This window comes from Sphaerodactylus townsendi, linkage group LG06 (genome assembly GCF_021028975.2).
Source record: "Sphaerodactylus townsendi isolate TG3544 linkage group LG06, MPM_Stown_v2.3, whole genome shotgun sequence".
Classification (NCBI taxonomy): Eukaryota; Metazoa; Chordata; class Lepidosauria; order Squamata; family Sphaerodactylidae; genus Sphaerodactylus; species Sphaerodactylus townsendi.
This window is the reverse complement of record NC_059430.1, coordinates 131,158,318-131,279,003: the sequence shown is the minus strand read 5'-3', so window position 1 is coordinate 131,279,003 and position 120,686 is coordinate 131,158,318. Positions and strand designations below refer to the sequence as shown.

Here is a 120,686-nt window from a genome sequence, read left to right as displayed (position 1 = left end):
GCAGGATTGTCCGTGGGCATTATGCGGCTACTGCTCTGAGGAGGAGGAAGGGCTAGCCATCTTCCTATCCCAGGGGCTTTAACAGTGCACTCAACTAGAAGTGCTGCAGCTAATGCAGCCCTGGTTAAACAGGTGCCCATCGAGGAGATTTGTAGAGCCGCCACCTGGGCTTCTCCGTCTTCCTTTGTTAGGCACTACCGACTATCTTCCATCGATGCGGTCCAGGCGTCCTTTGGTAGGCGTATCCTGGAGCACATTGTGGGGGACTAATTGGGCCCACCCTAATGTTTGGGGTACTGCTCGGGAAGTCCCAAGCAAGAAGGTCTCCCAGCATCCAGTAGAACGACCCATTGGATACTCACCGTGAAGTGAGTATGGGAGCAACTGCCTTTGACTCCAATTCCTGCTGGATGAGTGGGATAACCCGTGTAGACCCCGCTTTCTAGGCCATGGAACCCAACAATGTGCTCCGATCCACTGTTCCGTTTATTGTTCTCCAGAGTCTACATATCTTATCTATTTTGGTTGGTTGGCCACCTAGTTAGTTAGACCTTAAGGGGTCAGGTTAGGTCTTGTTGAACTGTTTGCGTTGTTTGTACTGTCTATTGTGCAAGTTCTTCTATGGCATCCAGATACTGGGGCTTAACTGCGTCAGCAAGGCATGGGGGAGGGGCTAACTGAAATTGTTCCTGCCTTGTTGAGAGAAGGTGATGAACACTCACCAGGGGAGTGCTGCTGCAGGGAGGGTACCCTGGAACAGCAAATGCGCCCCCATGTGACCCACTCAAGTGGAGCCTGGAGCTGCAGCACCCTTGCGCCCCACCTCATTACGCTGCTGCGTTGGAATCCCATGCATCCGTTCCACCCGCTGGGGTGCTCCTTTGGAGAGCCTCGCATCAGGAGCTCAAGGATCCAGTCAGTGGTGGGATCCAAAAATGTTAGTAACAGGTTCCCATGGGGGTGGGATTCAAACTGGCGTAGCGCCAATGGGGCTGGGGGGGGGCATGACGGGGGCGTGGCCGGGCATTCCGAGCTGCAGGGCATTCCGAGGGGCAAGGGCTGTGGGTTGCAGCATGACGCGGCCACTGCAACGGTCGCTTGGGAAACGAATGCACGCAGTGCGTTTAGGGCTGCCACGCACGCCGGTGCACCTCCTGCTAGACTGCTTCAAGTTCTGCGCACTGCTGCTGAGAGGAGGGGCGTAACTAAGGCAAAAATCCCGTGGCAAAATCACCCATTAGTCACCCCCTCTCGGCACACACAAATAATTAGTAACCTACTCTCGGGAACCTGTGAGAACCTGCTGGATCCCACCTCTGGATCCAGTGCATGACCTTAACTCTGATGGCACACATGTGAACAGCATGTGAGATTCTTCTCTTGATCAGATACGCACAAACTGGACTGCTCTTGGCTCCTCTGGTAATCATCCACGCTTGGGCCTCCAACCTTTTTTGAGCCCGTGGGCTGCTTCAAAGGAGAAACCAACCCCAAAACACCAGGGAGTGGGGTTATATCAGGAGTGTCCAACTCTGGCACTTCAGATGTTCATGGACTACAATTCCCAGCAGGGGCTGATGGGAATCATGTTCTCCGTCAACATTCTATAGCTTTCTAGGGTTGAATTACACCCTGCTGAGATATGCTCTACAGATAATCCTCTCTTCAACACTTCAGGCCGGAACTGTTCTATCTCGACAACCAATCAGAACAGCTGCTGGGCAAAAGCCCTACCTAGTCCCACCCGCTTTCTGAAAGCACTTGGCAAGGCACCAGAAGTGAATTGTTCCACTTTGTGGGAGGCATGAGTTTTTTTAGCGTCACAGGCACCACGCTGGGAACCCCTCGTCTACATTTATTTAGAAATGCCCGCATCATACCCTGAAAACGACAGTGTAGGCGCAGAAGGCATAAGGAGGATATACTCTGTGAAAAAGCAAAGGTTTTCTTCTTGCCCCCCATTACTTTCTTTCTGTAAAGGGGAGTTGGCAACCATAATGTAGCTGACTAAAGTAAAGATGCAGGCTTGAGAATCTATTCTTTTCCTGTTACTAGGCAAGCTTGGTAGTCCAACAGAATGCCCCTTGTTCAGAGTTATACAGAATGTGCAAACTCAACTGTTTTAAGGTCTCACTGTTCTCGACTAGATACCTTGAATTTGCCCTTCTTCTAGGAGACAGAAGAAAGAAACACGAAAATGTTTAGGCTCTTTGTCTAGGAAGAAGGGCAACAAAAGGCAATAGAGATAAAAAAAAGAAACAGGCTCTAGTTCATTTTGCGTCAGAGAATCAGGTGCCGACACCTTCCAATAAGGGTCTTAGACATCCCCAAATGTTTTGGGAAAAGGGAAAATCTCCACCTTTCTGTATGACTGATTGATGATGTGGGCATTTTGGGGTGTATTCTTTTCTGCCATTTTGAATGTAACCTGCTATAATGCTATAAAAGTAAGAGCACACTGCCATTTGGACTAGGCTCCTCTGATACTATTTTTGCCCCAGTTGGCTGAACAAAATTCAAACTGATTTTATTCTGTATCGGCTTGAGCTTTCTTGAGCTTCTATTATTTTATCGGTTAACCCGTGTTAACGACAGTATCAAAGGAAAGGACTTGCCATAATCTTTGGGGAGCGGGGCAGGTGCCGAAGGGTGGACCATGGGCTTCTTCCTCCTCTCCAAGACAGGGCTCTGGAACTCCGGAGGTTGGTGGTCCTCCTCAGACGGGACCTCGGCCGAGTCGTCTTTGGTCATGCTGGTTGAAAGTTATTTCCTCTCTGCAGGGATAATGGAGGAGAAGGCGAAAAAATTGATGCACGAGCCAAGACGTTGGGAAAGATAATGAGATGAGCAGGATTTAAATCCCAGAGGACGGAGATGATGGAAAAGGACAACCGTGTGATCTTCACCGATCCTGACTGCATTTTTTTTCCCAGCTGGGGAGTTATGTCGGTCTGCAGTAGAAGGGCAAGATTTGGGTCCAGTAGCTACTTAATGACCCACAAAATTTCCAGATTATAAACTTTCAACAGTCAAAAGTGGGGTAGAAAATGTGGACAGAGAGAAATTTTTCTCTCTTTCTCACAATACTAGAACCAGGGGGCATCCATTGAAAATGCTGGGGGGAAGAATTAGGACTCATAAAAGGAAACACTTCTTCACGCCACGTGTGATTGGTGTTTGGAAGATGCTGCCACAGGAGGTGGTGATGGCCACTCACCTGGATAGCTTTAAAAGGGGCTTGGACAGATTGATGGAGGAGAAGTCAATCTATGGCTACCAATCTTGATCCTCCTTAATCTGAGATTGCAAATGCCTTAACAGACCAGGTGATCGGGAGCAACAGCCGCAGAAGGCCATTGCTTTCACCTCCTGCAGGTGAGCTCCCCAAGGCACCTGGTGGGCCACTGCGAGTAGCAGAGAGCTGGACTAGATGGACTCTGGTCTGATCCAGCAGGCTTGTTCTTATGTTCTTATGCCCTTTGTCAAATGCTGATGGGGTGTGTGACAAGGGACATTTTGACTGTCAAAAGCTTATAACCTGGAAATCTTGAAGGTGCTATCGAATCTGAATCTTGCCAAGTTGCATTATGTATTACCGTTTATTTATAATTCTGGGTGCTACCTGCCGTAGGTCCCAAATGTTGGGAGAAAAGCTGGCCTGAATATATTTTAAATACCAGTACATACATATTAGCAGGATTTATCTTCTGCCGTCGCACCATGCTTGACAGCTTGTTATATGTCAGTTTAAATCCAATACAATCAGCCATCCGTAACATTGGCCCTTTCCCCACTTACCCTTTTCCGAGGGTTGCTGCACGCAATTCCCAACGCGTGGCATCCCTGGCGCGCGCCCGGGCATCCCCACGACCCCGCACTCTGCACGGGGTCATAAAAAGGCGCCCTTTGAAAGAGCGCCAGGAATGCCTCGCGCTGAGGGGCGCGACAGCAGCAGCGTCGGGGCGGCTGCGCTGTCGCCGCCCCTCTCAGTGGGGAGTGCCGAGGGACCCCGCGCTACTCTCCTCGAGTAGCGCGGGGCTTAAGGTAAGTGGGGAAAGGGCCATTCACAGTCCAATAAAACATATCAGAAAGAAACAAGACAGTACAATTCGAAAAAAGTATCTGTTACAGGATACCCAAACCAGTTCCTTTTCTGTGGTCAGGCATAGGGATGCATTTTGAAATATCCTTCCAAAAAAGCTAGATTTGGGTCCAGCAGCGTGAACAAGATTTTTATGGCGTGAGCTTTCAAGAGTCAAAGGGCCCTTTGTCAGATACATCAGGTAAAAATTATCAATGTTATTTACTTTTATGGTGCCTGTTTCCAAAAACCCAACTCAAAATGCTTTGTCAGATGCCTGACGTGATCTCTGTTCTCCAAATGCTGATGCCAGTCTTAAAAATCCCACAGGACATTTGGTCCTAACAGACTCACACTTGGCTGCTGGAAATGTTTTCTAATGTAAACTACTTCCACACAATAGGAAGCAAAATTGGAAAGTCATCCTCTGACGGGCACCACGGTTTCCAAATTTAGGCCCGAGGGGCACACTTGTCTCCTTATGAACTGGACTGACGATTTCGACAAATATGCGTTTGACTTTTCTGCAGCATCATAATGGGGAAAGGAACATCCATTAAAATGTTCACTTCTGTGGCAAACCATGACTATCAAGCTGTGTTTCTGTGGTAAGGTTCACACATGAGATCACAGCTCCGGCGTCACTGGGACGACCTGGTTCCACGCATGCAACCAACGGCACGTTAGAACCTGTCAGGGCTGATCCCTCACAAGGGTGGGTTCCAGCAGGGTGCTGAGGGATCTCTAAGGCAGAATGCCTAACCCTCTTGCCAAATGACAGTTCCCAGATTTTCTTGAGAAAGGCATAATAGTAGAAATGCGTGCGTCCAAAGGCCATGACTGGGAGGGGCCAGTTTAGGCTAATCGCATCGGATCTCAGAAGCGGAGCAGATTTAGCCTCGGTGAGTATTTGGATAAGAGACCACCAAGGAAGTTCAGGGTTGCTACACACAGGCAGGCAAAGGCTAATCTCTTGCCTTGAAAACCCTGTGGGGTCGCCACAAGTTACCTGGGACTTGATGGCACTTTGCACACACACACACACGCGCGCGCTCCAGATATAAGCATAAGCATTTTTTATTGTCATTGTGCACGCACAACGAAATTTACAGCAGCATTCCTCGATGCACACAATTTCAGACTCATACCCCATCCTCACTTTCCCCTTCCTCCACCCATCCCTACACAGCCCCAAACACATCAACACGAAGCCGCGGAGTTCAGCATAGCCACCGCTCTAGAATAGAAGCTGTCTCTAAGGCTCTTTGTCCTAGTTTTGATAGACCTGTATCATCTGCCGGATGGTAACAGTTCAAAAAGAACGTGTGCTGGATGAGACGGGTCTCTCAGAATATTCTGGGCTTTCTTTAGGCTTTGGGAATTGTAGAGTTCTTCCAAGGAGGGGAGAGGGCAGCCGATAATCCTCTGTGCAGGAGTGATCACCCTTTGGTCCAGTAAGGCCCAGTAAGGTGGTCTTCTTAAACCATCTCTAAAAGTCTCTGGTCTTGAAAACCTCATAAGGGGTTCCCATGTCACCTGCAATTAGAAGGCATTTCCTTCACCATCCTATAGCTAAAGGACAGAAGAGGATGCCGTGATTCTTTCCTCCACCACAGTCAGTCGAACCTGTCCATTAACATGGAGGGAAAGGATACTGACGCATTTATCCGCTGAAAATAAGCTGAATATAAGAGGGGATCACGGCTTTGCACAAACGCTTAGCATTTCACAGATGAAAAATTATCTGTAATCATCCATCTACTCCAGAATCTCCTGAAGCAGGATGTAGTAGTCAGCTGACAGGGCCAATTTCCTTCAAAAAAAAGGAACAACCTAAGGAACATTTCAGACAGTACTCGGCCATCTCCAAAATCAGTGGATTAAAAGTCTGAGGTGCAAAGGCTCCAAACAAAGAAATAAAATATCCCACATTTGTGCTTTTACAGGATTTCTGCAAGTCAAACATATCCAGCGTTGCAAGAAGAAAAACGAGGCGTTTTGTATAAAAACGAATGAATGAAGCTTTTCACCACATGCCCGAGACAGAAAAGGGGAGTGAGGCCCTCAAAAAAAATAATAACAATAGTTGTCTTGTAAAATGTGATCATATGTAACAGTTCAAAACAAACCTCAACAGCGGCAGCCTTTGAAATGGGAATTGGGGACAGATTGATTTTTCAAAAATCCTATATTCTATTTATTGAAGTGCGGCTGATATTTTATTAATTGCTCTGTTAATTATTTCATCCCGTATTTTTTTTCCTGCTTTTTTATCCTGCCCTCCACCTCCTTGCATGGTATTGTAATAGAAATTGCTTCCAAAAATAAGTAGATTGGTATTGGTTCCTGTGTGTGTCTGTGGCCGCCAGCCCCTGTTCAGAATTCAGCCGAGGGGACGAAACCAACAAATGGAACTCCGGCAGCGCACAGTCAGATCTATTATCCCTTCTTCGACTCAGCTACATACAGATAAAATATTTGTCCATCTTTCTTTGCCTCTGGTCCCCCCAGAGGATAAAGACTGGTACGGGGTGGGGGGTGGGGGTGGGGATGAGTGGGAAATGAAAAATAGTCTGCATTGAGGAGGAGACGGACCCACTCGATCAGGACCAAGAATAAAGACCACATCTAAATAACAATAATCACAATGCTACTCTGGATAGACTGCAGGGCTTGGATTCTGCACAATTTTACAACCAAGGTGGCACCGAGAACAATGCAAAATAAATCTGGTCTGCTATTTCTGGGTACTGCTTGGGAAGGCACTTGGGTTTTGTAAGATGATCAAGTGACACAGATCGCCAGAGGAGGAGGAGGCCGGGCCCCACAACCGAAGCTGTGCGATGCCTTTCCTGAAGGCCAGCCAAAACACAACCCAGCCTGCCAGGGCTTGGACTTCCCTGCAGCCTCAGAAGGGGCGAGAAACAGCATCAGGGTGAAGCCACCTGGGACAGAGGAGGGGGAGGCAGACATCTCTGGAAGGATGGGGGGGCGGGGGCAGTGGGGCAAGAAAGGAGGGGATGGGGATTTGGGGATGGAGAAACAAAAAGATGGGGCAAGCGTGGGGGCGGGGGGCCGAAGGAGAGAGATTCACCCCTTGGATGGCGAGGAGGGGCAAGGGAGCCCTCTCACACAGGTGGCGGACACAGATGGGGATGGGGTGCCCGTAGCCCTTTGACCCCACCCCCAGATGCGTCATCTTGGGAGGGGGGGGAAGAAGACTCCTTGCAATGTGGGACACCTTCTGTAGGGACAGGGGGGCATCTTGGAGGGTGGGCAGCCCGGGCTAGGTTTGAGGGGTCCCAGGAGGGGTGTGTCAGAAAGGGGTGGGGGGTCTTGGGGTGGGGGGGGTCAGAGGAGGGGTTCGGGGCAGCCCCGGACGGGTTGGAAAGCCTTTCTGCTGACCCGAGGGGGGGGGGCAGGGGCAGGAAGAGAAGAGAAGGCCTCCACCTGGGGATCTGGGGGGCAGGCAAGGGGGGGGCGGGCGCAGGGGGGACGGAGAAGGGGCTTGGCCGGCAGATCTTCCTGGGGAGGGGCGCCAGGGTCGCTCCCCACTGGGTTGGGGCGTCACCTACCGGGCTGGGGCTTCACCTGCCGGGCAGGCGAGGCTGGAGGGCGGCGGGGCGGCTCCTGGCTGCGGCTGCTCGGGCGCTGGGCAGGGAGGGATGGCGGCCAGGAGGGATGGAGGCGGCTCAGGGGCTCCAACGCTCATGCGCCGCCCGCAGCATCAGCACCAGCAGCAGCAGCAGCATCAGGACCAGTCCGAGCCGCCTCCTGGAAGGGGGAGGGGACGGGTGGGGGGAGGGAGGGAGGGAGGGAGGGAGGCTCTCTCACTTCTCCCGTCTGCCCCCTTCCTCACCCCTCCCCACATATGCATAAGGGAGGGGGGGGGGCTAAGAACCCCGCTTCTGAGGATTGCTGGATCAAGCAGACGCACCTGGGGAAACTGAGTCAGTCGCATTGATGGAGATCAGGCACCGAAGGCGTCGGATTGCCTCGGTTCGATGCCTTTTTACATCCCACCAAAAAAAGAGAGAGAGGCCGACCGAGATACATTTTTAAGGATTCTGTTCTAGCCACTCTTGCTTCTCTTGATACATATCATCTTGTTTTATTGAGACGTCATCTGTGCATCTGTTTATACGTCAGTCTATAAGCTATACATTAACCTGACCCTATACATTATAAGCTATACATTAAGCCAGTGATTGCGAACCTATGGCACGGGTGCCAGAGGTGGCACTCAGAGCCCTCTCTGTGGGCATGCACAGAGTTCATCGTGGGGGGGAGGGAATCGACACCCTCCCCCCACATACACACATATCTAGATTGGCCTGGGCCGCTGGGCTCGATTGTTAACCTTAAACCTAAGACCTAGTTTTGGGGAAGCAGTGTAGGTAACCCTGTTAAGCGCTGTCAAACCCACTGATTTTCATGCAAAGAACTAAAGCGTGATCCTTTACCTGGGAGTAAGCTCAGTTGCTGGCAATGGGGCTTGCTTCTGAGTAAACCCTCCTAGTGTCATGATTCACCCGTTTGAAGAGTTGCATGGTTGCTTCAAAGCAAAGCCACCGACTACCACCAAACTTACTCCCGAGTAACGCACGCCTCAGAGCCAACCATTTTTTCTAAACTAAAACCTCAGTATTCAGGTTAAACTGCCGTGTTGGCCCTTTGCGATAAATAAGTGGGTTTTGGGTTGCAGTTTGGGCACTCGGTCTCGAAAAGGTTCGCCATCACTGCATTAAGCTATACATTATACCTGACCCGGACAGCCCATATGGTCAGATCTTTGGTGAAATGTATTGTCGAAGGCTTTCACGGCCGGAATCACTGGGGTGCTATGTGGTTTCCGGGCTGTATGGCATTCTCTCCTGACATTTTGCCTGCATCTGTGGCCGGCATCTTCAGAGGATCTGATAGTAGGAAAGGAAAGCAAGTGGAGTATATATACTGTGAGGTCAATAGGTGAGGCCATCTGAAGATGCCAGCCACAGATGCAGGCGAAACGTCAGGAGAGAATGCTGCTAGAACACGGCCATACAGCCCAGAAACCACACAGCACCTCTTCGGTGAAAGCTATGCACAGTCGGCCCTGGTTAGTATTTGGACAGGAGACCATCAAGGCAGGCCAGTGTTGGCAAATGGCAAACCCGCTTGGAATGTTTCTGGCCTTGGAAACCCCACAGGGGCTGTGACTTGACAGCAAAATAAGTAAATAAATACATAAAGGAATATCGTAAGCTGCCTTAAGCTCCATAGAGACGAATAAGGCTAATAAATGTTTTAAATAAATAAAATAATGGAAGGTATTTTCTTTAGAGATGGCCCCCTAGCAGAGTTTTTTTATGGAGTGACAGTAGCTGATTGCCCTAAAAAAAAACCCTGCTAAGGTGCCTACCTGCTCAAGAGTCTTGTGGCACCTTAAAAAGAGCTACATTGTATTCCCATGTGACTCTGAAACATCCCAGTGTCTGATCAGATGCCCGGCAGCCCATTCTGACAATGGTCTTTCCCTCCCATGGGCCTGGGAAGCAGGGGTTTCCTTGTTCTTGAACATCTGTCCCATTGCAGATCTTTCCAAAAGGGTAGCAGCAAAAACAGCCAACGATAAACATTCCAGATTGGGGGAGGGGTGAGAAACTATGGCTGAGACCAAATTAAAGTCAAATGTATTGTCTATGTATTGTCACCAAATGCTTAAGGAGCAGCAGTGGCATAGGAGGTTAAGAGCTCGTGTATCTAATCTGGAGGAACCGGGTTTGATTCCCAGCTCTGCCGCCTGAGCTGTGGAGGCTTATCTGGGGAATTCAGATTAGCCTGCACACTCCCACACACGCCAGCTGGGTGACCTTGGGCTAGTCACAGCTTCTCGGAGCTCTCTCAGCCCCACCTACCTCACAGGGTGTTTGTTGTGAGGGGGGAAGGGCAAGGAGATTGTCAGCCCCTTTGAGTCTCCTGCAGGAGAGAAAGGGGGGATATAAATCCAAACTCTTCTTCTTCTTCTTCTTCTTCTTCTTCTTCTTCTTCTTCTTCTTCTTCTTCTTCTTCTTCTTCTTCTTCTTCTTCTTCTTCTTCTTCTTCTTCTTCTTCTTCTTCTATGTATTGTCACCAAATGCTTAAAAACAATTTTTTTAACTGATGTCTAAATTGATCTGACCTCTTTGTGGAGCCGGTAACACCTCGATTGCACTGTATGGGATATGATTCATCTGGCATGTTCCATACATGTGATCTGTCCAGTACAAGAAAACTAGCTCTCCTGACCAAAGTTCCTGCAGACCTGTTCCTTGGTTTATTTTAGCTGTCTCTTTCTTTTAAGCCCAACTGACTTCAAACAAACATGGTATCAAACCTAGTATGAATTTTCTGTTTTGCAGGGATAGGGTTGATGGTGTAGGCGCAGGGTATATTCTGAGGATTCTTTAAATCCTTATAGAAAATTGCCCTCTCTTTAATTACATTGTCTTTATAATTTTGTGCTTCAGCCATAATCAATTAAATAAAATGCATGTAGGCCTTTTCTCTTTGCCCCTCTTTCCCTGTTACTAACCAGAACAGTAACAGCCTTGATGAATACCCTTTGTTCTAACTTACCCTTTGGAATTTAGAAGATTTTAAATTATGTTGTCTTTGAGGTCTTCTTGTCCTCACTGGCACCATAAGTCTGCCCTTTTTCTGATACAAACCAGAACACAGGCAAACGTTTAGGGTCTTTGTTTAGATAAGTAGGGCAGTTGAGAACAATACTGATAAGGTGATGCTGGGTCTTAGTTCACAGGACGTCAAAAGAGTGAATTACCGACACCCTCCAATGAGGACATCTGCCTGTCAAAAATGTTTTGGGTAAGGGGATGATCTCCTCCCCCTTTAATGATTGATTGCTGATGCTAACTTCAGGGGTGTATTCTTTCTAATGGTACTATTTTGATGTAACCTATAAAAACGAGAGACTTCCGCCATTTTGGTGTGGCTCCTCTGATGCTAACTTGCCCTTTGTTGGCCTGAATAAAAATTATTTCTTTAATTTTATTTCCTTGTCGGCTTGAGCTTTTTGGGCTTAAATTTCTTAACAAGTTACCCCACGGTAACAATGGGGTGGGGCAAAGTGAGTGAGATATTCTATAGCTGTGTGTTGTGCCATCAAGTCGCTTCTGGTGTGTGGTGCCCCTATGAATTAATGGTCTCCAGAACTTCCTATTACTCTCCGCCATGCCCAGGTCTTGCAAACGGAAGGCTGTTGCTTCCTTGACCAAGTCAATCCATTTCACGTTGAGTCGTCTTCTTTTCCTGCCGCTCTTTTGCCAGCATGATTGTCTTTTCCAATTTTATTGCTAGATAAAATTGCTGTGTTTTGAGGCTCTTTGCCCGGCCTTTTAGCCCCCTCGTTAACCCCCTTCGGCTGGAAGGGCAAGATTGCAACCGTATCAGACATGTAGATGATAAAAGAAAGGGAGAGAAATTAGAATAAGTGAAGACTCCTTATGTTCTTACAACTCGGAGCAAACGAGCAACAGGCCTCCAATCCTGCATTCTTCTACTTGCTTCTGAAAAGCTATCCCTGGGCCTTTCCCCACTTACCTTAAGCCCCGCACTACTCTCCTCAAGTAGCGCGGGGTCCCCCGACACTCCCCACGACAGGGGAGGTGACAGCGCAGCCGCCCCGACGCTGCTGTTGTCGCGCCCCTTCAGCGCGCGGCATCCCTGGTGCTCTTGTAAACAGCGTCTTTTGATGCTCTGTGCGGGGTCGTGGGGATGCCTGGGCATGCGCCAGGGATGCCGTGCGCTGAGAGCAGCGTGCGGCATAGGGGGGATCCTGGTGAGTGGGGAAACGCCCCCTGTATCTCCTAGAAATGAGTCATACAGATGGTTAGCTCAGACATTCGCTGGAGATCCATGACCAGCAGAGGATCAAAGAGCATGCTTTCCTTGTCCCAAAAGTTCAGAGAGAACTTTTGGTCTGAAAAAGGTTTCTCACCTTTTCCAGGTCCTCAGAGAGGATTGCCAAACTCCCTGTGCTGTTTAATTTTCAGACTTTTGAGAAAGTGGCTGAGTATCCTATTTGCATTTCCCAAATCATTCAGGACTTTATACATTCTTACTGTGACTTATTTCCGATTGTGATTGCAACACAAAGTCCAGGGACTTTAATGCCTCCACTGTTTAAGCCATAAATGGTATGATACAGGACTGCTATCATCCCCATTCTTAATTTCCTCCAGCTTTCCCTGGCCTTTTTGGATCTGAAGAGTGAGAACCAGGGGGTAACAGTTACAGGAAGCAAACATTTGGCGACATCCTTCAGTAGCACCAGACAGAATCCATTACTACAAATTACCTTCTGAATCTGCCCACATAATCCCACCCCCAGCCTCTCCTGCATCAGCGCTCGCTGGACGAAATGGAAGCTGGTGCACGAGCAATTAGGGTGGGAAGGGAACACAGGATAAATAGATGGAAGGATGGTGCGTACGCTCGTTCGGGGACCAGGCTGGCTTTCTAAACAAGCCGTGCCCGCAGACAAAGGCAATCGATACAAGTTAAATGGGCTCTCAGGAATCCATACACCAGCACAGCAAAGCAAGCAACTTGCCTGCAGCGGGGTGTGCAGGAGAATGTTTTAGGGATGCCACAAAGCCAGCAGTATGTAGTAGTCAGGGGAGGGACTGTGGCCCAGCACCTCTAATTAAAAAGATCAGGCAGTTGGTGACGTGAATGACCTCTGCCTGGGACTCGGGAGAGCCACTGCCAGTCTGAGAAGACAAGACAGACCTTCATGACCCAGGAGTCTGATTCTGTCCAAATCCGCATCATGCGTGAGTTCAGACTAGGGCCAAAAATCCAAACTTCACATATACGCTATAGGGGTCAGTGCTATCAGTCACAGACCAGGAAAGGGATCTGGGCGTCTTAGTTGATAGTTCCATGGGAATATCAACTCCATGCATGGCAGCTGTGAAAAAGGCAAACTCCATGCTGAGGATAGTTAGGAAAGGAGTTAATAATAAAACTGCAAAGATTGTCATGCCCTTTTATAAAGCAGTGGTGCGACCGCACTTGGAGTCCTGTGTTCAGTTCTGGTCGCCACATCTCAAAAAGGATATTGAAGAGATAGAAAAAGTGCAGAGAAGGGCAACGAAGATGATTGAGGGACTGGAGCACCTTCCTTATGAGGAGAGGCTGCAGCGTTTGGGACTCTTTAGTTTGGAGAGGAGACGTCTGAGGGGGGATATGATTGAAGTCTATAAAATTATGCATGGGGTAGAAAATGTTGACAGAGATAATTTTTTCTCTCTTTCTCACAATACTAGAACCAGGGGGCATCCATTGAAAATGCTGGGGGGGGGGGGGGAATTAGGACTAATAAAAGGAAACACTTCTTCACACAACGTGTGATTGGTGTTTGGAATATGCTGCCACAGGAGGTGGTGATGGCCACTAACCTGGATAGCTTTAAAAACGGATTGGACAGATTTATGGAGGAGAAGTCAATCTATGGCTACCAATCTTGATCCTCCTTGATCTGAGCTTGCAAATACCTTAGCAGACCAGGTGCTCGGGAGCAGCAGCAGCAGCAGAAGGCCATTGCTTTCACATCCTGCACGTGAGCTCCCAAAGGCACCTGGTGGGCCACTGCGAGTAGCAGAGTGCTGGACTAGATGGACTCTGGTCTGATCCAGCTGGCTTGTTCTTACGTTCTTATGTTCTTATGTTCCATCTCCTGCAGCCTAAACAAGCACTCTTGAGGCAACAAACCTGTGATGCTTTTATAATCCACAGCCTACTTCATCAAGTGCACAAATCCTAATTCTGCAACCTGCATAAATTCTGGAGATTTCCTGTGCCCGAAAGAACATTGGAACTACTACTTGTAACGTTGGTGGACACTGGACATTTTTTTTCAATTACCCAAGGTAGAATGACGGTTACAGCTGCAGTAAAATTGGGGTATTTTTGTGGGGTGTCACAGTAGAGTTTAGTTTAGTGGAAGTATAGTATTAGGTCAGATTGAGTTAATAGGCTTGCACTAAAATGGGATCCTTGTTAGTGTAGGTAGGAAGTTGTAGCTTAGGTTGTTTTTGGGGTTGTGAAATTAATAGGAAGCCGCCATCTACTTCTTTCTTTATATCAGGTTAAATAGGATGTTGTTCCAAATTAACGGACAAACACTGAAGAAGGCCACCCAATTTAAATATTTAGGGTCACTGGTTCCCATAGACGGCGACACAATGCCAGACGTACAGTCACAAATAAATGCAGCATGGTTGAAATGGTGGCAAACTACTGGCATTCTATGTGATTCTAAAATGCCTGAAAAACTCAAGGCTAAGATCAATTTATATTATATTTTTGTATAAATAGAATGCTATGTATTCACATGTATTCTGTTCTTAAACTATTGGCTGGCCTAAAGGCTGTAATAAATATCTATCTATCTCAAGGCTAAGATCTACACTGCAGTTGTTCACCCAGTAGCCCTCTGTGGGGCAGAGGACTGGCCAGCAACAAAGAAACACAAACAAACCTTTCACACAATGGAAATGAAAATGCTGAGATGGACACTCGGCCTGACACTTCCTGACCATGTGCCAAATGATGACATCCGTCAAAAACTAGGAATTTAAGCAATTCACAAGAAAATGCAGGAAGCCAGACTATGGTGGTGTCATGAGAAGAGAACCAACACCAGGAGCTCAAACAGCGTTACATTTGGAGACAGCAGGACGATGACCACGTGGATGGCCAAAGAAAAGATGGATGGACGCCATCAACGAAGACATGCGTGCTGCCAACCTGAGTCCTGCGGAAACGACAGTCACAGTGCTAACCCCTCCACTGGGAAAACAGCCTAGAAAGAAGAAATAGGATGTTGTTCATTTTGTGATGGCTTTTGATATTGTTATGCAATGATGTTTATTGTAGATTTAGGATGAGAATTGCTGTTGTGATATTATTATGTTATGGACATTGCTATTGTACTATTGTTGTTGAGACTGTTATGCTATTGCTGTTATATTATTATGTGTTTGTTGCTATGAAATGTTCTGCTGATGTTGTTGTAAGTGCATTAATCTGTTATTAGTTTGTTAACCTAATACTGATTTATTAAGTATTTACTGAATTATTGATTATTGTGGGGCTCTTGTACTAGATTTGTTCTTACGTTTAGTCTCATTGTATTATTATATTACTGTTATTTATTATGTTGTGCTCCGCCCAGAGCCCTTCGGGGGAGGGCAGTATATAAATTAAATATCAATCAATCAATCAATCAATCAGTCTGTGGGGTTCTGCTCTGCCTAGTGCAGTTTAGACATGTATCAAAAAGAAATGAACATGTTCTATGTGGTCATAAAGTCTGAACCATTGGAAATCTACCCATATATTTTCAACAGTATCTTTGTAAACACTGAGGACTAGAAACTTTTTTAATTTGACGGAGCATGCATATCACTCCCATTCTAGACACACTCCATTGGCTGGACAAAGTGACAGGATTGGCCAAACCCAATAACTCGCCACACGACAAGGAAAATGTATAATACTATGATAGATATTATTTCTAAGAATAACTGTAGCAGTACATGTATCTGAAGGCATGTCTGCTTCTCAGAACGGAGAGGAAGAAAGGAGAAACGGCAGTATAAAAATAATTGAATGAGATTTATTGGAAACAAGAACTTGTATTACAATGATTATCAATTTCTCCTGAGCAAAGCGCAAAGCTCTTGCTCTCCAATATTCTTTGGGATTATCCCTCAGAAATCTAGCCCTGCTATATACCTGGAACATCTTGTTAATTACAATTGCAGATGGGTCATGACTAGAGCAAGGTGTAACACTTTTCCGTCAGTACATCTTCAAGGTTGTTTCTCTAATATCCCACAAAATGAGCGTTGCTGTCGTTTCTGTCCTAATACAACTGATTCACTTTCTCACATTCTGCTTCACTGTTCAAAATGCAACAACATCAGAACTGATTTGAGAACTGTATTACCAACAGGATTTATGCTCCTTTCTGATAAGATAAAAATGGCTAAGCTTCTAAATAACTCTAATGCTGAAATCTCTGAAGCTGTTGCTACATTTTTACTCTGTGTACTGCAAGTTGTGCAATAATGATCTTTTTATTATATTTGGAACTCATGACACACTCCGGTTTTATGCCTAATAAAGGTTTTGGATTTGGATTTGATTACAATGAATTTATACACGAAATTGAAGAAGATTCGCGGCTCGAAAACGCACTCTCAGCGCGCAGGCGTTTTGCTGCTCTTTCGGTTCCGTGCTACTGTGGTGGTTATGGTAAGCGGACCGTTTCTCCACAATATCTTGTCCGCTTTCATCTTGTTTCCCACCCGGTTATATTTGCCTATTGACCTACCTGTACGATATTGAAAGGATAGTAGATCCATGACATCCTGCATGAAACTGTTACCATTGGAGAACTCTATGGACTTATGAATGGACGGTATCCATTAATGTATATTTGACACTCTGCTATCTTTGTATACATGTACTGCTACAGTTATTCTTAGTAATAATATCTATCATAGTACTATACATTTTCCTTATCGTGTGGCGAGTTATTGGGTTTGGCCAATCCTGTCGCTTTGTCCTGTTTACCTCTCGCCTAGTGCTCATTTTGTACACTCCATTGACTGCCCATTTGTTATTGAGCTTGTTTAAGGTACTGGTGGTCTCCTACAAAGCCTTTCGTGGCCCTTTTCGTGGAGGGGTTGCCTCGCTCCCTGTGCTCTGCCCAGACAACTTTGTTCCTGCCAGCAAGGTCTTCGGTAAGTGCCAGTTCCTTTTAAAAAGGCAGACTATAGATGATGCAAATTAAATTAAAAATATTAAAAGAAAATCTTGAGTTCTGCATGAAGAACGACATTGTATAGCTCTTCTGCACTCTTAATAGAATCACAGTATACAACCTATTTGAGGAACCCTGCAAGGGATCTTTTTAAGCAGAGGGGAAACAAACTTCTATGGAAGGTGAAATTCAGCTCACCTCGGTTTCAGTAATGCCAAACCCTCCCCGCCATGTGGCAGCCAAGAAATCCAATGCGATTCTGGGCTGTATCAATAGGAGTCTAGTGTCTAGATCGAGGGATGTAATTGTACCCCTCTATTCTGCATTGGTTAGACCTCACCTGGAATATTCTGTACAGTTCTGGGCACCGCAATTCAAGAAGGATATTGACAAACTGGAACAGATCCAGAGGAGGGCAACCAAAAAGATAAAAGGTCTGGAATCCATGCCCTACAACAGGGGTCAAGCAACCCACGGCTCTGGAGCCGCATGCAGCTCTTTCATCCTGGTACTGCGGCTCTGCAGTGGTGATGCCAACAACGGCAAGTTGCATTTGGGATGCAGCGAGCGCGCCTCCTTCCTTCCTTCCTTCCTTCCTTCCTTCCTTCCTTCCTTCCTTCCTTCCTTCCTTCCTTCCTTCCTTCCTTCCTTCCTTCCTTCCTTCCTTCCTTCCTTCCTTCCTTCCTTCCTTCCTTCCTTCCTTCCGCGTCCATTCTCCTCCTTCCCTCATCTGGCGCCTGGGAAGGAGAGGAAGGAGGGGGTGGGGAAGGAGGTGTGCTCGCCGCATTGGCGTCGCCGCCACTGTCTATCCCGCCCGCTCGGCTGAAGGCAGGGCTTGGGGAGGCGGGGACAAATGGTTCTTTGGGTGCTAAAGGTTGCCAAATGTCAGGATGTGGTTAGCGCGTGATCTGTCCTTGGGAGGTGGCCACCGGCTGCTTCTGGCTTTCTGCCTGGGATGGGGATTTTTGCTTGTAGGTTATCTCTACTTTTTAAAAATAATTTTTTATTGTATCATTTGAATATTTCATTTTATATTAATGTTTTTCTTCATTCGTTTTCAAACAATACATTTTCCCCCCTTTTCCCCTCCCCCCTATATTTTTTTCATAGTTTTTTCAAACAAACAGCAGTAAGTTCATTCTTTGTAATCTCTTCTCCCATATCTCCTCATTGACTCCAGCTTCTTTCATCCAGTCCGCATATATGGTCCATATCTTCAGGTTATCTCTGCTTGCCTGTGGGAAACTATGCTTTGTTTATTCTGTATTGCTTTGAGTATTTGCTTTGTTTATTCTGTATTGGCGAGAGCGTGAAATGCCACTGTGTAAAATCTACTATCAGAGGTCTGAGGCTCTCAGACCTCGCATTGCCTGTATCTGACTATATGACTGCCAGCACAATAAAGAACTGAGAACGGTTACTTTGGCCTGGACTTTGCTAGTTCATTACACAGACCCATGCCCTACGAGGAGAGACTAAGGGAGCTGGGGATGTTGTTTGGTGAAGAGAAGGTTAATGTCATGATATATTTTAAAAGGGTGAAAAGTTAACTAAAGGGTCATTTCAAGTTAGCAGAAAGGTTTGCAAACCCAGAGAACGGAGACAGTCAGTCTAGGGCAATGGTGGCGAACCTATGGCACGGGTGCCAGAGGTGGCACTCAGAGCCCTCTCTGTGGGCACACGCAAACAGCGTGCCCCCCCCCCCACACACACACATCTAGGCTGGCCTGGGCCACTGGGCTCGATTATTAGCATTAAACCTAAGACCTAGTTTTGGGGAAGCAGTGTAACCCTGTTAAGCGTTTTTAAACCCCACTGATTTTCATGCGAAGAACTAAAGCGCGATCCTTTACCTGGGAGTAAGCTCGGTTGCTGGCAATGGGGCTTGCTTCTGAGAAAACCCTCCTAGGGTCGTGATTCACCCATTGGAAGAGTTGCCTGGCTGCTTCAAAGCAAAGCCACCAACTTCCACCAAGCTTACTCCTGAGTAACGCACATCTCAGAGCCAACCATTTTTTCTAAACTAAAACCTCAGTATTCAGGTTAACTTGCCGTGTTGGCACTTTGCGATAAATAAGTGGGTTTTGGGTTGCAATTTGGGCACTCGGTCTCGAAAAGGTTCACCATCACTGGTCTAGGGCCAAAAAGAGCAAAGATTAACCTTTAACATGATTGGTTAGTTCAACTGTAATTCTAGACCAATAAGAGGCTGTTCTAGACCAATAAGAGGCCCTTGCATGCCACCCCATACTCCCTCCCCTGCCTCCCCTCCCTTGCATGCCACCCCTCCCTCCCCTCCCTTGCATGCCACCCCTCCCCCTCCCTCCCTCCGCTAGGGTGGGTGGGCCATGTCCAGATACCGGGCCCCCTCCCCCTCCCTTGCATGCCACCCCATACTCCCTCCCCTGCCTCCCCTCCCTTGCGTGGGTGGGGAAAAGTATCCCTGATGTATGCTATGCTGAGTTGAGTTAGAGTTGAATCTGAGTTAAGTTCAGAGTATGTTGAACTTTGTTCTAGCTGAAGAGTTCTGTATAGTCTGATAGTCTTGTATAGACTTGTGTAACCTTGCAACTGCTAAAGTAAAAGCCTTCCTACGGGAAGAACATCTTGAGTGGAGAGTATTCTTTTCCATGAGTGCTAGAAGGTTGCAGTGCGTGCAAGAGGACTAAAGACTTCTCATCTTACCAGAGTGACTCCGCTTTAAACTCTGCTGATAGTTGAGAGGTGACATGATAGCCATGCTTATAAATTTGATGTCATGTTGGGGAGGGAGCAAGCTTGTTTTCTGCTGCTCCAGAGACTGGGACCAGGAGTCACGGGTTCAAGGTGAAGGAAAAGAGATTTCACCTAAACATCAGGAAAAACTCCCTGACCGTCAGGGCTATTTGACTGTGGAATGCACTGCCTCGGAGTGCAGTGGAGTCTCCTTCTTTGGGGGTTTTTAAATAGAGGCTGGGTGGCCATCTGTCAGGAGTGCTTTGATTGCGTGTTCCTGCATTGCAGGGGGCTGGACTTGCTGGCCCTTGGGGTCTCTTCCAACTCTATGATTCGATGATCCTATGTAAGGACTCTCTGTGACCAATACTTCATTTTTTCAGCACTTTATTGCAGAACTGATAAACAGACACACACCACAGCGAAGGGCAGACAGAGAGACGTTTTCTCCTTCCCTTCGTCCCCTCACCACCCACTCCACTATCACAATGTCATTTGCTACGCCTCCGATTCCTGAATTAGTTTTGAATCAAAGACTCTTGTCAAAAAGAAAGGAAAAGGATTCATCAGCACATTCAGTCACCCAGAAGCAACTCTCAATCTTAGCAGATAGCTGGGAAGTCTTGCTGGCCGGAGGACAGAAATATGAGACAGAACCCTGAGATGGAAGTCCAGGCCGTGCTTCCTGAAGACACCGACACGGATGAAGCAGAGGCAGAACGGCTTCTCTAGTTGTGAAGCAGGGGTCTTCAAACGATGGCCCTCCAGATGTCCATAGGCTACAATTCCCATGAGTCCTACCACTTGGCCATGCTGGCAGGGGCTGATGGGAATTGTAGTCCATGAACATCTGGAGTGCCAAAGGTTCGCCACCACTGGCACTAATGTGAGTCTGCGGGGCTCTTCCAATGTGAGGAATGAAAAAGAGAAGTTGGGTCAGCGGGCAGATAACGGGAAAAACCAACCCTGGGAGCAGGGCTGGTGGTTTCGGGCTAAAAAAAGTTGGAGATGCAGCTGAGGAAAACAGAACCCCCCGAGTAGCCCCTTCAGCCGGGCAAGAAGAGCTTTAATCTCACAGCTCCCAGTGGGAAAGGATTGTTGGAGCAGAGGGACTGATGCGTGATGATGGCGAACAGCGGCTCAGAAGTTATATATATACCAAACCTTTAATGGCATGAATTAAAACGCTGGCAACGAAACTCTACCAGAAAAAAATGGCGACCTCAGTGTAATGATACAATCTCCAGTACAGTTATAACCGTTTGCTGATGACAGAGCACAAAAAAGTGAGCCAGCGCTTCCAATACACTTGCAGAACCACAATCCAACATCGTCACCACAATTGATAGATTAATATTATCAGTGGGGGGTTTTAACCACGGGTTTAGATATTTATTCCTGGCTACACTGTGTAACGGGCAGTGTAATATCACGTGTTGGATTGATTCTTCGTAAGCTGGAACTGCAGGGACAAAATCTTTCATTAAAAGGCACTTTCTGTATTCTGCCTGGAGTGGTAGCTGAAAGGAGAATAGTGCACCTGGCAACGAGGTCGGGGCTTCGATGCGCTTAATTTGGGTTCTACAAAGACCAAATGGAAATGCTTGGCCATGGTATAAGGGTTTTAATGGTACACCCAAGTGCAAGGAGAGCAGCGTTTATTAACCTGCTGCATCAGGTGACTATGCTTCGAGATCATACAATCTCTTTTTTGATAGTCAGCTTTTACGCTCGTGGCATTCATTAAAACCAATGCATCCAAGGATAGACCCATTTCATGGATTTAAGCCTCAACAAAGGACCACCACTCGGTTTGGCTATGAAGAAAGAGCCTGGTAGGTAAAAGCTTTTTTGTGACAGTTGTTAAAAGCACAATGTCGTATCAGAATTGGAAGATCATGCACCATGCTCTTGTATGGAGTAGATGTTGGCCCACTACTCCAAACAGACCGCAGCATATGGGACTGAGTGGGGAGGTAAGCCGGTATACTATAGAAAGCATGGGCTGGAGCCTCTTTCCATGTCGCCAGCTCCATGCTTGTATCCCACCAGTGGGATTCGTTGTAGTAATTGCATGGTGATTTTAGCATTAAATGCCGTAATCGATGCAGGTACAAATTCACTTGTGACCTTTGGTGCTTGAGAAATAGCGACTAATGGCCTTGCAACTAAGTTTGCTTGATTCAATGGCCAATTTCCTTTGGGCTGACTTAAAGAGGGCACTCGGAGATGTTATGGACTACAATTCCCATCAGCCCCTGCCAGCATGGCCAATTGGCCATGCTGGCGGAGGCAATGATAGTATGATCAGTCACTGTATCTGGAAGATCTGGAACCGCCACCACTGGCACTAATGTGTGAGGTCTGCTTGAGGGCTTTCCTTACCAATGTGAGGAATGAAAAGAAGTTGGGTCAGCGAGGGCGAATAGCTTGGGAAAAACTTCCAACCCTGGGAAAAGAAAGGGGGGTCCCCTCCCAAACAAGAACATCTTGCAAGTGGTTTAAGACAGAGTCTTTGTGGATCGCTTACCCAGAGCAAAGGCTGAAGGTGTGTCAACATCTTAGCAATGGAAGGCAATGCTAACCAACCCCATGCGACCTCGCCTGGTCACACACCACCTGATTTGTTAACACCAGTGGTGGCGAACCTTTGGCACTCCAGATGTTATGGACTACAATTCCCATCAGCCCTTGACAATTGGCCATGCTGGCAGGGGCTGATGGGAATTGTGGTCCATAACATCTGGAAGTCTCAAGAGTTCACGCCACTTCCTGTAATGTGAGAGTCTCGCGGCGGGGCTCTTCCAATGTGAGGAATGAAAAAGAGAAGTTGGGTCAGCGGGCAGATAACGGGAAAAACCAACCCTGGGAAAAGAAAAGGGGGGGGGGGTCCCCTCCCAAACAAGAACATCTTGCAAGTGGTTACAGAGTCTTTGTGATCCTTGCAGAGCAAAGGCTGAAGGTGTCAACATCTTAGCAATGGAAGGCAATGCTAACCCCCACCCAATGCAGGCCTGCTGGTCACACCACCTACACCAGTGGTGGGCGAACCTTTGGCACTCCTAGATGTTGCATGGACTACAATTCCCATCAGCCCATTGACAATTGGCCATGCTGGCAGGGGCTGATGGGAGATCAGGGTCCATAGTCCATCTGAGCGGCCAAAGGTTCTTCACCACTAACACTAATAATGATCTGTAGTCTATGGGAACTCTTCCAATGTGAGGGAATGAAACGAAAAGAGAAGTTGGGTCAGCTGGCGGGCGAGATAAGCTTGGAAAAACCAACCCTGGGAAAAGAAAAGGGGAGGTCCCCTCCCAAACAAGCAGCTCATTCCTTGCGGGAAGTGGTTACAAGGCAGTCTTTGGTGATCGCTTGGCAGAGCAAAGGCTGAAGGTGTCAACATCTTAGCAATGGAAGGCAATGCTAACCCCATCGGCCTGCTGGTCACACCACCTACACCAGTGGTGGCGAACCTTTGGCACTCCAGATGTTATGGACTACAATTCCCATCAGCCCTTGACAATTGGCCATGCTGGCGGGGGGCTGATGGGAATGTAATGATCCTGTATCTGGAGATATAAAATCCACCACCACTGGCACTAATGTGAGTCTGCGGGGCTCTTCCAATGTGAGGAATGAAAAAGAGAAGTTGGGTCAGCGGGCAGATAACGGGAAAAACCAACCCTGGGAAAAGAAAAGGGGGGGGGTCCCCTCCCAAACAAGAACATCTTGCAAGTGGTTACAGAGTCTTTGTGATCCTTGCAGAGCAAAGGCTGAAGGTGTCAACATCTTAGCAATGGAAGGCAATGCTAACCCCATCGGCCTGCTGGTCACACCACCTACACCAGTGGTGGCGAACCTTTGGCACTCCAGATGTTATGGACTACAATTCCCATCAGCCCTTGACAATTGGCCATGCTGGCAGGGGCTGATGGGAGCAATCGATCCAGCATCTGAGGGCAGTTATAAAATTCGCCTATGAACTACGAAGCCCATCTAATGGAGGGCACGCAAAGGGAAGTGGAGCAGCAGAGGGAAATGACCATTTCAGCTCTCAGTAGTCGACACACAGCTGTTGTAAGAGATTCGATAGCAACTTTTATACAAACAGGTAGTGCTTAGAAACAGCAGTTCCTCGCAGCTCCTTGCGAACAATTTTCATATGTTTTGGAGAGAAAGAGGCCACAGAAATATCCCCCCCCCCCGATGTATGATGCCCCACTCCTTTCAAGTTCACTGTTTACACGTTCCAGGGGAGAGAACCTCAGTTGCAACCTTTCCCTTACGGTCCCCAAGCTTGCTCAGCTGCACATGATTTGTGGCAGAGAAACTGACCTCTCGCCTATCCCCAATACCATCTTACGAGGCAGCACTTGAAGACCACCGCGGCAGAAGGTGCCGGAGGAGATGAGAGCAAGAAGAGGAGCCAAGCAGTAATGCACAAGCAACCGGCGGCTCCGAAGACCTGAGGCCTGTCTCTAGGAAGCCAAAACAGCAAAGTGCAAAAATCATGGCCACCGTGAGACAGGAAGTTGCCGCTTTCCCCAACTATGGCTCACAAGCAAAAAGTACCGTAAAAACTCCCAATCACCCAACAGGAATTACAAACAATTAACCTGCCAACCGTATTCCCCTCTAGCTCAGGCACGGCAAAGGGGAACTGGTCATTTTTCGTTACCTTACCGAGACAATTTTATATACAATCATTTCAGACGAAACAGAAACGCAAAGCAACCCAGAAGCCCTTTCTCCCTTTCCTGGAAAATAAGGTGCCAAAGCAATAAGGCCACCAAACATTCAGCCAAAGTTGGGAAAAGCCCACTGGTACCACGGCTGCCGCTGCCGCTGCTCTCGTGGCAGGAGGGGGTGGCCTCCTGGGATTTTCCAAGTAAGTTCCGTTGGCCAAAGAGGTGGCAAATGGGTGGTTCCCCACCTCCCCCCCCTGCCCCCAACGTCAAAGTTACTGCTGTTTCATGTGGATGACAGCCTCATTTTCTCCTCCCGTAAGCTGGGGTACAGCGTAGACCAGGGCTTGGTCGCTGTCCTGGCAGATAATGGCTACCGTGCCGCCGTTCTCTGGCATAACAGTGCTGGTCTGCAAACAGGCCTGGAAAGAGGAGAGCAGAGAGGACAGTCAGCTTCTCCAGTGATGCTCCTGGAGGACCAGTTGTATGAAACAGTGGGTGGGGCTGGTGCAACAGCTGAACTCCCTTGCGCCCTTCCCCGCGAGTAAGTGCCACTGAATGTCACAGAACTTACCTCCGAGGACCTAGGAACATTCGCCAACATTCTTTCTTTTAGAGCTCAAAACTCCTCTCAATTGCGGGTCACAGCCCTCCAAGGGAGTCAAAGAGTGGCCCCTGCTGGGTTGCAAGCCTCAACACTACGGCCCCTCTCTTGGTACTCCAACAGTCCTGGCCTCGACACTGGTGAGAAGTCTGACTCTCCCCTTCTCTTGACTTGGATATCATGCCCCTTCCTGCCATGAATGGAGGGGGTGGGGTCTCCATATGCACTAGTGCAGTGGTGTCGAACCTTTGGCACTCCAGACGTTATGGACTACAATTCCCATCAGCCCCTGCCAGCATGGCCAATTGGCCATGCTGGCAGGGGCTTCATGGAATTCAGCAGTCCGCATCCGTCTGGAAGTACTCAAAGGTTCGACACTACTCCGCACAAACCCTGGAGTCTCGGGGGGAAAACTGCAGACTGCTGCAGTAGCCCTTCCCATAGTCCTCACCAGCGGAGGAAACATCTTCTCCCATTCTGCTCTTTCCTTTGCACTCTGCCCCACGGGAATTCAGTCCTCTGGGGCTGGGATTTCTGCTTTGTCAGCAACGCCTATGTCGGTGTCATTCTCACCGTGTGCTCTGCACAAAAGCCTTGGCTGCCGCTATGCAGAGATATTCAGCTCGCATATTCCCCCCTTCACACAGGAATTGATCCCCAACCTTTTGCTTTTGAGGCCTGGGGATTAAGCATCTGGGAATTAGAGGGGGGGGAGGTGAAGTCACCACCCCAAAAACAGCTTCCATAAGATGTGGAGCCAAACCAGAAATGGCTTCCGTGGGAGATGGAGATGAAGGCCTTACTTCCCCTTCATACCTCCTGGAATGTAGGGAAGTCTGAAGGGGGAAAGGCCATTGGCCAAAGGAGGCACAGACACTCACACCTCTTTTTCCTCCAGTAGAAAACCATGTGAATGAGGGCAGCCTGTTTACAATGACTGTGCCCGTGGACACAGAAAGCTTGCCGCAGGCTCTAGCTTGAGGAGTACAGAGGGAAAAGAGAGCGGAGTGCCCAAACAGAAATAAATGCAAAAGAAAGAAAGCGATGCAAAGTTCAAGAGCCACTTTCGACATGTAAACAGTGGTGGGATCCAAAAATTTCAGTAACAGGTTCCCATGGTGGTGGGATTCAAACTGTGGCGTAGCGCCAATGGGGCTGGGCGGGAACCTGCGACGAGGCGTGGCCGGGCATTCAGAGCGAGGCGCTACATCCCTGAAGCGAGGAACTGTGGCAAGGATGCAGCCGCCATACCGTCATGGCCGTCATGGGCAGAAGCGAGATACGCGCATGAGCACAGGCACGCCTGCCGCCGCCATCACGTGCACCTCCTAAGCTAGACGTGCTCCAAGTTCTGCTGCGCTACGAATTGCTTGAGGAGGAGGGAGCGTAACTAAGGTAAAAATCACGTGGCAAAATCAACCCATTAGCGAAAGCCGGCTCTGCGGCACACACAAATAATTAGTAACCATACTCGGGGAACCCTGTGAGAACCTGCTGGATCCACACACTCTGCATGTAAAACAAATAACCACACATTACAACCACAAGAGACAAACACAATCCAAAGAGATTGTGTCTCCAAATATATCACTTAACATACGTCCCGAATCAATACATTTCAAAAAAAAAGGTATTCATATAAATGGCTAAATAATAACCATCATTCCATACATAGGTATGTAGTGGTGGCGTACAGCAGCTTGAACATACATTTTAAAGTTACTTCAATCTGGTGGGGCCCCAAGGGGCCAAGAGGCGCTACGTTGGAGAACACTGTCCTACCATATTCCCAAACCTTGCCACAAGAACTCAACGAGGGTTTTTTCTGAAAAGACCACACAACCTGGGAGGTCCCCTGGAAACCCAAAGATAAGCAGTTCCTTCAGCAGAGGACTTTGTTTGCTGGTTCCTCTCCCACAAGCTTGGCCCAGCCACTTTCTCGCAGCTCCCCACCCTGGGCCTACCATCTCCAGGAGCTTCAGCTTCTCCTCGGACACCAGGTTTTCCTTCCTCAGCTGCTCCACCACCCCTTCCATGGCTTCCAGCTTGGCACAGTGCCGCCTCTGACGTTGCTGCAGGACCTTCACCTTCTTCTGGAGGCCTATGACCACTTCCACCAGCCTCTCGCGATTGGGTAGAGGCGTCCCTGTGGTGGCGATGCTCCTCCAGCTGCTCTTCCAAAAGACTTCGGCGGGCTACCAGCTCCTCCGGCTTTGGCTCCCTGCGACCACACAGGCTCCTCTAGGAGGCTTGTGGTTGGAAGATGAGATAGGGAGAGTGGAGACGATAATTACATGGGAGAGCTCGAAGCGCAAGAAGACAGCACCTTGTCTCGGGAAGTCCACGCCGCTAGATGATGCCAAAGAGAAGCTGACCCGCGAGGCGGTTGGGATGGTCTCGAAGTAAGCCACCATCTCCGTGGACGACACCTGCAGGAGCTTAGAGGATCGCGTGGCGAGCTTTGAGAATGCGAAGCCGTGTCCAAGAAGCGACTTCCGATGGAGACGTTCTCAATGACCAGAGCGCCCTGCTCCGTCTCTGCAGCCTGCTCTGCCACCAATGGCTCTTCCGTTGCCACCGCAACCACGTCGCATGGCATGTCGACTTCCGCGCAAAGCTGCTCCGAGACCCCCAGAGAAGAGCTCGGCACGGCTTCCACGGCTGGCGGGGGGAGAGAGGCCACCAAGTCTACCAGCTGCTGCTCCATCACATCTGGAAAAGGCTGACCGGGAGCGGCCTCCACAGGGGGGTTTCAGCCACTGTCCAGCTGCCATCCGCGACTATGAGGGTTCCCACAATGAAATCTGGACCTAGCGGCAACAGGGCTGACAGCCCCTGACCAGGGGGGGCTGGAGGAAGGCGCGAGGAGGTTCTGGAGTGGGAGGCAGAGGAGCTCGCGTTTCTCCACATATAGATGGGGGCTGCAGCCACGCCAGGATCTAGGGCAATGGTGAGAGTTTCCAGGGTCCCTGGCTCTCGGAGACTCGTGGTTTGCACCGCCGGCACACTCCCCTCAACGTGATGTTCAAGGATCAGCTTCTTGGCCGGCACTTCCGAGGGAGGCCGGGCCGCGTTTTCCCTCTTCTACAGGAGAAACAAAAGAACACAGCAGCCATTCAAAAGTCTTGCATTACGCATCCCCCAATCTCTAAACCAGCTGTTGGGTTGCCCGTTGCTACCTCACACCAACTCAGATACAGTCACTGGGCTTAGCCAACTGATGCTTCTAGAAAAGCACAATCTTTAAAAAAAATGAATTCTGAATTCTTTTCATAAAAATACAACTTTGTAAAAACAGTTAAAAAACCAAAAGAATAGGAACCAAGCTAACAGAAGCCTGAAGCTAATCGCCACAATTCTAAATATAAAGAGAGCCAATGCGGTGGTGGTGAAACCTTTGGCGCCTCAGATGTTTACATGGACTACAAAATTCCCATCAGCCCTGCCAAGCATGGCCAATTTACCATGCTGGCAGGGGACTGATGAAGTATGTAGTCCATAACATCTGGAGATATAAAACTAACCACCACAGCTCTAGGTCAGAGCTTGCGCTACAAATAATGTTCTACAAAAGGCATAAATTGATCAACTGAGTGTCTATCAAATTATTATTGTATTCTACATTTTTTTGCAAAATTATAAAATGTGTCAAGTTATACATTTTTTCTGTCTTCCAGTATGAGGAAAGAGCAACCTCTGGGATCCAAATGCCCATTTCTCTCCTTCAGTTTGGGAGGGGATACAAACTTTCTGTTTAGAGCCACCCTTAATTAAAGGCCAGGACTTGGGTGCTATTTAAGACTGCTTTAATTCTTTGGTAACAATTCTTGGATCAGTCTGCACCAGAAGCTTTGAGAAAGGAGGAAAGGTGGCTTCATAAATAAATGGGTGCCTAGGGGAAGAAGAGAGAAGGCGCACCAGCCAGCCCACCATGGCTAAAGTCCTCCTGATCATACTCAGGAACCCCCTCTTCTGTATACTCAGCAACATTCAGTCCTCGGCTTCTCTTACGTATCCTTTAAGACCCTCCGGTCTGGATTAACTATTTGGATTTAGTTGGATTTGAGTCCACTAGCACCTTAGGCCACCAAGGATATTTTTCAGGCATACGTTCTTGAGAGTCAAAGCTTACTTCAATGTATTGTCGAAGGCTTTCACGACCAGAATCACTGGGTGTTGTGGGGTTTCCGGGCTGTATGGTCATGTTCCAGTCGGTAGGGATTTTTACTTCCTGGCACCTTAGACGGTTTAAGCCATCAATGGCTGGCATCTTCAGAGGATCTGATGCCAGCCACAGATGCAACTAAACGTCAGAAGAATGCTAGAACTGCAGACGTCATGCAGCCCGAAGCTCTACAACACCCAAAGCTTACTTCATAAGATACAAGATACAAAGGGAGCTTTGATTCTCAGAAGTTCATACCCCAAACATCTTGTGGGAATCCACGGTGTTCCTGGGCTTGAATCTAGACAATAAATAGGCAAGCCCACACATATATGAATAATTTTAACTTGAGTGACTCATTTTAACGCTAAATTATGGAATGGATTCATTTTACTTGCTAAGTTATAGATCGTCAGTTTATTTTAATGCTTGAAGATTATGGATTGGACTTCTATTTTAACGCCTTTAGGATTCACCGGACTGGATGTATTTTTAATGCTAAATTTACCGTATGCATGGAGACAAGTGAAACAAATTAGTAGGCCTCAGTGTTGATCTTTTAGAGGGTAGCTTTATGGCCATAATTACAATTACACTGGGGAATTACAATGTTGAGAGTGTGTATAGAATTTGTCGATCCCTGACTGTAATTTGCTGGTCTTTGACTGTAATAAATTGAAATTGAATTGAATCTAGCTGTTTTACTGCAGACCCACATGTCTACCTTCTGAAGCGATCTCCCCTGAATTAGGTACCAAACTTGTTCAGTTTGCAGCCATTCACTCAACATCTTTGAGAGGGGAACGGCCAGAAGCCTCCCTTCAAGATTATTGTTGCCGGCTCTCGGGTGAACAACCGAGGAACTTCACTTGATGGGCTTATCAAGGTCTGCCCGAAAATGGTGGAGAGCGGCATCTGGCTTCCAAGTAACGCTGCAGCTTCCACCGGTGCACCAGAAACAGGACACACTTAAAAGTGCTCGCTGCACAAGTGCTGGTGTTTAGTCGGGAGCCACTTCTCCTGGTTCATCTGCGACAGCCATTGCCTGAGCCGCTCAGGATTGTGCAGAGGAAACCTGTGTGGAGATCAGACAAGGAAACACACACTCGGATCGGTGTAGTTAAGTGACCTTTCCTGAGTCCAAGCCATTGTTTTAAAGGAGAGAGAAGCGGCAGGCGAATGATTGTTTCTTGTAAGCTCCTTCTTACGCAGCGCCACACCTGAGGAACAGCCCACAGCCCTTCCTGCTCTTGAGCTGGACAAGGCATTTGAAAGCGTTTCCATAGTCGCATCTGGACCATAAAGAACTTTATTTCTATGGAATGCTGGATTTCTTAGTCAAGGTCATACACCAGTGATGGCGAACCTATGGCACGGGTGCCAGAGGTGGCACTCAGGAAAGCCTCTCTGTGGAGCGCAGCACAAACAGGGGATTCCCATCATGTGGGGAAATTGCCCCTCCCCCATCTAGAGCTGGCTCTGGGCAGCTGGGCTCGGTTATTAGCGATTAAACCTAGGAACCTAGTTTTGGGGAAGCAAGCGTGGAAGTAACTCCTGTTGAAAGCACTATTAAACCCCACTGATTTTTTCATGCAAGGAACTAAAAAGCACGATCCTTTTATCTGGGAGTAAGCTTTCGGTTGCTGGCAATGTGGCTTTGCTTCTGAGTAAACTCCCTCCCTAGAATTGAAGTGGTTCACCACGTTCAGAGAGTTTACTGCGGTTGCTTCAAAGCAAAGCCACAGACTACCACCAAGCTTACTCCCCAAGTAGCGCGCCGCGCCACAAAAGCTTGCAACTGTTTTTTTTCAAAACTAAAACCTCCTCAGTATTCAGGCAGTTAGAATTGCCCGTGGTTGGCACTCCCTTTGTGATAAATAAGTGGGTTTTGGGTTGCAGTTTGGGCACTCGGTCTTGAAAAGGTTCGCCATCACTGGGATAGTACAGAAGTGTGACTTGGTTGGGCCAGGCCCTGGAAGGGAGGATGGCTGGCTAGCTGCATCCAGGACAGCACTGGGAGGGGGCGCCTGAACCGGTGAACCCACAGATGGCTTATCACCCCCGCCCTTCAGCTCGCCAGGCCAGATCAGGAGCGAGTGGGTGGGGGGAAGTTGCCTCAGCTGGCTCATGGGCCCAATAAGCCCCCTCAAGGGTCCGGATCCAGCCCCCAGGCCCACATGAACGGAACACCTGCCCCAGAGAGATTGCACTACTGTTGTGAATGGCTTTGCTATTATGATAAGAACTTCTGCAAACCTGTTTCAACATCACTGGTTCATCTTGTTTGCCTCAAAGGCTGCACTCCAAGCACAACTTTTACAAAAGCACAAAATCCGCCTTTCATTTGTTGTTAGCATAGCGGTGCCTCCAACTTTTTGTTTCATCCCACGACACCCCCTCATGAAGTCTTCTTTGTGGGGAACTCCAAGGGCATACATAGCTCCCTTCGTTTCCACTGCACCCTCAAAACCTACCTGTGAGATAGGCAAACAGCCCTGGGTTTGGTGGCAGGCTGGGATCTGAGCCCAGGCCTCCCAACTATGATCCACCACTGAGCTACACCGATCCCTTCCCTGGTGATAATGTAAAGTACCCTCAAATCGCAGCTGACTTATGGCAACCCCTCATGGAGTTCACAAGCCCAGAAACAAGCAGAGGTGGTTTGCCATTGTGTGCCTCTGCATGTGGCAGCCATGGACCTCCTGGGGGGGGGGGGTCTCCCACCCAAGTACTCACTAAGCAAGCAGACCTGGCTTAGTTTCTGAGATCTGTGAGATTCAACAAAAAAAAAAGGTATGTAGAATTGTAATTTCATCCACCACGTGCTGGAAGCTTGGTTCTTTCATGAGTTTTTAGAACAGGGTTCTGCAATATAGGCTCTCCAGATGTTTCGCCGGACTACGAATATAGATCCCATCAGCCACTGCCAGCATGGGCAATTGGCCATGCTGGCAGGGGCTGGTGGGAATTGTAGTCCAGGAACATCTGGAGAGCCATAGGTTGCAGACCCCTGTTTTAGAATAATCCACTTAGGGCCGCCCTAGTGCCTAACACCACTGGGTTAGAATCTGGACTCAAGATGGCATGTGAGCAGCATGAGTTATTTCTTCCTCATGGTGATAGTATTATCCCTGGCATTTAGGTTCATTAAGATCTTTTTTATTCTCTTAATTGACTGTTTTTAATCTCAGTTATACAGCCTCATAGTATTTGCCTTTTTTTTTTTTTTTACCAAGCTGGGTACTATCTTAAGTATTTTACGAGCCGCTGAGTTGGCCTCGTCCTAACAGAACTTTGTTTTTAACTGGGTTTTATTTTACCCGGCTCTCATTTCGATTGATTAATTCTTAAACCCCCCTGGGCTAGAGTGCTGGAGTGCGCTGGGAAAGCCCGTCTTCACTGGATGCTTCCCTTTCAGTGTAATCTTCTTCACAGCCCTGATGTGAATCTTGCTTAGCACTGGCATTACGCAGTGGCTTAGGAGGTTAACAGCTTGCGTATCTAATCTGGAGGAACCGGGTTTGATTCCCTGCTCTGCCGCCTGAGCTGTGGAGGCTTCTCTGGGGATTCAGAATTAGCCTGAGCGCGTGAGGCCTTGGGAATTCAGATTAGCCTGTGCACTCCCACACATGCCAGCTGGGTGACCTTGGGCTAGTCACAACGTCTCGGAGCTCTCTCAGCCCCACCCACCTCACAGGGTGTTTGTTGTGAGGGGGGGAGGGCAAGGAGATTGGAAGCCTCTTTGAATCTCCTGCAGGAGAGAAAGGGGGGATATAAATCCAAACTCTTCTTCTTATTATTCTTTTGATGGACTGAGTGAAGGGCACAGTGCTCGATGCCCACCTGTGAAGGTGAGCATCCGAGCAGACTTCTGCCCAACTACAAGCCCGTGCCAGGCATCTCTTGCTCAGAACTCTGCTGAAGGGTCCCCCCACCCACGACCACTAGGTTTTTAAATATTAAAATATTAATATTAAAATAGTGAAACCTCAAACCCCCCCCCCCAAAAAAAATCCCCCCCCTCCCACCTCCTTCTGGGCTCCCACGGGGATGACCCAGCCATGCCCAAACTGCCCGGGTCTCCTGCGTCATACAAGCGGCTTTAAAACCGGGCGGAAGAGAGAGGGCGCTTAGCAACCCTCCTAAATCGTCATCAGAGCCTCTGCTGATTGCAGCATAACCGGGCTCTGCAGATTGTGACGTCAACTTCCCCAATCCGCCCCGCAGAAGTGGGCTGACTTGTAAAAACTGAGGCGCTGGTTGTCCGGCCGGGGCTGCCCCGCCGAGTTGGAGCAGTTGGGCGCTCGGCAGTACTTGGTCATCGTGCCTCCCGGCCGGCTCCTGTCACTCAGCCCTCTTCCGCCCGTGGCCGCCGTTTGTTTACGTCGTGACGTCGCCATCCACGCTTCCCTTCCGGACGCAGCCTGAGACCGTCCACTGCGTGACTGCGTACACGCGCAGAATTGGGGGAGTGGAAACTAGCCAGGCCAGCATCCGGGGAGTTGAAGCGTGGCTCGACCGCCGTAGTTGTCCCCATGGCAACAGCAGCAGCAGCAAGGTGGATGGTTGCCAACCTCCAGGTGGCAACTGGAAATCTCCCCAAAATACCTGGAGGTGGTGGAACCTGGAGAGAGACTGTCAGGGGGAAGTTATCCATGTGATTAAGATACGTTCTCCATTCTATGTAACTGCCTTAAATAACAAATCAATGTTGCTCGAAAGATATATGTAACCAGCCTGCTATATGTAACCACTGCCATCTGTGCATTCTTTGTTTGATCTCTACTTTATGTCTTTACACGCTTTGTAGGAAACTAGGTTTCCCCTGGTACTTCTGTCCCATGAGAAAATAATTACATCCGTTATCTCCTGGGGCAGGAAGCTAGGTGACTCTCTCACTATCTGCTGCCAACCTTGGGGCTCCAAAGACTGTTTTCCACAAACTCTTGGGAAACGGGGAGAGGGGCTTTCAGCGGGGAATATGGGGAATAAGGGAATAAGCAGAGATGTTAAGGATGAAGACGTCCCCCTCTGGGCTCAGGAGGAACAGGGCTAAGCCCAGGTGGTCATCTTCATGCTCCTTAAGATCTCTGCAGCTGTAACTCTCCAGCACAAGCCTTCCTGAAGGGTCATGCGACAGCGTTACTGCATCAATGTAATAAACAAAATGACGAAGTGGAGGCATGCAGAGAGAAGGAGCTGTGAGCTGGTGGGACTCTGGGGAGGATCTTGTCTCTGCCACGAGCTCACTTAATGGTCTTATTTGCCCCCTCCATCTGCTGTACAACAGTGGCCTACCTGACAAGGCCGTTGCGAGCAGGAATACTATCATGTATGTAAAGCACAACATCAGTGTTCAGTGGCGTTAATCAGTGAGTGGCTTTGGTGCTCCCTGGCTGAGAAGTAACTTTGCAGTTTTGGAACAGAGGTGTTACCACAGTGGGCATTCCAAGCAGTGGCAAATATATCTCTGACCCAAGCAGAGATATGGGGAGGGCCCTGTTTGCAGCGCAGGTGCAGCCCACTAGGCACGTCTACTGGGGGGTCTGCCCTGACATGTTGGATCGCAAACAGAGTGATGGCATGAAAGCGATGTCAGGGAATCAAAATAAAGAGGTGTGCATCTTGTGCACAGATCATGAAGATCTAGATGACAGCACCTGTCAGCCAGAGTCAGTTGGCAAAAGCCTGGTGTAACTGAATCAAACCAGTCTGATCTGGTGCTGTGGCCTTCACTGTGATTGGGCAGTGTTTGTATAATAGTAGAGCACTATCTGTGCACATTAGCTGTTAGGGATATATGTTTACTGCGAAGCATGCTGCCGGTTTGTTCTCTGATGTTCACTTGTATATAGCTTGCACCTGTAAGTAAAATTCCTTCTTTGAAGTGAAGCTACTGTGTGGTGGAGTTATTTGTCTGCTGTGCCAAGCCGTCTTCAACTGCACTTATCTTTTCTGGTAGCACCTTTCAGCTGATAAAACGCACGCTCTGTCAGGTTATGGGCCCAGAGTTTGGCGTTACACGAGAGTAAGGTAGTGCTGAGGAGTGTTGTTGGCGTGAAGAGCACGAGCTGTGAGTGGAACAAAGGCAGTCATGGCGTTTACAGCATCCAGTTTGCCTTTTGAGAGGCTGGACGGGACGAACTACATGCCGTGGAGCTGTAAGATGAAGAGTTATCTTATCAGAGCGACTCCGTGGGTATTGTGGAGTTTCCCCGCTGGAGTCGCAGCTGAACGGAGAGCCGATGAAAGAGCAAGAGCTACCATCATCCTGGCAGTGGCTGATGGTTATAAAGTCGATTTTGTTGATGACATGTGTTATGTAAAACTGAATGGCATTGTCTGTGCAAAGGGAAAGCTTGAGAATAAGTTGTACAAAATGATTCCCAAGAATGCAGGCAGTGAAGAACATGTTTCTTGTCTATCCAACCGTCCTATGCATGACAACTGTGTCCATGCTTTACACAGAGTATTAGGGCATTCCAGTTTTTCTACTTTGAGGCAACTTGCTAAAGTTTGTGATGTAAATGTTAAGCCTTGCCGCACATAAGTACCTTGACTGTGCAGTGTGCAGTAAAGTTAAAGTGAAAAGCCTATCCCTCAACTACAGTCAGTCAAGAAAAACAGATAAACCATTTTCTCTTATTCATGTTGACCTAACTGGCCCGTTTTCTGCCCACACAAGGTGGTGCCAAATATTTCATGGTGCTGGTGGATGATTTCGAGTAGATATACTTATACTGTGTTGTTAAAACTAAAGCTGAAGCTTTTGAAAAGTTTAAACAATGGGTGGCTATGGTTGAGCACTTAACTTTCCTTACCGCCTTGCCAGATTACAATCTGATAGAGGCGAGAGATGGTTGAGCAATGATTTTCAACATTGGTTGGCTCAAAAAGGAATAATTCATAGGAAAACTAACCCTTTTCGCCTTTTGAGAACGGGTTTCGAGATAAAATTTCTCATCTGCAAACCATGCGATTGTTTGTTGATGGATGCAAACTGCCGTTTCATTTTTTGGGGGGGTGAAGCTGTCAGTACAGCTACCTATCTTGTAAATAGATTGTGGAGTGTGACAATCAATCAAACACCCCATTACATGCTTTTTGGAAAAGCGCCCTCTTTGAAGCATTTGAGAGTTTTTGGGAGTTTTGCAAATGTTCTCATTCCAAAAGAACAAAGAAGGAAGGGACAAGCCAAATATCGCCATTTGAGGTTCATTGGCTACCAGCCAGAAACGAAAGCTTATAGATTTTTTCTGTCTTATGGCCGTGTAGTAATTTCGAGAAGCGCTAATTTTGAGAGCCATGCAGGTTGGGAGCAAATCCATGCTAACACTGAAGTGTTTTTGCCCTTATTGTTGGAACAGCAAGCTGCTAGCAGCAGCGACCGGTCAGCACCGGTTCCTCCTTCGCCTATTCAAGGTCAGGCTCGCTCACCTCCTGTAAAAACAGAAACTGTAGTGAAAGGGGAGGACGAGACTGAGTCAGAGCAAAATGGAACTGACATGCGAAGTCCAGTTGTTCCAAGAAGGTCTGAAAGGCAAAATAAAGGTGTTCCTCCTGATAGATATGGGTTCACACAGACAGAGTGTGTCATACCTGGGTTGAACTGAAGTCTTACAATGAGATGTTAACCAGAGATCCTGAAGAGCAGCAAAAATGGCAAGAAGCAATGCAAAAAGAATATGATTCTTTGCTTGAGCAAAAAGTTTTTGAGGAAGTAGAAAAGCCTCATGATCGTAAAATCATTGGTTCTAGATGGGTTTATAGGAGAAAAGCCTTACCTGATGAAAGTGTCATATATAAAGCACGTGTTGTTGCACAGGGCTACAGCCAAACCTATCTGCAAGATTTTGAAGAAACTTTTTCTCCTACAGCTAAAAGCGAATCTTTAAGGCTGTATCTTACCTTAGCTGTAAAGAATGGTTTGAAAGTGCGCCATTATGATTTTTTTCTACTGCTTACCTGAATGCTCCTTTAATTCAGGAGATTTTATATGCAACCAATTCCTGGCTTTGAAACTAAAACGACAAAACCAGGTGCTTCTTCTGAAGAAGTCTTTATATGGGCTTCGGGTCAATCCGGCGGTGGAATCAGTTCTTAAATGATTGTTTGATAAATCTTGGTTTCAAAAAAGTGTTGCTGATCCGTATTATTGTGTACACAAAAGGTTCAAATGACAACCAAATCATCTTATTGGTGTATGTCGATTATTTATGTGTTGCAGCTAAAACTGATGAGGCAATCAATTCTGTCTATAATGAGCTAAGCATGCATTTCAAGGTAAAAGATCTACAGGATATCTAAAGTCCTATCTAGGTATTGAAATAGCTCACTATCCTGAAGGTGGTCTTGTGTTGCTACAATCCAAGAAAATAGGAGAGCTTGTAAAACATGTGGTGTAACAGATGCCAAAACATTTGATACTCTATGTCTGTTGATTTTCTTAAAAACCGAATGTGATGTTTTATTTGACAAACCTGATCTCTTTCGTTCTGTCATTGAAGTCTTTTGTTTTGAGTGGTGGACAAGATTAGATATTGCTTATGCAGTAAGTGTGTTGTTAAGTAGAAGAGTTTCCAAACCAACGTTACGTGACTGGCAATGTGTCAAAAGAGTTGTCAGATATCTAAAAAGGAACAAGCAATAAAAGGTTTATTGATTTATCCTGATGACAGTAATATCTTCATCTGCAGTAGCCGATAGCTCTTTGCAGAAGAGAATGACAGAAAAGTCATGTTCTGGAGTTTTAATTAAATATGCAAACTCTGTTATTAGCTGGAAGCTAGAAAACAGAACTACGATAGCATTGTCAACTGCAGAAGCTGAGTTCTGTTCACTTTCTGAAACTTGTTCAGAACTTTTATGGACTCAACAACTGTTAACTGATCTGAATGCAATGTATGAAAAGCCTGTGAAAATCTTAGAAGATTCCCAAACATGCATTCATATGGCTAACATGGAAAGCATGAAAGCAAGAACCAAATACATAGCAGTTAAATACCAAAATGTCAGAGAGTTAGTTCAAAAGGGTGACATTAAATTGGAGTATGTACCTACTGAACGTAACTGTGCAGACATCTTAACCAAAGCAGGTACTTTGTACAAGTACAGAAACCTGTTACCTGAACTTGGTATTGTGACTGTACCCAATGTGTTGCATGATGTGTAATGTAACCATGTAAAATGTATTGTAAATGTTTTGTAAATAGATAATCTGTACCCAAGATGAGAAGGGGTGTCAGGGAATCAAAATAAAGAGGTGTGCATCTTGTGCACAGATCATGAAGATCTAGATGACAGCACCTGTCAGCCAGAGTCAGTTGGCAAAAGCCTAGTGTAACTGAATCAAACCAGTCTGATCTGGTGCTGTGGCCTTCACTGTGATTGGGCAGTGTTTGTATAATAGTAGAGCACTATCTGTGCACATTAGCTGTTAGGGATATATGTTTACTGCGAAGCATGCTGCCGGTTTGTTCTCTGATGTTCACTTGTATATAGCTTGCACCTGTAAGTAAAATTCCTTCTTTGAAGTGAAGCTACTGTGTGGTGGAGTTATTTGTCTGCTGTGCCAAGCCGTCTTCAACTGCACTTATCTTTTCTGGTAACGCACCTTTCCGCTGATAAAACGCACGCTCTGTCAAGCGACAGCATTTCCCCCATGGGGAAACATGAGAAATTGGGGGGGGGGGGGACTGCCTCGGAACGTGGTGGCTCTATTTAGTTACTGTGGCTAAGCGCTCTCCAGCAAGCACTTCTCCATCAATGCAGAGGCGTACCAGGTGAAAATGGTGCCCGAGTCATGACCGGCTCCCCGTGCCCCCCCCCCCGTGCCGCCCTGCTCTGCCCCACTTATGGCTCCTGCGGCTCATCAGCTGGGGTGGCGCCAGGCTTTGACGTGACACTCCAGGCCACGGCGCCCACCCACGTGATCAAATGTCATGCGTCCAGGGACATGTGATACCCCATGGCTCATCTGTGCATGCTCTGCCCCTCAGGTTAATTCTACATCGAACCCCATGGCACATTGTTACAGGGTTGCCAACTGCCAAACGGTTGCTGAACATTTGCTGGGATTATAACGGCAACCCCTGGTTTTCCATAATTGAAGAAAAATGGCCTCTATTGGACTGTCAGTGGATTCACTTTGCCCTTTGTCCTATTCAGAAGCTTATAGGAAATTAAAAGCTCAACTATTGGATAGAGAGTTCTCTACCATAATCACCGCAGCCAAGAAAACGTGCTCCCCCCTGTATTTTTCTCTCTCGTTTGAACGGGGCCACTTGGCACACTACCTGTATTGCTTAATAAACCTTGTTCAAAGGAGAGCCATAATGCTCGCCAGGTTCAATGTTATGCCTTCTCCCTTGTTACATGGCATCATTTAATAAGCAAGAAAAGGCTAAAAGATTGTGCCCATGTAACGATGGCTCAGTTGAATCTCTGGCCCACCAATTACTACACTGTCTCAGATTCAAGGAATCAGATCCAAGTATGTGAATCTTATTTCTTTACATTTACCCCATCTCCCCGATTTAATTAGATTACACTATTTGTTGGACAACCCTGATCCTTCTCTCTGTATGATAGTGGCAGACTTTCTCCTGGAAATTACTAAACGCCAGTAGATTTCCTTCGTCCTAACATGTATATTCTGTATTGTATATGCTTTTTAATCCGTTTTTTATTATTGTTGTACTGTTGTCTATGCCAATAAAGGCTTGCTTCTGACTGGATTATAACAGATCCCCTGGCGACAGGAATCAGTTCGATTGGAGGAAATGCCAGCTTTTGAAGGGTAGGTTCTATTGAATCATACTTTATTTATTAAAAAACTTTGTATGCCAGTCACATGTTTATTTAAAACCTTTTATGCCAGTTACATGCACTCAGTCCAACCTACTTGCAGGACTGCTGTGAGGATGAAAAGAAGTGACAAATGATGTAAACCTCTTTGGGTCCCCATTGGGGTGAAAAATAGGACATAAATAAATCAAGCATCTCCCTACTGAACTCCCTCCAAATTCTGCCCTCTCCAGGCTCCACTCTCCAGGAATTTACCGAGCCAAAGTTGGCAACTCTGTGACATGAACATTAGATAGCTGTCCTTGAGATTGCAATCCATCCCCCCACCCCATCACACACACACACATGTCCACACTATGAATCTGGATACTTTTATTCAAAATCGACGACGATGAACAATGTGGATAATAATTTAGGAAACAAGACGCCAGGCAAGGATTCGAACCCACGAAAGGGGCGCGGCTCCGTGGGCTCCCCCGCTAAGAATGAGCGCTGACTGCCCTCCGCGACTCGGGAGGAGGAGGCGGGCGTTAGCGGAGAATCCTTTCGTTGTGATTGGCTAGGCCGGCAGCTAACTGACGCGGAACTACCCCAATGGCGGAAGAGTGGCGGTTTCCCGCGCGCAGTTCGGACGGGCTGGAGAGGCCGGCGGCGGCGGCTGAGGAGACGGTCTCCAGGGTCCCGCGGCGGGTGAAATGGCTGGCAGCGGGGCAGGCCCCGGAGGGGGAGGCTTCTACGCGCCCGTTGCGGGCTCCGGGGCGGATTCGCCGCCCCTCCTCAGCCTGAGGCGACGGTCGAAGCAGCCGGGGCCGGAGGAGGCGGTGAGGGGCGTGGCCAAGGCTAGGGCGTGGCCTAACGGGTTTAATACGCTTTCAAAAGTCTCAGTTGCGTAGTCCAGGGGTGTCAAACTCGCGGCCCTCCAGATGTTCATGAACTACAGTTCCCTCCCAACATGAGCATTGGCTAAACTGGCAAAGGCTGATGGGAATTGTAGTTCATGAACATCTGGGGCACAGGTGTCAAACGTGCGCCCTCCAGATGTTATGGACTACAGTTCCCATCATCCCCTGCCGGCATGCTGGCAGGGGATGATGGGAACTGACAGTCCCTGCTTTATCTGGAAAACTAATTATTTCCCATCTGAGAGGGTTAGATGCTCACGTGATTCTTAATAACAGTTATAAATAGTGGTTAGAGCAGGCGTCCTCAACAGTGCTTTTAGGAAGTGGGTGGGACCCAACAGTTCTGAACAACTGTGGGAGATTGGAGGGGCAGATGTTTTAAAAAGTTGCCAGGGCAGCAGCAGCAGCAGCCCAAAAGGTGTGTGACTGAAGTCATGTTGTGGCTGCGCCAAACGTGTTCTGCCAGAGTTCCAAAGGTGTCTGCGAGCTCAAAAAGGTTGGGAGGGGGGCTGCTGAATAGGACCACTCCTCAGCCTTGAAATTGGCTGGGTGACCACAGGCCAATCTCACTCTCTCTTAGCTCGCCCTACCTCACAGGGTTGTTTTGAGGACAAAGAGGGGTAGCCAGAGGTGGGATCCAGCAGGTTCTCACAGGTTCCCGAGAGTAGGTGACTAATTATCGGTGTGTGCCGAGAGGGGGTGACTAATGGGTGATTTTGCCACGTGATTTTGGCCTTAGTTACGCCCCTCCTCTCAGCAGCAGCACGCAGAACTTGAAGCAGTCTAGCAGGAGGTGCACCGGCGTGCGTGGCAGCCTGTGCCTGCATGCATTCGTTTCCCACCCAAGGACCCGTGCAGCGGCTGCGTCCTTGCCACAGCCCCGCCCAGGAAAGCCCCGCCCCAGAGATGCCCGGCCCGCCCCTGTAGAGTGTCCCACCCAGCCCAATTGGCACTGCTTCCTACTGAGGAAAGCTGGAATAAATATGCATGAGTTGGAGAGATACACCTCACAAGTAGGCACTGTGGTGTGGTGGTTAGATGAAGATCTGGGAGACCATGGAAGCTTCCTGTGTGACCTTGGGTCAGTCATGCTCCCTCAGCCTATCCACCGTTGCAGGGCTATTGTGAGGACAAAGTGGAGCAGAGGAGCAGCTTCAGGTCCCTATAGGGGAGAAAGACAGGGCAATAAATGAGCTTAATAAATAAATATACTCCCAGAGCAATGGTATATATTTAATACTGAAGCCCGGTTAGTACTGTATAACCCCCCCCCCCCCATTTAGGGATGAAAAGTGGACATGGGGCTCCAGGGAAGCTTCTGTGATCCTCTCCCCCCACACACACACACACTCCCCCCCACACTTCTGTGACCCCTTCCCCACACCCCAGTCAACTGTATTTGTCAAGACTGCCTTCTCCCCACCCCCCACCCCCAAACAAGTGCAAAGGTTGTGAACTCCTTCCCTTGGCATGAGGTCAATCCTCATGCATGTGTATGAAAGTATATTAGTGTAGATGGTGTATTTTGTATATTTGCCTTTTACCCCTTGCTTGTCTTATTTGTTAAAAGCTGCTGATACCAACATTAGAACAACCATAAAATAACCAATATTAGTTAAAGAATGTTCCCGTTGGCAGGGAATCTGCTGCCTAAAGTGGACTGGAGTGGATGGATGCATCTAACTTGGTGGTTTAGCTGCCGCTGAAGCGTGTTTTCAGCCCCCCATTCCCATGTGCACCCTCAGCAAATAGTGTGGCATGGATGCAAAATGGCAAAGTGAAATCATGGTGTATTTATTAATGTTGGATCTTCTGTGTTAATAGTATTTTCACTGTTTGGGTCATTTTAAAAAAATGTCAAACTGCTTGGTACTCGGCAAAGCACACAGTCGTCATTAATTTTTTTAAAATAAGCAGTTTTTCAGAAGGTAAATAAACAGGGATTAGAGCACAGGTGTCAAACTCGTGGCCCTCCAGATGTTATGAACTACAGTTCCCATCATCCCCTGCCAGCATCATGCATCATCAGATGGGAACTGTAGTCCATAAAATCTGGAGGGCCGTGAGTTTGACACCTATGGATTAGAGTGTAAGTGGGTGAGTTTAGTCGTGAAAGACCTGTGAAGGCCACTGCACCATGAACAGGTGCCAAAGCATCGGAAATCCAACCGGTTTTTCCACATTCAGTACAACAATAAAAGTAGAAAAACACAATACAACAAAAACAAACTAAAACAGCAGCAAAGTAATTAAATCAGCAGTAATAAAGAATCATTTTAAAATGTGGGCTCTCTTAATAACGTTTGCGAGAGACCAATGAAATAAAGCAGCATCCAGTTAAAATAAAGGCCTCAAGCTTCAGCACAGAAATGCAATGCCTACACGCCCTTTGAGAGAAATCTACCTTGGGGCTGAGTGAGAATGGGCCAGCTGGGCAGATGCAGAGCTCATGCTCACATCCCATAGGGGTAGACCATAGTAGTATACATATGTAACCTCTATCTGTGGGTTCTGTGGGGCAGAACTTGGAATGAGTTTGCAACAACAAATTTTAAAAACAAAATGGTTTACTTTCTTAACATATAACATCTACATTTAACATCACACTTCAAGGTCCTGTTCAGGTTGCATTTTCAAGTCCTTATATTTACAGTCTACTGATACTGCCAAGTCCAATTCTTCTTTGCAAGTGGGTTGGCTCCTGAAGACTCCAGGGCTTGATGAACAGGATTCAACATGATGAAGGTTTCCAGGAGAACTCTCACCCATTACAAACATAAAAAACCCTGAAACAATAAACTCTCAACATTTACAACATAGCAAAAATAAACAACTACCTTTCCCCTAGTTCCCAACAACATTGCAGTTACCTTAACAAGGTGTTAAGGGCTTATACAAACCAAGGTCCGAGTCTCGTAGCCTTGTCTCCTCCAAACTTCACCAGTTTTTGCAGCCTTCTGCTGCTTTGAGTCTCCACCCCTTTCTGGGTCAACCCATTCTGAGCATGGCGGTTACACATACACTGAGGGATTTTACGGCTTTGTTTTTCTTCCTCTGGGCAGGTTATGCTCGAAAAAGTGTTGGGAATAACTACGCAAACCAGCAGTGGTTTAACCTGCGACCCGAACACGGGGCATATAGCATATCCGACAGGGTAAGTCCTTCACTGTTACAAGAGCATCTAGAAATCTGGATATCTGGGGAAGCCCATAAAATGCATTATTCAAGCTGTGCTGTACATTGCAATGAAACCGGGTGGTGGAGAGCAGCAGTGTAGCAAGGGGTGTGTGGGGGGCTAGAGCCCTGGGCGCCACTTCCTCTGGTCTCGTAGGGGTGCATTGCAGGACCACACACGCACAACTGCGCCCTGCCCCAAATTTCCCACGGAGTTTGGGGCAGGGATGCAGTTAAACGCTGACCAGTGGGACTTGCCCCACCCCAAACTTCATGTGGAACTTGGGAGCAGCATGGGCCTGTTAGTGTTCTAAACTTGTTGGCTAAAATATCTGTGGAGTCTGAAATACAGGTGTGGTTGTTCGGTGTGGTTCTGAGATAAACTGAGAATAAGCCTTGGTGATCCTTGGGCTTGCGTGCATTCTCTGTCCCCCGTCCCTTCCCTCACAAATGACTAATTGATTGACAACTTCAACTTCTGCCCCAAACTGTAGTATGTCATTATGTTTGAATCACAGCCTGTCTTTGCATTCATTTCTCTAAATCAGGATTTAAACCAGACCTTGGAATTCTGCTTCAGCAGGAAGACTGTCAACAGTAATCTATGTTTCATAGCGACAAATTATAATTTGTCCAAAAGCAGTAGTGCTTAATTATAAATTAACATCTGGCATAGAGGGCTCTGGCTTGTACACATAATGGCAAACCACATGATGGGTGAATCCTGGCTTGAGCAAAAATCACTGTTCATCGTGCTGGAAAAGCCAGCATTCTGTGCATGTCTCCCTATCCAAGAGGAAGGGGCACAGTTAAACCTTGCCATTTTATGGCCATGATATGGAGCAGTTTTCCTGGAGGAATACCGGTAATCCCCTCAGCCTCAAGCTTTTCTAGGTTCCCTTTTCTGGTCAGGAGGACCCCTTGGTTCTGTAAAATAGCTCTTTCTGCCTTCCTTTTCAGATGCGTAGTTGTAATTTTAAATCCTACGAAGAATAAGCAAACGCATATCTTCAATACCTCAAGGTACTGCATATTTTCACTTTCTTAACCATGAATGATCTTGAGCTTTTTATTTCTAAATAAACAAGGGTTCCATGGCATCTTAAAGATTCACAACATGTTATTCCAGCGTAATCTTTTGTGGAGTGGAGTCAGCTTCTTTGGAAGCAGTGAGTCTTCAAATGGCTCCTTGACTTGTAGGCCTCTGGCAAAGCACGAGCACAGCCTGTTGACCAGGATTGTCTGGGCAGCAGAGGGTTTGTCTGTAGTGTTTGGCTGGCTAAAGCCCATACAATTTCTCGATTAAAAATATCTAATGGCCGGATTGTCCCCAATAAACAGATGTTATTAATTTATTTAGAATATTTTATGCTGTCTCTTCACAGCATTGCTCGAGGCAGCTTACAAATATAACCACCAGCATAAAACTATCTAGAAGCAGACAGTTTTAAAAAGTTGATAAAAGTTCCTAACTGAAAGCCTGAATAAAAATATGTTTTTTAGCTGACACATGAAAGAAAGTAAAGTAGATGACAGATGAATCTCAAAGAGGAGGGTGGCACCACTGTCAAGGGATCACAACAGAAAATGTCCTGTCTCTTGGCACAACCTGCCTCACCTCTGACGGCGGGGCACAGAAAGCCCTGAGCCCTTCGGGGGAGGGCGGTTTATAAATATAACAATAAATAAATAAACAATAAATAAAGTATGGCTTGAGAGGCCATGTCACTCTTTAGCTTGGATCAGACGATGACATAGAAACATAGAGCCAGAAGGGACCTCAAGGGTCATTTAGTACAGTGGTTCTCAACCTTCCTAATAAAATTATTTGTGTCTCGGTTCCTAAGACCATCGGAAATATGTGTTTTCCAATGGTCTTAGGTGACCCCTGTGAAAGGGTCATTCGGCCCCCAAAGGGGTCGTGACCCACAGGTTGAGAACCGCTCATCTAGTACAACCCTCTGCATAATGCAGGAAATTAACTATCTTTTCTCCCCCAGTGTCAGTGATGTAGGTATAGATTTTTTATGAGGGGGGTTCAGGAGGCGGGGTCATGCCACCACCCGCCCCTGGGAGCGAGGCCACACCTCCCCAAGCCCTGCCCCCGGCCTGCTTATAAAAGCAGCTCTTCGAGACCAGGTATGGCAGACTCCCATGCCCCGCCCCACCCACCATCTGGGCTCCCAACCAGCAGTCCCTTCTGCCCTCCCCACCGGGCAGAGGCCTAGCTAGGCTGACCAGGCAGAGCAGCACAGGAGATACAGCCTGGCCTGGAGACTACCAGTCAATTTCCTGCCGAGGCCGCAGGGCTGGGCAGGAGAGGTGGCTCAACAGGGCAGCCGGCATAGGCTAATTTAGACTTGATAAGCTGGGTTATCCTTATTTTAAGGCTCAAATATGGTTTGTGGCTCCAGACAGTTTTTTTCTTTTGGGGGGTGGAAGTGACTCTTTTGATAGTCAGGGTTGCCAACCCCTGCCATAGACAATAGCACATTTATTGTACAAAGAACTTCTGTGCATTAGAGTTCAGTTTGTCAGATGCTCATTCTGTAGAAGTGATATTTAATGCTTTTGTCAAGACCTGCCTGTTAGTCGCCTCTCCTATTGCCACAAATGCCTACTTTTATTTATTTTGAGAGGAGATGGAAGGTAACTTTTTGCCTTTCTCACGCTCTCCCCCTCCCCCCTTTTTTTTAAAGGAAAACAGTGAGCGCCGTGTCTTTCTCCCCTGATGGGAAGTTTATTGTAACTGGTGAGGTGAGTCCATTTGGGATTTTTTATTATGCAAGACTACCAAAGAACATAGGAAAACATGACTTGCCTGAGAACGCAAAAGTGTTTTAGGCCATGTTTATTGCCTGCAGTTGTCCAGGACTTGCCTTGGCCATCTGCAGTTCCCCAGCCAGTCCATCTCTTTCACGTCCCAGCAAAGCCGCCCCAAGCAGAAGGCAGTGTTGTTTTCAAGGCAGCCGCCTCAGCCCCATTCAGACATTCAGAGCAGTGCTCTTGCCTAGGAATTAAGATCGCAGGGAGAGGCCCTGTCCCGGCAGACAAAAAAGCTCACTTGGTGGGTACACAACAGGGGTGTTTTTTTCCCCATGGAGCTCCGGAAGGATGGTATAACCTCTCCAGAGAGCCGTACCTGGCCTCCTCACTTTTGATCTTCAGGAGACAGGTGATTAAAAACCATATCTGATTAAATCAGGTAAACTGATCATTTTAAATTTTGATTTTATGTATTTTTGTATGCTCTGTCTTGTGTTTTTTTATATACTATAAGCTGCCCAAGCTCCATAAGGAAAAAAGGCAGCGAATCTATGTTTAAAATAAATAAATAAAACAAGAAAAAAATAGGATTGGGGTGTCAGTTTAAGATGTGTAAAGGTGTTCGAAATGGCTAAACACATTGTCCAACGGGGACTTTTTGCGTTCTCCTTGTGCTGGGTGCTTGCACTGTGCTTCTTTCCATATCAGCTATTCTCGTCTCATTGTGAGAGGCACATACGGTGGCACGTGAGTCTTGCTCATTCTTGCACATACATTTACGGTATGGCTTCCGGTACTACTTATTTTTTAGGGCAAATGTTAACTTTCTTTTTTGTATTTTAATGTTGGGAGGAGGAGGGGGGTGATCAGAGAAAGAGAGAAAGTGAAGGAGGAGAGAGAGAAGCCTGTCTGTGTCAAAACATTCATCTGCCCTCTGGCCTGGCTCTTTCTCCTTGAGCTGGATCTGGTAAGAGTAGAGCACTCTGTGGGTGTTGCAAGCCAGACACTTCTTCTGCTATCAGACCAACAAAGTCCAGCCCCTGTTTCTGTTCTGGGATTTCCCCCTGCAGAATGGACACCGGCCAGCCGTCCGAGTATGGGATGTTGAAGAGAAGGCACAAGTGACAGAGCTCCACGGGCATAAGCACGGCGTGGCCTGTGTGGCTTTCTCTCCCAATATGAAATACATTGTCTCGGTAGGATATCAGCACGACATGATTGTCAACGTGTGGGACTGGAAGGTAAGAAGCAACATTACAGACGGGCTCCTCTGCAGCTGTTTGTCCGGAGGCCAGTGGTTTAAAACTGCAACTTTCACGCCCAAGGGCCTAGTCCTAGATAGAACTTACAAAATCAGTAATAGGGAACCCAGAAACCAAGAACAGAATTTGCTGTGCAGTTGCATTTCCAAAGGTTTAAAACCCCTCTAACAAGAGAAATATTCTGTCTGACTGACGGGTTCTGGTTGAAATTTGTACCACCTTTGTACCTCTTGCAGAAATTATTGGTGGTTGGATGATTATTTTGTGCCTTGCAGAAGGATACACTCATTGCATCCAACAAAGTGTCCTGTAAGGTTATGGCCATCTCCTTTTCGGAGGACAGCTACTTCGTCACAGTGGGGCACCGCCATGTAAAGTTCTGGTTCTTGGATTTGTCCAAAGAAGTTAAGGTGAGCTTCTCTGCGTGTAAGTAAAGCAGCTTTCCAAATAGTTTCCCCTTTATGTTCAGGTTCTCCTGGTTGTTGTTTGATTCCTTCATTACACACCAGAAGTCTTTTTAAGGTTTCAGATTTGTCAGGAACTGGGGAACCTTTTGGGACAAGGCAGGCCTGTACAAAAGGGACGTGCTTCATCTTAACCAAAGAGGAGCCAGGCTGCTGGCGCTCAACATTAAAAAGGTGGCAGAACAGCTTTTAAACTGATCCCTGGGGGAAAGCCGACAGGAGCTGAAGTGACTTCGGTTCAGAATACAGTATCTATGGGGATGCAGACAGAGAGGGAGGTTTTTCTAAATCAACTACATACAAGTGAGGAACATAGCAATGTGCATGTGACAAGGGATAGTGTCTGCAAAAGACTTGAGGGTAAAGCACATAAATCCCAGGTTAAGGACAGAGACAGGATATACAGGTGTCTCTATGCTAATAGTAGAAGCCTTCGACCTAAAATGTGGGAGCTGGAGTACAGAGTTTTGAAGGAGGGCTTTGATATAGTGGGCATTACAGAGACATGGTGGAATCAGGAGAACCAGTGGGATGCTGTTATACCAGGTTACAGGCTCTATAGGAAGGATAGGACAGGGCGCATTGGGGGTGGAGTTGCCCTTTACATAAAAGAGAGCATAGTGTCACATAAAATAGATAATGCAAGGGGAGCTGGTTCCCCTACAAAATCACTGTGGATATCAATACCAGGTGTGAAGGATAGTTTAATATTAGGAATATATTATCGTCCCCCTGACCAAAGTGCACAAGAAGATTCTGAGATGGAAAAAGAAATTAGAGAGGCCGACAAAAACGTAGTGGTAATGGGTGATTTTAACTATCCCCATATAAACTGGAAAAATGCATGTTCAGGTCATAGTAAGGAGAGAGCATTCCTGGATATGCTAAATGATTGTGGCTTAGAGCAGATGGTTGTGGAACCAATCAGAGGAGAGGTGATCCTAGATCTAATTCTATGTGGGACCCAGGACCTGGTGTGGGAAGTCAGTGTTGTTGAGCCGATAGAGAACAGCGACCACAATGCTGTCAGATTCAGTATCTCTGCATACGAACAAGTGACAACTGCTAATGTAGTTACATTTGCCTTCAGAAAGGGAAATTTCTCAAAGATGAGGGGGATAGTGCGCAGGAAGCTGAAAGGGAAAATCAAGAGAGTCGAAACTGTCCGGGATGCTTGGAGGTTATTTAAAAACACAGTAATAAAAGAAGCTCGAAAACTGGAATGTGTTCCCGCTTAAGGTTAGGAAAGAGCAGCCACCCAGTCCAAAAGAAAGCCACCATGGTTAACAAAGAGAGAGGTTGAGGAAATTATCCCAGAAAAAAAGAAAATGTCTTTTAGAAAATGGGGGAAGTCCAGTTTGATACATTAGATGAAGAATATGAGGGGAACACAAATGGTGGCAAAAGAGAAGCAAGTTAAGGTGTAAAGGGGAGGCAAAAAAAAGGATTATGAGAGAGCAGCACTGACTGCTATACTTATAAATACCAGCAACAAACAGTTCTTCAAGTATATCAAAAGTAGGAAGCCAGCTAGGGAAGCGATAGGCCCGGTAGTTGACAAAGGAACAAAGGGTGTGCTAAAAGATGACAGGGAGATTGCAGAGAAGCTGAATGAATTCTTTGCATCTGTCTTCACCCAAAAGGAGGTGAGGAACATTCCCTGCACCTGAAGACCAAGCTTCTTAGGGAGGCGAATCCAGAGGAACTAGCGAAGATGAGTGGTAGACAAGGAAGAAGTTCTGGCAGCCATTGATAAACTAAATGCTACCAAATCCCCTGGCCCAGATTGCATTCACCCAAGAGTTCTTAAAGAGCTCAAGCATGAAATTGCTGATCTTCTCACTTTAATAGGCAACTTATCCCTGAAATCAGGCTCCATCCCTGAAGACTGGAAGATGGCCAATGTCACACCAATCTTTAAGAAAGGGTCTAGGGGGGACCCAGGAAATTACAGGCCAGTCAGTTTGACATCTGTTCCTGGTAATTAGTAGAATCTATCATTAAAGATAAAATTATAAAACATGTAGAAAAGCAAGACCTGCTGAGAAAGAGTCAGCATGGCTTTTGCAGAGGCAAATCCTGTTTTAAAAACTTAATAGAGTTCTTTGAGGGTGTAAACAGGCATGTGGATAAGGGGGAACCAGTGGACATTGTCTACTTGGATTTCCAAAAGGCTTTTGGCAAAGTTCCTCACCAGAGACTGTTGAGAAAACTCAGCGATCAAGGAATAAGAGGGGAAGTCCTCCTATGGATTAAAAACTGGTTGAGGAACAGGAAACAAAGAGTGGGTGTAAATGGGAAATTCTCACAATGGAGAGATGTAGGGAGTGGTGTCCCCCAATGATCCGTTTTGGGACCAGTGCTCTTTAACCTATTCATAAATGACCTGGAAGAAGGGGTGGGTAGCGTGGTGGCCAGGTTTGCAGATGATACCAAATTATGTAGGGTGGTGAGAACCGCAAAGGATTGCGAAGAGCTCCAAGCGGACCTTGATAAATTGGGTGAGTGGGCTAAGAAATGGCAAATGCAGTTCAATGTTGCAAAATGTAAAGTGATGCACATAGGGGCAAAAAATCCAAACTTCACATACACACTACAGGGGTCAGTGCTATCAGTCACAGACCAGGAAGGGGATTTGGGTGTCTTAGTTGATAGTTCCATGGGAATGTCAACTCACTGCATGGCAGCTGTGAAAAAGGCAAACTCTATGCTGGGGATAATTAAGAAAGGAATTGATAATAAAACTGCAAAGATTGTCATGCCCTTATATAAAGCAGTGGTGCGACCGCACTTGGAGTACTGTGTTCAGTTCTGGTCGCCACATCTCAAAAAGGATACTGAAGAGATAGAAAAAGTGCAGAGAAGGGCAACGAGGATGATTGAGGGACTGGAGCACCTTCCTTATGAGGAGAGGCTGCAGCGTTTGGGACTCTTTAGTTTGGAGAGGAGAGGAGCTACAAAAAATGGGCAGTAGCACAAAAGGAAGAATAAAAAAACTGAAAGCCTTATGAGCAATTCATGTTATAGCTGCAAGCAGGACATTTCAAATTATCATTTTCAGATAATCGTTATTTTCTTTTGATACAAACTTTTTTTTGCATTGCGTGAGAATGAAAATTGCCTATTAAAGAGAAACGTCACCAACTTTTCCTCATTTTCCTTGTTAACAGAGAGTTCAGGCACTCTGCAACAATCCATGAACTCTTATTTACTTAAAGTTACTGTAATTTACGACAGTTAACTGGAATCTTGCAAAAAGTTTGATTAATTGCTTTTTAACAAATCAATATTGGCCTTCATATCTCGCTATAGCAGATGTAACTCATGTGCACCTGTTGATTGACTCAGTTGCATATGTGTTCATTGTCTCATATTTAGTTAGGACTCAGTCACTTATCCAGATAGCAATCACGTGTTTATAATAGAAGAGATTTAGAGGAAATTAAGATTGATTTTTCTGCCCTACCATGATAAGCAAATCAGATTTCTTTGGATAGAAGTCGCAGAAGATTAGGTGAGACTTCTGGGTATTTGTGACTTTAGGATTGTTAACCAAAAACTAACCCCTGGATCTGAACTGTGACTGTCCTTGCAGATCAAGGAGACGGTTCCGCTGGTTGGGCGCTCGGGGCTTCTCGGAGAGCTTCACAACAACATCTTCTGTGACGTGGCATGCGGGCAGGGGAAAATGTCAGGCCACACGTTCTGCATTTCTTATTCGGGCCTCCTCTGTCAGTTTAATGAGAAGCGCGTGCTGGAGAAATGGATCGATCTGAAGGTAAGTGGGTTGCTTCAGGTGTCAAAGATGCAGCTCCTGCTGCTTCAGGATCTGATCGCACCCCTGTCCATCTTCTTCTCTTAGGTATCTCTCGCCAACTGCATCTGTGTGAGTGAGAGTTTTATTTTCTGTGGCTGTGCTAACGGAGTGGTGCGAATCTTCCACACGCACAATTTGCTTTACCTCACTGACTTGCCAAAACCGCACTACTTGGGCATCGATGTAGCCAAAGAAGAAAAGCCCAGGTACACAGCCAGGAGAGGCTGAGCTGGGATGGGCCATGGTGGTTTACCCGTGAATTCTGCAAGGAGGAAACCAAAATTTGCTGGGCTGGGCCGCAAGTTCCCAAACTCGGTAGAATGTGTGTCCTCAAAGTGTTTTTAGCTTCTTCCCATGCCTTTCTGTTCGGCATAGGGCTGGGCTGATGGTGGAGGTACTGAAAAGAGCCACCAAGTTGCAACCGACCCTGTAGGGTTTTCGAGGCAAGAAACATCAAGAGGTTAATTTGCCATTGCCTCTGTGTAGCAACCCTGGACTTCCTTGGTGCTCTCTCGCCCAAGTACTAACCAGAGCCGGCCCTGCTTAGGATCTGGGACAGTGGTGGCGAACCTATGGCACTCCAGACGTTCATGGACTACAATTCCCACCAGCCCCTGCCAGCATGGCCAATTGGATCTAAGATGTGACAAGATTGGGCCAACTAGATCAGGCCTGAAACTAGACTGGGGGATACATATTGTTGAGCAAGGGCGTCACTCGTATGCAAATGGAAATGCAGGCAGATTTGCTGCTTCATGTCACATGAGCCCGAGGGAGGGAGGGGCTGCCAAGTGCACGTGAATGTTAGGCACGTGGCAACTTCTCTTCCTGCCGTAACATCCCCTGTTGTCAGGGGGTCTGTTGGCTTTTCCTGTGTGGTACCTCAGCAATTGCTTGTGTCTTCTTGGGTTTTCTGTGCTCTTAACACTTTTCTTAGGAGCAGCAGTGGCGTAGGAGGTTAAGAGCTCGTGTATCTAATCTGGAGGAACCGGGTTTGATTCCCAGCTCTGCCGCCTGAGCTGTGGAGGCTTATCTGGGGAATTCAGATTATCCTGTACACTCCCACACACGCCAGCTGGGTGACCTTGGGCTAGTCACAGCTTCTTGGAGCTCTCTCAGCCCCACCCACCTCACAGGGTGTTTGTTGTGAGGGGGGAAGGGCAAGGAGATTGTTGTGAGGGGGGAAGGGCAAGGAGATTGTCAGCCCCTTTGAGTCTCCTGCAGGAGAGAAAGGGGGGATATAAATCCAAACTCTTTTTCTTCTTACTTTGTTTTGCCTATTTTTTATATATATAACCCAAGAGGCATCTTTCTTCCCACACTGGGTTTCTCCAGAATGGCAGATGCCGGCTGGCCCGACACCATCGCCTTGGTATTTGATCCGAACCATCATTGGCTCTCCTGTGTATACAAGGACCACAGTGTGTATGTCTGGGACGTGTCAGACACCGGGCAAGTAAGGAAAGTGTGGTCCGACCTCTTCCATAGCTCCTTTGTGTGGAACATTGAGGTGAGGGATGCTTATGTTTGGGAATAACACACCAGGCACTTTTGCAAAAGACTTTTAAGGCTTAAGCCAGGATGAAATGGAGGAAATACTCCTCTCCCATGAAGCTTCTTAGAACTGTGTGCGTCTCCAAGCCCTTTTGGTCCTGTGGCACATGGAGGACTAGCTGGGGTTTCGTGCTCTGTTCTCCGTTTCCCCTCATGCTGCATTCCTCCGCCACAGGTATATCCGGAGTTTGAGGACCACAGAGGCTGTTTGCCCCCAGGATCCTTTCTTACGTGCTCATCGGACAATACGATTCGGTGTTGGAGCTTGGGAAACAGCACACAAGCTGGCTTTCACAGGAACATTTACAGTCATGTAAGCATTACAATGAGTTGGTCTGATGTGATGGTTAGAGTAAGGGTGTCAAACATATGGCTTCTTGACGGGGCTTATGAAACCCATGAGCCAGCTGAGACATCCCTCCCTTTCTTCCAATCTGGTCTGGCGAGCTGATGAGAGCCAGCGTGGTGTAGTGGTTAAGAGCAGGTGCGCTCTAATCTGGAGGAACTGGGTTTGATTCCCTGCTCTGCCACTTGAGCTGTGGAGGCTTATCTGGTGAACTAGATTAGCTGGGTGACCTTGGTCAAGTCACAGTTCTTCGGAGCTCTCTCAGCCCCACCTACCTCACAGGGTGTTTGTTGTGAGGGGGGAAGGGAAAGGAGTTTGCAAGCCCCTTTGAGTCTCCTTACAGGAGAAAAAGGGGGGGATATAAATCCAACTCTTCTTCTCATGGCAGCCACCCCACCACACTGCAGGCTTGCCAGTCTACACACACACACACACACACACACACACGCCATTCTGGGGCCAGCTGAGGCAGCCATCTCCCCACCCACCCCCAAGGACCTGACCCAACCAAGTCATATTTACGTCATATCTGGCCCTTGTAAGAAATGAATTCAACACCTCTGGGTTAAGGTGCTGGAGTGCGCCTGGGAAAAACCATCAGCCTAATCTTCTTCACAGGCCTGATGTGAATCTTGCCTCGCACCGGCATTACCTTCTTTTGATGGATGGACTCAATAAAGAAAGCCAGAGCCTTCAGTTTGCAAGACTTGAGCAAGGCTATTAATGATAGGACCATTTGGAGGTCATTAATTCATAGGGTTGCCATAAGTCAGAAGGGACTCATAAGTCAGCATATGGCGTTAATTCATAGCACATAACGTTAATTCATTAATTCACACACTCCCTCTCTCTACCTTCATTCAGCAGCCCAGGCTTTTAATTAGCTTATGTATGTATGTATGTATTACAATTTTATCCCGTCCTTCCTGACGAAAGCTGGGCTCAGGGCAGCTGACAACATGGAGTTGCAATCAAAACTGTGCGTATCATATAAATAATTAACGCATTAGAATTAGATTATCAGTGAACAATAACAGCATCATGATTATGGCAAATGCTGAGTGAAGATGCCATCCTCTGAAGATGCCAGCCACAGATGCAGGCAAAACGTCAGGAGAGAATACTGCTAGAACACGGTCATACAGCCCGGAAACCACACAGCACCCCAGTGATTCCGGCCATGAAAGCCTTCAAGGTCTTTAGCTGTTTGCGTCGTCCGGCAGCTTGTTTTCAAACAGCTGTTTCTGTATTATGTTTTAATTATAAAGCCACATGCATCTCCCCTGAGCTCCCTGGAGGGAGGGCAGCTTTGCCCTATAATTTCAGATCCACAGGGAAATGAAGGCCTGGAAGGCGTGTAAATGGCTGTAGCGGAGAAGACTTGGCTGAAGTGCTTCCCTCCTGGTGTTTCACTGCAAAGGCTCCTTGTTTAACTGTCTCTTTTGATACATTTTCCTTCCGAGAACATATTCACCCTGTGTTGCGCCGCCTTCATTGGTTACCAGTTGAATTCCGAATCATCTTCAAGGTGTGGGTATTGACCTTTAAGGCCTTACGGGCCTGGGACCCTCGTACCTTCGGGACCGCATTACCCCATATGTCCCGGCTTGACCTCTGCGTTCAGCAGAGGCCAATTTACTGGAGGTCCCTGGCCCCTCAATGACGCAGCTGGCCTCCACTCGGGCCAGGGCCTTTATGGCTCTGGCGCCGGCCTGGTGGAACACTCTCCCACCAGCTGTCCAGGCCCTGCGGGACCTTGGAGAATTCCGCAGGGCCTGTAAGACTGAGTTGTTCCACCGGGCCTTTGGAGAGACCAACCGCTAAAGGTGCCCTCCCCCACTGCTTTATATGGGTCCCTGACACCATCGGGACCCATTATTCTTTTTGGGGAGGGTTGCGTAAGGGTTTCATGGGACACTGTTTTTGGGACAACTGTTTTAGGACATAATTGTTTTAGGCCAGAATTGTTTTAAATTGTATGCTTTTATATGAGATATTTTATACTGTACACCGCCCTGAGCCCTTCGAGGATAGGGCGGTATATTAAATATAATTAATAATAATGATAATGATAATGATAATAATAATAATGACCTGTATGTAGATGTGTCGTCCTCCTCTCCTGTTACAGAACTTGGTGAAGGTTGTCTACGTGGAAAACAACACTCAGCATTTGCAAGATTCAGCCAGTGTGCCAGACCGAGGTGAAAGCACAGGGTACCTGGATGTGAAATCTGGTCTTCGTGTCCTGCAGGTCAGCCCTGATGGCCAGCACTTGGCCTCTGGTGACAGAGCTGGAAACTTGAGGTGGGTCTTCCTTTGTCCCTTCTGCTGCCTCCACCTGTCCTCTGAGGGTCAGTACAGCCATGCCTTGAATCAAGAGCTTCCCAAACGCGTCCGTTTCTGGTGGACGCCTGCCTTACAACCCCCTCCAAGGGGCCGGGAGCCCTGCTGCTTCCAGAGAGGCTTCCCAGTGGCATGGGGAGGGTTGAAAAGTGAAAAAAACCTCCCTGCCACCGAGAAGCCCCCATTGGCCTTAACAGGCTTATGCCAGCTTTTTGGTGGTGTGAGTCTAAAGCCCTGGCTGCCAGCGTAACAGGGCTAATAGCTGGGAGGAAGCTAACGTTGGCTCCTCCCCCAGCCCACTCCCACTACACCGGCAGGGACCCTCGCGCCACGTCCCAGTGCTAGGGAGGGTGGCAGTGGCATGCCAGCACAGTCACCCATCAACTGGGGCAGTTGCCCGGGGAGGGCAAATCCGCCAGTGCAGCACCTCGCCACTTCCACAAGCAGATTTCCCCCACTCCCCTTTGGATGGGGCTGTTAGTGACTTGAATGCTTGCTCTAGCTCCTGAGCTGGAAGCAGGACATCTTTCAGTTCACTGTGCATGTAAAGTGCTGTTGAGTTGCAGGTGGCTGGTGGCAACCCTAGTGAAGGGCTTTCAAGGCAAGTGAGAAGCAGGGATGGTTTGCCACTGCCTTCCTCTGCAGGGCCTTCTTTGGTGACTTCCCCTCCAAGTGCTGTCTCTGCTTAGCTTCCAAGTTATGGCAGCCCCCACAAGGGGCTTTCAAGGCAAGTGGGAAGCCAAAGGGGATTGCCATTGCCTTCCTCTGCAGGGCCTTCCTTGGAGGTCTCCCTTCCAAGTAAGGACCCTGCTTAGCTTCCGCGATCTTACAAGACTGGGCTTATACCATACAATTATACATCCTGCTCACTCATTTATGGTTGTTTTATTCTTCACCAAAACCAAACACATGTAACCTGTTGGAACCGATCTGTGCTTGTGGGTTCTTGTCTTTGGTTTTTGCAAACTAAACCAATGGCTGTTGTGGTTTTCCGGGTTGTGTGGCTGTTGCCTTGTAGTTTTTGCTCCTAACGTTTCACCCACATCTACAGCTGGCACCTTCAGAGGCATGGCATGGTAAGATGTGTTTCCGTCCCTGGCGCAACCGAACTAGCTTTTGAGACTGCTACCCTAGCAGTAGACTTCTAAAGGAATACTAGTCAAGGGTGTATATTTCTTTTGACAGGATACATGAGCTAAAACGCATGGAGGAGGTGATGAAGGTTGAAGCCCACGACTCCGAAGTTCTGTGCTTAGAGTACTCGAAGCCAGAAACGGGTAAACACAACCTGTACACTTGAACACACAAACACTTCAAGCTGCCCTCGACTGAATCAGGTGCTTGGTTCATCCAAGTCAGATTTATCCACTCAGGCTGGCAGCGGCTCCGGCAGAGTCTCAGGCAGAGAAAGGTCTTTCCCATCGCCCACTTCCTGGTCCTTTCGGCTGGAGATGCCAGGGATTGAACCGGGGGACTTCTGCCTGGCAAGCAGAAGCTCTACCACTGAGCCACAGTCCCTCTCCATGGTATATTTGTCCTGTTGACTTCAGACAAGCCCGTGGGATGGACAGGGTGGCAACTACTTTAAGAACATAAGAACAAGCCAGCTGGATCAGACCAGAGTCCATCTAATCCAGCTCTCTGCTACTCGCAGTGGCCCACCAGGTGCCTTTGGGAGCTCACTTGCAGGATGTGAAAGCAATGGCCTTCTGCGGCTGCTGCTGCTCCCGAGCACCTGGACTGTTAAGGCATTTGCAATCTGAGATCAAGGAGGATCACAATTGGTAGCCATAAATCAACTTCTCCTCCATAAATCTATCCAAGCCCCTTTTGAAGCTACCCAGGTTAGTAGCCATCACCACCTCCTGTGGCAGCATATTCCAAACACCAATCACACGTTGCGTGAAGAAGTGTTTCCTTTTATTAGTCCTAATTCTTCCCCCCAGCATTTTCAATGAATGCCTCCTGGTTCTAGCATTGTGAGAAAGAGAGAAAAATTTCTCTCTGTCAACATTTTCTACCCCATGCATAATTGTATAGACTTCAATCATATCCCCCCCTCAGACGTCTCCTCTCCAAACTAAAAAAAAGAGTCCGTAAAAGCGGCTGCAGGCTCTCCTCATAAGGAAGGTGTTCCAGTCCCTCAATCATCCTCGTTGCCCTTCTCTGCACTTTTTCTATCTCTTCGATATCCTTTTTGAGATGTGGCAACCAGAACTGAACACCCAGGGAATCATTCTGCAGCTCAATAAGATGCCCAAATCCCTTTCCTGGTCTGTGACTGATAGCACTGACCCCTTTCAGCTGACCCAGGGAATCATTCTGCAGCTAAATTGCTTCTGGTTCCTCCAAAACAATCATGCAGCTCAGGTGTCCTCGTTGCTTTGCGCAGGTATGGCTCTTCTAGCTTCGGCAAGCAGAGACAGGCTGATCCATGTGTTAAACGTGGAGAAAAATTACAAACTAGAGCAGACCTTAGATGACCACTCATCAGCCATTACTGCTGTGAAGTTTGCTGGTAAGGTTCCAGAACTTGCACGTTAGCTGTCTGGTTTCTGGGGGCTTCCTTTCTTTTGCTAAGTATCGGGGTCCTGGGGGGACAACATTTCCCTCCTTGGGGTGTGAAAACCGCTGTGTGACGGGTGGTGTTTTTGCGCACAATAGCGCCAGACGTGAGTGCTGGGCCCTTTCATTCGTTTCAGCCAGATTCAAACACTTTCCCTTTCTGTGCGTTTGCGTCGCTTTGTTCGGCCTGTCCTGGAGAGGCTGTGTTGACGGTGCCCAGTGAAGGCTTGAGGGCTGGTGCTGATAGGCTGAGGGATCCTTTTGTGACTGACAGTTTTTCCCTGTCTTTTCCTGCAGGAGATGGCAACATTCAGATGATTAGCTGCGGAGCAGACAAAAGTATCTATTTTCGCAGTGCACAAAAGGTGAGCTTGAACAGCTAGCTATCTTTGTTCAAGAGCCTACTGCTGACAGAGGATTCCCCCCCTCCCCACCCGCCCCTTTGTATCCACTATTCACTGCTGATCCACTCAGCTCCAGTCCTGTGTAGATTCACTAGAAACGGTTTACGGCACTGGCACACCTGCCAGAAACACCTGCGCTGTTTGAGAGCATGCTTTGCTTTGCCCTCAGGTTGCTGATGGAGTCCACTTTGGCAGAACCCACCATGTGGCAGAGAAAACAACCCTGTATGATATGGATATCGATATAACCCAGAAGTACGTGGTTGTGGCCTGCCAAGACAGAAATGTCAGGTAAACCATTCGGCGGTGATTTCCTCCGGAAAAGGCTTTAGTGCACGTTCGGTTGCCCTATGCCCGTGGTGGCGAACCTTTGGCACTCCAGATGTTATGGACTACAATTCCCATCAGTTGGCCATGCTGGAAGGGGCTGATGGGAATTGTAGTCCATAACTGTAAGGAACCTCAAAGGACTTGAAACAAAGTAACTGAGTTCAGTTCGTTTATTTCATAAGCTTCAACTATCGCATTACACGGAATGCGGATTCTGACTTTCCCGGGCTCAAGGTGTCGCTTTTACGGACAATTCGGCCCCTCCCCAAACTCCCAAGCAGAATTCCCACGACAGGGTGAAAACAAGCTTCAAATACACAAGATAGACGCAGCAAGGTTAAGGCAGTAACCATCCCGGGCATGAAGCCCAGAATGTGGAATGCGCCAAGGACAAGACGAAGAAGCAGAAACTAACCTCCAACCTTACAATAACATCTGGAGTGCCAAAAGTTCACCACCACTGCGGCCTATGCCATGGAACAGTCGGATTCCAAATCTCCCACAAAACCTAGGAACATTTCCAGCTTTTTTTTTTACGAAGAGAAAAGCAAAGCTGACTGTTGTAGGTTTTCTGGGCTACGTGGCCATGGTCTGGATTTTTTTTCTCCTAACGTTTCGCCCACATCTATGGTTGGCATCTTCAGAGGCATGTCACAGTAAGATGCGTTTCTTTCCATGTGTGGCGCAGCGTGGCACAGTGATGCCATGGAGAGAAGGTTTCAGCCATGGATGTGGACAAAACATTAGGGGCAAAAACTACCAGACCACGGCCACACAGCCCGAAAACCCCCCCATACAGCCTGTTGATTTCAGCTGTGAAAGCCTTCAATAATACTGTAATCTCCCACCTGAAACGTTGAAATTGTTTGACACTTCACAACTGCTACGTTCATATGTCTGTCCTCTTCCTTTAGCCATGGTTGCCAGGGAACTGTTGGCCAGAAAATAAATCACAGCACTGTAGTAAATCATGCAAGATTAAAAAAAAAAAAAGATAATATATGAGATTATGGAAGTGGACTTCAAACAAGCTTCTCAAAGGTGCCCAGGGAACTTATCCCACACAATCCAGCTCAAAATGAATGTGATATGTGCTGGAACATTCCTCTCTGGAAATTATGCCCAGCCCTGGTAAACATCTGGCTGTCTGCGTTGAATTCGCATTCCCTAGCTAATGAGAGTATAGCTTTCTGCTGCTGTTTTAAAAAGCTCTTTATGCAAAGGCCTGAACCAGTGATGGCGAACCTATGGCATGGGTGCCAGAGGTGGCACTCGGAGCCCTCTCTGTGGGCACGCGCACACAGAGTTCATCATGCGAGGGTGGAAAATCATCCCCCCCCCCACACACACACATCTAGGCTGGCCTGGGCCACTGAGCACGACGTGTACGCACCGCGGTGAGGAGGGAGGACTCGGCTGGTGGGCCTGGTGCCTGTGCTGCAGGTGGCTGCTGCCCGAGGAGGGGGGGGGCGGGTGCAGAGGAGGCAGAGATGCTAGAGAGGCACAGAGTGGTGCACACGGGACTTGCTGGAGGCTAGAGCAGGCTGGCCCCTGCTCGGGTGGGTGGGGCAGAGGAAGAGGGAGCCAACCATTTTTTTCTAACTAAAACCTCAGCATTCAGGTTAAATTGTCGGGTTGGCACTTTGCAATAAATAAGTGAGGTTTGGGTTGCAATTTGGGCACTCGGTCTCAAAAAGGTTTGCCATCACTGGCCTAAACGCTCACTATAAGTGAGCGGGACTTCAGTTGTGTCAAGCCAGCCGGCAGCCACACACCAAAATAACTTCTCCATCCTCCTCCAGGATCTACAACACCGTCAGTGGGAAGCAGAAGCGCTGCTACAAAGGCACACAAGGGGACGACGGATCCCTGCTGAAGGTAATGAGCGATTGACAAAGCCGCTGAACACCACAGGGTCGAAACGCGTTCTTATCGTGAGCCTGCTGTGGCCCCCGCGTCACTCAGCTCCACGGAGAAAGAGAGCGGCTTCCAGAAAACGGTGCTGGGAACTGAAGGAATGCCCCTGCCAAGCCTTTTGAAAGCCTTGGGCTCTGCCTGGTCATTCAGCAGGCAGATGGACTGGAGGGTGCCTTTGGGTGCCTCTTGTTTACCTTTCTTGCAGGTCCAGTTAGATCCTTCCGGAACATTCCTGGCCACCAGCTGCTCAGACAAAAGCATCTCTGTTATTGACTTCCACTCGGGTGACTGTGTTGCCAAGATGTTTGGACATTCAGGTCTGTCTGCTAGTGCTGCTCCCCGCCCGCCCCGAGACCATTTTTGTCTCCCTTGTTTGCCGATACGCTCCCATGCTTATGCAGTGAATCCCCACCCCCAAATAATAATAATGCAACGAGCAGCAAGAATCTGGAATGTACCAGGTACCATTAATTGCCGAGAAAGCTGATTTTCCTTCAGCTGGCCTCCTGTGCCAAGAGCATCTAGGAAGAAGCATGGCCATGTCCATTCTGTTGCTGTCCTATTGAAATTCTGGCTCACTGGCGCAACATTTCAGTGCCGGTCGTGGGGTCAGACGTGGCTCTTCTGCTTTGCAGTGGGTCCTGAGGAATCTCCCTCATAGATGCAAATCTTTTCGGCCCTGTCCTGTCAGTTTTGACAAGAGGGCTGACAATCTCCTCCCCCTCCTCCTCCTCCTCCTCCTCAGTGAGCAGCGTTCGTGTGGTTCAGTGGGCAAGATGACAGAACTGCATTTCCCTCGTCTGGGAAGAGCACACTGCAATCTGCAGCCTGTTTATGGGAATAAGTGTGCCTCCCTGTGAGCAGGCATGTTGGAATGCCTGCATGTCCTTGGTGAGCAGGCTTTGTGTCCGCGGGGTGCAGAACAATCGCTGGGCTGGCCTCACTTTTCTAAAACCTTGAGACTCAAATCTTGACCGCCCTTAGTAGGATCCAGAGGCGTTCCTCCCATTGGACAAAGTGGGCAGCTGCCCAGGGCGCCACCTTGTGGTGGGCGACAAAATTGCAGGTTCGTTTGTGGGGGATTTTGTATTTTCAGTGTCTTTTCCGTTTTTGGCCTGCGCCGGGGGGGGGGGGGGGGGGCCCAGTGAATTTTAGAGCTAGCAACACCTCAAAATTTCAGGGGATTTTTTGGGAGACTATCCTGATGATATGACCCGGGTCTTGTGGTGAGGTTTGGTTTTAGGGGGGAAGTCCAAAGTGCTATGGATCTCCCAAAGGGAGATGCCCCATCCCCATTAGTTTCCAATGGAGAGCTAGGGGTGCAGGAGATGGGGGGGTTGCTACACCTTTCGAGGGGTCCATAACTTTGGACCCCCTGAACCAAACTTCACCAAACCTGGGTGGTATCATCATTAGGGTCTCACGAAGATACTCTGAAATTTTGGTGCTGCTATCTTAATAATTGCACCCCTGACAACAGGCACCCCCTAAATTTCCACAGATTCTCTTTTTAAATCCACTCCCTTCCTGCCAATGCTTGTTTTCTTTCTTTCTTTTATTCTCTCAATGCCTAATAAAGGTTGTTGTTATTAAATCCACCTCCTTCGGCATGGATTTAAAGGGAGAATCTGAGGTCCCCAGTTTTAACATTGAAAGGGATGCTGTTTCAGGTCAGGGGAGAATCCACCCCAAAATAGCATCACTTTCAATGTTGTTTAAACTGGGGGGCCCAGATTCTCCCTTTAAGGTGGATTTAAAAGGAGAATCTGGGCACCCTAGTTTAAACACCATTGAAAATGATGCTGTTTGGGGGTGGATTCCAGCATCACTTGTTTAAACGAGGGAGCCCAGATTCTCCTTTTAAATTCACCTTAAAGGGAGAATCTGGTGTTCCCACTTTAAATAACATTGAAAGTGATGCTGTTTCCCTTAATTGGGGAACCTGGATACAACACCATAAAATGTTTTCATAGCAGTAATAAAACATTTTGAAAGCATTTTGAAAATGTTTTCCAAAATTTATTTCTGCTGTGTGGCATAGCCCATTGCTGTGTTCAGATTTGTGAGTTGGGGATGTTCTATAATGTGATGGTGACTTTGAAACAACCTGGTGGAAAAAAATCATTGTTTGGTCACGGTGGGGGAGGGTGGCCGCCCATCAAACTCAGGTTTACCCAGGGCTCCAGTTTGCCTAGGTATGCCTCTGGTAGGATCTGGAAGTTCTTCTGGATGTGAGGGGGAGAAGCTGCAACTGGTCTTCATCTGAGGGAGAGGCACTTTGCTTGTGCTCCAAGTCAGTCTTTTTCATTGCTTCACTTGATGTTGAAGATAAGTTCCAGACCTGGCAGGCCTGTTTGAAAATGAGCCCAGCCCCTGTTCCCATAGTCCCGAGTATTTCACTTCACACTTTACCCTCCATTGCGACTTCCTGCTTTCCCCTCAAGTGTCTTGTATGCCATTTCTAGTACCTCAGGGGGGAAAACGCCAGGTGTGGGCTGGCCTGTGGACGTTCTCACGTTTGCAAGCCTGACTGCCTGCGCCCTGGCTTCTCAAAGTCTGCCCGTCTCCTTTGCTTTCCAGAGGTGGTCACAGGGATGAAGTTCACCTACGACTGCAAGCACTTGATCACCGTCTCGGGAGACAGGTGCGCTTTTGGAGCTACGGGAGATGTTTGCAAGGCTTCGAAGCTTAGGCAGGATGGTGTGAAAATGACTCACTTGGCTGAACTTTAAAAGAATTCACAGGAGTTTAAATAGCCTACAAGGAAGAGTCTGCAGGGTGGGGGTGGGGCAGGGTGTCTCCTGGTGGGTCTTTTGGATCCATAGGTAGAAAGGAGCAAGAGAGAGCTGGATCCTGAAGATCTACGGGGTGCGGTGCTCTGTTGCTGTTTCCTTCCCAGGGATCCACAACCTCACCAAAGCCAGAACGCTTCTTTTACTGGAGAGAAGAACTGTTATTAACAGGCCACACCTGCAGGGTGCAGCAGAGAGGGTTGAAGTTTTCAGCATTGTAAACTGGGTTCTTCCCTCCCCTGCCCCTTTGTCCAGCTGCATCTTCATATGGCATCTCAGCCCAGAAATTACTGCCAACATGAAACAGCACTTGATGGAACTAGATCAAGTCCAGCAGCAGCAGAAGAAAGCCCGAGAACAGACGTGGTCTCCACAGGTCAGGTACTGGACCAGACTGCCACTTGTTGCCTTGAGGCGATGCCTTCCTCCCTTGCTCTGGGGTGACCTGGCTATGGTCATGTGATGGTGAGGGACATATCTGACCTCCTACAGGCGGGAAACTTACATTGCCATGCCGAGTGGAAGGAGTTCCTCTGGTGCTGATCTCTCAGCTGACTCCGACACTGAGGATGAGAGAGAGGCGGGAAAAGCATCCTTTCAGACTCCCACCAAAGTGGACTCGGATACAGGTGAGGGAGCACCTTTGGTTCCCAAGGCAGGCTGGGCTTAGGAGAGAAAGCACATGGGATCAGAGCTCCTTCTTCTCAAGGACAGGCCTTGCTTTGCATATGAACTGTAAGACCAAAATGGCCTTCTACTCTTCCCTTGCCCGATGTCAGCCTGTTGAGACTCAAGGAGAAAAGGTAGCTGGATTGAGTCAGGGATCCTGAGAGTCTGTGCTCAGCTTTTAATATTTTTTAAAAGTCCCAATTCTAGGCCTTAAGGATTCAGAAGGTAAAACTTCTTTAATATAACCCAGCTCTGCTAAAAAGCATTTCCCTTAAAAAAAATTACATATGAAAAATGGGTTTCCTCTCCTTTGCCAATGAGTCTTATATTTTGAACATGTCTGCCAATTGCTCACCCCAATATTTTCTGCCGTTCTCCAGGTCCCCCTTGTGTCCTGACCAATGGCAGACTGCCCATGTGGGCCAAGAGACTGGTAAGTAAGATATGCTCATACAGCCAAGGAAATGTTGAGGGACTGTGCGAGCCAGAATGATTAAAATGTTTAACAGCTGATTTGGGTTCATGTCCTTGATCTTGCATCTGGGCAACTCTCCCACTTCTTAACTTCAGTTTATGCGCTCTGTATTCTTGCCCCCCTCTTATGAGCAGGTGGATTCTAACCTGGAGAACCGGGTTTGACTCCCCACTCCACCACCTGAGTGGCAGAGGCTTATCTGGTGAACCAGATGTGTTTCCGCACTCCCACATTCCTGCTGGGTGACCTTGGGCTAGTCACAGTTCTTCGGGACTCTCTCAGCCCCACCTGCCTCACAAGGTGTCTGTTGTGGGGAGAGGAGGGGAAAGGAGCTTGTAAGCCACCTTGAGTCTCCTTACAGGAGAGAAAAGGTGGGGTATAAATCCAAACTCCTCCTCCTCCTTTCCTCCTCCTCCTAATCTTAATCATGATTAAACATAACGTCGTTGCCACCATTAGCCAGGGCCAAGGTCTAATCAGGGTTCCTTTTCAACTCTGCTGTCAGACGACTAATCAGGTTTAATGTATTGTCGAAGGCTTTCACGGCCGGAATCACTTGGGTGCTGTGTGGTTTCCGGGCTGTATGGCCGTGTTCTAGCAGCATTCTCTCCTGATGTTTCGCCTGCATCTGTGGCTGGCATCTTCAGAGGATCTGAAGGATCTAATCAGGATCTGAAGGCTCTAATCAGGTTTAGCTTCAGTGCCTCTGCAAGGCTTAATTGCAGGGTAAGGAAATCAGGCAGGATGTCAAGCTTTTAAATAAGGACAGGCCATGAGATTTTGCAGTTCTGAAGAGCTACGGGAGGGAGTTCTGATCCTTCAGCCCCCAACAGTTTAACAGCTGGGATGCACCAGTTGAAGTTTGGCTTGAATTCCTCAAAGCTGGCAGCAGAGGGCCAACTTGGGAGAACATGGGCTGAGGTTTAGATCCAAAAGAGAGGAAAACACCACAGGAGATTAGCCCCTTGAGTGTGACTCCTTTCTTTCCTGATGTTTTTTGGTCCCTGGACATTGTCTTCTGTCTCTAGCTTGGTGAGGTAGATAATTCGGACGGTGCCACCTCAGCCTCCAGAGTGTGTTACCAGCCGCAAGGACGATGGGCTGAACGGGCTGACCAGGAACCTATCAAAACGATGCTGGGTGCAGATCCTAATTATTTCACCCCTGTTAAAAATGACAGCACGAAGGACATAGAGCTGGAGCCCTGCAGCCTGGACCAGTTGCTCTTACAGGTGAGCAGCATTGACTTACCTGGTCCATGAATCGCTTTGAAGGGGGCTCTCTGGTGTTCCCCCAAAAGGAGAACCAGACTGGGAGCGCTTTTAGACTCTAATGGCAAGAGTCCCAAGTCTCACTGATGGGAAGTCTCACAGGCCGTTTTCCATGCCAGAGATCTATCCATAGAACACGAACAGCAGGGTGTCGAACTCCTTTGTTACAAGGGCCGGATCGGTCATAAACGTGACTCGGTTGGGCTGGGCTCTGGGATGGTCGTGGTGGTGGTGTGGCTGTCTCGGCTGGCCCCAAAACAGCACTACGGGATGCCTGGACTAGGGAACTTGCAGCGGGGGTGGGGGTGCCTTGAGGAGGCTTATCAGGCTCGCAAGCCAGCTGAACCAAGGACAGCTTGTGCAACGGGTCTGAGGAACGCTTTGCAGTTCACCATCCAGCTTGAAACTTCACTTGAAACAATGATGTGACTTTCTACAAGAATATTCATCTGACATAACCACAAGCCTTTGACGTCTGCATTCGAGGTCGGATTTTATCCAGAGGACTGACTAGCTCTGTGTTCCCTTGTTATATTATCACTCCACTTTATGTTGTTGGATAACACTGAGTTGGAACGCATTTGAAATCGCATTCCATTATTCAATTAATTTTGTCACTGAAATCACAGTGGTGCATATTGCTTGAGTTTCCTGTTTATGAATATATAACCGTAACACCCTGTTCCTGGATGTTGTGACTGATGTGTTACAGGTAAGCCTATATTTAGTGCAAAGTCTTTTTTTTAGTGCTAGTGGTGCACTAACTAACTCCCGTGGTGGATTTGCAAGTCAGCTGAGGCAGGCCAGATCAGGGGTGGGGCGGGGGGAGGGGGTTGCCTCAGCTAGTTCACAGGCCTGAGAAGCTCTCTCAAGGGGCCAGATCTGGCCCCTGAGCTGGGCTGCATGTTGGACACCCCTGAGAGTTTCTCTGATAAGCTTCTGAAGTGAACCCCCACCACTCTGAGGAAGTCCAGCGTAGAGGGTGTGATTCCCCCCTCCACACCCACCCAGACAGGGCTCATTCATTTCCACAGGGCTGGCAGAGGGACACCCCCCAGGTAGATTTCTCAGTGGACCAGATCTGCCTTCTGCCTGCCTAATTACAAATAATGGTACCCCAACTGCTGTGTGAAGCATTCCCTTGTTCCTTCCCTCCTGCTAAAGGAGCAGCCGTGGCGTAGGAGTTTAAGAGCTGGTGTATCTAATCTGGAGGAACCGGGTTGGATTCCCCGCTCTGCCGCCTGAGCTGTGGAGGCTTATCTGGGGAATTCAGATGAGCCTGTGCACTCCCACACACGCCAGCTGGGTGACCTTGGGCTAGTCACAGCTCCTCGGAGCTCTCTCAGCCCCACCTACCTCTCAGGGTGTTTGTTGTGAGGGGGGAAGGGCAAGGAGATTGTCAGCCCCTTTGAGTCTCCTGCAGGAGAGAAAGGGGGGATATAAATCCAAACTCTTCTTCTTCCTCCTCTTCTTATATTGGTCATGTTGAGCCTCGAACGGTCTACTCTGGCAGCAGCTCTGCAGGGTTTCAAACAGGAGTCTTCCACCTCATCTGCTGTCAGGTCCCATAACTGGAAAACCCAGGACTGTCTCCTTCTCTGCAAATCACGTGCTCAAAAACGAGCATATTAATTGATTAGTGCTTGGGGCCAGCAATTGACTATCAATATATTTATGCAGCAGCCCTCATTTTCTGGTTCCAAGTTCCTGAATTTCCTGCAGTTTGTCCTAGAGTCCTGTTTGTATCCACCTGTGGGCAAAGTGCGTGAATTCATTTGATTCCTAAAGGACAGAAGGGGCTCTTTTCTATCCTGTGCAGGCTGAGAGCATTCCCAGCAATAACATGGAGGACTTTAAAGAGCCAGATCTGACTTCCGAAGATGAGGCCACTCCAGAGCTTGAATCCCTCACAGCAGAGAAAAGTGGCCCGTCTGCGCAGATGAGCAGTGACCCTCCAGAGGCAGTGAGGTGAGTCCTTGCTGAACTGCCCAGGGCTTCGGCCTTAAGTGCCCAGCTGCAAATTCCATTGGATCTTGTGGTGCTTCCTGCTAAGAAAACCTGTTTAATGTATTGTTGAAGACTTTCACTCCTGGAGTCAATCTGCTGTTGTGGGTTTTCTGGGCTGTGTGGCTATGGTCCGGTACTTTTTGCTCCTAGCTATGTGGGTGAAGTGTTAAGAACAAAACTACTAGACTATTGCTACACAGCCTGGAAAACTCACAACAGCGAAAATGTTTCAGACTCACTGCAGTGGGCCTAGGCTGTGGAGAGCCAGCGTGGTGTAGTGGGGAGCAGCAGTGGCGTAGTGGCTAAGAGCAGTGGCTAAGAGCAAGTGCACTCTGATCTGGAGGAACTGGGTTTGATTCCCCGCTCTGCCGCTTGAGTTGTATAGGCTTATCTGAGAAATTCAGATTAGCCTGTACACTCCCACACATGCCAGCTGGGTGACCTTGGGCTAGTCACAGCTTCTTGGAGCTCTCTCAGCCCCACCTACCTCACAGGGTGTTTGTTGTGAGGGGGGAAGGGCAAGGAGATTGTCAGCCCCTTTGAGTTTCCTACAGGAGAGAAAGGGGGGATATAAATCCAAACTCTTCTTCTTCTTCTTAGTGGTTAAGAGCAGGTGCACTCTAATCTGGAGGAACCGGGTTTGATTCCCCGCTCTGCCACTTGAGCTGTGGAGGCTTATCTGGTGAACCAGATTAGCTTGTGCACTTCAACACACGCCAGCTGGGTGACCTTGGGCTAGTCACAGTTCTTTTGAGCTCTCTCACCCCCACCCACCTCACAGGGTGTTTGTTGTAAGGGGGGAAGGGAAAGGCGATTATAAGCCCCTTTGAGTCTCCTTACAGGAGAGAAAGGGGGGATATAAGTCCAACTCTTCTTCTTCTTCCTATGGAAGACCAGTTGCTCGTTGCCATTTTATTGCCTTTGCCTGCTAAATCTCAACTCTTTTGTTCAATAAGCTTGACCCAACAAATTAACCCTTTTCCAACATGCACTGCTGCACTCCCGTTTCTTCTTCGAAAGGAGACCTGGGAAGGACTTGCTTCTTCAGCTGACTTTTCAGACGGAAGCCACTAACGCGCAAGAGAAGCCGCCGGATAAAACTTACTCTGCCATTTCCTTGGATTCTCAGGCGTCTCTGCTTGGCCAGCTACGGGAGGGTAAGGTTCTGAGAGATGCCTTGCTAACCCTGGGGCATACCCGCCTGCCCACTTGGGAATTCCTGCATGATGTTGGCTTGAGTCACAGAAGCACATTCGCCGGGGTCCTCTCTGCCAGGGAAGGGTTAGTGCATAGGCCAGTCGTGGCGAACCTATGGCACGGGTGCCAGAGGTGGCACTCAGAGCCTCTTTGTGGGCACGCGCAAACAGAGTCCCCCCCCCACACACACACACACACATCTAGGCTGGCCTGGGCCACTTGGCTCGATTATTAGCATTAAACCTAAGACTTTATTTTGGGGAAGCAGTGTAGGTAACCCTGTTAAGCGGTGTTAAACCCCACTGATTTTCATGTGAAGAACTAAAGCGCAAGCCTTTACCTGGGAGTAAGCTTGGGTGCTGGCAATGGGGCTTGCTTCTAAGTAAATCCTCCTAGGGTCGTGATTCACCCGTTGGAAGCGTTGCACGGTTGCTTCAAAGCAAAGCCACCGACTACCACCAAGCTTAGTCCCAAGTAACACACGCCTCGGAGCCAACCATTTTATCAAAACGAAAACCTCAGTATTCAGGTTAAATTGCCGTGTTGGCACTTTGTGATAAATAAATGGGTTTTGGGTTGCAATTTGGGCACTCAGTCTTGAAAAGGTTCGCCATCGCTGGCATAGGCTGGCATAGGCTTATGGTTGTAAATCTCTTTGAGGACCCAGAGGGGAATCTGCAGGCAGAGCTACCCTAACCCTTATAACGGTGATCCTGCCAGCTATGCTGGAGCAATGGTTCTCCCCAGACAACCTCACAGGAAAGGACCCAGCTGAAAGCCCTGGACTGTACTAAATGAATCAGCAACCTGACAGTGTGAGTAAATATAGAACTGCACATGAGACTAAGTAACATGTCACACTGAACAACAACAGCTGTGACGCACAGAATATGAATATACTCAGACAGCGCAAAAATGTGTTGTGGAACGAAGTAGCATGTCCTGCTGAGGACTGGCTCTCAGTACAATTCATCAGTGAATGTGACTCCCGTGGGCTCCAGATGCGATTGGTGCAAGAACCTCTTCAGAGATCCGTGCTGAGAGGAGTTATTCCACCTTGTAATCACAGCATCATGTCAAACAGCCACAGCTCTTTATACACAAGCATAATGCAATTGTGTAATAGTACATCTTACCCACATGTAACGCTGATTGAAAATTTTTGCTTTGGTGATGTTACCAACTTGGGCTTAGTATTTCTCATCCTTCAGGAACAACTGTAAAAATGTCTCGAGGTTAATTAGTGTGAGCTTAGAATATGAAGGCCAACAGTAAAATCTTGTTTATTGGGAGACTCCACTGATGGCAGACTCAAAGTGGTTCACAATATGAGAAAGCAATAAATGCAGCAAAGCTATCTGGCAGTAACAAATTAATCCACAGGGGACGGAAATGGACCAGAGTGGGTGGGCGAAGCTCTGCCCCAGATGGCAGCAGCCTCTGCCTGCCCCAAGGCCCTCCCTCCCTTGCTTCCAGGACGCAGTTTTCTTTCAGGATGACCTCTTATGTGCAGTTCTGTCTTTATTTACGCTGCCACATCACTGTGGCTCAGTGGTAGGGCATCTGCTTGGCATGCAGAAGGTTCCAGGTTCAATCCCCGGCCTGTCCAGTCAAAAAAACCAGGTAGGAAGGGAGCAGCAGCGGTGTAGGAGGTTAAGAGCTCGTGCATCTAATCTGGAGGAACCGGGTTTGATTCCTCGTTCTGCCGCCTGAGCTGTGGAGGCTTATCTGGGGAATTCAGATTAGCCTGTACACTCCCGCACACGCCAGCTGGGTGACCTTGGGCTAGTCACAGCTTCTCGGAGCTCTCTCAGCCCCACCTACCTCACAGGGTATTTGTTGTGAGGGGGAAGGGCAAGGAGATTGTCAGCCCCTTTGAGTCTCCTGCAGGAGAGAAAGGGGGGATATAAATTCAAACTCTTCTCCTCCTTTTCCTCCTTCTCCTTTTCCTCCTCCTTCTATGTGAAAGATCTTTGTTTGAGACCCTGGAGAGCGGCTGCCAGTCTTAGACAACACTGACCTTGGGGCGTTGTGTGGTTTCCGGGCTGTATGGCCATATTCCACCAGCAGCAGCATTTTCTTCTGCTGCTAGAACACAGCCATACAGCCCAAAAACCACACATCACCCCAGTGATTCTGGCCATGAAAGCCTTCGACGATACTGACCTTGTTTGACTGATGGTCTGATGCATTCATTCAAAAAAGAGCCACTGTGCTGGTAGAACCGGAACCTGGCCCAGCAGCCCTTGGGGGAGGGGCATCCTTGCCGAACCGCTGATCCTCTTTTCTTGGTTTCAGACCAAGAGTCTCTCGTTTCTGCCGTCGAAGGAGAGCTGACAGACCTGGACGAGAAGAGCAGCTCTTTGCCCCAAACCCCAGAGCAAGAGAAATACCTCAAGCACCATTTTGAGACTCTGTCTGATGCCCACAGTGAAGGTACCGCATCCGCATCCACGCTGTGGAAACCCCCAGCAGCCTTGTGCTTGTCTCGGTTGCGAGGCAAATGTGTTCCGTCTGTCAAGGCGCGGTTTGGCAGGGTTATTAAATGTGGTTTCAACGGCCCCCCGCAAGAGCAAGCTCCTTGTCTGACCTTTCTCAAGACCAAATGCACCTGCCAAGAAGGGTGCCTGTGCTGCCACTGCCTTCTCCCCATTGAACTCTTGCAGGGGGAGTCCAATACTGTGAAGTCCCTCCGGTCTGGAGGGCAGTGGGCCAGCTGCCTCCTGCCCACCTTCTTTGTGAACTCCAGAAAGCCAATATCTCTCACTTTCAATGCAGAAAAGTTTGATGGGACCCTGAAGGACTTGAAAGCACCGGAAGAGGAAGAGGAGGAGGCTGCCTTCTTTCACAACCCTCGCCTGAGCATTTCTGCCAGATTTCTTTCAAGCTGCCAAAAAAACAGCAGGTTGGGGAATACTCTGTTTTATGAAAATTATGTTTTGTAGACACTACAGACACCAGGAGGACCTTTTAACACTCCAGATGTATAGACTACAATTCTCATCCAGCTCTCGCCAGCATGGCCAACTGGCCATGCTGCTGGCAGGGCTGAGGGGAATTGTGGTCCATAACTGTATCTGGAGTGCCAAAGGTTCGCCAACACCACTGTTCATAGTCCCAGACTATTCCTAGGAGGCCCACCTCTCTCTGCAGCTCTCACGGGAGAGCCACGTTGGACTTTCATTCGTGGGCATGAGGCCTGGCACTTCAGGGGAGACCTGGGTTTGAATCTCACTCGTGCCACAGAACTTGCTTGGGTGACCTTGGACCAGTTATGCTCTCTTAGCCTGACCCTGTTTTACTCTCAACCTCAGGGTTTCCGCGGGTACCCTGGGAGATGCCGTGAGCATGTCCCAGGGTAATTAAGTGCAACACTACCCGCCCGCCCTCATATTTTTGTGGTGTCTCCCAATCAGCCTAAAGTAAGGACATGGAGCTGGCTCCATGGGGCAGGGCCTGCACAGGTCAGCATTTCACCTGACCCCAGTGCTTCCCTTCACACCCCTGGGAGAGGGAAGGTGGGGGTGAATGGCGTTGTGGGCAATGGGAGGGAAGGTGGAGAGGTGGCGGCAGGGGTACTCATGAGATATATGAAGAGTGAGGTCGGCGGGCAACCCTGACCTCGAAAAGTTTGGGAAACACTGCTCTAACCTATATAGCTGGGTTGTTGTGAGTTTAAAATGGAGGAGAAGAGAAGGATGCCAGCCGCTTTGGGACCATACTTGGGAGAAAGGCAGGAGACAGATGAATTAAATAAATAGCAACACACAAAGTAACCCGAAAATCCATGTTCACATTCTGCTTGTGTTTACACAGGTTTCTGAGGACGCGTCAGCCGGCCCGGCCCGCTTGGGGGGTCCCAGACCAGGTTCAGGAACAGAGTCCCTCACCCAGTGAGCCCAAGGCTGCAGAGGCAGGTTGATCTCTGGGAGTGGCCACTCTCTGCAGCTCACGGAGAGCCACGCTGACTCCCCCTCCTGGCACGAGGCCTGGCCCTTCAGGGAGCAGCTGTTTCAAGGTGGAATCCACCTGCCAGCTGCAAACCCTGCTGGGCAAGGGCCTCGTCTGCTTTTCTGGGACATGGGGTAGCTGCCCCACTGGGGAACAGGACTCAAAAGAGCCACCGGTGGCTCCTACGCCTCCGCATGAGTGTTACTGATCTGTTGAGTACTGGATGAGCCAGTGGGTCAGGTGATTCCGCCCTGCAGATCTTGACATGGGGTGGTTCCTGGAGAGCTGCCGCTGCCCTGGGCAGATTGTCCAACAGTCTGGACTTTGGCCTACCACTCTGGCCAAACGCCGAGGCGAGAGTCCCATGAAGTTGCTCCCTTGGGAAAGGCACTCCTGCCTCCCTCCCCAGGGTGGGTAGGCGGCCATGATTGAATGACAGCCTTCTTGCTCCTCCTCCTGGGTGGGCCACCACTCAGACCTAGCCGGGCCCTCAGAAACCCTCCACCCCAGGGTCTGAGAACGACTTAACTTCTTCCCTCAAGGACTTCTGGGATCTGTAGTTCTGATTAATGGTCCTGAGCCACCTTGGTCACTGATTCCAGGGCATCTGTATAGAGTTCCAGAAGGCATGAATGTGCTCACCTGGGAAAAGAGTTTACATTTTGTAAAAGAAAGAAAGAAAGGATAAGGATGTTCCCTTTTTAAAAACTGAACTAGAATCTAGGACTCTTGTGGGTTTGATTGATAACTGGGAAATAATTGGTTTTAGAAGCCTCCTGAGGGACTTCTGTTTGAGCTGAAGGACAAGCCAGATACTCAAAGAAGCCGTCTTTCAGGTGAGAAACTTGGCAGTGATTTTGGGGTTGGTGGTTTGGGCCCTCCTGCATAATAGGATTTTTGCAGCCCCGGCTGCTTTTATCCTGCAACTGAGTTCTGCTCTGTGACAGAAATGCCACGCCTGGCTCTTCCCATGTCCCTTTAACAAGGAACATAAGAACTAGCCTGCTGGATCAGACCAGAGTCCATCTAGTCCAGCACTCAGCTACTCGCAGTGGCCCACCAGGTGCCTCTTTGGACCACCTGCAGGATGGGAAGCAATACCTTCAAGCTGCTGCTGCTGCTCCCGAGCACTTGGTCTGCTAAGGCATTTGCAATCTGAGATCAAGGAGGATCAAGATTGGTAGCCATAGATCGACTTCTCCTCCATAAATCTGTCCAAGCCCTTTTTAAAGCTATCCAGGTTAGTGGCCATCACCACCTCCTGTGGCAGCATATTCCACACACCAATCACACGTTGTGTGAAAGGATGCCGTCATTCTGATTCTGCCTTTGAAGCATCCTCTATGGTGCTACTTTTGAACGAGGTCCAGAAAATCTGACAGGCACACAACGCAGTACCATTTGGATTGCACCGGCTCCCTCTCTGTTTCCTTGCCCAGTACAGTGTTGTTGTTGACATTTTAAATCTATAAGTGGTTTGGGATTGGAATAACTGGAAAAAAATTCCTCTGCCCCTCTGAGCCCAGGAGAAGGGCTGGGCTTTGGACACCCCCTGGACATGAGATAAAATTGGCATGTGTATAAACCGGAACCTTCTTACCCATGGCTTCCAAACTGTGTCACAACCTTCAACCTTCTGCCCCATCCCTCCCGTCCCTTGGTAGCGTCTGAAAACTTACCTGTCAAGCGTCTGATCTGGCATGAACAGTATTTTTACCAACTTGTGTTGCTGATCTGTGTTTTTTTGATTTTTGTTGGTGTCTGCTGGTACTTGATTTATACTGTGACTTGACTGTTGCGTTTGTGTCTTCCTAGAGCTCTCTGATATAAATAGCAGGATACAACTGATCTAAATAAAAAAGATAAACAAATCCTCTTTTTTGTCTCAGAATGGCAGATTCTCGTTGAAAGCTTTGAAATTAACCTGCAATCGCTGCGTTCCAAATTTCAAGAAACTTTGCATCTTTATGATAAGGTGAGATAGGAGACAGGTAGCCATGTGGGGCCCTCTTTCTTGAAATCTGCGTTTCCCACCTGGAAACCACGGGCCGCCCGTTTGTCTCCTGGTTCCGTTCTCAGCGCTGGTTCTGGCCATTAAGACCGGGCACATCCTGGGACTGGCAGGGGTGAAGGAAGTGCCTCTCCCTGTAGCCACCCACAAGCCCCCTGAGACCCTTTCAGCAAGTGGTGGTTGTGGCTCCATCACTACCCCAGGGAGGCTGCCCCCTTTTTCTGTCGTTGCCACTGTCCCGTGGAACGGCCTCTGAGTGGAGCTTTGGCACAACAGGTTCCAGTGACGATTTCGTGTCCTGTTGGCCATGTTCGTGATGGGCCTTGTGTGCTGGGGCAGCACTGTGTTTGGTGTGATTGAATCCTTTATCGTGCTGTGTGTGCAGTTTTGTTGCTAGCAACTTTGAACCTGGTGAAGAATGCAGATGTTAAATAAGGCTTCTTTTTGAAGCAGGGGGGGATCAGCTGGTTAGTTTCCTTGGCTCTGCCTCATTGTGGCTCAGGTAACTATTGTCAGGGGTGTAGAACAGTGATGGCGAACCTTTTTGAGACCGAGTGCCCAAACTGCAACCCAAAACCCACTTATTTATCGCAAAGTACCAACACGGCAACTTAACCTGAATACTGAGGTTTTAGTTTAGAAAAAACAGTTATTTCGGGAGGCTTAAGCAAGCATTCGAGTGTTGGGTGGTAGTCGGTGGTTTTGCTTTGAAGCAACTGCGCAACTCTTCCAATGGTGAAACGCCAAACCCCAGGAGGGTTTGATTTCAGGAGCAAGCTCCCATTGCCAAAGCAACTGAGCTTGCTCCCAAGCAAAGGCTTCTACATGAAGTTCTTCACATGAAAATCAGTGGGGTTTAACAGCGCTTAACAGGGTTACCTACGCTGCTTCCCCAAAACTTGGTCTTAGGTTTAATGCTAATAATCGAGCCCACTGGTTCAGGCCAGCCTAGATGTGGAGGGGGGCACTCTGTTTGCATGTACCCACAGAGAGGGCTCTGAGTACCACCTCTGGCACCCGTGCCATAGGTTCGCCACCACTGGTGTAGAATCTGTTGCCAGATTTATCAGCAGAGTAGAGCAGAGCTACCCATAGTAGACAAGGAGGTCTAGTAGTCCAACTTCATACACTCAGCAGCCTCCCACCTTCTTAGGAGATGTTCTTTCCATTGCGGGTTTTTACTTGGATAGCGGCATAACACTATACCCGTGGTGGCAAACCTTGGCAATCTAGATGTTATGGGATCATACCATCGCTCTCGCCAGCATGGCCAATTGGCCATGCTGGCAGGGGCTGATGGGAACGAAGCTCCATAATAGGGATGGCTTAACCTTTTCAAGACCGAAGTGCCCAAATTGCAACCTAAAACCCCACTTATTTATCGCAGCCAACCCGGCAATTTAACCTCAATGCTGAGGTTTTAGCTAGAAACCGTTGGTTCTCCTACCCGCCGAAAGCAGGCCAACTCCTACCTAGCTTCCAGCAGTCGCCAGATTCAAAAGGATATTGAGGAGATAGAAAAATGCAGAGAAGGGCAACAAGGATGATTATTGAGGGACTGGAGCACTTTTCCTTATGAGAGGAGAGGCTGCTTGGGGACTCTTTAGTTTGGAGAGGAGACGGCTGAGGGGATAAGGATTGAAGTCTATGGCCAATTATGCATGGGTAGCACGTTGACAGAGAGAAATGCTTCTCTCTCTTCACAATACTAGAACCAGGGGCACCCATTGAAATGCTGGGGAAGAATTAGGACTAATAAAGCGGAAACACTTCTTCACGCAACGCAGATTGGTGTTTGAATATGTTGCCACAGGAGGTGCATGGCGGCCACTAACCCGGGATAGCTTTAAAGGGGCTTGACAGATTTATGAAGGAGAAGGATTTATGGCTACCAATCTTGATCCTCCTGATCTGAGATTGCAAAATGGCTTAAATGTGACCAGGTGATCGGGAGCAACAGCCGCAGAAGGCCCTTGCTTTCACATCCTGCATGTGAGCTCCCAAAGGCACCTGGTGGGCCACTGCGAGTAGCAGAGAGCTGGACTAGATGGACTCTGGTCTGATCAGCTGGCTTGTTCTTATGTTCTTAAGTCCTGCACGCACCGCTCTGTGCATCTCCAGAATCTCTGCCTCCTCTATGCCCCCCCCCCTCGGGCAGCTGCCACCCGGAGCACAGGCATCAGGCCTACCAGCTGAGTCCTCCCTGCTCACCACGGTGCGCGCATGTCGTGCTTAGTGGCCCAGGCCAGCCTAGATGGGGCGGGGAACGCACACACATGGATAACTCTGTGTGTGTGTGCCCACAGAAAGGGCTCCGAGTGCCACCCCTGTCACCCGTGCCATAGGTTCGCCATCACTGGTCTATAACATCTGGAGTGCCAAAGGTTCGCCACCCCTGCTATATACAGTTCTAAAGCTACACAGGACTGAGCACTACGATAAGTAAGAAGCCTAAAGATACATACAGAGTTCTATACGCGGCCTTTATATGTTCAAGCTAGTACTTTGCCCAGCAACAGTCTTCCATAGGAACAGTGTCACAGTCTCTTGCACCAATCACATTAAAGGTCGACTATCACAAGTTACTCCAGACTCTGGCTCCGGCTCTGTTGCTGACCCAGCTATCTGCGACCTAGGAGATGAACCCTCTCATTTCACGTACCATAACAAGATTTTCCTTCCTCATTCCAGGGTGGTCTCATCCCTGCCCCGGTAGAGTTTTCAAGGCAAGAGACAGAGAGAGGTGGTTTGCCCTTGCCAGCGTGCGCATAGTAACCGTGACCTCCCTTGGTGGTCTCCCATCCATGCACTAACCGGGGCTGACCCTGCTTAGCTTCCAAGATGAAATCGGGCAACCTGGGCCATCCCAGTCTGGGCTGCTCTAGGACACAGGCCCCATTTTGATGCTCCGTTGTTTGACGGTGATTCTTGCTGCCCTCTCGTGCCTGTGGCCAAGGCCAGTCCTCCCACCACACACAACCTCCTCCTCCTTCGTGTCCCAGAGAACCAGGCGTATGTCCAGGGAAACTCCCAACAGAGGCTTGGCACCTGCAGCTCTGGCTTGACTCTCAGGGTTGGATCCGGGCAGGGGACTGGCAGGTGCCCAGCCCAAACACATGGAGGCTCTCAAGGACTGCTCTTGCCTTCCTTGATTGACAGCTGTCAGCAAAGGAAGGCAGGGCTGGAGCCAGGAACGAAGCAGTGAAAGCTCTGTGCTGATTTCCTGTCTTCTGCAGGTGACTTCCTGCCCAGACTCCCGCAAGGAAGAACTCCTCCAGGTCAGAAAGCTGCTGCTCAGGACTTCCTGCTGGATGAAGAAGGAGCTGGACTCGAGAGCGGTGAAGGACAGCCTGGATGTGGCCACGGCCACGGACACCGCCTGCCTAGGCCTGAGGCAGCTCCAAGACAACGAAACCCACTGCCTGCTGAAGCATTACTCTGACTCGCTTCTGGAAATGGTGGAGAGAAAGCTGGATGAAAGGAGCAAAGCAGATGTCACCTGAACCGCCTCATCAGGTTAGGACCCCTCCGCTCACACACACACACACAGACAGATTTTATTGCCTTTGACAGACATTACCTCCTGTGTAGCTGCTGAGGAGTCGGCCACTTGGGAACAAAATGTGGTCAACACTCGCGTTTCTCTGTGCATAAATGTTTCACGCTCTTCGCTTTGTTAAGGGCCCAGATTTCACAAAAAGCATTCTGTATGAGAACAAGGTAAGCAGAGCCCAGCGTGGCCATCTGAAGCTCCTTCTGAAAGTGGGTGTCTGTGATGGGTTATCTTATTTTATTTTAAAAAAACCCTGTGTTTTGAATAATAAAATGTTTGAATTGAAAAGAGCGTGTGTCTTACTTCGTACTGCCCTTGGAACTAAAGAGGGAAATCATTTTTGTTTCAATTTTAAGCAGCACCGTGCCCGGTCATAGGTCTTTTTAACACTCTTGACTTTCTCCTGATTTTCTTGGCAGCTGATACACCAAGCCTTGGAATAGGTTTGAGCATAATTTAAGCAGGTTCTCTAAATTCCCAGCTTTCCTTTATTTCTTAAAGCAAGTTTCTTGTTCCATCCCATGTCGTGTAGAAATGTGCCTTTTTGCTTATACCTCTGCAAGGGAGCAGAATAGAGACTTACACTTGTTTAAATGAAAGCTGGGTAGTCAGAGACCTGCTTGAACTATCCTTACAATGATGTGCTGAGATTGTAGGGCTGCTTTTTAAAAATAAAAATGAAACCACTCATCAAACCACTCCCCCTGCCCTGAAGACAGTAGTCCAAGTGTCAGAAAATGGGCTGGAGGTGCGTGGCAATGGGCCAGTGGACAGAAACACTGTGCACCAGGGAAAAAAGGAACTCAAAATCAGTTTCCAAAAGAAGATTAGGATAAAACTGGTCCCAAACGAGCTGGGGAAAAACAAAGACGACGCAGAAACTGAAGGCATAACAAAGTGTGGGATTTTGTGCATTTACCACTTCCTAGGCGGCTGTGTGCTTTGCACTGAGTTTTTCCTGCAGTTTGCCATTTTCAGGGGAATCTTCAACTGTGAAGCATCCCCAAACTGTGGACTCCACCCTTCCCCCCCCCCACTACATTCTCAGTTACTTCCACTGTAGTCTGAAATGATACAACCTAATGTGGGGTTTGAGAGTATGGGGTGGGGGTAGAATTCATCCATGGTAGACAAATTGTTTGAAGGCATCTCCAGCTAAAGAATCTTGAACGGCAGACCTGAAAACCCCTTGCAAGTCCCCCCTCCCACTTTCCCACGAAGTTGTGAAAAACAGTCCCAGAGCTCAGGCGCCCCAAGGTCCGTGACAGATAGTAAGAGAAAGCCACCTGGCTTCCTGCCCCCACGAGATAACGGATACAACAGCGTTTCTCAAGATACCAAGGTGTCAGGAAGCCTTGTTTACAAAGCATGTGAAGCCATAAAGTATAGATCAAGGAAAGAATGCTTCAGATGGCAGTGGCAACCTAAAGCAGGCTGGGTACATATATCTCGTAGCAACGTCGATTTGTAGTTTCAAGCAGTTCCATTGAGTTAGGAATGCATCACATAGTTTGAATTATGTTGTGACCCACCCAGAGCCCTTCGTGGATAGGGCAGGATATAAATCCAAAAAAATAAATAAAATGAAACATACAGCCCCCCTGACACCCAGCTTCCAACCTAGTCCCCAGCTGTAGGAGAAAAGATTGAGGACTGAAAGACACAAGCATTGCTGCAATAATCACTGGTGTTCTGGCTGTTTTTGCAAACTGTTTTTAGAAATTTTTAACAGCAGCCTTTGAAGGTAGACCAGGGTGATTGTCCCCAAAAGGTGGGAACTGGGCTGACGGTGGCAGAATAGCCTGTGGGCAGCTTACGAGCACTTTCCTGGAGAAATATTTGAACTAGGCAGTGGTGGCAAACCTTCGGCACTCCAGATGTTATGGACTACAATTCCCATCAGCCCGAATTGTAGTTCATAACATCTGGAGTGCCAAAGGTTCGCCACCACGGAACTAGGGGCTTCCCAGCTGATAATCTTCGCTTCCCAGCTACATCAAGTCTCAAGCGTTGTGTTTCTGGATCTGGCCTTGGTTTTTTAAAAAATCTGAAATCAACATATACGTATAATTTTGATTTCAGGCAGTTTAACACTCCAGTCTGCATGAGGCACTGGCTGTTGTGCATGGGGGGGTCTGAAGAGTTCCAGGCTACTTGAACTGACCCAGAGACCCACCCACAAGTCCCTCTGCTTTGGCATCGCCTTGTCCAGGGGGCAGCTGCTGCTGGTACTGGACCTGGTCCAGCAAGGCCATTTCCTTAGGACGCGATGGGTGGGGAGAGACCTCGGCTGAACTTTCTCTGGCTTGATTTGTTAACCAAAAAGAGACAGTGACTGTGTAAAATCAAACTGCTCAGAGAGCTGTCCATAGAAACAGGTTTATTCAAATCCGCGCACCAAAGGAGACATGGAAATGTCTGTTTGAAAGGAGAGATTTGCTTGCTTTTAAGCCCCGGAGCTGCAGCCACCAGCATCTGGAACAGGAAGCGGGAAAGCCCAGCAAGCAAAGGATGCATGAGCAGCGGCCCAAATGGAGCTCTCCGAGATCATGGGCTGGGGGCCCATGAGGGCTCAGCAGGGGAGGCAAGGAGAGGCAGGGGGGTGCTGGCTGGCTGGCTGGCTGGTGCGATTTGTCCCGCTTCCCTTTTAAATTCAACTTGGTCATAATATATACAGAACAAATGCCATGCCTAGTTCACAAATTAAAAAGCAAGTGAAGGAAAAGAATGCACAGTTAAGAGTTATTCCTTTCTTAATCATTTTTAATTACTTCAGGACTTTTTAAAAATGCAACCAATCATTGCAGTTTTTCCAGTGGTGGGATCCAAAAATTTTAGTAACAGGTTCCCATGGTGGTGGGATTCAAATTGTGGCGTAGCGCCAATGGGGCTGGGCGGGCCACGACGGGGGCGGGGCATTCCTGGGCGGGGCTGTGGCAAGGACACAGCCGCTGCGCCGGTCCTTGGGCGGGAAACGAATGCACGCAGGCGCAGGCTGCCACGCACGCCGGTGCACCTCCTGCTAGACTGCTTCAAGTTCTGCGCGCTGCTGCTGAGAGGAAGGGCGTAACTAAGGCAAAAATCACCCATTAGTAACCCCCTCTTGGCACACACAAATAATGCAGGGGTGGCATGCAAGGGAGGGGAGGGGCCCCAGCATCTGGACATGGTCCACCCACCCTTGCGGAGGGAGGGAGAGGGGAGGCAGGGGTGGCATGCAAGGGAGGGGAGAGAGTGAGGGGTGACATACAAGGGAGGGGAGGGAGACTCTCGGGAACCTGTGAGAACCTGCTGGATCCCACTTCTGAGTTTTTCTCATCTGAAATATTAGAAGAATGAATTATTGTTGTTGCTTTGGCTGTTGGTAATGATTCCCGCATCTTTAAGAACTGTTCTGATTTTGCCAGCAACGTCAATTGTTTCCAGCCACATTAAAACACCATTTTTGCAGAGGTCAGAGCAGACAGTACCTTACGTGGTCTTCAGTGTGGTGCTTGTGGGTTCCAGAGCACCTTTCCTGAGGCCCACCAAGTGTTTTTAGAAAGTGTGTGGGGTCGGGTGGGGCTTTTGCCCAGCAAGGTTTCTGACTGGCCGTGCTGATTTGGAAAAACGCTGCATTGGCAGAAGCTGCCACCCCAACACCAGGGTCTTTGTGGCCCGACTGAAGGTTAGCCACAGCAGCCATTTTGTGGCTCGCTGCACCTGAGGAAGCCATTTTGTGACTGTGCTCTCCATGCTGCCCACAGGCTTCTGCCCACAGACTCAAATTGGCTGGGAACCCCTGGGATCAGTAGCTATGACCGACACAATTTAAGATATAAATTTCAGGCATCAAATTAAGAACCAGTCTCATGGGTTGAAAGTCGGTTTTGGTGCTGTTTTCCATAAACTTCAGCCCTGGGGCACGGCCACCACATATTAATGCAGTATGCTTTTTGAGTTGTACAAACTCAGCACTTATTACTAGCTGAGAGAGGAAATTTAGATTATACTAGCGTGGCCCGGCCACGCGTTGCTGTGGCTTATTGTGGTGAAATGGGAAAGGAACAGTAGCAGCAAATCAATTGCAGAGGCCAGCAGTACGTGCTCATGCTAACACGCAGCCTGATACTGTGCAATGTCAGTGACCAGTTATTCCTTTCTTAATCATTTTTAACAACTTCAGGACTTTTTAAAAATGCAACCAATCATTGCAGTTTTTACAGTGGTGGGATCCAAAGATTTTAGTAACAGGTTCCCATGGTGGTGGGATTCAAACTGTGGCATAGCACCAATGGGGCTGGTCGGGGCACGATGGGGGCGTGGCCGGACATTTCGGAGGCGGGGCATTCCTGGGCGGGGCTGTGGCAGGGACGCAGCTGCTGCGCCGATCCTTGGGTGGGAAACGAATGCACGCAGGCACACCTACCTCACAGGGTATTTGTTGTGAGGGGGAAGGGCAAGGAGATTGTAAGCCCCTTTGAGTCTCCTGCAGGAGAGAAAGGGGGGATATAAATCCAAACTACTACTACTACTACTACTCTTCTTCTTCTTCTCCTCCCTCCCTTCCCTCTTCCGTGTGTGTATGTGTTTCACTTCCACTGGAGTTACTGCCTATGTGCTGTTCCCACTGCTCCTATCTGGCCGTCTGAGTGAACATTCTAAGCAGCACGAACATTCTAAGGGTGACAGTTACACTCAGGCAGCTGCATGTCCTTCACCAGGGAGCGCCAGGAAAAAGGCGTTTTACCTGGGCCAGGTGTGAAATTTCAGGTATGTGAACGTCTAAGAACACTCTCGCCTGGCTGACTAGAGTGGCTGGGAATTTTCAGAGGAATTGGCCCAGCAGTTACTGAGGTATACTGTCATCAACAAAAACACGGTTAGCTTTATATATATATATATATACCCTTGTTATTGTTTGGATTGAGACAAATGGAAATGTATTCACATGAAGGGAATGGAGCTTATATATATATATAAGCTCCATTCCCTTCATGTGAATAAATTTCTCAATCCAAACAATAACAAGGGTGTTATTCCATTTAAGAATATGGAATTTTCCCTCATCTGACATTAGACTATGTAGCATTTAGTAGATCCTGGACAATATCTGATGTCCACACAAGCCGATCAAACTGTGCCAGTTCATATGCTACATTACCAGATTGAATCTGCTGTGTTAAAAAGCTTTCTCCTTGTACAGAAGACAGCTAGGAGATCTTTTCACTTCACTGCTTCAACTTACTACCTTATGGCTTTTAAACCCATCAAGATTTCTTCTCAATTGAAATTGTCTACTGCATACCCTGCAGCTGTGGACAAGTCTACATAGGGACCACCAAATGCAGCGCCCAGACACAAATCAAAGAACATGAAAGGCACTGCAGACTAATTCAGCCGGAAAAATCAGCCGTAGCAGAACATGTGATAAACCAAGCTGGGCATAAAATATGATCTGAAAACACAGAAATTCTGGACCACTCTGACAACCACTGTGTCAGATTACCCAGAGAAGCCATTGAAATCCACAAGCACATGGACAATATCAACAGAAAGGAAGAAACCATGAAAATGAACAAAATTTGGCTACCAGTACTGAAAAACACTAGAATCAAGACAGTGACTAATGAACACTACCCAGACAAAAGATGTCTCCAGGCAGTAAGCAGTCAGAGGACTAATGAACACCACCCAGAAGATCACCCACCACTCTAGGCAATAAGCAATCAAAGGGAACAAGAGGCCAGGCTACTACCATGCAGATGCCCTCACTAATTGATTATACTATCTTCATGGTTACTCACATGCCAAATGGGTGGATCAAATCAAGCTTGCTAACTGCACCCTTTACACTTGTTAACAGGCAAATGGTTCTTTCTCTTACCCTGGATGTTCCACGGGTATATATAGTCCTCTTGCTTTACTACCATCAGATCCTCTGATGATGCCAGCCACAGATGCAGGTGAAACATCAGGAGAAAATGCTACTAGAACATGGCCATATTGTAAAGGATTCAATGGTGTTGATGGTGAAGTAACCTTGAGTGCATTCCACAGCCCGGGCGATGGGCCAGATGCATCGGCGGAGACTTTATCTTTGCGCGGGAGATGAAGACTCTGTTCCCATGGGAAGCAGGAAGGGGGGATGGGGTGAATGGTGTTATAACCTGTGCTTCTGGCGGGAAGCGCCATTCCTGCCACTGCGTGTACTTGAGCTTTCTAAGATGTCTTAATAAATGGACTTTTACTCCCAAAAGCCTTTTATTTCTGCTTCTATGGAATTCCTTACATTGTGGCAGGAATCCTAAATTCATCTATATTCCTGTGCAGTGGACCTCTTGTCTTGCGATGGAGAGGTTGAATGTTACTGCGGAAGGTGCGGTAGCCCCCAAAGAGGGCTCCGACCTTTCCCTTCTGGATCTGGAGGAACCGGCAGGAAGAGAACGGGCCTCCGTGGTGGCTCATACTTTTCGATCTCGTATCAGCACACGCAGTCTTCGCTTTACTCACGTTGGAGCAGCGAGGGACGATTGGCGGCGACCATGTAGGACTTCCATGGAAGTCGTTTGGGAAGCTGTCTATGGATCGAGCGCCTGTGGATCCGGATCTCTACCCGTTTTCGTGTGGATTAGCAAACCTCCAGATGCAACCTGTCATGGAGGAGACGGGCTTGACCACCTTTCATCGCGGCAAAACCCAGGAACTCCATTGAACGCATTCCTGGACTCGTATTATTTGGTGATGCTCCCAAGGAACCACCGTGGCACAGCACTGGGGCCCGTCCAAAGGACACCGGGACTAAACCTGGAATTGGGAGGGGTGTCCGTCATCGCTTCCTAATCCGGACCTCCCTAATCCCGAGCTAGCGACCGCACCTGAGGTGCCTCGAGGGAGCCACCCGATGGCTTCACGGGCGGCTCACGGTGTCTCCGATGTCTCGCTTCCAGACGGCATTTTAAGAGTCCGAAGAAAGCCTGCATTCCCAGCCGGATCGGGTTCCTCTCCCATCCCTGAGAGAGGACTGGGATGAGAAAGTAGGGCGCGACTGCGTAGATGCCCAAGCGGCATGGAACCGTGAACGCCAGCTATGGGAGGAGGAACGAGGCACAGTTGCAGCAAGAGCGCGAAAACCTGCAGAGGGACCGGGAACAGCTTAACGTAAAGAAGTCCAGTCAAAGTTGGACCCGTGCCAAAGGCAGCAGCTGTCAAACGACAATACCATGCCCAGAATCTGGGTCAGTCCATGATAAAAGTCCTGGAACATTCCAGACTGGATTTACAACGGCAACGCCAAAGCTGTTTTCAGGCTCTGGCGCATCGCTAAAGCGAAGCTCACTGAAGCCCTTAAACCGGGGCCGACGGTAACTGGCTAAATTGGAACGGAGCAAAAGCTGCTTTGCATGCGCATCCAGGATGCATTGACTTCGCGAAGGAGAGGGAGCTGGCTGGGCGTTGGAGAGGGAACTAAAGGAGTGCAGCAGGACCAGGAAGCCCCAGAAGTTGGAGTCTATGCTGTTACTGATCAGGGCGGTGCCAGGGGGCCGCGGCGATTCCTAGGTCCTGCCACCCAAACGCCAGCTGCACCGCCAGCTCGCCCGATTCAGGCCCTCGCCCGTGCCAACAGCTGCCTGCTCAACCTGCTCAACCCGCGCAACCACCTTCCCAGCAGAAACGCCAAGAGCCGATGAACGGGGCTACTACCGGCCCCCGATACCAGCCCGCTTTTGATGTGGGACCGCTTCCGAACTTCCCTGCGCTTCATCTTACCGCAACTCAATGCCCACTTGGAAGACGCTATGATGATTTATAACGGGTTCTGAGCGCGAAAAAATACGGGACATCCGGTTCAGTCCTGGATGGGGCAGCAGCCGACTGGTTCGTGGACTCTTTTGGATTTGCAGGATGAGGACTCTCGCGACAGTGCCCTGCGATTCCTCCAAGCCTTAAGAAGCGCCAGCTTTCAAGATCCAGGCTACCGAGACTGAAGCTTATCCGCGACTCATCAAAACCATCCAGCAAGGCAATGCGCCCGTTTGCAGAATTTGCCCTGTGAATTTTCGTCGCGGGCGCGGCTGCCTCGAGCTTCCTCCTGTAAAGAGTTAAGCCTGAACGCATGAAATCGCGAATACTTCCTGGCGGATGCTGTGGACGGCAAGCCACGATGAAGCGGTGTTTTTAATTCGGGTTCCTCGTACTATTGCAGATTGGATCCAGTTTGGGTCCCCAAATTGAAGCGTCTGCGTTTGGAATACGGCTGCGTCAAGGAGGCACGCCCACGCTCTCAGTAAAACCACTACTGTGTCCACCAAGTCAAGCTTCCAGCCGCCCCTACCGAAAAAACCACCTCTGAACGCCGTCGCCGACTGGGTTTATTAATGTTCTTTACACTCAGCGGAGGGCCAGGTCATCTAGCCGCCAACTGTCCCAAGAAGCAAAAACCAACCGCAGCAGCTCCGCGCACTCCGTCTGCCAATACCACCACGCAGGTCAGGAAGACGTATCCCACAGGCTCGCTTCTAAAGCGGTTACCGGTTGGCTTACCCAGAGTGAGGGGAAGCAGCTGTTTGCCCAACTCTTCAGCTCCCCATGGACATGCGGGCCCCGACTCCATCGCCGCGGTGGGGAAAGTGAAGGCAGCGGCCTCGCCATTACTGTTCAAAACGCATTTCTGGCCAACCCCGCCAAACACACCTTTCGCATTATAGCCTGCGGCCCTTGTGGATTCCGGCTGCTCCCACTGCTTAATGCGCCACCTCCAGGTGGCAGAGGAGCTAGGTCTTGGATCGAATTCCCCTGGCTAAGGCTTCCATACCATTCCAACCCAAATGGACGGGACCAGCCCCTCGGGAACGGTAGGACCGGCCAGCCAGTACACAAAAACACAGCCGGTTCTCCTCCGTTCGCGCCGACCAGGCTGGGAGAAAATTACCGTTTTATTTTTAAAAGCCAGTGGCCAAACACTCCATAGTTTTGGGCATGCCTTGGATTTATTTATTTACATGAACCAAAGTTCATTTGGAAGAAACGGATCCTAGAATCTCACTGACCCTCCCTGCGGTGAACACATGAATTGGGGAGAAAACCCAACATCTCCTGACACACCCCCCCTCCCTTTGGCTTCCCTCAGTGATTGTTCCCGATTCTATTGGCATCCCACCTGCATATCATGATCTAGCGTGAGTTTTTCAAGGAAGCAGGAATGCTGAATCAGTTGCCACCCCACAGAGACACTGACTGTAAAGAATTGTCCATACAACCAGGGGCACAACCTACCCAAAGGTAGAATTCTACCGCATGAGTCCCAATGAGGAGAAGGAACTTCGTGCCTTCTTAGACAAAGAACCTTGCTTTCAGCGGGTTCATACGGCGGGCTACCAAACACGCACATGCTGCTCCCGTTTTGTTTGTCAAAAAGAAAGATGGAGTCTTTACTGACTGCTGGATGCTCCGAGGTCTCAATCACGGTCTCCCTGTCCAATAAATATCCTTTGCCTTTGATCAAAAGTTGCTTTTAAGATGCACTTTCGGCAAAGAGGCGCATTTTTACTAAATTGGACTTGAAGAGAAACTTACTACAGAGTCAGAATTGCTGAAGGCTATGAACACCTGACTACGTTCTTACAAAGTTTGAACAGTTTGAATATTTAATAATGCCATTCGGGTTAAATTAAGAGATTTGGGCTTTTATGGCCCTTATTAACTTGAAGTTCTCCGGGATTTACTGTACAAAGGGGGGAGTTGTTGTATACTTAGATGGCGTTTTAATTTACTCACAAACCATAGAAGAGCATGAAATATTGGTTACAGAGAGGTATTGAAACGATTGCTTGAGAACTCTGTCTTTGCCAAACTCTCCAAATGCTGGTTTCATCAGACCTCCATTGACTATTTGGGTTGCGGATCTGGCCCGAGGGAGGCTTAAAAATGGATCCTGCTAAAATTGGCGCTTGAATATCAATGGCCTGCTCCTGGCCATAAAGAACTCCAGTGGATTTCTTGGTTTTGCTAATTTCTCATAAATTGACTTTATACCCCAATTCGCTGAGACTGACTCTCCCTCTCACAGACCTCTATACGCTGCACTAAAGGTAAAGATCCACTGTCCGCCAAGGCCGGGAATTTGCACCACCTTTCCTGGTCTGAGGAATGTCAAACAGCCTTTTCAACTATTAAAATCTCGCGTTTACCTCGAGACCTATCCTAAAAGCACCCTGACCCAGATCTCCCGTTTGTGGTTCCACGTGGATTAGCCTCGGACAAAAGCACTTAGGGGCAGCCCTGTTGCAGAAAAAATAAAGATGGTAGGCTGGTTCCGATGTGCTTATTTGTCTAAAAAAAATTCTCTGGTGCGAACTCAACTGGACTGTAGGGGACAAAGAGACTCGCTTGACCATCAAAGTAGCACTCTCCCACTTGGCGCCACTGGCTGCAAGGAGGGGCTAAGCACCTTCAAGTTTGAGTGGCGGATCATAAAAAACCTGGCAGCTCTTTCCACCCCTCAAGATGTCCGCAAAACAACCCGTTGGGCCGATTTCTTTTCTCGTTTCTCTTTACAGTCCATTTTTTCCCTGGGAAAACCAACAAACTGGCTGGCGCGCTCACCGGCCTACCGAGGGTGGTGGAGCTGCCTTACGAGACATTCGCAGCACTGTTTCTTTCCCCACCTCCCAGTTGGGGTTGGCTGTCACCCGATCTCAAAGCGTCCACTTCTCCTCCACCCCATTCCCAGTCACCGTCGATCTCTCCTTTCCTGCGGGGGGGGGAACTGGAGGAGGCGGGGCTGCCTGAAACCTCCAGCGGCGAAGGAGACTCCCCAATTGCGTTTGGAGAATGGAGTTTGGCGGAGGGGAGAATGTTGAGTACGATGCCTCCCCCCCCCCTCCGCAAAGCAGGTTCTTGGAAAGCTTGCCACGATGCCACGTTCGACTGGACATTTTGGCTTTTGAAAACTCTGCATTTAGCCCGCCGGCAGTTCTGGTAGTGCAGCGCCAATGCTTATAAAGACATTGAAGGCATACATCAAAGGCTGCTCGGTTTGTGCAGAAGCCAAAACCATCCGGGGAAAGCCCCATGGACTATTATGAAACCTCTCCCGGTAGCCTCCCGCCCTTGGGAAGTCATCTCCATGGATTTTATTACAGATTTGCCGAAAGTCATGGCAACCTGCGGTTTTATGGGTGGTGGTAGACTTATTCTCTAAAAGCAAAGCCCATTTTATTCCATATTAGCGCTTCCATCCCCTCCGGCATCCCCAAGTTAGCGGCTGTTTTTATTCAGCTGCATGTTTTACCGTCTCCATTCCGCCCCCGTTAAAGGTGGTCTCCGACCCATGACCCCCAATTCATCTCAAAGTTCTGGAAGCGTTTTTGGGGTTGTTGGGGGCCGCCCCGGCATACAACGTCTCGCCGCCCCCTACCACGTTCAAAGTGACGGCGAGCCGGAGAGAGCGAACCAGAACCCTAGAGCAGTATTTCGTTGTTGCACCAACTACCACCAAGACAATTGGTGCGGAAGGCTTATTCCACGTTTGCCGAGTGCAGCCTCACAACAATGTCACGGTTCATAGTGATGGTACAAAGAAAACCCCCTTTGAAATTGTGTCTGAGTGGCTCCTTCCCGCCGTTGCCACAACTACCCGCGGCAGCTTTGGACCCCCCAGAATTTCAACAATGGATTTCATCCCTAGCGAGGGATGGAAGTCGGATCCAGACCGCTTTACAACAAACAAAGGACTCCCAAAAAACTGCAAGCGGATAAACACCGCTCGGATTTTTTCCTCTCGCGTGTGGGCTCACTGGGTGTACTTATCTACGAAAAATCTCAGAGGCGTGCATAAATATTCCAAACTTGGCAAGAGATTTGTGGGACCTTTCAGATTACTAAAGTGATTAATGATGTCACTGCCCGCTTTAGATTTGCCTAACTCTCTTAGTAACATCCATCCTGCAATCTTCCATTTCCAGCTTGCTCAAGGAGGCTCCCGCTTCCGATGCCTGGCGCGACCGCCCGGAGGAGAGCCCCCACCGACTATTATTGATTGGCCACAAGCACTTCACTGAAATTGGCGCTATCCTGGACTCTGCGGCTTTAATGCAGGCTTGCAACACGTATTTAGTCACCATTGGGTGGGGATATTCCTCTGGAATTTATAATCAATGGGTTTATTCGAAAATATTGGAAGCCCCCACCCTTATTTCTGCTCCACCGTGCCTTCCCGCGCCAAACCTGGGGAAGGGGTCTTCTTTAGAGAGGCAGAGTGTAAAGGATTCAATGGTGTTGATGGTTGAAGTAACCTTGAAGTGCATTCCACAGCCCGGGCGCGATGGAGCCAGATGCATCGGCCGGAGACTTTATCTTTCTTGTGCGGGAGATGAAGACTCTGTTTACATAAGGAAGCAGAGGAAGGGGATGGGGTGAGATGGATGGTATAACCACTGTGCTTCTGGTGGGAAGCGCCATTCCTGCCACTGCGTGTACTTGAGCTTTCTAAGATGTCTTAATAAATGGACTTTTACTCCCAAAAGCCTTTTATTTCTGCTTCTATGGAATTCCAGAAGCCCAGAAACCACACAACGCCCCAGTGATTCTGGCCATGAAAGCCTTCAACAATACACAGATTTTTTTTCTCTTGTATTTGCTCTGAGGAAGGATGATTAGATGAATTTCTGCTCCCCTTCCAGGCATCTTAAATGGTTAACACGTTATAAATCAAAGAATTGTCATAATTATAGTATTTACCTCTCTCCTTCTTACTCAAAGTGTGGGAAAGCATTTCAATGTTCTGAAATATACAGAGGTGTAGCTAGGGAAAACGGAGCCCGGTGCAAAATCTGAGTTTTGTGCGCCCCACCCCCACCCCCCGCAGCCACTGTGGTGCTGGAATTCACCCCCAGACAGCATCACTTTCAATGGTTTTTAAACTAGGGAGCCCAGATTCTCCTTTTAAATCCACCTTAAAGGGAGAAACTGAGGTCCCCAGTTAAAACATTGAAAGTGATGCTGTTTGGGGGTGGATTCTCCCCCACCCTGAAACAGCATCACTTTCAATGTTTCAACTGGGGACCTCAGATTCTCCCTTTAAATCCATGCCGAAGGGGGTGGATTTAAAAGGAGTATCTGGGGAAATTTGCAGGGTGCCTGCAGTCAGGCATGCAATTGTTAAGCTAGCAGCACCAAAATTTCAGGGTATCTTTAGGAGACTCTCCTGATGATACTACCCAGTTTGGTGAAGTTTGGTTCAGGGCGTCGAAAGTTATAAACCCTCAAAGGTGTAGCCCCAATCTGGGAGTCCATAACTTTGGACTCCCTGAACGAAACTTCACCAAACTTGGGTGGTATCATCAGGAGAGTCTCCTGAAAAATCCTTGAAATGTTGGTGCTGCTAGCCTAAAAACTGTGCCTCCTGCAGGCCAAAAACTGAAAACACCCTAAAAATACAAAAAAAAACCAAACGAACCTGCAATATTTGAGTCCCCCACAAGGGGGCAACCGGTGCAACGCGCACGCCCCGCCCCCCCTGGTAGCTTTGCCTCTGGAAATATAGCTTAGTTCTAGGGTTTAAAATGTTAATATCATTTGAATCTGTAAATTGTATGGAAAGTTGAGCCAATTGTGCATAAGATGGAGAAGGAATTTTGGACACTACATTTTAAAAAATTGTTACATAGCCCTACCTGATTTTTTTTTCTACGTCAGTTTAAAAGCAGCTACACATCTGGGGGAAGGTCAGAATCTGCATACTGTAAGGAATCAGCAAGGACCAGACTTAAAGTAACTTTAGCAGTTCTTTAATTCTTAAACTTCCATGATGCACAATACAGGAAATGCAGATTCTGACCTTCCCCCAGATGTGTAGCTGCTTTTAAGAGCTACTTCTCCCGCCCAAAGCATAAGGTAAACAATCCCAGGACAAAGCGTTAGTTCTCACAGGGACAGAAAACAAGATTTCACACAGACAGAAAGCAAAGTTAACGATAACAGCAGTCCTGGGCACACAGCCCAGCCAGAGGAATCCTCCCAAGGTCGAGCTGCTTGACTGAAATTAAACCACAACCTTACAGTTACCCTGCCACTGCGTTCTACCCTGCTGCTTGCCCCAGTGCTGAGCGGAAAGAGTCTGGCTCTCCTATGACATTTTCTTTTCAACCTGTTTTGTGGGACAGGCTTCCCCTGAACTCCTGCTGGACCTCTGAGTCTCTTCCACTGCAGGGAGCGTCTGGCACAGGCCAGCTTCTCCTGGATCAGGAAAAACTACTCACTGGCATTTGGGGAGGGCATAATGGGATCAGACTATATAACAGGTGCACAGTCCCATCCATCAAAGATGCTTCGGCGGGCACACAAGACAGGGCCTTTTGGGAGGCAGCCCCACAATTATGGAACAACATCCCCAGAAAGCCATACCTGCCGCCACCCCCCGCCACCCCCCCATCTCCAGGAGGCAGCGGAAGACAGTTTTATTTAAGACTGCATTTGACTAATCTAGTGTTTATTTATTGACAGCCCTGACTGAGATTTTAAATTGTGGATTTCTATGTGGTTTTTAAAAATATCTTTTGTTGTAATTATAATATAAGCCACATGAACTTCTGCAAGGTAGAAGGGTGGCTGATGTTCAAAATAGATACATAAATGAATAAATACAGTACTGAGTGAGGCCAGCATTCATTGAGTAACACAGCACCATTCGCAAGTGCAAGAAGATGTACAATATTAGATATGTTAAGCTACATTAAAAACATAACTTTTCCTTCCAGCTGTGTGGCACAACTCGCATATTTAGATTCTAGCAACAGAAATTATTATTTCTTCAAAGACGTCTGACTCGAACTGTTGCAATCACTTAATTCTAGACCAGTGATGGCGAACCTTTTCGAGACCGAGTGCCCAAATTGCAACCCAAAACCCACTTATTTATCGCAAAGTGCCAACACGGCAATTTAACCTGAATATTGAGGTTTTAGTTTAGAAAAAACAGTTGGCTCCGAGGCGTGTGTTACTCAGGAGTAAACTTGATGGTAGTCGGTGGCTTTGCTTTGAAGCAACCGTGCAACTCTTCCAACTGGTGAATCACAACCCTAGGAGGGTTTACTCAGAAGCAAGCCCCGTTGCCAGCAATTGAGCTTACTCCCAGGTAAAGGATTGCATTTTAGTTCTTCACATGAAAATCAGTGGGGTTTAACAGCGCTTAAGAGGGTTACCTACACTGCTTCACCAAAACTTGGTCTTGGATTTAATGCTAATAATCCAGCCCAGCGGCCCAAGCCAGCCTAGATGTGTGTGTGGGGGGGGGAGCACTCTGTGCGTGCCCACAGGGAGGGCTCTGAGTGCCACCTCTGGCACCCGTGCCATAGGTTCGCCACCACTGGTCTAGACCCTCTGATAAATATTTTCACTTGCTTTTGTATCCACGGACAGCTTTTTGACCTGATTCTTGTCAGCTGAGGATGGGGTGAATTTCCAGCCCCGTGCAGCTGTGCTGCCAGAGAAACTGACCGGGTAACCGTCCTCCGCTCTCCTCTCCAAAGTCAAGCACAGGATTTGCATAGGGAGGATGGGGAAGCTTTGTTTCCTTTGCAGTTAGGAGCACAGAGTATGCAAAGGAGGCGGGGGCAGCTCTTTCAGACCCCCCCCCACCCCTGTGATTCAAATTGGCAGGAGATCCAGATTTGTTTTAAATAGAGCGCATTCTCCTGGGATCATCTCCAGAATTGATCCTGCTCGGCTGGCTTCAGCTGAGAGTTTGGATTTTTGCTTGGCAGGAGACCAGGAATGTTCAGCTGTGACTTTGGGGACTTTGTTCTGCTCTTCCTGAAGAGTTGAAGATCTGATCCGCTTGGCAGGGATAGGTAGGTTTGTTTCTTAGAGATGACTGGCTCCCGTCAGCTGCACTGGCTCCCGGTTGAATTCCGAATCATCTTCAAGGTGTGGGTTTTGACCTTTAAGGCATTACGCGGCCTGGGACCCTCGTATCTTCGGGACCGCATTACCCCATACGTCCCTACTCGGCCTCTGCGCTCAGCAGAGGCCAATCTGGTGGTGGTCCCCAGCCCCTCAATGATGCAGCTGGCCTCCACACGGGCCAGGACTTTTACAGCACTGGCCCCGGCCTGGTGGAACACCCTTCCCCCAACTGTCCGGGCCCTGCGGGACCTCAGTGAGTTCCACAGGGCCTGTAAGACCGTGTTGTTCCACCGGGCCTTTGGAGTGTCCAGCCGCTGATGTGGTGCCCCCTCACTGCTCTTGCCCTGGCACTGTTATATCAGAGCCCCCTCATATTGAGGGGTCTGCCGTCCCCCTCTTTGGGGTTGGTTTTAATTGGGGTTTTGGACGCCTCTTGTTTATTGATTGATTGTTATCCGCTGTTTTATATGAATTTTAAGATGTTTTATTGATGATTAATAGGATGGAGCCGATGTATTGTATTGTGTATGATTGGCTCCTGTCCAATGTTTTTGAAATATGTTGTTCACCGCCCGGAGCCCTACAGGGATCGGGCGGTATAGAAATTGAAGGTATAAATAAAAAATAAATAAAAATGACGATGAGTGCTACATTCTGATTTCACTTTCCAAACATTTTAACAAACCTATCGTCATCTTTACCAGGTAGCTCAAACACTGGACTTAATCTACCTTTTCACAGGAAGAGGACAGAATCAAATAGGGTTCGTGGTGGCCTAAAGCCAGGACTTCCTGGATTTTGTTCCCTGATCCTGATTATAAGTGAGAACGGTAAGGATTAAGAACGGTGCTTTGCTGGATTCCTTCCCAAATTTCTTCTCCGCTTCAAGCCTGGACTTGGCATCTTCCGGGATAGGTCAGCGTCCTCGTACCATTCAAGCAGAAGTGTCCAAACAGAACAAAAATTCAGCTGGTGAACTTCAAGAAGGCCGTTATCTCAGCCATGCCTAAATCCTTCCTGGTAAAAAGTCGCAGCTCAGCACAGCTAGGCGCCCGAGACTGGGGAGAACTCTCTGACCAGCTCCGTGGAGATTCCTACATCCCCGGTAGGTGCACGGCCTCTTACCAAGGCTACCTCTTTGCATGGCTTTAATTAGCTTTTAAATGTTATGCGCCATTAGACTGAGTGTTGCATATGCTCGAGAGGAGTGCAGCACAATGCAAGAACAGAAAGGATCATTAGAAGCACAAGAGTAGACCAAACACCACCCTGTTCACTGTGCCAAACTATATCCTTAGTAAAAAAAAGAAAGGAAGAAAAGAATTCCAGGTCACTTGGTGGGGCTACGGAGAAATGACGAGAGCCCCTTTGGGATACGGGCCACAGAATCCGCTTGGTTGACCCCAAACTTCCACAGGCATTGTGAAAGCATTCAGTAGGGCAGCAGCTGTTAGTGCCAGGCTCACCCCATGAATCGGTGAAGGAGCAGGAGAGTGAGGCACCAATGCAAGCAGCTAACCCAGCAGTGGAAACTCACATGTCAAGTTTCCTTTATTTGCATGCGTGCATGCATGTGTGCGATCTCTGGGTGGGTCACTTGCAAAACAAGGGTCAGTTTTGTTAAGATGAGCACAGTCAGCTGGCGTCTCTTCCAGTGGTAGGATCCAAAAATTTCAGTAACAGGTTCCCATGGTGGTGGGATTCAAACTGTGGCGTAGCGCCAATGGGGCTGGGCGGGGCACGATGGGGGCGTGGCCAGGCATTCCAGGAGTGGGGCGTTCCTGGGCGGGGCTGTGGCAAGGACGCAGCCGCTCATGCGGCAGTCGCTTAGGCCGGGAAGCGAATGCGCGCAGGCGCAGAGCTGTGCCTGCACGCCGGTGCACCTCCTGCTAGACTGCTTCAAGTTCTGCGCGCTACTGCTGAGAGGAGGGGCGTAACGAAGGCAAAAATCACGAGGCAAAATCACCAATTAGCAACCCCCTCTCGGCACACACAAATAATTAGTAACCTACTCTCGGGAACCTGTGAGAACCTGCTGGATCCCACCTCTGGTCTCTTCCTCTTCGGTGCAAGCCCCGCACAAAAAAAATCCTTGTTCAGTGATTTTGTAGTTGTTGTGTTCTTGGGAGATCTTTTTAGCTCTGCATTCCTGGAGGCTGTGAAGCACCAGTGGACAATTCCAGGTCCTCTAATGCCACCAGACCTGGGTATTAAAAAGCTCCTTTTCTTCTGTCCGAGTCCCAGGCGAGGGCTCCAGCAAGGTACCCAAACAGGAAAAGACCTTTGGTGATCCAGGCCTTGGCAGAAACTGCTCTTTCCTCCGTTCACTTCTTCTGTGAACTCTCCTGGCTCGCCGTGTATTAAAGGCAAGGTCTCTGTGAACAGGATGTTATTGGGGGTTCTCTGCCTCTTTCAGAAAGCAGCTTGGCAAAAAACCTTCCAGGCCCCCGGCTTCCCAGGAACACAACTGCATGGGAGAGGACCCGTGAAGACCCGCAAAGCCTTGTCCAAAGCTTATTTCATTCTCCGCTGGATGCCACGGGAAAATGTCCCAGGAGCAACAGAGTAAGCAGCAGAGGAGCTCTCCATCACTCTGGGATGTTCTTTGGGATGCTTACAAAAAAGTTACTCAGGGCTCTCTGGGACAGGTTTTTAGGATTTGCCAAACTGTCAGTATTTGTCATGGAGTTGTTCAAAGTGTTTCACAAAGCAAAGGGCCCATAGCTAAGTGGGATAACAATAGGTCCCTTCCGCACCTGCAGAATAATTCACTTTCAATCCACTTTCAATGCACTTTGCGGCTGGATTTTACTGTGTGGAATAGCACAATCCGCTTGCAAACAATTGGTGAAAGTGGACCGAAAGTGCATTATTCTCCCTGTGTGGAAGGGGCCATACAGAAGGCCTCAGGTTCAACCCCTGGCATCTCCACTTAAAGGATGTGGTGGTGGGTGATGGGAAGGTACTCCGCCTGAGACCAATCCGAGCAGACAAGATTGACTCGGAAGGGCCCCCGTGGTCTGACTCAGCATCAGGCAGATTCATGTATCCATTGTATTGTCTCCGTTGTTTAGATGCACCCAGCCTGTTCATTGGCAGCAGTGGCGTCACAGGAGGTTAAGAGCTCGTGTATCTAATCTGGAGGAACCGGGTTTGATTCCCCGCTCTGCCGCCTGAGCTGTAGAGGCTTATTTGGGGAATTCAGATTAGCCTGGGCACTCCCACACACGCCAGCTGGGTGACCTTGGGCTAGTCTCAGCTTCTCGGAGCTCTCTCAGCCCCACCCACCTCACAGGGGGTTTGTTGTGAGGGGGGAAGGGCAAGGAGATTGTCAGCCCCTTTGAGTCTCCTGCAGGAGAGAAAGGGGGGATATAAATCCAAACTACTCTTCCTCCTCCTCTTCTTCTTCCTCTTCTTCTTCCTCTTCTTCTTTGGTGAAAGAAGGATGAGGAGGACCCCTTTAAGCGCCACAACACCTCGGCTGGGGGGGCCCTGCATGAACAACAGCCATATGAGGTAGGGCTGCAGGAGGGAGGGACAGAGGCCCTGGGCACTAGATGGAGAAAAACTGACTGGATCCAGTCCAGTTTTTATCTCAAGTCTGTCTAAGTCACCCTCCCCTCCCCCCAATGGCAGATGAGAGGAAGTAGCTGAATTAAAGGATCAAGGCTCCCCACCCAGCCGCCCTGTGAGAAGAAGAAGAAGAGTTTGGAGTTATACCCCCCCCCCTTTCTCTCCTGCAGGAGACTCAAAGGGGCTGACAATCTCCTTGCCCTTCCCCCCTCACAACAAACACCCTAACCGAGATGAGTGAAGACTGAGAGAACTCCGAGAAACAATGAACTAACAAAGATCACCCAACTAGCGATGTGTGGGAATGAAATCGGCTAATCTGAATTCCCCAGATAAGCCTCCACAGCTCAGGCGGCAGAGCTGGGAATCAAACCCGGTTCCTCCAGATTAGATACACCAGCTCTTAACCTCCTACGCCACTGCTGCTGCCCTGTTGTGAGGGCTGAGGGAAGAGTTTTGGCAGTAGAGTGATTCAGACTTTGAGATGCCTTCCTCTAAATCCCAACCCCTTTCCCTGCAGCCACTCTCCACGGCTGGGTGGTCTCCCTGTCTTGTTCTGTCCTGCCCTACCAGCACATCTGAGTGTTGGAAATCTCCACTGGCTCTACTGTCATCCGGGTGTAGTTGTAGGCAGAGTAACCCCTCGGACTGGACTAAGTCTGCCTGGGACCGCGCTGCCCTCCATCGGAAGCCTCCTGCTCCTGGAGGCAGCTCTCCTTTTCCTATCACCCTTCAAACTGCCTCCCAGAACCCTGCCCCGATAGCCTCCCCTCCTCACGTCCAATACCCCCAATTTCACCAGGAAAGCTCTGGCTTCCCTCCTTCCCCCCACCCTCCGTTACAGAAGCCAAGCCTAAGTTCACGTAACCAGTTCACTTAGAAGAAGAGTCTGGATTTATATCCCTCCTTTCTCTCCTGTAAGGAGCAGCAGTGGCGTAGGAGGTTAAGAGCTCGTGTATCTAATCTGGAGGAACCGGGTTTGATTCCCCGCTCTGCCGCCTGAGCTGTGGAGGCTTATCTGGGGAATTCAGATTAGCCTGTGCGCTCCTACACACGCCAGCTGGGTGACCTTGGGCTAGTCACAGCTTCTCGGAGCTCTCTCAGCCCCACCCACCTCACAGGGTGTTTGTTGTGAGGGGGGAAGGGCAAGGAGATTGTCAGCCCCTTTGAGTCTCCTGCAGGAGAGAAAGGCGGGATATAAATCCAAACTTCTCCTCCTCCTCCTCCTTCAAAGGGGCTAACAATCTCCTTTCCCTCCCCCCCCCCACTACAGACACCCTGTGAGGTATATGAGGCTGAGAGAGCTCCAAAGAACTGTGACTAGCCCAAGGTCACCCAGCTGGCATGTGTTGGAGCACACAAGTTAATCTGGTCCACCAGATAAGCCTCCACAGCTCAAGTGACAGAGCAGGGAATCAAACCCGGTTCTCCAGATTAGAGCGCACCTGCTCTTAACCACTATGCCACGCTGGCTCTCACACATTTCCTTTCAACATTCTGGGTTAAGATTTAGACTGTGAGTTCCTTGGGGCAGAGGCTGCTCTCTTTGGTTAACGGCCCTGTCAAACACCCGTTTTCCCCGTGCTTACCGATGCTCTGCCTTCACCCCATCTGTTGCTTCCCTCAGGGCAGGAGTTCCCAGCTGCAGGCTACCTTCCAGTGCTCCGTCTGCAGCAAGCGGTTCCCTCTACAGCGCATGCTGAACCGGCACCTCAAGTGCCACAACTCCGTCAAGAAGCACATCTGCAGATACTGCGCCAAGGGCTTCAACGACACCTTTGACCTCAAGAGGCACCTGAGGACTCACACAGGTGGGAGCCGAGCTGGCCTTTGCGGGGGAGGGGAAACTAGGAAGGGGCAGGGGAGGGGAGGGCTATTCAGGACAGAAGTCGAGGCTGGGAGCTCCAGCACTCCCAGGAGGACTTCCCCTGGAGCCTTTGCTCAGCTATTGGACTCAAGCTGAGAAACAGAGCTGGAAGTAACCTCAAGGGTCATCTAGTCCAACCCCCTGAACAACGCAGGAAATTCACAACTACCTTCCCCCCCCTCCCCACACACACACCCCAGTGACCCCTGCTCTATTCCCAGAAGGCAAAAAAATCTCCAAGATCCCTGGCCAATATGCCCTGGAGGAAAATTCTTTCCTCACCGCAGAGCGGTGATCCACATTACTGGTAGGCATGTAAGAAAGGGCCAGAGCCAAGCACTGACTCATCCCTTCCGGGCCCGAAAGTTCACAGACTCAGCCTGGCTGCCTGATGGCCATCTAGGTGCTGCTTAAAAAAACTCCAAAGAAGGTATGGGTTTTAACTTAAATTGAAAAAAAAATTGAAAACACAATTGCCAGGGAAGATCACAACAGTTCAGTTCAGTCAGAATAGCAGTAGACTAGGCTGACCAGACGTCCCGCTTTTGGGGGGACAGTCCCGCCTTCAAACAATTTGTCCCGCATCCCGCGGGTTGTTTCAATTGTCCAAATTTTTGGAAGGCTGCCACACTGCCTTCTGGGGCGCAAGGCAGTGCGGCAGCTTCCCCCGCGCGCGGCCGCCCACCCGCCTACCCATCCGTCCCGGTTCACAAAGGTGACCATCTGGTCACCTTACAGTAGACACAAAGACCTAGTACGCAGACAAACTGTGCCCCCACCTAGGAGACTAGAAAAATCCATCATGCGGCACAGGAGAAATAACCATTAAAAGTGCCCTTTTAAGTGATATTTGCTTTGTTCATACAGGATTCTTTCTAGAAACAATAGCCTTTTTCACATCTGGCAATATAGACCACCTTGGTCTGTAGACAAGACCACCTACAGGGTAGAGGTAGACCTGTTTAAAGGAGAAACCAGATCAGTCTTTTTTTGGTTTTGCAATATGGAGGGGAGAATCCTTTACCACCATATTTCTTTAATACAGATATTATCTGTTCAGCGGATGTCCTAAGGCACAGATGTCAAACTCGCAGCCCTCCAGATGTTATGGACTACGGTCCCCATCATCCCCTGCCAGCATCATGCTGGCAGGGGATGATGGGAACTGTAGTCCATAACATCCGGAGGGCCGCGAGTTTGACACCTATGTCCTAAGGCCTGAAAGCACTAAAAAGAAAAACACAAGAGATATGAAACCCCCACAAAAAAGGTTGAGCCAAGCAGAAGGAATAATTAAAATTAATAATATATACGTCTTCACTGCACAGCGCTTAAAGAAATCAGGTTAAAAACAATGTCAAACATTTAAAATTATAAGAATAGAAATTTGGATCAAAAGATTTCATCTCCAGTGATACCAAAACATCAAACGGATTGTGCATAATTTGTCACATGGATTGACCCAACACGTGCAATAAAGACATATTTAATGTATTATGAATTGTAATTATTTTGCTGGTTGTTTTCCGGGCTGTGTGTCCGTGGTCTGGTGGACCTTGTTCCTAACGTTTTGCCTGCATCTGTGGCTGGCATCTTCAGAGGTGCATCACAAAGGGAAATCTGTTACACCCTGTGTAATTATTTTTCCTGCTTTCCCCAACCTTTTTCTCTGTTCCTGTCCTAAGGATCGACGCATTGATGCTCCTTCCATGTGGTGGGTTTCAGCGAGGGGGGTCAGGCTCAGGTTGAGAAATGCTTGGAGAGTTGGGGGTGGGGCCTGGAGAAGATAGGCCAGGAACTGGGGGGGGGGGGGGTTGCGTGCAGTGCTGGCACCCCTACTCACAAAGGATGCAAGCCCTTATCCCCCAGTATGATCAGGGACCCTGCCATCCCTTTATCTGTCCCAGGAGGTCTGCAGCAAGCCCTCCCTCACAAAGTCCCCCACCTCAGCAGATTCTCTTGCTGAGCGCTGGACAACGGATCCAGCCAGCTGCCCCGCTCCATCCCTTTATGAGAACCGGCCTGCTGCGGCTTCTGTCCGTGCCGGTGCCGTGATGAAGAAGAAGAAGACGAAGAAGAGTTTGGATTTATATCCCCCCTTTCTCTCCTGCAGGAGACTCAAAGGGGCTGACAATCTCCTTGCCCTTCCCCCCTCACAACAAACACCCTGGAGGTAGGTGGGGCTGAGAGAGCTCCGAGAAGCTGTGACTAGCCCAAGGTCACCCACCACCCTGAGCACTCTGGGGCTGCCAAAGGGGGACACGTTTCTCGCTTTTTCAGCAGCAGCGAAGCCAGGTGGCTCCACCTGATATTGGTTTTCCATCAACTGAAGAAAAAAACCCTGTCACGAGAGGGAGGGAAACTACATTTCCCACACTGCCTCAGCTCATGACGACTGCACACTCTTTCTGTACACCCGACTGCCTACACTGGCAGAGACCTTGCTGCTTTCTGAGCTGCTGTTTCCAGTCAGAGGGGGCTCCAGCTGCCCCCCCATCTGTGGTCAGTCTCGTAAAAGACCTCTAACTGAAAGAGACCCTTGGCCCAGCAAGGTCAGTATTGCCTACTCTGACTGGCAGCTGCTCTCTCTTTCCTGTCACCTACTAAATGTATCTAATCTGGAGGAACCGGGTTTGATTCCCAGCTCTGCCGCCTGAGCTGTGGAGGCTTCTCTGGGGAATTCAGATTAGCCTGGGCACTCCCACACACGCCAGCTGGGTGACCTTGGGCTAGTCACAGCTTCTCAGAGCTCTCTCAGCCCCACCTACCTCACAGGGTGTTTGTTGTGAGGGGGGAAGGGCAAGGAGATTGTCAGCCCCTTTGAGTCTCCTGCAGGAGAGAAAGGGGGGATATAAATCCAAACTTCTCCTCCTCCTCCTCTTAACCAGAGATTTGAACCTGGGACCTTCTGGGTGTGCAGCACTGAGCCACATCCCTGTATTCATGGTCTGAGAGTCAATCTGCCCTTTGAAAACTGCTCTGGGCTCAGCTGGTGGGGCGGAGGAACATCTGTCTCTGGCAGCAGGTGGCTCAACACCTTGGCTGAGCCAGATCAAGGGGCACTGGGCACACACCCAGTCACGCAGAAGCAGAACGCCCACCCGTGAGCTCTGGCCAGCCCCTCCTGCCCTGTAGCTAACGGCCCCTCCCTTGACTTGGCAGGCATCCGCCCCTACTGCTGCTTTGCCTGTGACAAGGCCTTCACCCAGCGCTGCTCCCTGGAGTCCCACCTGAAGAAGATCCACGGCGTCCAGCAGCACTACGCCTACCGGGAGCGCCGCTCCAAGCTCTTTGTGTGCGAGGAGTGCGGCTTCACCTCCAGCGCCAGCGAGGAATACTACAGCCACGTGCGCCAGCAGCACTCCGCCGGCAGCCTCCTGGGCCGGGGCTTCCAGCAGCTGGCTGGGAATCCTGCCGTTCACAGCAAGTTCCACGTCTTCTACCCGCTTCCCTACTGCAGATGAAGAACCTCTCTGCTGCCCCCTTCCCCTCCCCCGCAATTCCAGATCCCTGTGCTGAGATCAGCATTTAGGAGAAAACTGAATAATGCAAAAGCAGCCTCTTGACCTGCTCTCTCATTGGGCAGAAACGGCTTGTTTTTGGAGGCCGTGCGGATGGCCGGAAGGAGCCTCAGGGACTGAACGTGTTTACCCTGGAGGGCTAGAAGGCGGCCATGCAGAGCCCTCTCTCACTTCCATGGGGCACCTGCCTCTTCCAAAAGCACTTCTTTAGCCCCAACATTTCCTTTTTTACAATGAATTTTTAAGGAGTTTTTGAAAAGGATTTTTAAAAAATCCTCATCTGAGCACACTGGAGAACATTGGAGCCCCACTAAAGGCAGGGGAGTCCGGCTTTCCTTCCCACAGTTGCTACAAAGCGGTCCCCCCTTTCAGCTTGACACCAGCCAAGGAGGGGTGGGAGGCTGCCATCCGGGCCCCACTGCCCACCCCAAGCGCTCTGAACCACCCCCCAATTTCTCACAGTCATGGGCCTGGATCCTGCCAGAGTTTATACAAATCCACAGCCTGGTGACATCGATCAAATGTGCGCAGAAGGTGCTAACAAGGTGCCGGCAATTTCTTCTTTTAAAAAATAAACCAGCTTTATTAACAGGCTTCACAACAGTTCACAGAACCCGGAAGCAGAGGCAGGAGCTTCGGGACAAGAGGGTGTTTCCGGGCGAAAAGGAAGAGGGGCTTTGCTGGGGGGCAGCTTCCCACCGCCCGGCTCTTTACTCGGTCCAGCGGTGCCCGCAGTGGGGAGCTGTGCAGACGTAATACAGCCGCATGGCATCCTGGAAGAGAAAGGGGTGAGAGGGAGGTCAGAGTCCCACGCGTGTTTCCAAAGAATGCTTCTAGCAACTATGGCACTAGTGGCGAACCTTTGGCACTCCAGATGTTATGGACTACAATTCCCATCAGCCCCTGCCAGCATGGCCAAGTGGCGAACCTTTGGCACTCCAGATGTTATGGACTACAATTCCCATCAGCCCCTGCCAGCATGGAATTGACTCTCTTCCATGGTGGCGAACCTTTGGCACTCCAGATGTTATGGACTACAATTCCCATCAGCCCCTGCCAGCATGGAATTGACTCTCTTCCGTGGGGGCGAACCTTTGGCACTACAGATGTTATGGACTACAATTCCCATCAGCCCCTGCCAGCATGGCCAATTGGCTGATGGGAATTGTAGTCCATAACATCTGGAGTGCCAAAGGTTCGCCACCACGGAACTATGGGCATAGCAGACATACAGGTTGGCTCGTAGACCTCACAGGTCCAGAGCTCTCTTGAGATCTCACCTGCACTTGCACCACAATGTCCTCTCAGCTGATCTAATTAATTAATACATTAAAAGCATTTGGGCCTAGAACAGGAGTCATGAGCATGGGGGGGTGGGGGAGAGTTGTGAATTTCCTGCATTAGGCATATGGTTGGACTAGATGACCCTTGAGGTCCCTCCCAGCTCTATGTTTCTATTTATTAGCCACCTTGCAGAACTCAAAGTGGCTTAACATGTAAATAAAACAACTATAACAAAAACACATCAAAGAACACATCTCAATTAGGACTGCCAATAAATAAAATTAAACTAATCACATGCACTTTTAAATAAAACTGCCTAGGTCTAGATTTAGAAGAAGAAGAAGAAGAGTTTGGATTTATATCCCCCCCCTTTCTCTCCTGCAGGAGACTCCAAAGGCTTACAACTTCCTTTGCCCTTCCCCCCTCACAACAAACACCCTGTGAGGTAGGTGGGGCTGAGAGCTCTGAGAAGCTGTGACTAGCCGAAGGTCACCCAGCTGGCGTGTGTGGGAGTGTACAGGCTAATCTGAATTCCCCAGATAAGCCTCCACAGATCAGGCGGCAGAGCTGGGAATCAAACCCGGTTCCTCCAGATTAGATACACGAGCTCTTAACCTCCTACGCCACTATTTCAGCTCAAAGAGCACCAGGTCTTAAACAAAACTTCATTTGTGAGAAGCAGGCGGAAGAGATTTATTCTCCCCTTGACAGAGTTTGTAAGGGTCCCATCCGAAGGGTACCAGTTTTGAGCGGAATAAACCCCATGCTGAATTCCAGTGGGCCTCAGCTCAGCCTACTGGTGAGTCCGTGGGGGATGAAGGAGCCAGTTAGAGAAAAGGGCACGACTGAGGCCTGGCTGCTGAATGGATCAGCTGAGAAATGCAGGGGAGCCTTCGCGTAACACTTCAGAAAGATGTCACCATTAGTACAAGTCTTTGGTGCTCACTGCTAGACACGCTTCTCACCTCTGCCCTCGCACTGTGGGACTGAAAGAATACTGCTTCCTTGTGGCCGCACCTGGAATGCAGAATACAGGAATCTGATCAACACAAGAAGGGGACTGGGAGAAGATGGGCCCAGAAGAACTGGTCAAAAAGAGTTCCAGGCTGGGCTACACTCAGGCTGTTTGCCCAGCTGCCAGTGTTTCTGTTCATAAGATAAGGACACAAACTCACTTCTGACAGGGATGGTCCTCTGTTCGGGGCAGAGTCGGGTCCTGAGAAACGTCGGCGATGATCTGGGTCAGTTCGCTGAAACGAAGAGGTTGTGTTTATTTATTTATTTCAGCCTGCAGCTTGCCCACCGGTCGCCTTGAAGGAGCAACGGAAAAGCCCACACAACCGTAAAGAGAGGCGGATGATCTGAGGCAAGGGGAGGCCATCCCCTGGCCTCCCGCTTTGCTCTCAGGCCCCGTCTGGCCTGGTCTCAGCTGGAGCCACTCCCCTTCCACTGACACCTGCTGGGGGCGATCCTCAGACGGCCTTGGCTCTTCCCGAGCGTTTGCTCTCCACTCACACCATCTAATCTAGTCCCCACTGAGCCCACAGGATCGATTCTGGAAAATGGCACCACTGTGGGCCGGCTGGAGGGAAAAGGAGCCCCACGCCTGGGAAGCAACTACTAAGGTTGCCAGACCCTCGCTCACTCAGGGAAGAGTGGCAAAGAGGCCTCACTGAAAACTTTTATGGCCAAAATCAACCGGCTGCTGTGGGTTTTCCAGGCAGTACAGACGCAGTCGGGTCGTTTCAGTTCCTAATGTTTCAGCTGCATCTTTGCAACAACAGCCAGTTGCAAAGATCTTTTCAGCAGACTGAGCAGCTTGCAAGGACAAGTTGTGAATTTGCAAACTGGAATCTACTGAGTCCCAACACCCTTTGTGGCTGCCTGGTCACAGGTACCACGGCACAGGAAGGATAACTGCTCTGCTGGGAGGTGGGAAAAAAGGCAAGAGCCAGGCTGACACCCAGCCTGAGGCTGACCCACGACCAGGATCTGTGAATTGCATCTGGCAGACCACTACCCAGAGTCCATTGCACAAACTGCAGTTTATTGGGGAAACTGAAGGTAGCTTAAGAATACTCCGGGGTTGGTGTTAAGCAAAGTACGTTTCCGTAGGGGACTGACCGCAGCAGCCTGGCCCCACCCACAGCGGCAAGACTCACTCCACTTCGTGTGTGATCTTGTTGACGTAGATGCAACTGTTGTCAGCTTCCTGCTGGTAGTCACAGTTCCGGCACTGATTGTGGGCAGGGAAGAGAAAGACCACAATCACAACCTCCTCATACACACACATAGCAACATTAAAACCAAACCCCAAAAATACCCTGGATATACCAATATAGCTAAAAAGAACTTCATTAGTACTGATACAAATATCCCTGTCAAATAATAAGGCATATCATCACGACACCACAAGTAGCCTAATTCTTCTTGCGGTGCATGGCAGGTAGGCTGGCTGGCAGGTGAACAGCCAGAAGAACTCCACATTTGCGGACAGTTTCCCCCCAGCTCCCAGGGACTAGGTGCGAGTGTCACCATCTCTCTGCAGGGAACCCCCCCCCCCCCGGGTCAGAGCTGTTCTTCAGCTATTTCATACTCACCGCATACAAAAGGATCCGGTTCTCTTTGTCTTCCTTGGGATACAACATGTTGTTGCTGTGAACGAGACCAACAAATGACAGGTGAGCTTCCCACGTGCACAACGACGCATGACGTCGGCTTCCTCCCCCCAAACATCCCCGGAGCTGAAGAATATCACAAGGCCGCAAAGGGGGGGAGGGGGGAGGGAGGGCCTTGCTTCTGTGGCTCCCAACCTCCCGACGGGTGCCTGGAGTTCTCCCCCAACGGCGACTAAGCTCCATAATGCAGAGATCGGGGCGGGGCGGGGCGGGATGGGGGGAAGGAAGCGGCCCTCGCCCTCGCCGCCGCCCCCTCGCCCGCCTCACCATTCCTGGCAGAAACGGATCCCCACGAAGCCCGGCTCGTAGGCCCCTTCCGACTCCATGGCAACTGACTCGTGACAGCAGTGCGCACGCGCGGAGCTCACGAGGCGCAGGCGCAAACCACGGAACCTGCAACTTCCGGGTCACGCTGGAGCGCCGTCTGGTTGCTAGGACGCGGCGGCGGGGTTTTATTTCCGCTACGGAAGCCGTCAGGGGGCCTAATGGTTCCAGAAGCGTTCGTTTCCGTGTGAAGGAATCGAGTGAAGATTGGGAGGAAATACTCCCCTAGCCAATTTGCCATGCTGGCAGGGGCTGATGGGAATTGTAGTCCATAACATCTGGAGTGCCAAAGGTTCGCCACCACTGCGCTAGCCAGTTGGCCATGCTGGCAGGGGCTGATGGGAATTGTAGTCCATAACATCTGGAATGCCAAAGGTTCGCCACCACTGCGCTAGCCAGTTGGCCATGCTGGCAGGGGCTGATGGGAATTGTAGTCCATGACATCTGGAGTGCCAAAGGTTCGCCACCACTGCGCTAGCCAATTGGCCATGCTGGCAGGGGCTGATGGGAATTGTAGTCCATAACATCTGGAGTGCCAAAGGTTCGCCACCACTGGCATATAACTTATCCAATTGGCCATGCTGGCAGGGGCTGATGGGAATTGTAGTCCATAACATCTGGAGTGCCAAAGGTCCTTGTTCCCGTTGGGAGGGGGGCGGATGTGGATTCATATTATTGCTCTCTGCGCAGGAAAAGTCAGTTCTGGGTTTTCCCCTGCTGTCCTACAGATTGTGAATAAACCTCTGTTCTCTACATGGAGTTTGTTTCAATTTGGGGGGATCTGACACCGCCCTGCCTTTTGAATTGCTGGTACAAGCAGGGAGAAATGAAGGCCCCCCCCCTCTTTTTTTCCAGTTCTGGATAGGGCCCAGCATGCCAAGATTCACTTGACCAGACAATAACTAAACTTGCATGAAACAAAGATCTCTTTATTGAAGGCATGAGACGAGTCAGGAACCGCAGCAAGGAAAGTTCTGATCCCCAAATCAAACTTTCTACAGTATATTTCACACTCCCTCTGTCAGAACATGTGTAAATGTTTAGATGAGCAAAATCTAAATGACAGCTGGACCCTCCTTCCTAACAGGTGCCGTGGGCAGATTAGTGCCGAGTGCACAGCTTGTACCGTGTGCAAACCTGATAAGGTGAGGGCACCTGATTGGTACCAGAGTTGTATATAGTGAGCACACACAGAAGAGTGCTGTGTGCCTGAAAACACCTGTGGTCTGGTGAAGCACTTTGTCAGTAGATAGCAATAAATAGAACTGCACTGGTGACTGTGTGTCTGTCAGTTCTTGCCTACATTGTGTCCTGCAAAGCGGTCTACTCTGAGTAAATCCGATGCTTCAACACCCTCTGCCCCCCTGAGCCAGCAGTTGCAACAGTTGTGAAAACAGCGAGCGCTCGGCCTTCAAAAAGCCGACACAGAGATAAGCTGTGAGAAGAAATGAAAGAATTAGCACAGACAGTAACTGCCCAACCCCCCCTGAAACACAGTGTTCACACAGAGCAGTCCTCAACATGGTAAGTGGTAGCAAAAAACAGTGGGGTACGGCATCACATCACATTCCCACTCACAGTCTCATATTTTTGGGGAAAATTAGGGGCACCCCTCGCCCATGATATGCCCACTAACATTCAACCCAAAGTGCATGTCTCCCTGCTCATGCGCTCCAAGCAACCAATACATGTACAGAAAACGGGGGCATGTTGGGACTCCACTCCTGATTAACCCAAGCAAAAGGGCATGAGCAGAAAATGTGCTTGGGGAAACATTTCAGGAACAGCAGGCCACAACTGTCAGCAGTTCAGAAGAGTTGAAAACTGACCTGACATCAGGTGGAGAGATCAGGTGGCTGGGTGGGGAAAATAAAACGTTTTTGCCCCCCCCGTGTTTACATGGTCAGTGGAGTTCAATAAGGATTTTTTGAAAAAAGAATGCGCCAAATTGGTGATTTTTGAAAATCCCGGGATGAGGAAAATATCGCAGGGCAAACCCACTTTAGGACCAGGGGCAATGCAAACTTCTTGGCCAAACCATGATATTTCCCTTGCTCAACTTGGAATATTTGGACCATGCAGAAACGACCTATGTCTCCTTCATCCGAAACTCCACTTCTTTCCTTGGAATATTGCTGGATGGAAGAATAAGTTTAATGATCCAGACTTTGCCAGCTTTTTAAAAGCAAGAAACTCAGTCTCCCACAGATGTAAAGCTGGACAGATTTACTGTTCTGAATCTACCTGCCCACAAGATATCTCTGGCTCATTCCGCACATGCAGAATAATGCACTTTCAAACTGCTTTCAGTGCTCTTTGAAGCTGTGCGGAATAGCAAAATCCACTTGCAAACAGTTGTGAAAGTGGTTTGAAAACGCATTATTTTGCGTGTGCAGAAGGGGCCTCTGAGAGGCTGTTATAGTGCCGGTCTTGCCACCATGTTCAGATGCAGGCCTCTCGTGAATCTGATTGATTCCTTGCTCGAGCATTCTCAGTTCATCTGATTGAGGTGGATCTGAAGGTCATTAATGTTTATATTTCTCCCGCTGCAGATGCAGCTACAAACTCTCTGACTTCTTACTTTCACTATTGCAAAAATATCCTACAACTTCATTCATAAACTTTCTCTCTCTGGGCTTATTGGTTGAGCAGCCTGCCATCTCGTGGCCAATCTAACAACTAATCTTGCCAAAAATCCTTTCGGTCCTTTAACTGTGTTGCCTTGGAAACTGCCCCCCCCCTTCTTTCATGATAGCCTTGCACCCCTCCCCTTCTCTTTTCTCCCGCAGATGGGAGGTGGCGGCAACAGGGTGGTCTTACTTAAATTATGTTGCTTAAACAGCCAAAAGGCTACAAGCAGCATCACACTAATATAACCCCCCAAATTAGCCCCCTTTACACTTGATTACTACCCACAAGCATTAGCAGCTTGTACTGTTATTCTGTTACCTTTGTCCGATAACAGCCACTTAATTAAACTTTGTGAGGAAAGATGAGATTTCTATGATAAAGGTTGCCCTAAAATTTACGCCTCAGATCACTGCAACAACAACAGAACAGCAAAACATTTTCCAGAGTGGTTGTGGTGGGTTTTCCGGGCTGCGTGGCCGTGGTCTGGTGGATCTTCTTCCTAACGTTTCACCTGCATCTGTGCCTGGAATCTTCAGAGGTGCATCACAGAGAGAAGTATCTAGTGTGTCTGTTACCGCCACAGGAAAATAAACAAATATTTTCCTGAGTCAGGTTACCTGGCTACACTGGCTCCATGCCCGGACGCAGAGACTTGTGTGGTTCGGAAGCCTCCATAAGGCTCACAGAGAACGTATATGTACATCTATGCCAATGCTATATGGTTTCCCCCTTGTTTATGCCAATCTAGGATGTAATAAAAGCCCCTCTTTGGTTGAATTTATGATGTGCCTGCAGTTTAGGATTTTAGTTTAATAGGGTTCTTCAGTTAAGTTTAAGGTTTTGTTATTGTTAGATTTAGGAGAGTCTTGCCTATAAGTGTATGTGTTTATCCCTTTAAGGTTTCCCTAATGTTTAGAAATGTTATTTTTGAAATTTGTGTCTGATAGCCAAAGCAGTGGCCAGAAAGGTTGATATTAAGGGACAAGAAAGTTGGCTCTGGAATGTAGCTTAGACCAACACCCAGCCGACTCCTTGACAAAGACAAAGGCCCTCTTTGGACTTGCAAATCGGATCTGTTGTCAGCACCCAAAGGTCCCCAGCCATTGGAAGACGTGCAGGGACCAACATTGGACAGTTTGAACTTTTCTTTGTTACAGCGATGTGGGGCGGGAGCCCCAGGGTATTACCAAGGAGTACAGCCATCTGATAGAGGAGATAGCTGGGTGCGGCAGCGAGCCCACCTGGAGTTTTATGAATGGACGTTATCAGCTTTCCTTTCAGCACCTTGCAGGATCTCACGGGAAGACAGCTGACAGCGGGATTTGGTAATCCCATTCAAGAATGTAACTGTATCTTGCTGTTGATTTGTTTGTTTTGATTGGTGTTTTGGTGAGGGACTTGCCCCCTCACCTCCCACTTCCCTGCCCCTTTGCCCCTTTGAAGTTTGGGAATAAAAGTTCTTGCACTGCGTTGCAAGGGCGCGATTCTCTCCTGACCAAGCTGTGACCACCACTTGCAATAAAATTATTTTGCTTGAAGAACATCGGCTTCCTGCGCCTCATTAGTTTGCTGAGAAATCACTTATTGTTACCCGAGCTGCAGCGGTAACATGTCTAGTGGAACTTGCTATGCAAAGGTGTGGTTAAGTGCATTGTATTGTGGGTGGGGTTACCAGTCCATTTACATTTGTAGTCGCATTTGCATTCCCTGCAAATTTCCAGAGACAGGAGGCTTTACAAAAACAAACCACACAAAACCAGTAGGGATCCTACCCCTTACCAGGTACCACTATGCACCTGAGGTGAAGTGTACTAAGTTTCCAACACTTTAAAATCATGCTTGCATTTTACTCACAAGTACTTTATGCATAAACCCATTAAAATTAAATATCCTAACTAAATGATTATTGCACCTGATAATTACAGAGTCTTCAAATACTGAAATAAACATACAAATGCATTCTTTAACAAAGATCAAAACTCAAAACCTACAATCTCTGCCGCCAACATTGTCTTGGGCTGATCAGCCACCAAATAAGGTGTGATCTCGTCAGTTTCTTCCCATTGGCCCAAATACGATGCTTATTCTATGCAATTTTGATTTCCCTTTCTTTTGATACGCCGAGTTCCAGTTTAATATAGCGCTCTTCGAGACAGTCTTCCAGCCACTTGCTCTCATGCTAAACCAGGGGTAGGGAACCTGCGGCTCGAGAGCCGCATGCGGCTCTTCTGCCCTTGCACTGCGGCTCCACAAGCTGAGCCGCTGGCCCCATCCTTGCCCGCCCTGCAGGCAGCAGGGCATGTGCGCATCTAACCGCCCGCAGCCGGCTGGGCCACGCCGCTGGGCTTCCTCAGCTCTCGCCTGCCCGCTGGAGCCGGGCGAAGCCGCTGCTTTCGGCGAGGCCGAGCCGCTGGTCTTCATCTCTGCCCACCCTGCAGGCAGTGCAGGGGCGGACGGCATCCATGCGCTTTCTCAGAATGAAGCTGAGTAAGAGGTAAAAAAACCCAATATATATAGTGTTATCTTTATTTTAAATGTCAAAAATTATTTGCGGCTCCAAGTGTTTTCTTTTCCCATGGAAAACGGGTCCAAATGGCTCTTTGAGTGTTAAAGGTTCCCTACCCCTGTGCTAAACTAATGTCCTCAAAGAAGATCTACCGGGGAGCCTCTCAGTGGACATTGGGATCTCCTGGAATTACAACTCAACTCCAGACTACACAGATTAATTCCCTCGGAGAATATGGATGTTTTGGAGGGGGGACTGTGTGGCGTTCTACCCAGTGAGGTCCCAATCCTCACCAGGCTCCACCCTGAAATCTCCAGAAGTTTCCTAACCTGGATCTGGCTACCCTACCCACCCACCTCTTCCCCCGTAGCCTAGCAACCTGAAAAGCCACCCCTGAGCATCCTATGAAATTGTTAGGTTGCTACAAAGGCAAACAGGACCGATTGAACTTGAGAACCTGATCGCCGAAGCAACGTCATGGTGCCACGTGGCAGTCTTCCAGGGGCATCACGGTCCCTGTTGCCAAATCCCAGAGGGCCTGGCAGCCCAGAGGAGGCATTGCCCCCTTCGGGAATTCCCAGAGACAGGAGGCTTAATCCAGAGGTGGGATCCAACCAGTTCTCACCACTTCTCTAGAAGTGGTTACTAATTTTTTCTGAGCGCCGAGAAGGGGTTACTAAAGCAACCTCCCTGCCCAATAGGGACTGGAGGCGCGTGTGTGCGGCGGCTCCACTGTTTGAATCCCACCACCATCGGAACCTGTTATTTAAATTTTTGGATCCCACCACTGGCTTAATCCCCTCTGAGCAGCAGTGGCGTAGGAGGTTAAGAGCTCGTGTATCTAATCTGGAGGAACCGGGTTTGATTCCCAGCTCTGCCGCCTGAGCTGTGGAGAGGCTTATCTGGGGAATTCAGATTAGCCTGTGCACTCCCACACACACCAGCTGGGTGACCTTGGGCGAGTCACAGCTTCTTGGAGCTCTCTCAGCCCCACCTACCTCACAGGGTGTTTGTTGTGAGGGGGGAAGGGCAAGGAGATTGTCAGCCCCTTTGAGTCTCCCGCAGGAGAGAAAGGGGGATATAAATCCAAACTCCTCTTCTCTTCTTCTCTTCTTCTGCGGCCCTGTAGTTTACGCTCTCGGTTATGGTTAGGTTATGGTTTTGGCAGCTGAGAGGAAGAAATCTGTAGTCCATGCTGGCAGGGGCTGATGGGAATTGTAGTCCATAACACCTGGAGTGCCAAAGGTTCACCACCACGGACTTAGGTCAAAACTTAGGCCCACGTTCCCCAGTGTTGAACAGAGCAACGGCTAGCAGCTGTTTTAACAAGCTGATAAGACATTGCCAGAATAAAATGAAACTACAGCAACAGCAGTTAGATAAAGGGGAGAGGAGAAAGGATCCCACATCCCAGCCAGGAGACATGGTAGAATCAGGCCACAACTGGACAGATCATGACATTGTCCTTGGAAGAATGATAATTACCTTGAATAGGCAAGCCAAGAGATTGTTAGCATCTCTTCGACTATGAGTCAGTGTTTGAGAGCCAGTGCAAGCTAGGGGTAAGTTGTTGAATACAAACTTGAAGACGAGTGTGTCTAGCAGAATTCTTTTGAATGTTGACTTGCTGCCTGTTGCCAAACATTGAATTTAATTGTTGGACTTGTGGTCTGAATTATTTTATTGTTCCTGCTTGACCTTTGCCTAGCGCATAAGCCTGAATCTTTTTTAAAATCTTTTTATACAGCCTGCTGTTTTTATTGGTGTGTTCTACTGCATACGTGAGAGTTGAAACTCAGGAGGTAATTCGTTTTGTAGGCAATTCAATAGAACTTGTGAGAAAAAAGAGAAGGAAGCAGAGGTTATCTTTTTAGATGCTGAGAAAGCATTTGATAAATGGTGACTCAAGATTTACAAACTAGATACCAACAGTTGGGTGCTGTGTGGTTTCCGGGCTGTATGGCCGTGTTCTAGCAGCATTTTCTCCTGACGTTTCGCCTGCATCTGTGGCTGGCATCTTCAGAGGATCATTGATATGAAGGAATAATAACTCCCTGTCTACGTTTGCAAGTTCTTTGCGGGTCGTGTGGATTCTCTCACGTAAAAGCGTACGTTCTAGGTGGTTATAGATGCGGTGAGCCTGTGGTGTTTTGAAAGTCCTTTTGGCTGCAAGAAATGATGGGATAGTACCTGTGTCTCTGCAGCGTAGAAGAAAGGTTAGAGAACACAGTAAGTGTGCTTTCCTGAGCCGTAGTTTTTCCAGTCTCCGTGTGTCTTGGAACCTCTGAAGATGCCAGCCACAGATGCAGGCGAAACGTCAGGAGAGAATGCTGCTAGAACACGGCCATACAGCACGGAAACCACACAGCACCCCAGTGATTCCGGCTGTGAAAGCCTTCGACAATACATAGATACCAACAGTCTCTACAAAACAACATGCAAAGGTTTGAATAAAGATTTTAACTGACAGATCACAAATTTTAAAAAAGGAACATGTCAAGGATGTCCATTATCACCCCTTTTACTCATTCTAGTGTTAGGACTATTGGCTATTAAGATCAGGCAAGATCCAAGAAATAAAGGACTGGAAGTGAATTGAGAAGTTTACAATGAAAAGCTATGCCGATTACACAGTACTAACAACTCCAAATCCACAATTTTCAATGCAATATATAATGGAACATATTGAAATATTTGGATCTTTTTCAAGCTATAAAATCGACAGGAAGGCTAATCAATATCAATAGTAGAGACCTTTAAATTTCTAGGCTCTATCATATCTCATGACCTAAAATGGTCACCTAATATCAAAAATGTCATCAAAAAAGCACAACAAAGAATGTTCTTTCTGCGCCAACTCAGGAAGCTCAAACTGCCCAAGGAGCTGCTGATACAGTTCTACAGAGGAATCATTGAGTCTGTCATCTGCACCTCTATAACTGTGTGGTTTGGTTCTGCAACCCAACAAGATCGACACAGACTTCAGAGAATAATCAGAACTGCAGAAAAAACAATTGCTGCTAACCTGCCTTCCATTGAGGACCTGTATACTGCACGGGTCAAAAAAAGGGCTGTGAAAATATTTACTGACCCCTCGCATCCTGGATATAAGCTGTTTCAACTCTTACCCTCTAAACGTCGCATTCTGAGCACTGCACATAGAACAACTAGACATAAGAACAGTTTTTTCCCGAATGCCATAAATAATACAAACAAATAATTCCCTCGATAATGTTAAACTATTTATTATATACTTATTATATAATTACTGCACTACTTTTTTCATCATTCCTATTACCCATCTCCTCCCACTTATGACTGTATGACTATAGCCTATGCTGACATTTTATTTTATTTTAATTTATAATTTTACATTTTATGTTTTCATTACTATTGATTGTTTCCTGATTGCTTACTAGACCTATATGACAATCATTAAGTGCTGTGTAGTAATGCACTGCTGACCCAGCAGCGCCGTAGTAGAACGTTGGGACGCCAACGGACCTGCGGCCTTGCCGGTCGCATCGCACCCCCACTCCTCATCCCCCCATGAGTCACGGGTCATGAACTGTCTGACTCAATCACCGGGCGCAGGGACAATGGTCTTGCCCCCAGGTGAGGATTAGGCTCAGACGCGTACGCTCCTCTCCGCACGTAGCCAGATGAGATCATGCATCACATGATGATCTCCCGACCTCCCGCTCTCCCGGAACTCCCCCCCGGTCCTCCCTCCTACACGCCCCCAATAGGATAACAATAAAAGGTGCCAGGAACCGGCAGACGGGAGACTCGCTAGGAACACGGACCTCCGGTCTCCCGCTGCTGGCGATCTCCACCAGATGTTATCTCCGCGTCTCGTCTCGTTCTTACGCTGACCGCGTGGGTCGACTACAAGCTGGTGCCGAAACCCGGGAATCCTCGAACCTCCACCCTGCTCACCGTCGCCTGGGGAAGGGCCGCGATACCGAAGTCCGCTGGATCGGCGCATCCAGGGACCACCGTTTCGGTATCGCCTGTCCTCTGGATCGGCGCATCCAGAGACACGCGTCCTAGGACACTCTCTCGTCCGACGGAACACCGGTGAGTATGGGAGCTTGCAAAAGCAGGGCTTATGACAAGCACGTTGACGAACTGAAAGCGTTAACGAAATGCGGCAGGGTCCCCGTAAAGAGAAGGGAGCTGCGCAAATTGGTTGAGGAGATTGAAGCTCAGTGTCCATGGTACCCAGAGGGGGGGACATTGAATCTTAAGGACTGGGAAAACATCGGGCGCACTCTTCGCACAGAGCCTCGCGCGCCGATGTCGCTGCTACTGACGTGGGGACAATGTTTTGTCGCCATCAGCCTGCAGACCTATGGCTCCCTTGCTGTAGGCCGCCCTCCTTTCGATCTTTCACCTTCAATTTCAACCCCGGAATTTTCTCTATCCACTAAATTGGACGCCTGTCCTCCTTCTGCCCCCCTCACTCCTTCACCCAATTCAAACTCTCCCGCGGCTCGGCCGCCCCCTCCCCCTGCTCCGCCTTCATTTTCTGAAGCCACTGCACCTCCGTCAGCGCCACGTAATGGCGCGGGTTTCAAAACTCTCGCAGAACGTATTAGCCACGATCTGCAGAAGAAAGAAACCCTGACGGAAGACGATGCCGAGATTCTTGCATTGTGCCCCGTCCACTTCACAGATACTGAGGGGGAGGGTGGCGTCATTCGGCGGGTTGTCGAGTACCGCCCTTTAAGCTATAACATCCTCACTGAGCTCCGCAAAGCGGTGCGGGACGTAGGAGTCACCAGCCCCTATGTGAGAGGCATGCTAGAGGCGGTCGCGAGGAATCACTTAATGGTTCCGGACGACTGGAAGACCACCTTCCGCATGCTCCTGAGCCCTGCACAATTTGTGATCTGGGAGAGCGAGTTCCGCCAGCAATGCTTTAGCAGGGCAGCCGCCTCCGGCGGCGCCTACACAGCCGCTCAGCTTTACGGCTTTGATGCCTTCAGTAACCCCAACAATCAGATCGTCCTGCCGGTGGCCACCCTTACGGTCGCCTCTGAATGCGCCTACAAGGCGTTTTTGAAAGTCCCCAATGCCGGACAGCCAACCCAAAGTTTTTCTAGCACCCGGCAGAAGCCTCAAGAGCCCTATGCTGAGTTTGTGAACAGGCTCCAGGAGGCCCTCAAGAGGCAGGTTGACAACGAGGAGGCCCAGGGCGAACTCCTTAAGCGCCTTGCCAAGGAGAACGCCTCCGCTGAGTGCCGCAAAGCGATCACAGGCCTAGGAAGGAACCCCGAGCTGGCCGACATGCTCAAAGCTTGCCAGGATGTCGGGTCTTTCGCCCATCAAGCCAGCCTTCTAGTCGCCGCCCTCTCCGCTGCCATGAGGCAGCCCCGAGACGAGTGTTTCAATTGCGGCAAGCCAGGACATTTCCGGAGGAATTGTAGGCTGCCCGGCGGGGGGGCCTACAACCCTGACGGAGGAGGGTCTCTCCCCAGAGGGCGAAGACCCCCAGGAAAGTCTAGGGCCGGGCGCTCCCAATGCCCGCTGGGGAGGCCCGCGCCCGGGCATCTCCCCAGCCCGGAACCAAGATCCGCACCTCAAACCCTTCCCCCGGAGCTCCCCCATGAGATCTTCGCTGCTCCAGCTCAGTATAGTGATCCCATCCCCACGGAGACCACTAGGCTGGTCTTGCCAAAAGCTTCCGCCGCTGAACAGGGGTTGTTCATCATCCCAGGGGTCATCGACCCCATGCACCAGGGAGCCATCCACATCCAAGTATGGACAAACATCCTGCAGAAACTGCCAAGTTCACCGGAACACCCTGCCTCTATGCTCTCACTTGAGTCTAATCTAAGTTCAGCTAATCTAAATCTCGTTGCTCGCTCCCCCTCTACGTCTATACTTCCTGCTCTGCTAGCCCCTTCTACTTCCAAAGTCACCATGCCTCCGCCAGTGCCCCAGAATGGCACGCATTTCAAAATCTCCGCAGAGTCCACAGTCACTGAATTGCAGCAGAAAGGAATGCTGACGGAAGAGGACTGCCGTTTTGAGCCCTCCTCAGAATGCCCCATAGCCAATCTACAGGACAATGAGGCATGGAAAGGGGAAGATGCTCGCACAATGGCCTTAAGCCAAAAGTCCTTCGTGAAGAAGAAGCCCCCTTGGCCCTCTCCAGCTGTAAGGTTCAAACCAGATCTCATAGCCTCTGAGCCTGTGCAAAGCCCTAAGCTCAAAGCTCCCAGTGGCAGCAAAATCGTCAGCACCTCAGAGAGAGCAAAATCTCAAATCAGAGTTGCAATCCTCCTCGTTACTTTATATGTGCTCTGTATGCCTATGTATGTTCTGTATGTCTTGCCCCCTTTCAAGAGACCCCTAAAGTTTTCCCCTCATAGGGGGGATTTTTCCATTGCTTCTAAGCTATGCTCTTGTGCTTCAATTAAAGTTTTTCTCCTTCTGATTATGTGTGCCAATGCCTTGAAAGGCTTCGCCCATTACAGCATCCGCCTTAAACGGGACACAGCTCGTGCGTGCTCCCCAGGATACCGATGGGACCTGCTTCAAGCCGCCTCCATCTTAGTTTAAACCTTCAAAACTTTTCTTCAAACCTCTCCTTGAGAACCTTTTCCTTCGTCCATCTGAGCCTACACTGCCACATTGGCGTGGCGCAAGTTTACATATGAAGCCAAAATCATTTTCATGCTCCCACATTCTCTGCTGAGGGCTCCCTGGCTAGTCACAGTGCCAAGGGGGGTCTCTCAGCCACACCTATCTTACACAGCC

At 48.9% G+C, this 120,686-nt stretch overlaps 4 protein-coding genes across 6 annotated transcripts; 2 read left to right on the top strand and 2 right to left on the bottom strand.

Moving 5' to 3' along the window:
• Window positions 1-23,674: 23,674 nt before the first annotated feature.
• On the bottom strand, window positions 23,675-33,481 carry THAP8 (THAP domain containing 8). Its single transcript, XM_048502141.1, is given in 8 exon segments — window positions 23,675-24,723; window positions 26,870-27,025; window positions 27,027-27,136; window positions 27,139-27,363; window positions 27,366-27,654; window positions 27,657-27,989; window positions 29,941-30,145; window positions 33,310-33,481. Coding segments are annotated over 7 exon segments (1,305 nt in total). The 5' UTR covers window positions 29,986-30,145; window positions 33,310-33,481; the 3' UTR covers window positions 23,675-24,576.
• Window positions 33,482-40,471: 6,990 nt separating this feature from the next.
• On the top strand, window positions 40,472-79,937 carry WDR62 (WD repeat domain 62). Of its 3 annotated transcripts, none has more exons than XM_048502022.1 (30): window positions 40,472-40,697; window positions 43,841-43,932; window positions 44,913-44,975; window positions 46,652-46,709; window positions 47,789-47,959; window positions 48,256-48,390; window positions 52,040-52,222; window positions 52,307-52,467; window positions 53,597-53,771; window positions 53,991-54,128; window positions 56,293-56,468; window positions 57,693-57,784; window positions 58,900-59,025; window positions 59,370-59,437; window positions 59,646-59,767; window positions 61,609-61,684; window positions 61,929-62,040; window positions 64,304-64,367; window positions 64,771-64,896; window positions 65,008-65,144; window positions 65,565-65,617; window positions 66,688-66,891; window positions 68,750-68,898; window positions 69,961-70,094; window positions 72,433-72,570; window positions 72,913-73,039; window positions 73,951-74,047; window positions 74,855-74,921; window positions 75,975-76,060; window positions 79,333-79,937. In XM_048502022.1, the coding sequence occupies exons 1-30, from the start codon at window positions 40,572-40,574 to the stop codon at window positions 79,597-79,599; spliced, it is 3,723 nt and encodes a 1,240-aa protein (XP_048357979.1). In that variant the 5' UTR covers window positions 40,472-40,571; the 3' UTR covers window positions 79,600-79,937. The 3 variants fall into 3 exon arrangements, with proteins under 3 accessions (XP_048357979.1, XP_048357978.1, XP_048357980.1); XM_048502021.1 differs by having other exon boundaries at window positions 69,958-70,094; XM_048502023.1 differs by lacking the exon at window positions 75,975-76,060 and having other exon boundaries at window positions 69,958-70,094.
• A 16,599-nt stretch (window positions 79,938-96,536) lies between these two features.
• Window positions 96,537-104,438, top strand: OVOL3 (ovo like zinc finger 3). The gene is made up of 5 exons (XM_048501757.1): window positions 96,537-96,639; window positions 97,951-98,099; window positions 98,473-98,552; window positions 100,740-100,918; window positions 104,137-104,438. Exons 1-5 carry the CDS (start codon window positions 96,537-96,539, stop codon window positions 104,436-104,438), a joined length of 813 nt encoding a protein of 270 aa, XP_048357714.1.
• A 616-nt stretch (window positions 104,439-105,054) lies between these two features.
• Window positions 105,055-108,839, bottom strand: POLR2I (RNA polymerase II subunit I). The gene is made up of 6 exons (XM_048501073.1): window positions 108,725-108,839; window positions 108,380-108,434; window positions 107,942-108,015; window positions 106,955-107,029; window positions 106,745-106,796; window positions 105,055-105,268 (listed from the first exon to the last, which is right to left on the bottom strand). The coding sequence occupies exons 1-6, from the start codon at window positions 108,781-108,783 to the stop codon at window positions 105,206-105,208; spliced, it is 378 nt and encodes a 125-aa protein (XP_048357030.1). The 5' UTR covers window positions 108,784-108,839; the 3' UTR covers window positions 105,055-105,205.
• Window positions 108,840-120,686: the final 11,847 nt, after the last annotated feature.

Bases quoted from the DNA above. Each gene is read 5' to 3' on its own strand.
- POLR2I (XM_048501073.1), bottom strand. From the start codon at position 108,783: ATGGAGTCGGAAGGGGCCTACGAGCCGGGCTTCGTGGGGATCCGTTTC. The intron at 108,016-108,379 runs GTGAGTATGAAA...GCCCACAATCAG, and splicing joins ACCGGATCCTTTTGTATGCG to TGCCGGAACTGTGACTACCA. The intron at 106,797-106,954 runs GTGAGTTTGTGT...TCTGCATTCCAG, and splicing joins GAGGACCATCCCTGTCAGAA to GTGCGGCCACAAGGAAGCAG.
- WDR62 (XM_048502021.1), top strand. From the start codon at position 40,572: ATGGCTGGCAGCGGGGCAGGCCCCGGAGGGGGAGGCTTCTACGCGCCC. The intron at 44,976-46,651 runs GTACTGCATATT...TTTTTTTTAAAG, and splicing joins CATATCTTCAATACCTCAAG to GAAAACAGTGAGCGCCGTGT. The intron at 53,772-53,990 runs GTGAGGGATGCT...CCTCCGCCACAG, and splicing joins CCTTTGTGTGGAACATTGAG to GTATATCCGGAGTTTGAGGA.
- OVOL3 (XM_048501757.1), top strand. From the start codon at position 96,537: ATGCCTAAATCCTTCCTGGTAAAAAGTCGCAGCTCAGCACAGCTAGGC. The intron at 96,640-97,950 runs GTAGGTGCACGG...TGCCTCTTTCAG, and splicing joins TGGAGATTCCTACATCCCCG to AAAGCAGCTTGGCAAAAAAC. The intron at 98,100-98,472 runs GTAAGCAGCAGA...CTCCACTTAAAG, and splicing joins AATGTCCCAGGAGCAACAGA to GATGTGGTGGTGGGTGATGG.